Raw genomic sequence first — 144,179 nt, forward strand, 5'->3', positions numbered from 1 at the left:
GGGCCACGTATGGAGTTCCAACGAACTCGAACAAGAGGGATTCTCTTGCTTTTGAGGACCTTCACATCCCGGTCCGTGATTTCTACTGGTTCCTCGACGAACTGCAACCGCTCGTCGATAGTGAGTTCCTTAAAAGGAATGATGAGGGTTTCATCTGATAAGCACTTCTTTAGGTTCGACACATGAAAGACATTGTGAACTGCACCGAGTTCAGCTGGTAGGTTCAACTTGTAGGCTACCTTGCCAATCTTTTCTAAGATTTCGAATGGTCCAACATATCGCGGATTCAGTTTGCCCCGTTTGCCAAAACGTACCACACCCTTCCAGGGTGAAACTTTTAGTAAAACCCGGTCCCCGACCTGAAATTCCAAAGGCTTTCTACGCTTGTCCGCGTAGGCTTTCTGACGGTCGCGTGCTGCCGCCATGCGTTGTCGTATCTGTGCTATCTTTTCTGTGGCGTCCACTACAATCTCTGGACCCGTAATTTGACTATCCCCCACCTCTGCCCAACAGAGAGGTGACCGGCATTTACGTCCGTACAATGCCTCGAATGGAGCGGCTTGAATGCTGGTATGGTAACTGTTATTGTACGAAAACTCCACCAATGGGAGGTGCTTTTCCCAGCCGTTGCCGAAATCGATAACGCATGCCCTAAGCATGTCTTCAAGTGTTTGAATCGTTCGCTCAGACTGCCCATCCGTCTGAGGATGATATGCTGTGCTCATGTCTAATCGTGAGCCGAAAGATTTATGCATTGCTTGCCATAGCTCTGACGTGAATCGTGCATCGCGATCCGAAATAATAGAGGTGGGCACTCCGTGCCTCGAAACAACTTCTTTAAGATAGACGTCTGCGAGAGTGGAGAACTTGTCCGTTTCCTTAATCGGCAGGAAGTGTGCAGACTTGGTGAGTCGATCAACTATGACCCATATTGTATCGTTCCCACGCTGAGATCTAGGTAAGCCTGTAACAAAATCCATGGAAATTTCTTCCCATTTCCATTGAGGTATCTTAGGCTGCTGAAGTAGACCAGCTGGCTTCTGATATTCAACCTTGACTCTCGCACAGGTCAAACATTTTCCAACGTACGTAGCGATGTGGGCCTTCATGCTAGGCCACCAATAAGTAGTGCTGATGTCGTGGTACATTTTATCTGACCCTGGATGTACCGAGTAGCGAGACTTGTGAGCTTCATCCATTACAAGTTCGTGTAAACCGCCATAGAGAGGGACCCAAATCCGGCCCGTTACATAGTAGGCTCCGTCTTCCTTTTGTTCCATTTGTTGTCATGAGCCGCGTAAGGCTTCAGCCTTGACGTTTTCGGGCTTCAATGCTTCTACCTGAGCATTTCGTATCTGTGCTGGAAGGTTAGACTGAATCGTAAGCTGTAGCGCTCGCACGCGCTTCGGTAAGGTGTCCTTTCGACTTAGAGCGTCAGCCACAACATTGGCTTTGCCTGGATGGTACTTGATGGCGCATTCGTAGTCGTTAAGTAACTCGACCCATCGTCGTTGACGCATGTTCAAATCCTTCTGCTTAAGGATATGCTCGAGACTCCTGTGATCGGTGTAAATCGTGCACCTGGTACCGTACAGGTAGTGTCGCCATATCTTAAGTGCGAAAACAACAGCTCCCAGCTCTAGATCGTGCGTCGTGTAGTTTCGTTCGTGAACCTTGAGTTGCCGAGAAGCGTAGGCTATCACTTTATCACGTTGCATCAACACACATCCAAGACCCTGGATGGATGCATCACAATATACTACGAAGTCTTCTGTGCCTTCTGGCAATGAGAGAATAGGTGCGCTGCAAAGCCTATCCTTTAGATACTGAAAAGCAGTTTCCTGCGTTTTGCCCCAACGGTAGGTGACACCCTTCTGTGTCAGTAGCGTAAGTGGTTGCGCGATCTTTGAAAAGTCTTTAATAAACCGTCTGTAGTAACCCGCCAAACCCAAGAATTGGCGTATTTCTGTCGGTGTACGCGGGGCAGGCCAGTTTCTGATCGAATCTACCTTGGATGGATCGACATGGATCCCATCCTTGTTTACCACGTGGCCTAAGAAATGGACTTCACGAAGCCAGAAGTCGCATTTAGAAAGCTTGGCGTACAGCTGTTCCTTTCGAAGGAGTTCCAAAATAAGGCGTAGGTGTTGCTCGTGTTCTTCCTGACTCTTGGAGTAAATCAGAATGTCGTCGATGAAAACAATGACGAACTTGTCGAGATAGGGTTTGCACACCCTGTTCATAAGATCCATGAATACGGCAGGTGTGACAACTCGAACTTTAGACTCACTTTAATGTAACGTTACGTGTCTAAGCGATACCCTGAACTAATGAATATTATGTGAACTTTGTGAAAAATGTGTTGTGTTTATATTGCATGTATGTATGTTAAGTGAATGATTACGTGAATGATATATCTATTTGTTGCGTGTGTTGTGTAAACGCATGTGTATGTATACAATCTAGCCCAATCGCACAATACACACTCACACAAGATCACACAAGCTATTTGGGCCGCACATCATGTGCTCGGATCAATGGCAGCCCAAGTAAATGGCCGACCCATTGTTTTATGCGTACAAGCACACACATGAGGGGGATTGCACCTCATTTGTTACAAACATATCACACACACACAAGTTCTCAAAACCCTAGCTCTCTCTTTCTTGCTCGAACCCGACGGCACAAGGCACAAGAGGATCATCGTCCCTCTCTTTGAGTTCCAATCGGTTAGTGTTTGATTGTGTTTTAGTGATTGAAGGATGTTATTATTATTACATGCTTTGATTAGAACGAGTAGGATTGATTGTTATGTCAAACAATATGAACCGTATATAGACGATCTTGTGGATCGGTTTTGCATGTGAATAACTTAGAAATTGATTTGATGATGCTTGCTAAACTGCTGTGATGTTATTTAGTTCGAATTATAATCATGATGTTCATAAGAATCGGCTGTTATGCTTATGTCAAATGAATCGGATATGATGTTAATTGTTGTTGATGTGTATAAACCGGCTCTATGTTGTAAATCGGATAGGTTGAATGTTCTAAGTTATTGTTCGTGTTATGATTTTGATTAGGGTTCTTGAAATTGGTGGTAACAATCCTTGTTTGATCGGATAATTAGTAAGATAGAAACTGTTAATTGATTGTTGGTAAACTTGGAAATATTGTAACTGATTGGCTAGATTCAATATTGATTGTAACCGATTGCATAGTTTCCGGAAATTGTTAATTGATCGCACAAGGAAGCCCATTCGCACAAGGGCTCCCTCAATCGCACAACTGATCTGAATCACACAAGGTGGTCCACTCGCACATCTGGGTCAGGCGCACAAGCTGAACCAGTCGCACAAGGCTGTATGTTGGGCCGGACAGCCCAAGTCGTCAATCGTACATGCTGCATGGGCCGGACTACCTTGGACCGCACAACCCAGCTGAATCGTACAAGATCAGCTGGATCGCACAACGTTATTATGTGTTACATTGGGCCGTAGGTTGTATTGGGCTGGGTAATATTGTTGGACTGTTTTTATCAGGTCGCACAACATGAATCGGATCGCACAAGATGCTTGTTACTTGTTCTATTTTGGGCCGATTGTTATTGGATCACAAAGAACATTGTTTGGGCCGACCTTTATAATTGATTTGTTAATTAGTTGGGCCGGGTAAGGTTTGGGCCTAGACTCACATCGCACAAGATGGTTGGGCTCGCACAAGTTCTTTGGCCCAACCATCCGAATCGCACAAGTGGTGTACTTAATGTGTTTACGTGCCTACGTGATTGCCATGATGTATACGTGTACTATTTGAACCGAACCTGACTTGTGTGGTAACCCTGTTAGGACGTGGTTGACCACCCTTAGTTCAAGAGTCTTTTATTTGTGTATCTGCCGAGCAAACCAAGGTGAGTTCACACAGCCAAGGCATGGGATTCCCGGGTTGGGAATTGGGTTGGATATGTTGGTATTGTAAGAGTTACTCGTACTTACGCATTCTCTAGACTATAGACCATCGTCCTCAGGATAGTCAGGACACGTTACGTAAAGCCTACGTAACCCAGTAATTGCCATATGTCTCCCGGGTCGGGAGGACACGTTACGTAAAGCCTACGTAACCCAATACCTTCTACTGTCTTCCGGGTCGGAAGGACACGCTGCGTAAAGCCTACGTAGCCCCCACACGTACCACTGTCCTCGGGGAAGGGCACGTCACGTAAAGCCTACGTGACCCAGTACGTATTCCTGTTCTTGGTAAAGAAGAACACAATGGTCGGAAGTTAGTCTAGTAAGTACCACTGATGAGAAGCCCTCATCAGTAAGGATAAATCGTGGGAAGCCCCCACCAGTAATATAAACACAAGGTTTGGGAAGCCCCCACCTTTAGTACACACACTAGTATGGGAAGCCCCCACTAGTTATACTTATGCACTATGTTATGAACTTACTTTCTGTGAACTCGCTCAACTAGTTTGTTGATTATTTGCTGCATGCCTTGCAGGACCTTAGGTATACTTGGAGCTTGCACCAGAGGAGAGGCGGGTCGTTGTGGACAAGAACATGTGAATGCTTATTAAACACTTTTACATTCACACATTGATACTTATGTTTTGGGTTTTACATTTAATGCTTCCGCTACATATACAATGCTTGGTTTTCAACATCAATTATGTCTAGGGTTACTATTAAATGCTATGTTTGATATAATTGGTGGCTTGATCCTGGTCAGTCACGCCTCCAAGCGGTGGTACTCCGCGTGTGGGATTTTGGGGGTGTGACAGATTGGTATCAGAGCCGTTGGTTATAGAGAACTTGGTTTTAATATGGGAAAACGTTTTTATTAAAACCGGACTATAACCAGAACAGTGCTCTCAACGATCCACAACGACGCTTCGCTCCACGTGCAAGACTCGACATCCTAGGTAATAAGGTTTATGTTATTGCCTGTTTGCTAGAACTGCTTAGGACTTTGCTCGCATTACGTTTAGATACACATGATACTATAGCATGAGAAACCCTACGTGCTTACACTTTTCTGTCATCGCCCTATTCGCGAACCATTCTTACTTACGCTACTTGTTGCAATGAAGATCATGTCTGGACGAATCAACATGACACAAGCCCAGCTAGAGGCTCTTGTTCAAGCTCAAGTTGCTACGGCAGTTGCAGCAGCTCAAGCAGGTAGTATATCCTGCAGTATAGGCACACACTAGGATCTTTAGATCCTACATTAACTCTCGTATTTAACTTCGCCCTATTCGTACACAATAGGTCAACACGCGCAGCAGCCTGTCTGCACATTCAAGAACTTCATGGACTGTCGTCCAAATTCTTTCAGTGGCACCGAGGGGGCAGTGGGACTCCTCCATTGGTTTGAAAAGCTAGAATCTGTATTCGAAATGTGCGAGTGCCCTGAGGCTCGCAAGGTCAAGTTTGCCACTGGCACTTTGGAAGGAATCGCGCTAACCTGGTGGAACGCGCAGGTGCAAATTCTTGGGTTGGCAGCTGCTAACGCCACCCCATGGAACGAGTTCAAGGAACTCATCAAGCGTGAGTATTGTACACGTGAAGATATTCACAAGCTGGAAGACGAGCTGTATAATATGAAAATGGTTGGATCAGAGATTGAAGCGTATACTAAACGGTCGAATGAGCTGGCCGTTCTGTGTCCTACTATGGTGGACCCTCCATACAAACGCATAGAGATGTATCTCAAGGGATTGGCACCAGAAATCCAGAGCCATGTCACATCAGCTAATCTCGACAACATCCAGGAAATCCAGCGTCTCGCTCACCGTATCACCGATCAGGCAGTGGAACAGAATAAACTGCCTAAGCGTGTCAACGCTACTGCTACAGTCACTCCTTCAACTACTCCTGCCACTACTAGCGAAAGCAAAAGAAAATGGGATGGAGATTCCAGCAGGGGTTCAGCGACTGTTCAGCCACAAGCTCAGCAGCAGAAGATTGACCACTACCAGAGCCCCAGTCAGCAATCCTCTGGTGGTCACAGACAGAGGAGATATCAGGGAAGTCAACCTAAGTGCTACAATTGCCACAGACATCACAATGGCCCGTGTAACAAGGGTCGTGGTCAAAGGTGTCTTAAGATGGGTCATGAGGCCAAAGACTGTAGGAGTCCACGGCCTGCGAACCAGAATCAGCAGCAGCAGCCACAGCGTGGAAACCGGGGATGTTTCCAGTGTGGGGCTGAAGGTCACTTCAAACGCGATTGCCCTCAGTTGAACCAGAATCGCAACAACAATAACCAGGGCAACGGGAATAACAACAACGGGGGAAACAACAATGGCAACGAGGCTAGGGGACGCGCTTTTGTGCTAGGTCGAGGCGACGCAGTAAACGATCCCAACGTAGTTATGGGTAAGTTTCTCCTCGACAACATTTACGTTACTGTTTTGTTTGATTCGGGTGCGGATACAAGCTATATGTCTGTGAAAATGTGTCAACTGCTAAAACGTGCACCAACACTTTTACCCACCAAACATGTAGTAGAGTTAGCTAACGGTAAAAGTCTAGAAGCCACGCACGTAGTTCAGGGTTGTAATCTTATCCTAGCTGGCCAAGCTTTCTCTATCGATCTCATTCCCATAGTTTTGGGTAGTTTCGACGTCGTGATTGGGATGGATTGGTTGTCCCAACATCAAGCAGAGATCTTATGCAGCGAGAAGATTATTCGCATTCCACGTTCTGGTCAAGAACCTCTCGAAGTACAAGGCGACAAGAGTGGTGCAGTGGTTGGCATCATCTCCTTCTTGAAGGCTCAGAAATGCTTACGTAAGGGTCACACAGCCATTTTGGCTCTTGTTTCAGATGTATCGGCGAAAGAAAAGAAATTGGAGGATATTCCAATTGTACGTGATTACCCTCAGGTGTTTCCTGAAGACTTACCTGGCTTACCGCCTCATCGTCAGGTCGAATTTCAGATCGAGCTCGCTCCAGGAGCAGCACCCAAAGCTCGCGCACCATATCGTCTAGCTCCATCAGAATTGGAAGAACTGTCAAAACAGCTACAAGAGCTCTTGGAAAAGGGTTTCATTCGTCCAAGCTCTTCGCCTTGGGGAGCTCTAGTACTTTTCGTGAAAAAGGACGGTACGTTCAGGATGTGCATCGACTACCGTGAACTCAACAAGGTGACGGTGAAGAACCGTTATCCTCTTCCACGCATAGACGACTTATTCGACCAGTTGCAAGGGTCGTGTTACTATTCGAAGATAGATTTGAGGTCGGGGTACCATCAGCTGAGAGTCCGGGATGAGGACGTCTCCAAGACAGCCTTCAGAACTCGTTACGGTCACTACGAGTTTCTCGTCATGCCATTCGGGTTAACGAATGCGCCTGCTGTATTTATGGATCTTATGAACAGGGTGTGCAAACCCTATCTCGACAAGTTCGTCATTATTTTCATCGACGACATTCTAATCTACTCCAAGAGTCAGGAGGAACACGAGCAGCATCTACGTCTTATTTTGGAACTCCTTCGAAAGGAACAGTTGTACGCCAAGCTTTCTAAATGCGACTTCTGGCTTCGTGAAGTCCACTTCTTAGGCCATGTGGTGAACAGGGATGGGATCCATGTCGATCCATCCAAGGTAGATTCGATCAGGAACTGGCCTGCACCACGAACGCCAACGGAAATACGCCAATTCTTGGGTTTGGCAGGCTACTACAGACGGTTTATCAAGGATTTCTCGAAGATTGCTCAGCCGCTTACGCTACTGACCCAGAAGGGTGTCACCTATCGCTGGGGAGAACCCAAGGAGACTGCTTTTCAGCACTTAAAGGATAGACTTTGCAGCGCACCTATCCTCTCTCTGCCAGAGGGCACAGATGACTTCGTAGTATATTGTGATGCATCCATTCGGGGACTTGGATGTGTGTTGATGCAGCGGGATAAAGTTATTGCCTACGCCTCTCGCCAACTTAAGGTTCATGAACGGAACTACACGACGCACGACTTAGAGCTGGGAGCTGTTGTTTTCGCGCTTAAGATATGGCGACACTACCTGTACGGTACCAGGTGCACGATTTACACCGATCACAGGAGTCTCGAGCATATCCTTAAGCAGAAGGATTTGAATATGCGTCAACGACGATGGGTCGAGTTACTAAACGATTATGAATGCGCTATCAAGTACCATCCAGGCAAAGCCAATGTTGTGGCTGACGCTCTCAGTCGGAAAGACACTTTACCTCGGCGCGTGCGAGCGCTACAGCTTACGATTCAGTCTAGCCTTCCTGCACAGATACGAGCTGCTCAGACAGAAGCACTGAAGCCCGAAAACGTCAAGGCTGAAGCCTTACGCGGCTCACGGCAGCAAATGGAACAGAAGGCAGACGGCGCCTACTATGTAACGGGGCGTATTTGGGTCCCACTTTATGGCGGTCTACGCGAACTTGTGATGGACGAAGCACACAAGTCTCGCTATTCGGTACATCCAGGGTCGGATAAAATGTACCACGACATCAGCACTACTTATTGGTGGCCTAGCATGAAGGCCCACATCGCTACGTACGTTGGAAAATGTTTGACCTGTGCGAGGGTCAAGGTTGAATATCAGAAACCAGCTGGCCTACTTCAGCAGCCTAAGATACCACAGTGGAAATGGGAAGAAATTTCCATGGATTTTGTTACGGGCTTACCTAGATCCCAGCGGGGGAATGATACTATATGGGTGATCGTGGATCGACTCACCAAGTCTGCACACTTCCTACCTATAAAGGAAACGGATAAGTTCTCCACTCTAGCAGACGTCTACCTTAAAGAAATTGTTTCGAGGCACGGGGTGCCCACATCCATCATTTCGGATCGCGATGCACGATTCACGTCAGAACTTTGGCAAGCAATGCATAAATCTTTCGGCTCACGATTAGACATGAGCACAGCATACCACCCTCAGACGGATGGGCAGTCTGAGCGAACGATCCAAACGCTTGAAGACATGCTTCGGGCATGCGTTATTGATTTCGGCAACGGCTGGGAAAAGCATCTCCCTTTGGTGGAGTTCTCGTATAATAACAGTTATCACACCAGCATCCAAGCCGCTCCATTCGAGGCATTGTACGGGCGTAAATGCCGGTCACCCCTCTGCTGGGCAGAGGTGGGGGATAGTCAAATTACGGGTCCAGAGATCGTAGTGGACGCCACAGAAAAGATCGCACAGATACGACAACGCATGGCGGCAGCACGCGACCGTCAGAAAGCCTACGCGGACAAGCGTAGAAAGCCTTTGGAATTTCAGGTCGGGGACCGGGTTTTATTAAAAGTCTCACCCTGGAAGGGTGTGGTTCGTTTTGGCAAACGGGGCAAACTAAATCCGCGGTACGTCGGACCATTCGAAATCATAGAAAAGATTGGCAAAGTAGCATACAAGTTGAACCTACCAGCTGAACTCGGGGCAGTTCACATTGTCTTTCATGTATCGAACCTAAAGAAGTGCCTATCAGATGAAAATCTCATCATTCCTTTTAAGGAACTCACTATCGACGAGCGGTTGCAGTTCGTCGAGGAGCCAGTTGAAATCACGGACCGGGATGTGAAGGTCCTCAAACACAAGAGAATCCCTCTTGTTCGAGTTCGTTGGAACTCCAAACGTGGCCCAGAGTACACCTGGGAACGCGAAGACAGGATGACAGAAAAGTACCCCCAATTGTTCGCAAACAGTACAACCACTGCTGAGGCTGAAGCTACTACTTCGGAATTTCGGGACGAAATTCCAAATCAACGGGGGGAGGATGTGACACCCCAGGAAAATCAGTGAACAATACAGTTTACCTAGCTTCCTCAGTGAGTGCATACCAAATTTCGGGACGAAATTTCCAATTAGTTGGGGATAATGTGACAACTCGAACTTTAGACTCACTTTAATGTAACGTTACGTGTCTAAGCGATACCCTGAACTAATGAATATTATGTGAACTTTGTGAAAAATGTGTTGTGTTTATATTGCATGTATGTATGTTAAGTGAATGATTACGTGAATGATATATCTATTTGTTGCGTGTGTTGTGTAAACGCATGTGTATGTATACAATCTAGCCCAATCGCACAATACACACTCACACAAGATCACACAAGCTATTTGGGCCGCACATCATGTGCTCGGATCAATGGCAGCCCAAGTAAATGGCCGGCCCATTGTTTTATGCGTACAAGCACACACATGAGGGGGATTGCACCTCATTTGTTACAAACATATCACACACACACAAGTTCTCAAAACCCTAGCTCTCTCTTTCTTGCTCGAACCCGACGGCACAAGGCACAAGAGGATCATCGTCCCTCTCTTTGAGTTCCAATCGGTTAGTGTTTGATTGTGTTTTAGTGATTGAAGGATGTTATTATTATTACATGCTTTGATTAGAACGAGTAGGATTGATTGTTATGTCAAACAATATGAACCGTATATAGACGATCTTGTGGATCGGTTTTGCATGTGAATAACTTAGAAATTGATTTGATGATGCTTGCTAAACTGCTGTGATGTTATTTAGTTCGAATTATAATCATGATGTTCATAAGAATCAGCTGTTATGCTTATGTCAAATGAATCGGATATGATGTTAATTGTTGTTGATGTGTATAAACCGGCTCTATGTTGTAAATCGGATAGGTTGAATGTTCTAAGTTATTGTTCGTGTTATGATTTTGATTAGGGTTCTTGAAATTGGTGGTAACAATCCTTGTTTGATCGGATAATTAGTAAGATAGAAACTGTTAATTGATTGTTGGTAAACTTGGAAATATTGTAACTGATTGGCTAGATTCAATATTGATTGTAACCGATTGCATAGTTTCCGGAAATTGTTAATTGATCGCACAAGGAAGCCCATTCGCACAAGGGCTCCCTCAATCGCACAACTGATCTGAATCACACAAGGTGGTCCACTCGCACATCTGGGTCAGGCGCACAAGCTGAACCAGTCGCACAAGGCTGTATGTTGGGCCGGACAGCCCAAGTCGTCAATCGTACATGCTGCATGGGCCGGACTACCTTGGACCGCACAACCCAGCTGAATCGTACAAGATCAGCTGGATCGCACAACGTTATTATGTGTTACATTGGGCCGTAGGTTGTATTGGGCTGGGTAATATTGTTGGACTGTTTTTATCAGGTCGCACAACATGAATCGGATCGCACAAGATGCTTGTTACTTGTTCTATTTTGGGCCGATTGTTATTGGATCACAACGAACATTGTTTGGGCCGACCTTTATAATTGATTTGTTAATTAGTTGGGCCGGGTAAGGTTTGGGCCTAGACTCACATCGCACAAGATGGTTGGGCTCGCACAAGTTCTTTGGCCCAACCATCCGAATCGCACAAGTGGTGTACTTAATGTGTTTACGTGCCTACGTGATTGCCATGATGTATACGTGTACTATTTGAACCGAACCTGACTTGTGTGGTAACCCTGTTAGGACGTGGTTGACCACCCTTAGTTCAAGAGTCTTTTATTTGTGTATCTGCCGAGCAAACCAAGGTGAGTTCACACAGCCAAGGCATGGGATTCCCGGGTTGGGAATTGGGTTGGATATGTTGGTATTGTAAGAGTTACTCGTACTTACGCATTCTCTAAGACTATAGACCATCGTCCTCAGGATAGTCAGGACACGTTACGTAAAGCCTACGTAACCCAGTAATTGCCATATGTCTCCCGGGTCGGGAGGACACGTTACGTAAAGCTTACGTAACCCAATACCTTCTACTGTCTTCCGGGTCGGTAGGACACGCTGCGTAAAGCCTACTTAGCCCCCACGCGTACCACTGTCCTCGGGGAAGGGCACGTCACGTAAAGCCTACGTGACCCAGTACGTATTCCTGTTCTCGGTAAAGAAGAACACAATGGTCGGAAGTTAGTCTAGTAAGTACCACTGATGAGAAGCCCTCATCAGTAAGGATAAATCGTGGGAAGCCCCCACCAGTAATATAAACACAAGGTTTGGGAAGCCCCCACCTTTAGTACACACACTAGTATGGGAAGCCCCCACTAGTTATACTTATGCACTATGTTATGAACTTACTTTCTGTGAACTCGCTCAACTAGTTTGTTGATTATTTGCTGCATGCCTTGCAGGACCTTAGGTATACTTGGAGCTTGCACCAGAGGAGAGGCGGGTCGTTGTGGACAAGAACATGTGAATGCTTATTAAACACTTTTACATTCACACATTGATACTTATGTTTTGGGTTTTACATTTAATGCTTCCGCTACATATACAATGCTTGGTTTGAACATCAATTATGTCTAGGGTTACTATTAAATGCTATGTTTGATATAATTGGTGGCTTGATCCTGGTCAGTCACGCCTCCAAGCGGTGGTACTCCGCGTGTGGGATTTTGGGGGTGTGACAGCAGGCGCGTTCGTTAACCCGAATGGCATGACAAGAAACTCGTAGTGACCGTAGCGAGTTCTGAATGCGGTTTTGGAAACGTCCTCATCCCGGACTCTCAGCTGATGATAACCAGACCTCAAGTCTATCTTCGAATAGTAGCACGACCCTTGCAACTGGTCGAATAAGTCGTCGATGCGCGGAAGAGGATAACGGTTCTTCACCGTCACCTTGTTGAGTTCACGGTAGTCGATGCACATCCTGAACGTACCGTCTTTCTTCTTCACAAATAACACTGGAACTCCCCAAGGCGATGAGCTTGGACGAATAAAACCCTTTTCTAAGAGCTCTTGCAGCTGTTTCGACAGTTCTTCCAACTCTGATGGGGCTAAACGATACGGTGCGCGGGCTATTGGTGCTGCTCCAGGAGCTAACTCAATCTGAAACTCGACTTGGCAATGAGGCGGTAAACCAGGCAAGTCTTCAGGAAACACCTGAGGAAAGTCGCGTACAACTGGTATATTCTCCAATTTCTTTTCCTTTACTGATGCGTTTGAAACAAGAGCCAAAATGGCTGTGTGACCTTTACGTAAGCACTTCTGAGCCTTCAAGAATGAGATGATGCCAACCACAGCACCACTCTTGTCGCCTAGGACTTCGAGAGGTTCTTGACCAGAACGTGGAATACGAATGATCTTCTCACTGCATAAGATTTCTGTCTGGTGTTGGGATAACCAATCCATCCCAATCACGACGTCGAAACTTCCCAAAACTATGGGAATGAGATCAATAGAGAAGGCTTGACCAGCTAGGATAAGATTACAACCCTGAACTACGTGCGTGGCTTCTAGACTTTTACCGTTAGCTAACTCTACTACATGTTTGGTGGGTAAAAGTGTTGGTGCACGTTTTAGCAGTTGACACATTTTCACAGACATATAGCTTGTATCCGCACCCGAATCAAACAAAACAGTAACGTAAATATTGTCGAGGAGAAACTTACCCATAACAACGTTGGGATCGTTCACTGCGTCACCTCGACCTAGCACAAAAGCACGACCCCGAGCGTCGTTGCCGTTGTTATTTCCTCCGTTGTTGTTGTTGCCGTTGCCCTGGTTGTTGTTGTTGTTGTTCTGGTTCCTGTTGAGCTGTGGGCAGTGTCTCTTGATGTGGCCTTCAGCACCACAATTGTAGCATCCCTTGTTGCCCTGTTGTTGGTTAGGCTGAGCGTGAGGCTGCTGCTGATTTTGGTTCGCAGGACGAAGGCTTCTACAGTCTTTGGCCTCGTGACCCATCTTGAGGCATCTTTGACAACGACCCTTGGTACACTGACCGTTGTGGTGCCTGTTGCAGTTGTTGCACTTTGGAAGATTTCCGCGATATCCACCCTGCCTGTGGCTACCTGACGACTGCTGGTTAGGGCTTTGATAGTTGTCAGTCTTTCGCTGCTGATTCTGGGACTGAACCGAAACTGATGCTTTGCTTGAATCCCCCTCCCATTTCCTCTTGTTGTCACTGAGGGTAACGGGAGTAGCTGAAGGAGTGACTGTAGCAGTAGCGCTGACACGCTTAGGCAGTTTATTCTGATCCACTGCCTGATCGGTGATGCGATGAGCGAGACACTGGATTTCCTGGATGTTGTCGAGATTAGCCGAGGTAACGTGGCTCTGGATTTCTGGTGCCAACCCCTTGAGATACATCTCGATACACTTGTATGGAGGGTCTACCATAGTTGGACACAGCACGGCCAGCTCGTTTGACCGCTTAGTATACGCTTCAATCTCCGACCCAACCATTTTCAGATTATACAGCTCGTCTTCTAGTTTGTGAATATCTTCACGCGTACAATACTCTCTCTTGATAAGTTCCTTAAAATCGTTCCAGGGTGTGGCGTTAGCAGCTGCCAACCCCAGAATTTGCACCTGCGCGTTCCACCAAGTTAGCGCGATTCCTTCTAAAGTGCCGGTGGCGTATTTCACCCTGCGTGCCTCAGGGCATTCACACATTTCGAATACTGATTCTAGCTTCTCGAACCAGTGGAGGAGTCCAACCGCTCCTTCTGTGCCGCTGAACGTGCCGGGACGGCAGTCCATAAAGTTCTTGAATGTGCAGACAGGCTGCTGCACGTGTTGACCTGCTTGAGCTGCTGCAACTGCCGCAGCAACTTGGGCTTGAACAAGAGCCTCTAACTGGGCTTGTGTCATGTTAATTCTTCCAGCCATTGATCTTCATGTCAAAGGCGAAATAGGTGAGAAAAGTTCGCGAATAGTGCGATGACAGAAAAGTGTAAGCACGTAAGGGTTCTTAAGCAATAGCAAATAGTGAGCTTTGTAGTCTAAGCATACCGCGAGCAAAGTTCTAAGTAATTCTAGCAAGTAGGCAATAAACATAAACCTTATTACCTAAAATGTCGAGTCTTGCACGTGGAGCGAAGCGTCGTTGTGGATCGTTGAGAGCACTGTTCGGGTTATAGTCTGGTTTTAATAAAAACTTTTTCCCGTATTAAAACCAAGTTCTCTATAACCAATGGCTCTGATACCAATCTGTCACACCCCCAAAATCCACACGCGGAGTACCACTGCTTGGGAGCGTGACATGACCAGGATCAAGCCATCAATCATATCAAACATAGCATTTAATAATAATAAAAGTCATTAAAGTAGTTTATCATGACATGATCGATGTTTCAAAACCAAGCATTGTTTAAGTAGCGGAAGCATTGTTGTAAACCCAAGTTAAAAATACTGAAACGTCATAAGTGTCCAACAAAGTAATACGATCCTTGTCCACAACGACCGGCTCCTCTTTGTGCAAGCTCCATGTACCTAACGATCTGCAAGGCATGTAACAGAATGATCAACAAACTAGTTGAGCGAGTTCACAGTAAGTAAGTGCGTAACAGTAAATAACGGGTGGCTCTACTGGGCCGATAGTAAGTTGTATAGGTGGGGGCTTCCCATGTTATGTGACCACTAGACTATTCGTATCAACTACCCGTATCATCCCTGTTCTTCTTCCGAGAACAGTAGCGCGTATGGGGTGTACGTAGGTTTTACGCACGTATCCTTCACAACCGAGGATAGGAGACGCGGGGGTGTACATGGGTTTCACGTACGTATCCTTTGTACCGAGGATAGAAGTAAGTAATGCGTACACGTAGGTTTTACGTGCGTGCCTGACATCCGAGGCAGTGATTGGCATATGACCACGTAGGTGTTATTCTAACCTACGGAACCGTCCTGACATCCGAGGATCATGGGAGGTGATAGTCTAGGAAAAGCATATGTACGTTCTTAGTCAATTGTAACCTTTATCCCATTCCCACGACCCGGGAATCCCATGCCTTAGTAAGAGTGTGAACTCACCTGGGTTTGCTCGGCAGACAGTAAAATGCTCAAGTATACAAGTAAGGGATCAACCACGTCCTATCATGGTTACTTATGCAAGTTAGGTTCGTACTCAACTATTGCACGTATAAGCTACACGTATGTATTCACATATAATCATGGCAATGTACACGTATTCCAATAGCAGCCCAAAACAAACAGTAAACAAATATCCAAGTGCCCGGCCCAAACCAATTGGGCCTGTATAGTAAAAGTCCAATAGCATGGCCCGTCTCGAGTCGCAACGAGGAGATCCCGAGTCGCAACGGGACTCGTAACGGTGATGTTCTCGAGTCACAATCGGAGCTGGTCTCGAGTTGTTAAGGTCCGGTTACGAGTCGCAACGGGACTCGCAACCATGGTCTCGGTTCATCATGGTCCGGTTACGAGTCGCAACGGGACTCGCAACCATGGTCTTGGCTTGTGCTGTTGTGGTCTCGAGTCGTGATTGTGAGGTTTCGAGTCGCAACTGTGTTACCGAGTCGCAACCGGGTGTGTGTAACTGGTTTCCATAATTCATGCAACAATCATTCCGTGATTCTAGCAAACAACTTAGGCAGTTTCGGGAATCAGATCAAACACAGAAAATTAATCAGTTTCATACCACATTCCTATCATTATTATCAAGAACATATAACAATGATTTAGCCTATGAACATCCTACAACCATGAACCGTATATTAGACTATCATGCAACCTAGCCGGTTAGCATATACTCGGACCGATTAGCAAATAAGAACTAAACATCATCATACAATCCGGTTATAATCCAGCATATCAACACATATTACCGAAAGCAATACATAGATCCTATTTGGTTTACTAGCATAATCAACATACTAACCGGTTACAAGAATATTATCATCAACAACTATCCGAATGCTCATGAATCAAAACATACTAACCGAATTAGAGAGGGGAGAGGGTGATCCGAGTTGTGGATGTTCCTGCCGTCGGGTTCTAAGCAAGCCGAGAGGGAGAGAGAGAGCAAGTAGGGTTTCTTGTTGTGATAATGTTTTGTAACAAAATGAGAGGAACAAGTCCCTAAGGGTGTTTGTTTGCGTAAAAGGGGAGTGGGCCGAGCCCAACTCGGTTATCTAATGGGGTCCGATTTCAAAGTGTGGCCCAAATGGGCTTGTGTGACCGGTTAGCCTTGTGCGATCGGGTTTTAGTGTGTGGTTTGGGCTCGTGCAACACATAACATACATACACACATAATGCACAAAAACATAACATACCAAGTATTCATTCAATTAATAACGTTCTCGTAAACACGTATCGTTACTCAAAGTAAGTCTAAAGTTCGAGTTGTCACAGTTTTCAGAACTAAAATCGACCTAGAAAACTAATTTTTAGGGGGTTCGCTCGAATATTCCCGCACAAAGGTGACATCAGCAATCCGGTTCGCTCCAAAACATATATCTGGTTCGCTCTTGTGGACATTTACTTTGGGTTAGGTTCGCTCGAAAGTACAGGATTGAGTCACTCATTGTGCAAGTTTTAAGTGTGGTTCGCTCATTTGACATTTGTCTGGTTCGCTCCAAAAGTCAAATTTGTGGTTCGCTCATACAACACTTGTGGTTCGCTTTTTGGAACATTTGTTGGTTTGCTTTTGTGACAGTTCGCTCTTTTGAACAGTTGGTATAAGTTTTGGAATTTTTGTGATCTTTGGACATTTAAAACGATGGATAACGAATTCTATAACGCATTTGCTAGCCCGATTTCAGTGACACAAAGTGCTTTGATTGAAAAAGAAACTGGAACGTCTCAGAAGCCACCTAAACTTATGGATATTGATGATTATAATGTGTGGTCAGAACGTTTTGGAAACTGGGTCGAGGCTTATCATCTAGATGCGTGGGAACACACTGAAGAGCCATATGTCAAACCCACAAAGAATGATGTTGTGAATGGTACTCCATTAACACTTAGAGAGATGAGTACTGCAGATAAAAAGAAATATCGTGATGAGAAATTGATGGTGAGTCTTCTTCAGCAAGCTATAAAAGAAGATATTCTGATACTGCTTCAACATGATGGAACTGCGTATTCTATTTGGACAGAGCTGGAAGCAAAGTTTACCGGAAGTGATGATATGCTCAGAAATAAAATGTCTCTCATGAAAAAGGAATTTGATTTGTTTCGAGGATTGAAAAATGAAAATACCAAGCAAATTATTGATAGATATTGTAACTTGGTTAGAAATAGGACGAAACTTGGTGTTAAGAAAGATACTGATGAATTAATTGAAAAACTTGCAGATGCATTACCATATGAAACTTGGGGAACATTTCTGATGATGCTGCGGGCAAACAAAGCAGATTATAAGAAAATGACACTGGGAGATTTCATAAAGCATCTTGAAGCTCAGGAGATGGAGCAGAGGAAGATCGCTAGGATGAAGAATTATGATGGAGAACAGGATATAAGTTTGTACTACAAAAGTGGTGTTACTGATTCTACAAAGTATTCTCCAAAGATCGAAACTGCTTACAGTGTTAAAGATTCTCCTGAGAAGAAGGCATCTCAAGGATCTAACAGCACAAGATTTTCATCATATGATCCTAACATTTCTCTAACAAAGAATGGTAGAAAACTTCAGTGTAACATTGTGTTAAGCCTTGAAAATGATCAAGACTACACTGAAGACATTGCAAAAAATCAAATGTCTTTGTTAGGGATGATTTTAGAGTCTTATAGTTGTTTTGTTGCAGGAAAGATCGGAAATCCAATGCTCATGAAAGAGGATTACGATCAAATTGATGCTGAGGAAATGGAATTGATGGATATAAAATGGTGTATGGCGAGTGTGATGAGACGTGCTGAAAAGTTTAAACAAATTACCGGCCGTGATGATTTTCGTGATGCAAACGTTTCAGCTTTAGGTTTTGATAAATCTAAAGTTACGTGTTTTCGTTGTAGGGAGGAGGGGCATTTCAAGAGGGAGTGCAAAAACCGTGAAGCTACCGGTGCCCAGAATCCTTTCGGAAACAATGACTATCACAAGAAGGCCATTTATCATCAAATCACACCACCAGCACAGCAGCAGGCACAAACAGCTCATGGGAGGGATGTGATGGATAATTCGAAAAGAGCATGTGTTGTTAGTCAGGGAAAATATGATAATTTTACCTGGGATAAGTATCTTCCAAAAGACAGCAAATTGTGGTTGGCTGAACAAGATGATGAGAAGTTGGCAGAAGGTTTTACTTGGGATGATTTTTGTCCAGATCAAGATCTTATGGCCAAAGAGATGTCCAAAAACATTTCTCATGCTTTCTTTGCTAATGCTTATGATTTGAAATGTGCAGAAAGGTGCAGAAAAGTCATGGAAGCTGCTGAAGAAAAACGAAGAAGAAATAGAGAAGAGGCAGAAGAGGAAGAGAGATTGAAGGAAGAAGCGAAAGCTGAGAAAAGAAGAAGAGCTGAGTTTTTACAACCGAGCAGAAGTGTCAAAGAAGTTCCAGAATATGAAGTGAAGATTGATGCAGAACGAGTTGAAGTGTCTGAAAAGTGCTTAAACTGTGATTCGCTAATCAAACAAAATAACGAGTTATTGCACAATATTCACAAATTGAAAGAATCGTATGACACAATGAACAGAGAAATCAACAAATATACTGATTCGAATGGTGAACAAGAAATGGCGATGAATACTTTGAAAGTAGCTTATCTTAGACAGCTGGATGATGCTAACTTTCATATCAAGAGATGTGCTGATTTAGAGTTGGAGTTGGCAACACAGAAGATAGAGACTGAAAAAGTTAAAAAGTTGTTAAACAGTTACTCATGTTCATCTTTTGTTGTTGACAGGATTTATCCCGTGGTGGAGAATTTGAAGACGTTTGAAGAAATGAAAATGTCCGAAGAAGAGAAAACTGTGACTGAAGATGAAGAAAAGTTGAAAACTTCTGGTAAGAAATCAAGTGTGGTCTATAACAGATGTCCGCCCCTGGTCGAAAATGGATATTCACCTCGAAATCCAAATTTTGAAAGAGTCAATAAGGCAATCAATTTACAATGGGAGTCTGGGCCGTCGGATAACTTGCCAGAAAGTATTGATATCACGTTTACGTCATCAGACACTGATCATGAGTCAAAGTTGATAAAAAGTGTGGTCGATCAGGTGTTAGATAAAGATGACAGTGAGGAGTCAAATCCGGAGTCTAAAACCGAGTCAAAGTCGACAAATAAAAAGGACAAACGGGTTTATGATAAAGAGTTTTTACTTTCGAAATCTAATTTGAATGATGAATCAGTCAAAGTGGCATATACTTTGAAAGGTTCTGACAAATTATATTCTTACGAGAGTTTTCCAATAAGAAGTGTCAGACTTGAAATGATTCAAAAGGTTTTCAAAATAACAGAAATTAATATTTTTGAAATAAAAGATTTTAATCTTAATGGAAAACCTAAACAATACACTTCAAGAGATCAACAAAGGATCAATAAGAAAATGGGTTACAATTGTGGTTATAGTTTTCGACAGAAACCAAACCATAATCGTAATTTCAAAAAGAAAGGTCTTGGTTTTGTTCCACTGAAAAACTATAAAAATGAGAAAATGTATAAACCAAAAACTATGTTTGTTTCAGGGAAAACGTCAGAGGCTGAAAAAGAACAATCATTCAGAAAGCAGACAAATCAGGAATTCCTTGCCAAGAAGCAAGAAGAACTAAAGAAGAATGAAGTTCCGAAGAAGATAGAAAAGAGAACTTGTTTTCAATGTAAGATTGCTGGTCATGTGGCAAAGGATTGTCTGAAGACTTTCAAGCCAAAACAGGAAGTCTCTGGGAAAATGAAAGAAAAAGTTGTTGAAAAGACTGAACTGTCAACCCGGAAGTTTACTGGCTTTGAAAATTCAACTTTTGAAAAAGGAGAATATTCAAAGAGTGCTTCAAAAAGGAAAGATAATATGCCAAATCAGAAATGGGTTGTGAAAGGTTCAGGTAATAGTTCTGGTGATGAATCTGATTTCATAAAATCAGAGGAGCCACGTGTTGAGAAAAAGGTTGAAAAGAAAGTTCTGATAGTGGACGATGTGAATTTTCCGCCACTGAATGCTAAAAATTACAAATCTAAAATCGGAAAAGTTGAAATATCAAATCAATTTTATTCTGACAAGAAGAAATTTGATGTTGAAAAAACTTTCAACGGAAATGTAAAACGTATCTTTGGAAAAATGATCAATGGTAAGGCCAAAAGCATCGAAGAGTTTTATGCTTCCAAAGGACGTGTTTACAAGCCTGTTGAAAGAAAAGATGAAGAAGATGTTATTACACCCAAGGAAGGTCAGGCTTGGGTGGATATATTTTTCAAAGAATAAAAATCTGACTTGCCGGAGATCCCAAGTTGGTATCGTGGATCATGAATCGGCATCTTTCTAAAGCCGTGTTTAAGATTTTTTGCAGGACTTGCCGGAACTCCCAGGTTTGTAAGCGAGGAGTAGGAATCGGCATCTTGAGAATTCAATCAAAAGATGGTAATTGGTTGAAAAACAGGTTTGATAAGCTTAATTGCTAAACCTACAAGTGGTTGTATGTTTGTGATTGTTGTAAATCTACAAGTGGTTAAATCAAGGTCGTTGAATTGAACTTGAATTAACTATCATTCATAAGATTGGTAAAACAATATGATGATTTGAACCCCAATGTTACAAAAGGTAAAAACAACTAAACTTATTTTCCAGAAAAACCATTCTGACTAAAACAAACTTAAGTGTTTTGAAATCATTATGGGAAAATAGTTTTGTTGTGAGGGGGAGTTCTGATTGTTTAAGCCAAACGGATGGAGAATTGAGGTGTTTCGATATCAGTTGTCATGTTCTGTATAGTTTGTTTTTCATTTTTCATTAGATGTATTTGAATTTTAGGGGGAGTAAGAATTTTTAGAAAATCCAAAAACATCAGAAAATTTGAAAAAGTCAAAAACATGATAAAACTGAAAAATGAGTTTTTGTTGCATAAAAGAGGAAATGATAGTACATCAGTGAACTATCACAGCATGCTAAAGAATTGGAAAGTCAAAATGTGATAAACAATCTTACTGCGGATGTGTCAGTAGATTTTCGCACATTTAGTAAATTGAAACGAGATATAAACGTAAATCAAACTTACTTAATTCGTGGGTAACTATTCTTGAATAAATGGGTAACCCCCGAAATCTTGTTTGAAAGGTCCCATATTCTGAGATACTAGGTCTTTATGCTCAGTGATATCTGGGGTATTATTCCAGGACTTTTGCTGTATGGAAATGCTGACCTAGTCCCCGAATAATACTTTCTGCTAAAAGCTTTGAAACATAAGCTCGCCCTCAGCAATCTGATTAAACAATAAAATTGATAATCTTTGCTGTTGTAATAAAAGATCCTCTACAGGGGACCCACCTAAAGTCGAAGCCGTCATCTCTCTGCGTATACGGAAGTATCGACCTGAGCTCTCACGGCCCTCGCACATTACCTCTTTACAGATATCAGCTGTGGTATACTCACCTGTAAGACTGAATATTTGGGATCTGGATACGGGAGTATATTCAAGTGGAGTGATACACAGTTAACTTTTAGTTTCTAAAACATTAATATCGTATCTCGAATCAGTTGAAATTTGTATGAAAATTTAAGTGGACAAACATACTGACAATCTAGGTAAATTGTTTGGAACTTAATATGTAATCAAGCTTAACGGTGTTTGTGATCTGTTTCATAACTGATATGATCCTCTTGCACAAGCTCACAAAAATAGTGTCTGTAAATATTTTATTTCTGCATTTTCATTTTCTTTCAGAAAAATCCAAAAAGATTTTTGGTGTGTTTTAGCAAAATTTTGAAAAATCAAAAAAGATTTTCGACAACTGGTGTTGAGATGCTGATTTTCGAAATTCAAAGTGCTAAACTTGAAGAACTAGTTTGGGAGAGTGTATATGAAGCTGATAAATTTGTTTGAAAAAGCTAGAAATCGATTCTGAATGCAAAATCATTATTATAGCTTATCAACATAGTTTCTGAATTGTTGAAAAGTTTTAATCTTTGAAGAAACTTATAGTTGGGTAGAGATTGTGCAGGACTTGAGCCAGATATTGATCCTGAGAGAGAATGGAGCCAGGTATCGATCTGGAACCTGATAGGAGCTTGTTAATGATCTTGATTTGAAGAATGAAGATATGAATTCCAGACTACGAACCTAGCTGTTTGAGAGGGGGAGTCTGAAGACACCGTGTCAACAGCTGAGAGAGAGGAGTTTGGTGATGATGAAGAAAGAAAACGAGGATTCTTGGAATGACAGATATTTCAGAGGAAGATTGACGACTGATGAAGATTGTAGTTTGACTTGTGCAAAGACTCTATGAAGACACCGTCAACATCCGAGGGGGAGTCTGTTGGTGCACCTACGTCTGTCGACTACGTCTTACATCGAGTCTTAGAGATGAAGAGATCGGATATGACACGGAAATCTAGAATTAGATGTTTATCATAGGTCCGCTTTTATGTACATTCCTAGGGCCGCTTTTGCGTCAGTATAGATCAGATTCGCTCAAGTGGTCTGGTCAGGTTCGCTTATGTGAACTTGACAGGTTCGCTTATTGTGTTGATGTGCAGGTTCGCTTATACGTGCATGTACGTATAAGCGGACCATGTCTGTCTATATATAGGGACCTTGGAGCGAACCGATAACACATAGTTTACGATGTATTTTGTTCCGGCATGCTGCTGAAGTGCTGTCTGACCTTGTATTCGTGCATTTGATCAATAATACAGCAAGTTTAAAGTGAATATAGCTAGAATAGCATCAAATCATTAGTTTCAGCCTCTTGATTTGGATAGTAACTTCTCTGATCGACTCAAACAGGGCCGAAAACGATCCTATAATTCAAAGCTTTCTAAGTGGAAGTATATGCTTCCTACCTGAGAGCGAATCGGGTCAAATCTTGCGGGGACCTTCTGTAAGTATTCTTTCGCGTTTTTCATTCGTTTTAGCGTTAAAGTCAAGCTGCGTTTGACTTTCTGCGTAGACCAGTTTATGGTCAACGTGAAGTTCGTTTGAACTTCATAACGTGAGCGTAATCACGATGGTTATAGTCCCTAGTGACTATACCTACTGATTTACACGTTATCTAGGCTCAGTGACGAGTCGTAGTTTCGGCCAAAATGCGTTTTCTTGCGTATTTTGTAACCAAACTACTCTAGGGTATTAAAACCGTTTGTTTTAATACTAAGCCTGTTTTCTAACTTTACTAAACATGTTCTAGCATGTTTAGCTCGTCGCTTTTAGAATTTGTGCTTGTTTAGGGTCGTAAAGGTAAGCGATCTAATCAATCGCTTATACTTTTGAACCCGACCCATTTGGTCGATCATTAGGATCTGACCAAACACTTTAGGTGACCATAGTTGTTTAAGGAATAACCTTCCGAGGTTATACCTTATGGTCACATCGTTTAAGTAGTTGTATGATAAGTAATTCTTATGCCTTAGGAAAATTACCAAAATGCCCTTTTCACGCTTAAATTCATTTTAAGCCTATGTAACATAACTTTTGACATCTAAACTGATTTAGCATCAATATTAAACATGTTAAGGCATATCTTGCTTGTCATAGGGCTAGTTAGGCACCCCGAACGCGTTCTACGCTAACGACGCGTTAAAGTAGCATAAGCTACCTAAGCGGGTCGTAACGGGTCAAAAGCACACAGGATAGGTTTCGTTTACGAACCCTCGTACTACCCGATCCTCAGATAGGTCCGTTTATTAATGTAGATACCTATATAAGTGCCGTTTGATTCCGTGATCTTCTAGCTTTGGTTGGTGGTTATCCTAGGACTTCTAAGCAATCTCAAGTGAGTACATAGACCCCTCTTTTACTATTTTTCAAACATTTTTGGGTGAAACACATGTGCCTACTTGTTACTTTCATGCTTTCCATGTTTTCACAACTTATGCTTGCTATGTTCATTAGTACACTTATAGTACATGATTTGATTATGTTTTGCTACGTGTGTTTACTTGCCATGCTAGCACATTGCTTTACATTACATTTCTTTTGCTATGTATGTTCATTTAACATGCTAGCACATTGATTTACATGACTTTTCTGCTTTGTATGTTTACTTAGCATACTTAGTACATTGTTTTCACATAACTTGTTTACATTTGGTATAACATTTGGTTTGTTTAAACGGTTCTTTATTACATTCATTAACATTAGCTACGCAGCTCGGTAGTAAGTAATGGTACCATAGGACTTGACAAATCCCGTTCCTGACATCCTAGGTTTGTTTGGGTGTAAGGAATGACTGAATCCGAAAACATTTTACTTTGATAACCTTTACTCTAAGGTTATCCTGCTGTCTCAAGGCTTGGATGTATGCGTTAACTCACCGCATAAGTGTTTGTATCAATAAAACATGCTTTTACTTGGCAAAACACAACTTTTTGATTTACTCAAAATACTTTGTTTTGTTCAATTTTACTTATGGTTTAAGTAGTCTCATTTTTACTTACCATACATAACTTTTGTTTACACATACATAACTACATGACTACATTTTGGACTTTTAAACATTGGCAAGGGTTTATACAAAAGCATTTGATGGTTGGTTTAAACATGAACTTTATACTTTGGTGGTTTGTTTAAGTGACTTAAGTAACGATATGTGTGTAGTATGATACAAGCATGGTGGATACGCCGCTGGTACTTCCTATATATAAGTGCTTGTATTGTATTACATATCATAACGTTATTTAAATCACTCAATTTGGACTTATACATTTTTGCGCAAATAACGTATTTTTCCCAAGACTCTATTTTACAAAACAGTTATTTATACAACTTATTTTACTTGGTTATTCATTTAACCTTACATTACACTTTTACATATCATGTACCTTATTATCGCTTTTCAAACATTTTATAAAAGCAAACACTTAAACTGGATTCATGACAAGTTTTCATTAAAACATTCTCTAAAACCTAAGTCGTGAATCCTATTTTCGCAAAACCTATGTTACTCACAGGCATTTTTGTCACACCCCGGCCGCGGTAAAACAACGAAAGCCGCGGCGGAAACGCCGGGGAGGTGAGTAGTGACAGAATTATTGTTTCAACAACCATGGCAAATAAAGTTTTGTATTATTAAAATTAAAGTTACATTGTCTTTGAGTTCAACTAAAACTACATAATAACTGTCTTTTAAGTCACTAAGGCCCGAGTCCGCCTAAGTGAAGCACAAACACCCTTATGCATTAGCACCTGAAACACATGTAAAAATAGGTACGTCAGCATAAAAATGCCTGTGAGATACATAGGTTTTGTTTATGCAGATTCATGACTTGTATTTGAAAGAAGTGTTTAATAAAGTGTAGTCATGAATCTTATAAAATGTTTTTCCTTTGTAAAACCATGTGAAAAATCAATGAAAATCAAATGATGATGAAATGATAATGCATGGTTAAATGAATAACCAAGTAAAAATGAATTTGGATAAAATATGTAATTTGTAAAACAATGTCATGTTTATGTATGAAATGTTCATGTCTTGCCCAAGTGGTTTATATAACGCAATGATGTATAATACGATAAAAGCACTTATATATAGGAAGTACCAGCGGCGTATCCACCATGCTTTTATCATATAACACATAGCCTCGTTACATAAGTCACTTATCAATAACCAACCAAAATGTCTTGTTCCATGTCAAAATGTGTATGTGTAAACCGTGTACAATGTCATGTGTATCATGTATAACCAATGAAATGCATAGCAAGTAGGAAATCATCTACTTAACTATGTAATGATGTCTAATGTGAAAACAAATGTCATGTATGGTGAATAACTAGAAGTTACTCAACCCCATAGAAAATGTACAAAACATGTTTTTGAATAAACCTAAGTTTAAATCAAATGTTATGCTTTGCAGAAAAACAATGCTTTATGATTACAAACATTTATGCAGTAATGTTAATCGCATACATTCAAGCCTTGAAACTGTGGCGACAAACCCTTAAACGAATTAAAGGTTCATCTAAAGTTATGTAGTCGGATTCTGTCATCCCCAACTTCCAAACAAACCCAGGAAGTCGGAAACGAGAGTTGTCAATTCCTATGGTACCATTACATAAGTCCGAGCGGCGTGATCAATGTTAATGAATGTATTATTGTCCCGATTGAACATACCAAATGTCATAACCAATGTAGCATGTGAAAACCATGTACTAGGAATGCTAAGTAAACATGCCTAGTAGAAATGTTCATGTAAAAACAATGTGCTAGCATGCTCAGTAAACATACATAGCAGAAACGTCATGTAAAACAATGTGTTACATATGCTAAGTAAACATATGCAACAAATGTGTAACAAATCAATGCGCTAGCATGCTTGACATACATAGCAAAACGCAATGGAAAACATGTACTATATATGTACTAGGTGAAACTAGCATGTTTATGTCATAAAAGCATGAAATGCACAAAAGTAACATGTATGTACATGTGTATCACCCCAAAGTATTTGAAAACGGTAAAAGAGGGGAACTATGTACTTACTTGGGATTGCTAATTAGTCTTGAGAATAAGACCAATTTAAGCTCCAAGGGTCACGGAATCAACCGGCACCTAGTATAGTAACTATGTTAATAATCGGCTCCTAAATCGGGAGATAGGATAGAATGAGGTTCTATAAATTAAATGAGTAATTGAACTCATATGGTATGATTTAATAGGCCCTACATTCTGATTAGAAAGCCTACCTAAGTGCTTTTGACCCGTTTCAACACATTATGGTAACATAAGTCACTATAAGGCGTCATTAGCGTAAAACTATGTTCGGATGGTAATCTATGTGCTATGTCAAGTCTTACATGCCCAATTATCCCTAAACATGTTACTAAATCAGATTATAAGTCAAAAATATGTTCACATAATCAAAATACGGATTTTAGCTTCAAAAGGGCATTTTGGTCATTTCCTATGGGCATACAAGCTAACAAGCATATGACTAATCGATTCTATGTGATCATAAGGTATAACATCAGAGGTTATTCCCTATGCAACTATGATCACTAACTAAGCTTGGTCGGATCCTAAAGATCGACCAAACGGGTCGGGTTCGGAAGTATAAGCGGTTGTTTAGACCGCTCACCTTACGACCCTAAACAAGCACAAACTAATAGTGTCGAGTTAGACATGTCAAAACATGTCTAACCTACTGATTTGGTATCAAAACAAAGTGTTTTGATATCCTAAAGTAGTTCCGAGGCAAAATGCGTGCTAAAACGCATTTTGACCGAAACTTTGACTCGAAACTACAACTAGCTAACGTGGTAATCAACGGTTATAATCACGAAGGATTATAACTATCGTGATTACAATCACGTTTCAAAGTTCAATTGAACTTTGACTTGACCAATTGATGGTCAAAACCGAAAGTCAAACTGTTGGCCAAACGTTTGACTTTCTGCACTACATAAGGAAAAAGCCATAAAAAGAAATGAAAGAATGCTCACTAAGGGTCCTTGCTATCTTTTCTACAAGAAGACAAAGTCCCAAATGCTTGAGAGAGAGCCCCAAAGCAGATGTGAAGAGAGAAAAGAAGGAATGAGCAAAGAATGAAGTGAATGGATGGGCTATTTATAGTTGTGGTGAGGCTCTAGGATCAATCCAAGTGGTTTGATTAGTCATTAAGCAAAGAAATCTGGCCATCCACTTGTTACAAGCTAATTAGAGCCTTGGTGAACACACAAACTTGCCCACCACACAAAGAATTAACCATAACAGCCCCTAAATATCAAACAGATTGCTAAAACTCATTTCTGGTCGCTGGGCATGCTTTACGGTCCGCAAGGGGACCCTTACGGTCCGTAAGGACCTTGCTGCAGATCAGCAAGTTTCCCAAAATGACAGATTTGGCCCCTGCACTTGTTTGAGTCCATTTTAGGCACTTTTGACACCCGTTAAGCCATTTTCAAGGCTCTACAAGGTCAATAAAGTTTAGGAGACTCAAAATATGCTTGGAGAATTCTCGAACGTCGGTTCGTTTAGTCGTAAGGTTGCGTTGTTCGGCTAATTACGACGGAAATCGTAACGAGCGCGACAACGATCCAAATTGCGAAACGAATGAAATTTTTTTGCATGCCGATCACTAAAATAAAAATATTTTAGTGTGTACAAAAATTTTGGATGTCCAGAAGTGGTCAGAACGTAAGATATGCGCGAAAATGCAAACTTATGCCGTTTTTGACACTTTTAGTCCCTGTAAGATCATATAAGCATGTTTTCGCACACCGAACCTATCAAAGCTTATTTCTAAGCCATGTTTAGGTTATATATGGTATGTTTAACTTATGATCAAGTTCCGGACTGTACGTTGCCTTACGAAATGGCAAATTTTTGCAAGTTGACGCAATTAGTCCCTGAGAGCGAATAAACTTGTTTTTGCCATACCAAAGCCTTTAAAACTTATTTCTAAGTTATGCAAAGGTTATTTAAGGTATGTTAAGTTTATGATGATGTTCCGGAGTGTTTTTCGCGTTTTACTGATCGTGTTAACACATCAGTTCGCGTATAACTTTCTAGAAAGCGATATAGAGTTCAAAATCGATCAAAAATCAACATGGGCACAAAACCAAACATAAATGACAAACATTGGGATCAAAACACATTGTTTTATTAATATTGTATTGTTCAGAGTTTGTAAAATGATATCACAAGCACAGATGTCACAATTTTTATGCTGACGTACCTATTTTCACATGTGTTTCAGGAGCTAATGCATAGGATGTTCGTGACACGCTAGGGTGGACTCGGGCCTTAGTGACATAAAATGGAGCTAGAATTAGTTTAATTACGTGTTGTACTTTTGTTTTCTTTTATTTTAAGACAATGTAACTTGTTGGTTCATGTTTTGGAACAATGTATTCCACTCCTGGGTGATGAAAAAAATAATATTTTAATTACCATGGTTGTGGAACAATAATTCTGTTACAACACACCCCCCACGTTTCCGCCACGATTTGATGTTTTACGTGGTTGGGGTGTGACAATTTGGGTTCCTCTGTTTGGTGGATTGAGAAAAGTTATCTTTGATGAAGCTCATAAATCACGGTACTCTATCCATCCGGGAGCGGATAAGATGTACCAAGATCTTAAGGATTATTATTGGTGGCCTATGATGAAAGGCGATGTGGCGGTTTATGTTAGCAAGTGTTTAACGTGCGCCAAGGTAAAAGCTGAATACTAGAAGCCTTCAGTGTTAGGTCCGGTTTCTCTCCGATTCGATTGCGTAACGACACGTTCGACGTGCGGAATCCGTGAACGTGTATGACCGAACACACGAGATCGTACTAATGTCGTGATTCCATTGATGATGTAACGATTACAAGCTCCGTGAATCACGTTTTGCCACTTTCTCTCTCTAGTTTCTCTCTCTAAGCACCTAGCTTCTCAAAGCTCTAATGTGGCAAAAGTCTACAACTCTAAACCTAAGGCTCCTATTTATAGGCACAAGGTTATAAGAGATTCCCCTTATTTACAAGTTTGCCACCTTGCCTATTTCTCTATTAATTACAATATAAAGCCTATTTTACTACAGTTTCAGCTACGGTTCTGATTGACGCAGGCGATAGACATCACTGCACTAACATTCAGGACTTTGCAACAACCTGAGATTCCCAAGTGGAAATGGGAACAAATTTCAATGGATTTCATAACGAAGTTACCAAGAACGCCAAAAGGTCATGACACTATTTGGGTAATAGTGGATCGGTTAACGAAATCTGCGCACTTCTTACCCATCAGAGAGAAAGATAACACAAGCAAGTTGGCCGAAATATACATGAGAGAAATTGTTGCACGTCATGGAGTGCCTCTCTCGATCATCTCTGATAGAGACGGAAGGTTTGTGTCAAGGATTTGGCAGTCCTTCCAAGAAGCATTCGGATCTCAGTTGAATCTGAGTACAACTTTTCACCCACAGACCGATGGACAGAGCGAACGGACGATACAGACATTGGAAGATATGCTGAGAGCATGTGTTATGGATTTGGGTGGTAGCTGGGATAAACATTTACCGTTGGTCGAATTTTCGTACAACAACAGTTACCACACCAGTATTGGAGCCGCGCCATTTGAAGCTCTATACGGGCGCAAGTGTCGATCACCGCTTTGTTGGTCTGATGCAGGTGATAGATAATTGGTTGGTCCTGATGTGGTCCAGGAAACCACAGATAAGATTGCATAGATCCGAGATCGTATCAAGGCGGCTCGTGTCACACCCCCCAAAAAATCCACACGCGGAGTATCACCGCTTGGGAGCGTGACTGACCAGGATCAAGCCATCAATCATATTGAACATAGCATAATATAAATAAGATAGTTCGTAAAACCCAATTCAATACAATTGATGTTCTAAACCAAACATAGTATCAATAGCGGAAGCGTAATAATGAAAATCCAAAGTATGTAAATGTAAACCCAAAGTAATGTTAAGTTTGATTGTTTAAACGTTTTAACATGGCATCCACGATCCATGTTCCACAACGACCTACTCCTTCCTAGTGCAAGCTCCATAAGTACCTAAGGTCCTGCAAGGCATGCAGCAGAGAGTCAACAACTAGTTGAGCGAGTTCACAGTTAATAGTTCAGTAATTGTATAGTGTGAGTGGTAGTATGTACGTTCGTTATGTCATGTATCGTATTAGTTTCCATCGCGGCCTCCCAGGCAGGTATGCGAAGATATTAGGGAATGTTTTTCCCAAGTATTCTAGACTAGGTTTATTTGTATCGCGGCCTCCCAGGCAGGCGTGCGAAGATTAGTAAATTTAGTTCGCAGCCTTCCTAAGGCAGGTGTGCGAAGTCGGTCATAATATCGCGGCCAACCCTTGGCAGGTGTGCGAAGATCAGTTCAATAAGTGTTACTAGTCTAGCCGTATCTTATCGTTAGGTTCTATCATCTGAGTATATACAATAAGCCATCCAATCCCATTCCCACCTGGGAACCCCATGCCTTGGCTGTGTGAACTCACCTTGGGTTTGCTCGGTATGCTAAGTATGTGCTCGAAGTAAATCAATCACGTCCTAGGGTATGCGCGTATACACAATCAGTTTGTATTCACGAAGTTGTTCACGTATAAGTATAATCACAGAAGTACTAAACATGTATTCAATATCATACAAGTCAAGCACATCACTTAACAACAGTTAATCAATCCAGTTAACATTTAACAGAGTTAAATCAGGTTACTGTGCAAATTACCCAAGTTGGCGAAACACAGGTTGGCGAAACATATTCTGTTTCGTCAACTTCCTTTTGGCGAAACACTATCTTGTTTCGTCGTTCATATCTTTGGCGAAACACTTTCTGTTTCGTCAAGGTCCCCTTTGACGAAACACACTCTTGTTTCGTCAAGAGTTCTATTTCGTCAAGTTCAGATTCGTGAAGGCATCAGTTACGTCAATCAATTACATCAGTTACACAATATCACAGAAACCCTAATTGCCGTCATCGTCCAGAAGCAATCATACGGGAATCATAAACACATAATTCATACCGAAATCATTCAGGAATCATGGCATTCATTGATTATTAATCATAACTAAAATCATGGATTAACTTTAGATCATTCTAGCATATGATTTAACCCTATTAACATACTATCATGCATCCGGATAACAGGAATAACATTCTAACATGACTGTTCCCGAGCATCATACCATCTAGTTCATCATCAACAATATAAAAGAAGTTGTAACCGATTAATCATACATTACTAATCCAGAATCATCATAAACATATATTCATATTTGATCCAGAAATCAAGCATACACAGAACATATAACAATAATCAAAGTATCAATGAAACCGATTAAACGAACACGAACTAACCGAGATATCCGGGATGTTAGTTTGATAGCTAGAGGGTTTGGAAGAACACAGAGTTGCCGTCACACACACACAGGAGTTCTAGGGTTTTCTGTTTTGCTAAAGTGTGACAAATGGAGTGATTACGTATGACTTATACGCGTTTAAGCATTCTGGGCCCTTAATGGGCTTGACGAATCTGACGGGCCGGCGGAACAGTTTATTTCGTTGAGATCGGTTTGGCGAAACAGGCTTTGTTTCGTCGAGCATGTTCATGGCGAATCACAACTCTGTTTCGTCGAGTTGTTATTGGCGAAACACATCTTGTGTTTCGTCGAGCCTATACATGGCTTAAATATTCTAAGTTTCATAACAAGTTCCACATTATAATACCAAACACATAAGCATGCAATACAATACGTTTATCATAACACAATATGTATATTACAAGTCAAACAAGTCAAACACTACACAGTCAAAGTCAACGTGCATTTAATGCGAAAGTGAAAGTCGGAAACACGAGTTGTCACATTATCCCCAACTTAAAATAAATTTCGTCCCGAAATTTAGCATGCGGTTACTGAGGAAGCTAGGTAAGTCGTATCGTTCACTGGTTTTCCTGGGGTGTCACATCATCCCCCCGTTGATTTGGAATTTCGTCCCGAAATTCTGCTGTAGTAGCTTCAGCCTCAGTAGTGGTTGCGTTGGTTCCGAATAACTGGGGATACTTGAGTTTCATTTGATCTTCACGCTCCCAGGTGAACTCTGGGCCGCGACGGGAGTTCCAACGAACGCGAACAAGAGGGATTCTCGTGTTCTTGAGGACCTTAACATCCTGGTCCGTGATTTCAACAGGTTCCTCGACGAACTGCAACCGCTCGTCGATTGTGAGCTCCATCAAGGGAACTATGAGGGTCTCATCTGACAGGCACTTCTTCAGATTCGACACGTGAAAGACGTTGTGAACTGCACCGAGTTCAGCTGGTAAGTTTAGCTTGTATGCCACTTTGCCAATCTTCTCAATGATCTCGAACGGTCCGACGTACCGCGGATTTAGTTTGCCTCGCTTGCCAAAGCGAACCACACCCTTCCAGGGTGAAACTTTAAGTAAAACCCGGTCCCCGACCTGAAATTCCAATGGCTTCCTGCGCTTATCCGCGTAGGCTTTCTGACGGTCGCGCGCTGCCGCCGTGCGTTGTCATATTTGTGCAATCTTTTCTGTGGCGTCCACCACAATTTCTGGACCCGTGATCTGACTATCCCCCACCTCTGCCCAACAGAGAGGTGACCGGCATTTACGCCCGTACAATGCCTCGAATGGAGCTCCTTGTATGCTGGTGTGATAACTGTTATTGTATGAGAATTCCACCAAAGGGAGATGCTTTTCCCAGCCGTTGCCGAAATCAATAACACATGCCCGAAGCATGTCTTCGAGAGTCTGGATCGTTCGCTCTGACTGCCCATCCGTCTGAGGATGATAAGCTGTGCTCATATCTAACTGAGAGCCAAAAGCCTTATGCATCGCTTGCCATAGCTCTGACGTGAATCGTGCATCGCGATCCGAAATGATGGAAGTGGGCACCCCGTGCCTCGAAACAACTTCTTTAAGATAAACGTCTGCGAGGGTGGAGAACTTATCCGTTTCCTTTATAGCCAGGAAGTGTGCAGACTTTGTGAGTCGATCCACGATCACCCATATGGTATCATTCCCACGTTGGGATCTGGGTAAGCCTGTAACAAAATCCATGGAAATTTCTTCCCATTTCCATTGCGGTATCTTGGGTTGCTGAAGTAGGCCCGCTGGTTTCTGATACTCCACTTTGACTCTTGCACATGTCTTGCCACCGTAAGTCGCGATGTGGGCTTTCATGCTAGGCCACCAATATGTTGTTTTGAGATCGTGGTACATTTTATCCGACCCTGGATGTACCGAGTAGCGAGAATTGTGTGCTTCATCCATTACAAGCTCTCGTAAACCGCCATAAAGTGGGACCCAAATACGCCTCGTTACATAGTAGGCGCCGTCTGTCTTCTGTTCCATTTGTTGCCTTGAGCCACGTAAGGCTTCAGCCTTGACGTTTTCGGGTTTTAAAGCTTCTATCTGAGCAGTTCGTATCTGTGCAGGAAGACTGGACTGAATAGTGAGTTGCAAAGCTCGTACACGCCTAGGTGTAGTATCTTTCCGACTAAGGGCATCCGCCACAACATTGGCCTTGCCTGGATGGTACTTGATGGCGCATTCGTAATCGTTCAGAAGTTCGACCCATCTTCGTTGATGCATGTTCAAATCCTTTTGCTTAAGGATATGCTCGAGACTCCTGTGATCGGTATAAATTGTGCACTTGGTACCGTACAGGTAGTGTCGCCATATCTTAAGCGCGAAAACAACAGCTCCCAGCTCTAGATCGTGCATCGTGTAGTTCCGTTCATGAACCTTGAGTTGCCGCGAAGCGTAGGCAATAACTTTATCCCGTTGCATCAATACACACCCAAGCCCCTGTATCGATGCGTCACAGTAGACCACAAAATCTTCCGTGCCCTCTGGCAATGAAAGAATAGGTGTGCTGCAAAGCCTATCCTTTAAGTACTGGAAAGCGGTTTCCTGAGAATCTCCCCAACGGTAAGTGACACCTTTCTGTGTCAGTAGTGTAAGCGGCTGTGCGATCTTCGAGAAGTCTTTGATGAATCGTCTGTAATAACCCGCCAAACCCAAGAATTGGCGTATTTCCGTTGGTGTACGTGGTGCAGGCCAGTTCCTGATCGAATCTACCTTGGATGGATCGACATGAATCCCATCCCTGTTCACCACATGGCCTAAGAAGTGGACTTCACGAAGCCAGAAGTCGCATTTTGAAAACTTGGCGTACAGTTGTTCCTTTCGAAGAAGTTCCAAGATAAGACGTAAGTGCTGCTCGTGTTCCTCCTGACTCTTGGAGTAAATCAGAATGTCGTCGATGAACACAATCACAAACTTGTCTAAGTACGGCTTGCACACCCTATTCATCAGATCCATAAATACGACAGGCGCATTCGTTAACCCAAATGGCATGACAAGAAACTCGTAGTGACCGTAGCGAGTTCTGAATGCGGTTTAGGAGACGTCCTCATCCCGGACTCTCAGCTGATGATACCCTGACCTCAAGTCTATCTTGGAGTAGTAACTCGACCCCTGCAAGTGGTCGAATAGGTCGCCTATACGCGGAAGAGGATAACGGTTCTTCACCGTCACCTTGTTCAGTTCCCGGTAGTCTATGCACATCCTGAAAGTGTCGTCCTTCTTTTTCACGAAAAGTACTGGAGCTCCCCAAGGCGATGAGCTTGGACGAATAAAGCCCTTTTCCAAGAGCTCTTGTAGCTGCTTCGACAGTTCTTCCAGTTCGGTTGGAGCTAAACGATACGGTGCGCGGGCTATTGGTGCTGCTCCAGGAGCTAACTCAATCTGGAATTTGACTTGGCGGTGAGGCGGTAAACCAGGTAAATCTTCAGGAAACACCTGAGGAAAGTCACGTACAACTGGAATATCCTCCAGCTTCTTTTCCTTTGCTGATGCATCAGTGACAAGTGCCAATATGGCAGTGTGACCCTTGCGCAAACATTTCTGAGCCTTCAAGAAAGAGATGATGCCAAGCACAGCACCACTCTTGTCGCCTTGAACTTCGAGAGGTTCTTGACTAGAACGAGGAATACGAATGATCTTTTCCTTGCATAAAATCTCTGCGTGATGTTGGGATAACCAATCCATACCGATGACGACGTCGAAACTACCCAAAACTATGGGTATAAGATCAATCGAGAAGGTCTGACCAGCTAAAACGATGCTACAACCCTTGATTACATGTGCGGCTTCTACACTTTTACCATTTGCTAACTCTACGACATGTTTGGTGTTTAGGGGTGTTGGTGTACATTTTAACAATTTACTCATTTTCAAGGACATATAACTTGTATCAGCACCCGAATCAAATAAGACAGTAACATAATTATCGTCGAGAAGAAACTTACCCATAACCACATTGGGATCATTCATTGCGTCGCCCCGACCTAGCACAAAAGCACGACCCCGAGCTTCGTTGCCATTGTTGTTATTGTTTCCCCCGTTGTTGTTGTTCCCGTTGCCCTGGTTATTGTTGTTGTTGCGATTCTGGTTCTGGTTCAATTGAGGGCAATCACGTTTGAAGTGGCCTTCAGCCCCACACTGGAAACATCCCCGGTTTCCACGCTGTGGCTGCTGCTGCTGGTTCTCTGGAGCTGGCGGTGGGAGTTGCTGGTTCTGATTTGCTGGCCGTGAGCTTCTACAATCCTTAGCCTCATGACCAATCTTGAGGCATCTTTGACAACGTTCCCTGTGACATCTTCCACTATGGTGTTTGTTGCACCTACTACACCATGGGTGAATTCCCCGATATCCACCCTGTCCCTGACTACCTGATGATTGCTGATTCGGACTCTGGTAGTCTTTTGTCTTGCGCTGCTGTGCTTGAGACTGAACAGAAACTGATCCCTTGCTGGAATCCCACTCCCATTTTATCTTGTTGTCACTGGGAGTAGCAGAAATAGTGATAGCAGTAGTGGTAGCACTGATGCGTTTTGGCAGTTTGTTCTGTTCTACTGCCTGATCGGTGAGTCGATGAGCAAGACGCTGAATGTCTTGGATGTTGTTGAGGTTAGTCGACGTAACGTGGCTCTGAATCTCTGGCGCAAGCCCCTTGAGATACAACTCAATGCGCTTAACTGGAGGGTCCACCATCGTTGGACACAAGATGGCCAGTTCGTTTGACCGTTTCGTATAAGCTTCGATTTCTGACCCCGTCATTTTCAGATGATACAGCTCCACCTCCAACTTGTGGATGTCATCTCGCGTGCAATATTCTCGTTTGATTAGTTCTTTGAAATCTTCCCAGGGTGTGGCGTTAGCAGCTGCCAACCCTAGGATCTGAACTTGCGCGTTCCACCAGGTTAGCGCAATCCCTTCCAACGTGCCAGTGGCGTACTTGACCCTGCGAGCCTCAGGGCATTCACACATCTCAAATACCGACTCGAGCTTCTCAAACCAATGGAGTAGTCCCACTGCTCCTTCCGTGCCACTGAATGTGTTTGGACGACAGTCCATGAAGTTCTTGAATGTGCAGATAGGTTGTGGAGCGTTTTGACCTATTGTGCATAGAATAGGACAATGTTAAATACAAAGGTTGATTTAGGAATGTAGGATTCAAAGATCCTAGTGTGTATCCCATCCGCAGGGTATACTACCTGCTGGTGCAGCTGCAAGTGCCGCAGCTACTCGTTCATTGATAAGTGCCGTCAACTGGGCTTGAGTCATGTTCACACGTCCAGACATGATCTTCATAGTAAAAGTAGAGTAAGTGAGAAAGGCTCGCGAGTAGTGCGATGACAGAAGAGTGTAAGCACATAGGTATTCTCATGTAATGACGTATAGTAGGCAATGTAATCTAAGCATACTACGAGCAAAGTTCTATATAGTTCTAGCAAGCAGGTAATAAACGTAAACCTTATTACCTAGGGTGCTGAGTCTTGCACGTGGAGCGAAGCGTCGTTGTGGATCGTTGAGGGCACTGTTCTGGTTATAGTCTAGTTTTAATAAAAACGTTTTTCCCATATTAAAACCAAGTTCTCTATAACCAATCGCTCTGATACCAATCTGTCACACCCCCAAAAAAATCCACACGCGGAGTATCACCGCTTGGGAGCGTGACTGACCAGGATCAAGCCATCAATCATATTGAACATAGCATAATATAAATAAGATAGTTCGTAAAACCCAATTCAATACAAATGATGTTCTAAACCAAACATAGTATCAATAGCGGAAGCGTAATAATGAAAATCCAAAGTATGTAAATGTAAACCCAAAGTAATGTTAAGTTTGATTGTTTAAGCATTTTAACATGGCATCCACGATCCATGTTCCACAACGACCTACTCCTTCCTAGTGCAAGCTCCATAAGTACCTAAGGTCCTGCAAGGCATGCAGCAGAGAGTCAACAACTAGTTGAGCGAGTTCACAGTTAATAGTTCAGTAATTGTATAGTGTGAGTGGTAGTATGTACGTTCGTTATGTCATGTATCGTATTAGTTTCCATCGCGGCCTCCCAGGCAGGTATGCGAAGATATTAGGGAATGTTTTTCCCAAGTATTCTAGACTAGGTTTATTTGTATCGCGGCCTCCCAGGCAGGTGTGCGAAGATTAGTAAATTTAGTTCGCGGCCTTCCTAAGGCAGGTGTGCGAAGTCAGTCATAATATCGCGGCCAACCCTTGGCAGGTGTGCGAAGATCAGTTCAATAAGTGTTACTAGTCTAGCCGTATCTTATCATTAGGTTCTATCATCTGAGTATATACAATAAGCCATCCAATCCCATTCCCACCCGGGAACCCCATGCCTTGGCTATGTGAACTCACCTTGGGTTTGCTCGGTATGCTAAGTATGTGCTCGAAGTAAATCAATCACGTCCTAGGGTATGCGCGTATACACAATCAGTTTGTATTCACGAAGTTGTTCACGTATAAGTATAATCACATAAGTACTAAACATGTATTCAATATCATACAAGTCAAGCACATCACTTAACAACAGTTAATCAATCCAGTTAACATTTAACAGAGTTAAATCAGGTTACTGTGCAAATTACCCAAGTTGGCGAAACACAGGTTGGCGAAACATATTCTGTTTCGTCAACTTCCTTTTGGCGAAACACTATCTTGTTTCGTCGTTCATATCTTTGGCGAAACACTTTCTGTTTCGTCAAGGTCCCCTTTGACGAAACACACTCTTGTTTCGCCAAGAGTTCTATTTCGTCAAGTTCAGATTCGTGAAGGCATCAGTTACGTCAATCAATTACATCAGTTACACAATATCACAGAAACCCTAATTGCCGTCATCGTCCAGAAGCAATCATACGGGAATCATAAACACAGAATTCATACCGAAATCATTCAGGAATCATGACATTCATTGATTATTAATCATAACTAAAATCATGGATTAACTTTAGATCATTCTAGCATATGATTTAACCCTATTAACATACTATCATGCATCCGGATAACACGAATAACATTCTAACATGACTGTTCCCGAGCATCATACCATCTAGTTCATCATCAACAATATAAAAGAAGTTGTAACCGATTAATCATACATTACTAATCCAGAATCATCATAAACATATATTCATATTTGATCCAGAAATCAAGCATACACACAACATATAACAATAATCAAAGTATCAATGAAACCGATTAAACGAACACGAACTAATCGAGATATCCGGGATGCTAGTTTGATAGCTAGAGGGTTTGGAAGAACACAGAGTTGCCGTCACACACACACAGGAGTTCTAGGGTTTTCTGTTTTGCTAAAGTGTGACAAATGGAGTGGTTACGTATGACTTATACGCGTGTAAGCGTTCTGGGCCCTTAATGGGCTTGACGAATCTGACAGGCCTGCGGAACAGTCTATTTCGTCGAGATCAGGTTGGCGAAACAGGCTTTGTTTCGTCGAGCATGTTCATGGCGAATCACAACTCTGTTTCGTTGAGTTGTTATCTTGTGTTTCGTCGAGCCTATACATGGCTTAAATATTCTAAGTTTCATAACAAGTTCCACATTATAATACCAAACACATAAGCATGCAATACAATACGTTTATCATAACACAATATGTATATTACAAGTCAAACAAGTCAAACACTACACAGTCAAAGTCAACGTGCATTTAATGCGAAAGTGAAAGTCGGAAACTCGAGTTGTCACATCGCGATTGACAAAAATGCTATACGGACCGAAGAAGGAAACCTCTGGAGTTTGAGGTAGGAGACATGGTATTATTGAGGGTATCACCCTGGAAGGGTGTGGCACGCTTCAGGAAGCGTGGAAAGTTGAATCCGCGATATATTGGTCCATTCAAGATTCTGGAAAGAATTTGTTTAGTAGCATACAAGCGGGACTTACCTGCCGAACTGAATGGTGTTCACGATACATTTCATGTATCAAATATGAAGAAAAGTCCAACGCAAGAAACTGTTGTCATTCCCACAGCGAGATTCATATTGACGACACGCTCCATTTTGTCGAAGAACCGGTTGAATCAAAGCGGACTTTAACGGATCAATAACCAACCGGACAACCGGACTTTACCCGGAACATAAAAATATTGTCAATAACATTGTTTACACTTTTCTGAGCTAGTTAGGGACCCGAACACCCTAACACCCTTTGTATTACACTACACACATAATACTCTAGTTAACACCATTGGAACTTAACAAGTCACTAACCATCCAATTGAAATCTAACCATATACCCCCCCCCCTCATCCAATCGGTTCCCCAAGGGGGACATACCCCTCACATTTTTGATTATTTTATTTGATGTTGTCTAATATCTTGGAGGCACTTTATATGTTGGATAAAACTCTAATATGGATTATAAATATAACCATAAGGTTTTATACCAAACACTTAAAGCACAGATTTCAATGCAAAATACTTAGAAAATATTTAACATATATCATGCATTGGATCGGATGGTCACCCGATTGGATTGCCACCCGATCGAGTTGCCACTCGTTCCAAGATCAGTGAAGAATAGTTTGAACATAATATGAACATCAAAAATTTTCTAACCTAATCATCAAATTGAACACAGATCCATGTAGAGAATTCAGAGGCGATCAAAACCCTATGTTCAGTTCTCTCTAACTCGGCTTAAACAGAGATTAATTTGACATTTAAAGGTCCGAAAACCGACTCGTCTAATCTTCAATTCTATGGATTTTAACATGTTATGGCACAAATTGAGATGGTAAACTTGTAGATCTAACACTCGTGATCAGAACCCTATGCTTGATTTCTATCAAAACATTCTAGAAATGACTAGATCTAACTCTAAAGCTCCGAACAGTCGCTAGGTTCAAAAACATATCAGAGACATCAAATTAACAATCAAAGATCAGGAATCTTACCTTGCCCATTGTGAAGGTTAAGTAGGCCAACAATCCAATGTAAAGTGGAAGGAAAAAGTGAAGAATCAAGATCAGAAGTGTGAGAGTGTTTGAGAGTATCGAATGGTCGCCCGGTAGAGTAAAAGTCTGACTAAAACCTTTGACCTTGTATTTATAGGCTGACCAAGCATCGGATGGCCATCCGATCCAAACACTCCTCTTTGACTTTTCAAGTTTTGACCTTTTGACTTTTCAAGTTTTTAACAAGTTTGATCAGTTTTAGAAATCCACATAAGTATCTAGGTCCAAATTAATGAATCTAGGCACTTAACTTGTCTACCAAGTCCAAGTTAATGACCTTGGTTGACCCGAAACGATACAAACTGACATTTTGTTCAAACATTCAAACACTTTTTCATGAAAAATACAAGTGTCAACTTAATGAACTTGTTTTGACTTTGAATTTTACCAAGTTTTTCATGATAAACTCCCAACCCTGTTGTCCAGTCTCAGAAACTTCCTGCATCTGCTTCAAGACTACGAGTCTGAAGATCAGCTTTCTATTTCGGTTTGTTGATAAAACTAAAGCAGAAATGTAAAATCTTTTTAGGATTTTAAGAAAGTTTAAAGACTAGAAAGCTATGAAATCTTTTTGGGTTTAAGATGCTAAAATGTAATGAAATGAAATGCAATGAAAGTAAACTATTTACGAACAAATTTTTGGTGAGCGTGTTAGGGGATCATATCAGCTACCGACAAGCTACAAGTACCGTTAAGCTTGATTTCATACTTAGTGTTAAATTTTCATACAAATTTCAATCTGCTCAGGATACGAATTAGTGTTTTAATAGCTTAACTTATACGCGTGTCCCACCTCAGAATATATTCTCGTATCCAGACTTCTATATTCAGTCTTACAAGTGAACGTAGAATAATGATATCTGTAAACGGGTAATGCGAGGCCATGAGAGCTCAGGTTAGAACTTCCGTTCAGACAAAGAGATGATGGCTCGACTTTTGGTGTGTCCCGTTTGGGGATTTTTTCTTCAACATCACATGATTAGCATTTTGCAATGTTTCATCATTTTTTATGCTGAGGGTGAGCTTTAAGATTAAAGCAGTGCAGAGTATTATACGAGGACTAGGCTATTGCTTCTGCAAAATCAGAAGTCCTGGTATAATACCCCAGATATCATCACGCACATAGAACTAGTATGTCAGAAATAGAGAATCTTTCAAACAAGATTTCAGGGGTTACCATTATATCCGAGAGATGTTCCCCACGTATTAAGCAAGAAATGATTTTATGTTTATATCCCGATCAAATCTACTAAATGTATAAAAACCTACCGGCATATCATCAGTGAGACTGCTTAACATCTTTTAATCGTTACATTTCTTTAGCGTACTGTAACTGTCTAGCTAATGTACTATCATTTCCCCTTTATACACAAACTCTTTTTCGGTTTTCTATTGTTTTTGCGTTTTACATTTTTTATTGTTTTTGGATTTTCTGAAAATATTATCTATCTCCCCCTAAATACCAAAACAACTAAAAAATACGTCAAACCAGTGCAGATTGCTTCTCAACATCATCTACAGTGGTACCTTCATCAACTCCAAGAATCCCCTCCGCAACCGATAATAGCTTCATACCATTTAGTTTTAAAAGATATTGAAAACGTGTTCTATCAAAAGCTTTGGTATGTAAATCAGCTTTTTGTTCGTCGGTGTGGATTTTGTCAATTCGTATCAACTTCTTCTTGAAGCAATCTCGGATGAAGTGATGACGAATTTCAATATGTTTGGTTTTAGCGTGATGAACAAGATTTTTTGTTATGTTAATGGCTGCCTCATTATCAACAAAAATAGGTGAAGTAAGAAATTGCAAACCGTAGTCGCGCATCTGTTGCTGAATCCACAAGATCTGAGAGCATCAGCTGCTGGCAGATACATACTCCGCTTCACATGTAGACAAAGCAACAGAGGTTTGCTTCTTACATTGCCACATGACCAATTGGGGTCCGAAAAATTGGCAACCAACAGTTGTTGATTTAGCATTGACTTTGCAGCAACCGAAGTCAGAATCAGAGTACCCCTCAAGTGTAAAGTCACCATCTTTTGGATACCACAACCCCAAGCTTGGAGTTCCTTTCAGGTAACGTAATATCCTCTTGACGATCGACATATGTGATGATCTAGGGCTTGATTGAAATTGGGCCGCGTGGCAGGTTGGATACATTATATCAGGCCTTGATGCTGTCAAATAAATCAGCGATCCGGTCATGGAGCGATATAATGTTTCATCGACCTTCTCCCCGGTGAGATCAGGGTTTATCCCATGATTCGTCGCTAACGAGGTGGACATTGGAGAAGTCTCGGACATCCCAAATTTCTCTAAGATGTCGGGAACATACTTTGTCTGATGTATGAAGGTTCCTTCGGGCATTTGGTCAACCTGGAGCCCTAAGAAGAACTTCATCTCACCCATTGAAGACATTTAAAACTTCTGCTTCATCACTTTTTCAAAATCAGAGTTCTTCATTTGTCGACCCAAAAATAATGTCATCCACGTAAATCTGGATTATCAGAAGATGACCATCGACTTCTTTCGTGAAAAGAGTGGCGTCTACCTTGCCTCGGATAAAGCCATTGGCTAGCAAATGTTGAGAGAGCGTCTCGTACTAGGCTCTCGGGGCCTGATGCAAGCCGTACAGTGCCTTGTCCAAGAGGTAAACCTTATCTTTGTGGATTGGGTCGGTGAAGCCTGGTGGCTGTCCGACATATGCCTCCTCTTTCACTTTGCCATAGAGAAATGCCGACTTAACATCTAGCTCATATACTTTAAATCCTTTCCATGAAGCAAACTCTAGGAAGATTCTGATAGCTTCAAGACGAGCAACAGGAGCATAAACCTCGATAAAGTCTATCCCTTCTTGTTGACTGAAACCCTGGACCACAAGTCGAGCTTTGTTCCGAACAATAACCCCTCGGTCGTCTCTTTTACACTTAAACACCCACTTCATGTTTATCTTCCTATGACCATCAGGCAGGTCCACCAGCTTCCACACACCCAGTTTCTCAAACTAACTCAGCTCCTCCTGCATTGCGTTGACCCAGGAATCTTCAGTTAGTGCTTCCTTGTAGGTTCGCGGCTCAATCAGCGAAATGAAACAACTAAGTGAAAATTCTGTTTGTAAAGGAGCAACTTTAGTATAAAAACAAGTAAGGCCATGGTCAATCTGGCTTCTGGTGCGAACGCCTGACTGTAGCTCTCCTATTATCAACTCTTCTAGATGGTATGAAAGAGTCCTCGGCATAACCTCATCTGGAATATCCACCTCGCCTTCCAAATTCGTAACATTCTGATCCGCAACTTATTCATTGACAGGAATTGACTGATCTGAAGATTGGATTTCCTCTCCCTCAGACTCTGAATCACCATGGTCAAAGGTAGGAATATCATCAGATTCTGAATTATCATTGACTGCCGTCTGATTTTCAGGAGCAGGCTCTCGTTCCGAAGTTGTCGGAGTTTGCTGAGCTTCATCATTCTCTTCAGTGTGACTTGGACCAGCTTCATCATCATTGGAAGTTTATCGTTGATGTTTAGAAGATCCTGCTGGAAATCTTTCCTGTGATGCTTCATATTCTCTTAAAATATCCAAATCATCAAAGAACTCTGGCTCTTCTTCCATGCCGTACCGTACAATTGCAATACGTGTTGTGAATAGGTAACAGGACTATATTTGACTGCTTATGATGTTTATATGTGAAATTAAATGTATTGGTAAAATTAAATTTTGATAAAAAATTATGTTGGCAACGGTAAGATAAACGCTTATCGCGTAACGGTTAAAATGCGAGACGAACATCGGTGACCACCCGGACAGTGTTAAAATCCTAAAAATAGCCTGTTATGATTAAAATGATAGTTTTAATCCTATTCGTGAGGACAAATAAATTTAAACACTAAGAAACTCTATTTTTCGAGTTTAAGCGCGTACCGCGCGATGTAGCGCGTATACCGACAAGATACTGTCAACAGGGCCTATCAAGACAACTGAAAATCATTTCAGGAATAACTTGATAAGTTTATTCTTATAGAATGACAAAAATAAATAAAAACGCTTAAATTCCTATTTTTGCGATTAAAAGCGCGTACCGCGCAGCACAGCGCGCATACTGCCAAATACCGACAACGTAGCCAGTCCAGGCAAACAAAATATTGTTCAGTAATATTTTGGCAGGTTTATTTTTATAGAGCGCTAAAAATAATTTAGAACGCACTAAAACGGGTTAAAAACACTAGATAAAATACCCGGTATCCAGTAAAATACTTGTTTAAACTATTAAACTCCATATGTATATGTATATATATAAGAAAATGTGTGTGGTTAGGAGAGAGAGAGGGAGTTGGCAGCCAAGGGAGGGGCCACCTCTTCTTGGAATTGTGAAAGTGTGCCAAGTGGCCCTTGTGTCATACAACCTAATCATCATAACTCTTTAAACACTTCACTTTAAGAATTGAGAAGATTAAAAATCACTCTCTCTCTTCCCTCTTGATACCTCACGGCCGAAACCATCACACGCACACACACACATTCAAAAATTTCAAACCTTTCTATGATGATTCAAGGGCTTTTCAAGATGATTTCAAGCTAAAAAGGGTGTTTGGAAGTGATTCCAAGCAAGAACAACCTCCATCTCATCATCTATTCTCAAAAACCCATCTAAAATCTTGAAGGTATAAAATTTGTTTCATAAATCTTGTTTTGATTCTTGATGATCTTAAATGATGATGGAAGTTTCTCTTGTTCTTGAATCTAAACATAAACTTGAAACTAAAACAAATGGGTTTTTGAAACAAAAATAAAATGGATTAGTATATATGTGTGGGTGTAGCCGTATATATTTACATATACGTATATGAGATTGAGTCTTGACTTTGGATGGATTCTTGTTTGACATAATTTTGTAAAGTGAGGTGCATGTGTGATCAAAGGAATGTTCTAAAAGTTTTTATGATTATAAATGGATTTGTGAAAAGTAAAATTTTGGAACTATATGTATGTATATGTGGTCGAAAGTTTAAGAGTGTGTGTATCTTGTTGTGTTTTAATTTTGTTAAATGATTCTTACTTGATTTGATTTTGAAAAGATGATTACATGCATGTGTTGTAAATGAGTCATAAAAAAAGTTCATAAAAAGGTTCCATGATTGAAGTAGTTGTGTTAAAAAGTGAAGTTTTGGAAGTTTATGCATGTGTGTATATGTGTGTATGTCGTGTATGTATATATGTATAGGTAAGTGTATACACTAAATTTTGTCATATGTAAATAAAAGAGGGAATGTTGCATTTATGTGAAATGATCTAATGATGATGGAATGAACATGTTGTGATTTATAAGAACATGAAGTAAATGTATCCTAGATGCATTTAAGGTTATGTAAGATGATGATGTTATGATATGGGTATAATAGATGCATCTACTTAGACATGCATGATGATATATGTTTATAAAAAGATGAATTGAGTATGGTTTAGTAAAAATTAATTATGACCAGATTATAAACCTTAAAATAAAGTTATTTTGAAGTGATTGGTGATATATAACTTTGTCATAATGTTTGCTAGCTTAGCATGTGGTACTTTGTGCGTTAAAAGTTGTAAAATACGTGAAACCGCATGATTTATGTGACTTACACAAAAACTGCACTAATCTGATTATAATCACTATTTTAATCAGTAAATGACATGTCTTGTGTTAAAATATCAAGTCGATTCGAGTTACGATGATTATAGTAACGTTTAACGCAAAACTATGCGTTAAAACAGTTAAAAATCGGCTTTTCGGTTGATTTTTATAAAACTGATTTAGATCAGTAAATAAACTGATGTTTTTAGTTTAGAAACAAGTATTTTAACTAATTTTAAGCTTACTTGGTGTTTGGTTGGTCATATGTGACTTCCGACGCTCGAAAACGTTACCGAATCGCTAAAATACGCATTTTTCAATGAACACTAGTATGGGTGAATTTTGAGTGAATCTTATATGATAAAATGTATTAATTGATTTGAAAATGTAAATGTGATAATATGTTAAGTGATAATTTGATAATGGAAAATTTAGACTATGCATGTATGCATGTACGTTTTGTGCGGTAGAAACGGTAAAATTGTGTTAAATGTGTAACATGTTTGTCAAGCACGAAATTTGGTATATGTGAGATGTTTTATCTATATTTGCTTTAAAAATGACAAAATAGTTAAGTTAGTAATGTTTCGCGTGTTTCGGTGTTAAATTATGAGAATATTTATGTATATATACTACGACGTACAAATCGTAGATATATTGCGTAGAAACGGGAGAGTTAACAGATTTACACAATAATGGTCACTAATAAAATCATTCAAATCGCAAAATCATATAAATATATATATATATATATATATATATATATATATATATATATATATATATATATTAACGTGCCAACATAATCAAAAATGACAACTTTTCGAGAAAATCTCAAAGTTATGTGATAATTCTAAGAAACGGAGAAACTAAGGATTTTTGTGTTAAATATGTATATTGATTTAAGATTGTTCCTATATCAGGACGTATATAAAAATCAATTTTTGGGATTGCGGTATTAAAATACGCACCCAAAGGTGAGTGTCACTGAACCCCTCTTTTTACTGCTTTGTACATATTTTGGGGTGGAACACGTTGTTAAAAGGGTTTAATAATGTTTTCGAAATAAAACATACCTTTTACTATAAAATATATCTTTTTGCTGAAAATATATGAAATTTGATAACTTATACATTTTGAAGTAAAACGATTTTGAAGAATGAATATTATAAGTGCGGTATTTCTTAAGTGAAACGAGACCGTATGAATTCGGGATGAATTCCGGACCGAGTCTCAACATTTGAGTGACAGGGGAATTCGTAAATCGTAGTATATTAAATTGTCATATTATTAGGATATATATATTGTACATGAGGCAGACATCATATTGTTCTTCGAGAAAGAACCCTGCGCCCATGATGTCGTTTAATCAATTAAGTATGGTATGCGAGGAATTGTTGGTAGATCTATCGGGTTGACAACCCCGTCATGACCGGTCACCCCGTGTCAATGTCAAACGACGAATTATTATTCTGTTTATTTTCTAGCTTTGATTATCCCTGCATGGTTAATATATAGTTCGTATCGTCTAGCTAACATACGAGTCTGAAAATTGACGCAATAATTTAATATATAAAACCTGGGCAGTATTACCGTTGTCGGAGTAATGAACCGACGAAAGGCCCATGGATTTTTTATAAGAAAGTAAAATGGACTTTCTAAGAGTTAAATGAATGTTTTACATAAACACCTAAACAGAAAGTTTTCCATGGAATAAATTCTGTTAGTAAACGAATAAGTGAACTCACCTTCCTTTGTGTTGACACTTGATTTTAACGTGTTCTACAGGTACATGAATTTGGCTTCGGGAAATCATGGCGTATCTTGTGTTTGAATGATGCATGTTGTTTGTTTGAAAATGTTGGAAAACTTTTAAACTTTCTGGGACTTTTGTAATAAGATCCGCAAGGGTCAAAGACATCTTAACTATGTAATTGTGTCATGTCTTAAAATGTAATGTTTAATAATTTATGTTTAAAATAAACCAATATGTCCAACAATAAATTGCATCGCTCGACAAGATATAAATGGGCACCAACTTCCGTCTCCATTACGTTTAAATATTCTGCTGCGACGTTTTTGGGGTGTGACAGAAGTTGGTATCAGAGCCATTGGTTGTTAGCGAACTAGATGTTTTCGTGGAAAACACTAGACTTCAACCGAAGAACTTTTAGATTTAAAGTCCAAAATTCTCGAAGCCAAGAATTTTAAATAGACATAGAAAAATTTTATCGTATATGAAAACCCTTATGTGATTATGTGCATATGTCATTCTCTGTTTATTTTGAGCTTAGGTGTTACTATTCATGTTGATCACACACTTACTTGTACGGTTATATATGTGTCACAGATATCGCACGAGCACGAGGTCATCGAGATCAATGACTCAAGTAGCGAGCCAGATTTCGAGACTTCACCCAGATCCATTTTACCAGAGACACCTATCACGACCCCACAGATGGTTGGTATGGCTGAGTTTGCTTCATCATTCCGTGTCAACCCTGCTTTCGCTAGCCAGGTAGACCCCCCATATGCTTTCAAAAGCAACGAGTGGATTGATGACAACGATGACGCTCCTCTCTCGATCCATGAGACAGGACAATCATCTGGCACAGTACCAGTTATCGAAGACGTGATCAGAGATGTCCCTGTATTTGGAGGACCTTTTAGTATTGCACCAGCAGTGGATGCCACTATTGTTACAGCTCGACCATTAGAGCCGTCTGTTGCTCCACCTGCTACTGTGATCGAGCCCGTTGCTGAGGTCCCTCCACCTGTTTTGTCAGAGTCACCTTTACCTGTCATTGAGTCACGCACATCTTCTACACCTCTATTAGTGTATTATCGCCGCGGGAAGAGAGTTAGGCCTGCTGGAGAGGTTGCTTCCACGTCACAGGTTGAGACTGCATCTGCTTCTAAGAAGCAGAAAGGAGTTTGGGTGGATCGATGTTGCCATTGTGACCGACAGTTCGCTGCCATGCGTGAAGAACTGGAAACGACTAAGGGTAAACTGAAGGACCTCGAGGGGCAAATGGATTGGTACAATGAGCTGAAGGAACTGGATGACAACGCGATGGATCAGATGCATTGGAGGATAGTAGATTTGGAGGAATTGGTTAGGAAGATGCTAGATTTCATAGGGATGAATTGTTAGATGTTGTTTATGTTTGTTTGTGGTTGTTTGTTTTTGGTTGTAGTGTCTGGATACTCTTTTGGTGCTTTTCTTTTGGGGGCCTGCGTGCCATTTATATTTTGTGATATTAGGTAGAAATTTTGTGAAAAACTTGTTATGGGTGTCGATGTAGACATACCAATGATAGATATCATGTACCGAAAAACAAGTTGTTAATTTCTATGGTAATATCAGATGATTAACTTTTGGTTTAAAAATTGTTCTCATTAATGTGTGGATATTATACATGCACAATGTTTGGTCCACTAATATTTAATGATTGAATTATTTTTATTTTAGTTATCGTCTCATGTGATTATTATTGTTGTAAATAATAGAAACGACGAAAATGCCGCCAAAAAGCAAAATCGGATACTGGACTACCTGCCACCCCAGAGGAGTTGGCACGACTTATAACTCAACACGTTAATACTGCCTTGGAACAGCGTGATGCTAACCAAAATGACGGTCAGAAACGTGAATGTGTTACTCCTGGGCAGGATCTTGGTGGGACACAGATTGGAAACCCTTCAGGTAAAATAATGATCGGAAAGTTTTGGTTGTTCATTTGTTATGATCTCATTGGAACATATTCCTGATTTCTATTAACCATATGAATAGTGCACCGGAGCGTACACAAAACAATCCAGGGTTGTAGCCCAAGATCATTTACTGGTGTCCTATGCAATGACGTGACCTCGATATGCGTGATATCAGGCTGTCAGAATGAGTCAGTTATCCGAGTGTTTCAGCGATCTGAACTTGGAATTGGAAATCCGAAGAAGCGCAAACTCGAGAGCTCCAAGAAGACTCCCGAAGTTGGAAGTAGGAAGAAACACAAATTGGAGAAAGCAAGTACAGCTAACCCTCAAGAGTCAGGGAAGGGTAAGGACAACAATGGACAAGAAAAGTGCGCCAGATGTAGCCGAACCGGACATGTGACTTCCCAGTGTTACGCTAAGAATGCCCTGGATGGAGCTATGCTCGAAGGATGTTTTACGTGCGGTGAACAAGGACACTACAAAAGGGAATTCCCGAAATCGAGAGGACAGAACGTTAAGGGTAACTCTGTTGGGACAAGTGTGGGAAAGGCAAGTGAGAGTCCTGCTACTGTTACCGGTATGTTTCAAATCAAAAGCCAATCTATGTTCATACTTATAATACTAAAGCTGACTTGAGTTTCGTTCGAGAAACTATGAACCATTGTTATGTTCACCTATAAGTAAGCCAAGTGTAAAGTGTCCGATAGAACAAATAGTTGGTAAATTGATAGAAACTAGCGAGATCATTCGTAGTTATAGTATATAGTTAGGCGATTGTGATTTTAGAGATTGGATTCTTATCAGTGGAGTTGAGAAGCTTCGACGAAAATGCAAGAATGAATTCACTATCAGAGGAAGAAGTGAGGACTATCGCTCGGAGAAGCTAGTTGGAATATTTCGTCCTGATGAAAATGGAAAGGCGGAAGCTGCTTGCGGGAATTGCTTAAGAAAAGTTTTGAGTGTTAATAGTCGAGAGTGGTCAGTGTTGTGAGGATGCTGAGTTGTTGTGAAAGGGGCTATCCAGCGGTTGTAGTGAATGCGATGGATACAGAAACCGAATGAAGGAACGTCTAAGAGATTTCTATCAAACACAACTATCCGAAAGACTTCCTAAAAAGACTTACCTGGATCTTCTTTACAAGATGGATCAAACTTCGTATTGATCTGACTTACGGTGCTACGCCCGATTGCACAATCTTCTTACAGATTAAGCACCGCCGGAAATGTTAGAAATGACGAGATAGTTTTAAGAGCTTTTGGACAAGGATTTCATTCGATTGAGCTTTTCGCCTTAAGATGCATCTGTCTTGGTGGAATGAAGAAGGATGATGAGTAGTGTATGTGGTATAATATTCGAATGCATTTGAAGAGGATGGAGAGTGTTGAGATGAGAGTTTAGGAATCGAGAACGTGTGTAATATAGATCTACAAGGATTCTTCGTAAGAATCCAAGTTTCTCGCAGAAACCATGAGACTATATTCATTATATTCGTTTGGTTTATTCCTATTAGTGCGAAAACAAAACCTGTAGAGTAAAAATTTCGGGGACGAAATTTCCTAAACAGGGGGGAGACTATGACACCCGGCTCTCCAGGCCGTACCGTACAATTGCAATACATGTTGTGAATAGGTAACAGGACTATATTTGACTGGTTATGATGTTTATATGTGAAATTTAATGTATTGGTAAAATTAAATTTTGATAAAAAAATTATGTTGGCAACGGTAAGATAAACGCTTATCGCGTAACGGTTAAAATGCGAAACGAACGTCGGTGACCACCCGGACAGTGTTAAAATCCTAAAAATAGCCTGTTATGATTAAAATGATAGTTTTAATCCTATTCGTGAGGAAAAATAAATTTAAACACTAAGAAACTCTATTTTTCGAGTTTAAGCGCGTACCACGCGATGCAGCGGGCTGTCAAGACAACTGAAAATCATTTTAGCAATAATTTGATAAGTTTATTCTTATAGAATGACAAAAATAAACAAAAACGCTTAAATTCCTATTTTTGCGATTTAAAGCGCGTACCGCGCAGCACATCGCGCATACTACCAAATACCGACAATGTAGCCAGTCCAGGCAAACAATTATTGTTCAATAATATTTTGGCAGGTTTATTTTTATAGAGCGCTAAAAATAATTTAAAACGCACTAAAACGGGTTTAAAACGCTAGATAAAATACCCGTTATCCAGTAAAATACCTGTTTAAACTATTAAACTCCATATGTATATGTATATATATAAGAAAATGTGTGTGGTTAGGAGAGAGAGAGGGAGTTGGCGGCCAAGGGAGGTGCCACCTCTTCTTGGAATTGTGAAACTGTGCCAAGTGGCCCTTGTGTCATACAACCTAATCATCATAACTCTTTAAACACTTCACTTCAAGAATTGAGAAGATCAAAAATCACTCTCTCTCTTCCCTCTTGATACCTCACGGCAGAAACCATCACACACACGCACACACATTCAAAAATTTCAAACCTTTCTATGATGATTCAAGGGCTTTTCAAGATGATTTCAAGCTAAAAAGGGTGTTTGGAAGTGATTCCAAGCAAGAACAACCTCCATCTCATCATCTATTCTCAAAAACCCATCTAAAATCTTGAAGGTATAAAATTTATTTCATAAATCTTGTTTTGATTCTTGATGATCTTAAATGATGATGGAAGTTTCTCTTGTTCTTGAATCTAAACATAAACCTGAAACTAAAACAAATGGGTTTTTGAAACAAAAATAAAATGGATGAGTATATATGTGTGGGTGTAGCCGTATATATGTATGTATACGTATATGAGATTGAGTCTTGACTTTTGATGGATTCTTGTTTGACATAATTTTTGTAAAGTGAGGTGCATGTGTGATCAAAGGAATGTTATAAAAGGTTTTATGATTATAAATGGATTTGTGAAAAGTAAAATTTTGGAACTATATGTATGTATATGTGGCCGAAAGTTTAAGAGTGTGTGTGTATCTTGTTGTGTTTTAATTTTATTAAATGATTCTTACTTGATTTGATTTTGAAAAGATGATTACATGCGTGTGTTGTAAATGAGTCATAAAAAAAGTTCTTAAAAAGGTTCCATGATTGAAGTAGATGTGTTAAAAAGTGAAGTTTTGGAAGTTTATGCATGTGTGTATATGTGTGTATGTCGTGTATGTATATATGTATAGGTAAGTGTATACACTAAATTTTGTCATATGTAAATAAAAGAGGGAATGTTGCATTTATGTGAAATGATCTAATGACGATGAAATGAACATGTTGTGATTTATAAGAACATGAAGTAAATGTATCCTTAGATGCATTTAAGGTTATGTAAGATGATGATGTTATGATATGGGTATAATAGATGCATCTACTTAGACATGCATGATGATATATGTCTATAAAAAGATGAATTGAGTATGGTTTAGTAAAAATTAATTATGACAAGATTATAAACCTTAAAATAAAGTTATTTTGAAGTGATTGGTGATATATAACTTTGTCATAATGTTTGCTAGCTTAGCATGTGGTACTTGGTGCGTTAAAAGTTGTAAAATACGTGAAACCGCATGATTTATGTGACTTACACAAAAACTGCACTAATCTGATTATAATCACTATTTTAATTAGTAAATGACATGTCTTGTTTTAAAATGTCAAGTCGTTTTGAGTTAGGATGATTATAGTAACATTTAATGCAAAACTATGCGTTAAAACGGTCAAAAATCGGCTTTTCAGGTGATTTTTATAAAACTGATTTAGATCAGTAAATAAACTGATGTTTTTAGTTTAAAAACAACTATTTTAACTAATTTTAAATTTACTTGGTGTTTGGTTGGTCATATGTGACTTCCGACGCCCGAAAACGTTACCGAATCGCTAAAATACGCATTTTTCGATGAACACTAGTATGGGTGAATTTTGAGTGAATCTTATATGATAAAATGTATTAAGTGATTTGAACATGTAAATGTGATAATATGTTAAGTAATAATTTAATAATGGAAAATTTAGACTATGCATGTATGCATGTACGTTTTCTACGGTAGAAACGGTAAAATTGTGTTAAATGTGTAGCATGTTTGTCAAGCACGAAATTTGGTACATGTAAGATGTTTTATGTATATTTGCTTTAAAAATGACAAAATAGTTAAGTTAGTAATGTTTCGCGTGTTTCGGTGTTAAATTATGAGAATATTTATGTATATATACTACGACGTGCAAATCGTAGATATGTTGCATAGAAACCGGAGAGTTAACGGATTTACACAATAATGGTCACCAATAAAATCATTCAAATCACAAAATCATATAAATATGTATATATATATATATGTATATATGGACTCATATATATTAACGTGCCAACATAATAAAAAATGACAACTTTTCGAGAAAATCTCAAAGTTATGTGATAATTCTAAGGAACGGAGAAACTTAGGATTTTTGTGTTAAATATGTATATTGATTTAAGATTGTTCCTATATTAGGACGTATATAAAAATCAATTTATGGGATTGTGGTATTAAAATACGCACCCAAAGGTGAGTGTCACTAAACCCCTCTTTTTACTGCTTTGTACATATTTTGGGGGTGGAACACGTTGTTAAAAGGGTTTAATAATATTTTCGAAATAAAACATACCTTTTACTATAAAATATATATTTTCGCTGAAAATATATGAAATTTGATAAGTTATACATTTTAAAGTAAAACGATTTTGAAGAATGAATATTATAAGTGCGGTATTTCTTAAGTGAAACGAGACCGTACGAATTGGGGATGAATTCCGGACTGAGTCTCAACATTTGAGTGACAGGGGAATTCGAAAATCGTAGTATATTAAATTGTCATATTAGTAGGATATATATATATTGTACATGAGGCGGACATCATATTGTTCTTCGAGAAAGAACCCTGCGCCCATGATGTCGTTTAATCAATTAAGTATGGTATGCGAGGAATTGTTGGTAGATCTATCGGGTTGACAACCCCGTCGTGACCGGTCACCCCGTGTCAATGTCAAACGAAGAATTATTATTCTGTTTATTGTCTAGCTTTGATTATCCCTGCATGGTTAATATATAGTTCGTATCATCTAGCTAACATACGAGTCTGAAAATTGACGCAACGAAAGGCCCATGGATTAATGAACCAACGAAAGGCCCATGGTTAATATATAGTTCGTATCACCTGAGCAGTATTACTGTTGTCGGAGTAATGAACCAACGAAAGGCCCATGGATTTTTAATAAGAAAGTAAAATGGACTTTCTAAGAGTTAAATGAATGTTTTAAATAAACACCTAAACAGAAAGTTTTCCTTGGAATAAAATCTGTTAGTAAACGAATAAGTGAGCTCACCTTCCTTTGTGTTGACACTTGATTTTAACGTGTTCTACAGGTACATGAATTCGGCTTCGGGAAATCATGGCGTATCTTGTGTTTGAATGATGCATGTTGTTTGTTTGAAAATGTTGGACAACTTTTAAACTTTCTGGGACTTTTGTAATAAGATCCGCAAGGGTCAAAGACATCTTAACTATGTAATTGTGTCGTGTCTTAAAACGTAATGTTTAATAATTTATGTTTAAAATAAACCAATATGTCCAACAATAAATTGCATCGCTCGACAAGATATAAATGGGCATCAACTTCCGTCTCTACTACGTTTAAATATTCCGATGCGACGTTTTTGGGGTGTGACATTTTGTATCAGGATCTGTTCGTCTGGAACGTGGTCGTATCGAATCAGAATCGATGTGCGGAATCCATTGATTATGTCACAAGATCAACAACAACGCATTTAACGTTTAAATCCGTCTGATTTTTATTAGATCAATGATGAAAGTACAGGAGCACCGGTAGAGGATCAGACTGATAGAGGTTCCTTACAAGTTCAGCAAAATGTTTTAAATGACAAGTCCTAGCTTGCTATTTATAGACAAACTCAGGGAGGGTTGGCCATCCGATCGGATGACATCTGACATCCGTCGGACTTCACTTTTACAGTTAAGCGCCATTCCCTGGTTTGTCGTTATACACACATACATACAAATACATACAAAAGACATATATAGTATAAAATAAGACTCAATGCTGACGGAAGCTACAGACATATGAACTAACACCTATGAGGAATGTCGATCCTATATCCATCATCACCAAAAGGGAAAAGAATGGGATTTTGAAGAGCAAGATATGATGGGTGTAACTCACTAATACGTTTAAGCACACCAGATTCAGTTTCAACTAAAATGTCTCGACGATCAATAGATGCATCTAAATCATCAACAATCAGTGCCGCAACCTTAGTAGTGGATGGTAGATTATAAGTCCTACCATCTTTGTCTCTGTTGTAAATAAGGCGGAGCTTTATGTTTGCTTGAGGATTCTCATGAAAGTGGTTTCTTACCATTCTGTACGATTTAACCAACTCGTTATGAGAATCTAAAAAATCTCTGAGGTATTCAATTATTTCAACGTCCAACTCCTTTTCATGTAAGATAGTTGATTCCTATTATGAGAACAAAAAAAATAAATTTAAATAACAAACAATAATTATATTTGAATAACACTTATAAGTTGTTAAAAAATATAAATAAACCAACGAATACGCTTACCCCAATACACTCTGTCTGTTAGAGATCTCGTTCTCAGTATCATATATGTATAGCTGAGAAAACTTAGCTTTCTTGCATTAGGTGGTCTAAGGCTACCTAAACTATGACAATTTTGACCACTAATACGGTATATGAATGGGGCATTACCCTTGTTGATCTTCGAATCAACCTTTCCACCCATAGATGTAAATGAGAACATAGAATTATAACGTCGGATATTCTTCAAGAAAAACTTGCTTTTCGTATCGGACATGTGAAACAACTGTTGATACTAAGAATTAGCGTCTTTTAAGACTGGTAGCTCAACTTTCCCATATCCACAACACAAACCATTACATAGTTTATCCATTGTTATACGACCTTTGCCACCTTCTGAAGTCCACAACTTTGCATGACAAATCTCACATATTAGATCCTGGTCACCATGATCTAAATAGTCTACATAAAAATAAGTTTCAATTATCTTGAATGAATTTTATTTATTTTAAAAAAAATGTTGTCTGTTAAATAATATAAATTGCACACCTGATGAAATTCCTCTATAAGGATCCAACACAAAAAGTGTAGGATCGAATTTCGACCTAAACGAGTCGTTCGGAAGAGCTCAACTCCGTTTCAGAGGCGGAAACAAGGAAACGGATGCGTACACAGCTAGATTCACACTTTAAACCTCTTGTAGATTGATTTTACACTGTTTACATTCACAAGGAAAACCGGCAATACCTCGGTACCAGATCTGAAAACTGTTACAAATGAAATGTATGACAAGCCTATATATACTAGACTAGGACCGCTCTAAAGACATCTACCATAAAAGCGAATCAACCAAAACCTTAAAAGCGATCCATCAACTTGACCTTAAAAGCGATCCGTCAAGATGACGTATAAGCGGTTCAACAAGTTGTCCATATAAGCGAACTGCTTCAATGTTGTTATTTTGTCTTCACATAAACTCTTGTCTTATTGGACCTTTTGAAACAAACACTTCATTGAACCTTTATATCATTACTTCTCATTGGACCTCCTAGTGGTCCAATCACAAAATAATCTCACAATTATCTTTCAAGACCTTGTTGTTTACTGATATTTCAATATGTAGTAGGCATGTGATGATGTAATGTATGATGTCATCAATATGATGTCATCATCATATGTGATGACATCATGCTTGAACGAATCGCAACGTATCTCGGACTCGACATTAGACGAAGACGACAGATGACTGCACCAACAAAAAGTTCTTCGTTGGGTTGTTCGACGGAATCCAAATCTACCATAACTACTGGAGTTGTGTCACGTGCCTTGTGCTTCAATTTGCGCTTACCAGCTGATAACTTATTAAGTGATGATATGTTAGATGTTGTAGACGGATTTGTAGATGTCACATTACTTGAATTAAATGAATATACCCCAGGTGTAGATAACGCCCCATCATTATTATCTATATTATCATTTGCTAAAAATAAACTCAAAGGAAAATTGGAATTATAACATAATTAATGATGAATAAAATATTTATAAGAAATTAAATAATCTACTATATAGAATATAATACAATATATTAAGATGTTTCACGTCCCCGAAGTAATATTAACTAATGAAGTTGTAGCATTTATACTTCTGTGAAACGGGATGGGAATATTTAACTGATTTGTAACATTCGAGACTTGAGATAAGTTTTCTTTGTCACGTAAGGTGACACCAACCTTCCTATATGAAGATTTTCTCTTTGCCTTTTTACTATCAGTTATTGCTTTTCGAACTCTACGCCTTTCCCCGGTATCAATTACTTAATAATCAACCAAAAACAATAAATACATATATTATTAATCTAAACAAAACAGTAAATAAAGATATGAATTAATTTTGTGATCTAATAAAAAGTAATATTTACAGTTAGAAATATTTGAAAGAGGAGTTTTGTCCAAAAAACCTACATGTTTACATGTATTATTAAAGGTACAAGTAAGCTATTGTCGGTTTAAAGATAAATTGTTATAAACTTAAAACTTACTGTTAACATCTACTGCTACTGATCTACCGGGTGTTGATGTTGATGAACGTAAATTATAGGTTCTCTTTGACATATTCTACACAAATTAAGATCCACAAAAACGAAATACTTAACATATAAACATGGATCAAAAGATGTGCAAACTTGAGTTTCAAAACAACATCAATTAGTAGAATAATAAAACAAAATAACATTGAATAAATTATTGAGATGTTTTGAAGTGCCAATACAATACAACTAACGTTGAAGAAAGTATTGAGATGTTTTCAACTGCCAAATATTGAAATTGGAACTGACGAAATGAGTTGGGTGAATAGATATATGTTTTCAATTGAAATGCATGGCATATATATAATAGATTAAAACATATTTTATTTTTTAAACTTTATATTAATATGGAATGTATGTTATTACATTAATTAGCCAGAATCACAATTACAATCATATTTACTTTTCAAAATTGGAAAGATAATAATTACTAACCATAATTCGTAATATACATAATAATTACCAAACGGTATGAATTAACCATAATCTATTATAGTAGTGGAAAAATGATGCGTCCATGAATAAAAAAGAAACCGATAAAGTTTAAGTAAAGTGAAACCCTTGATAAGCTTATCAATTGGGCTCGGGATAGAGAACTTGAGATTAAAAGACATGAGGAACGTGGGGAAAAGAGGTCGATAGAAAGAGGGACAAATGCAAGTCCTTCTAAAAAGGCGAGGTTCCAAGATCAGGGAAGGAAGGATAAGTCGAAGGGTGGCATTACTCCTTGCAAGACAAGTGGGAAACTTCATACTGGGAATGCCTTTTGTTGGTAGATAATGTCTATCGCCTACGTCATCAGTCTAGGTCGTGTCATGTAATAGTTTAAGTGTTAGAAAGTTAAGTTTATATGTAAATGGACCAATTCGCACGAAGTGACAAGTATGAATGTCAGGTTGCACGAACTGGACTTTGCCAGTTCGTGCGAAGTGGATTGTTTAGTCCGTGCGAACTGGAACACCTATAAATAGGTGTGTTGGGTTTTTCATTTGTAACTTTTGGAGATCTGGTGTACCGAACTGCTGTCCATTTCTCTCTGTACAAGAACGTCTATTATCAATGGAAAACCGGTTTAAAGTGTATTTCTACTCTTCTACTCCTATTCTAGCACTGATTCAAGGTTACTAGTCTGTTTCCGCCTTTGTAGTCACCCATATTTGACTCAGATTGACTTGTTTTGATCGAATATCGATCCTACAAGTGGTATCAGAGCTCAGGATGAGTCAAATCAGTTGATATCAGTGTTTTGAATGGTTTAGAACTCTATACTTTACTCTTTCTTGGATTTTTGGACGAATTCACAGACAAAATGGACTGAATTCTGGGTATAACATGTAAAACATCATTTTAAACAATCCTACAAAGTTACAGACCATAATTCGAACTAAAACTGATCCAAAAGTGTCAAAAACATCAGATCGTGTGAAAATGTGTCAGTTCGTGTGAAAATTGTGTCCAGTCTGCACGGATTGAACCAGTTTGTGTGAATTTTTACCAAATCATTTGAAATTCCTATCCAGCTCGCACGAGTTGGATCAGGTCGCTTGAAATTTTCAAAAAAGTTCATCAGTTTGCATGAAGTGATTGTCCAGATCATGTGAACTCACCACTCCGCACGAACTGAAATTTTTTTTATTAAAACCTGTCACTTCGCACGATGTGAAAGTCCAGGTCGTTTGAACCTTCAGTTCATTTGAAAGTCCAGAAAGTGTGAAAGTTCAGTTCGCTTGAAAGTCTGATTTTTCAAAACTTAAAAATTTTTCAAAACATTTTTCAAAGTATAAAAATGGATAACCAAGAGTTTTACAATGCGTTCTTCAGAGGAGGTATGCCTGTTCAATCTCCAGCGAGTATAGCCCAGAATATGAATTTGGAGAACGAACTCGGAACCATGCAAAAACCACCGAAACTGCTCAACATTGAAGATTATTCAGGGTGGCATGATAGATTTTGCACGTGGGTTCAGGCGAATCATCTCGAATGTTGGTTGAACTTTGAAACAAAATACGTAGTTCCTGTCAATGATGCTGGTATTCCGAAAACACTTAACTCGTTAACTCCAGCTGAAGCAAAAAGTTTTAAAGCCGAGAAGAAAATGGTCAGTATATTGCAACAGGCAATTAAAAAAGACATTTTGGTATTGCTACAACATCAGAATGATGCACAATCTATTTGGAACTCTCTTAAATGAAATTTCTTGGAAGTGCTGCAATGATCAAAAATAAAAAGCCATTACTGAAAAAGGAATTCGACATTTTTACTGCTATCAGTGGAGAGTCAACGAAAGAATTGATTGAGAGGTACTGTCACTTGGTAGTGGAGATGAAGCGTTTGAGTATAGATAAAATAGACGAAGAGTTGGTTGATAAGTTGGCTAACGCATTACCACAAGAAGTGTGGGGTACGTTCTTAATGGTCTTGAAAAACAACTTGGAATACATTGGTTTCAATTTGAGTACGTTTATCGAGAGAATTGAAGCTCAAGAGCTTGAAATGCGAAAGATGAGTAAAATAAAATCTGCAAACGTACAACAAGATGTTCAGCTTTACTACAAAGGAAGCTCATCTGCCACATCTACTCCAAGTCCAAAGATTCAAACGGCATTCAGTGCAGATTCTTCATCAGGAGTATCTCAAAGCACGTCTAACAACAACATTTCACCATTTCCAAACTACGAACCGAATCCTAAGGTTCAGAGTTCTCCAGAACAAGTTTCTTCTCAAAGTTCTTCAGGCTCGAATAATCAGAGTTATAGTCATGGGATACTGTGCAATATCGCTGTTAACATCAAAAGCGGTCAAGATTTTACTAAGACAGCCGCAAAGCAGCATATAGCACTTCTTGCTTCCGTACTTGAGTCTTACGAGAGTCTAGTAGCCGGACGAATTGGTAACCCAGACATGACTAAAGAAGACTACGATCAAATTGATCCAGAAGAACTAGAACTCATCGACATCAAATGGGGTATGGCGAGCATTTTGAGAAGAGCTCAAAGGTTCATGGAAATTACCGGATGAAGTAGTCTAGCAGGTCCTGATCCTAAACTTGGATTCGATAAATCAAAGGTGACTTGCATCAAGTGTAAAGAAAAGGGACACTTCAAGCGTGAATGTCCGAATAGAGAAGTCAATAATCACCAGAATCCATTCGCCAACGACTATTACCGACATGCCATCTATCATAAAACCAGTCAACAACCATTCAATCCAAGACCTCAAATCGAGAATAGTCCATCAAAAGAAAAAGCTCTTCTGGTGAATCAAGATGATGAAAAACTTCCAGAAGGTTTCAGTTGGGATAAGTACATTCCAGGAGGGGGTCTTGCAATGATGGCTGAAATTGTTGAAGTGCCGGAACTAGAAATTAGTGAAGTCAGTGAAGTGATGACTGAAGAAAGTTATGCAGAACTAGAAGAGGCAGCAGCAAGGGTCTACTATTATCAGTCAGAACAGGAGGTTATTGCTAATACATTTAAATCTATAATGCCTTCTAATGTGTTTGATTCTTTTGCAGGATTCTTCAGTGAACCGACTACAGGTTTCTGCCCACTGTACGAAGCCGAACAAACACCTTTTCAAGAGATGATTGATGTTTCAAAGGAAATGAATGAAGAGACTTTGAAAGAAATAGCAGACAAAGCTCTCATGGTCAAGCTGCAAGAGGTAGAACAAACTAAAATATCTTCTGATAACAATGAGATCAAAGAAGCAACTCTGGAGTCAGTGTCAGTTGAAAAGGAGTCAATTTTGTCAGAAAATGTGAAGTCTGAGTCCGATGGCAAATCAGAAAATGTGAAGTCTGAATCCGTAGAGAAATCTGAGTCTGAGTCCGGAGTGTTTGGTAAATCGGAAAGTAAAAATGACAAACAAGAAAATGCTTTTGAAAAAGTTGATCCAATTCCTGAAACGCCATGCAAAAACAGTTTAAAACCATGCATGGATTGTCTTGAAAAAGACAAACAGTTTCAAGAGTTGAAAAAGTTTCACGACAAATTAAAATTTGATTTTAATGATGTTAAAGAAGCTTTTGACAATCTGTCATGATCAATTAAAGCGATTCAAACTGAGAGTTTGGAAAATGATAAAATTGCTAATATGTTAAAAGCTACGGTCATGGATAAGCAAATGTCGATTAACATCCATCTGGACACAATCGCATCTCTAAAGAAGGAACTTGAACTGATGCGCATTGAGACAGAAAGAGTCGACAAAAAGTTGATCAGTTATCTTTCATCTTCATATGTGATTGATCAGATAGTTCCTCAACAAGCTTTCAACAATGTTCCACCCCCCAATGTGGAATCATTACACTTAGAAATATCCAGACGGGGTGGAAGAGGCATTGAATCTCAAATTGAGAACAGAGGAGAATGAGTTACCGGAAAATATAGATGTTACATTCTCTCCGTCTGACATCGACACGAGTGGTAACTCTGATTTCGAAACGGTCAAAACTCATTTTGAGAACTCCAGTTCAGATTCTGAAGATGATGGAAACTTTCTTGATAAGTTTATACCAAAATCAGATAAAGTTTTGGATGACGATTCGATCATTATGGTTTACACGATGAAACGGAACCGACAAATTATATACTGATTTTGAGTACCCGATTCAGAATTCGAAACTGGAAAATGTTGAAAAAGTTTTCAAACTTGTGGAAATTGACATCTCAGAAGTCAACAACAATTCGTTCCTTTCAAAACCAAAAAAGTTTTTTATTAAACAACAACCATCAAACAACCCGGGAAAGCAGAATGAATTGGTGGGTAACAATGGTAACAAGAGACATGGTAATAATTTCAAAAAAGAAAGGTGTTGGTTTTGAAAAGAATATGGATAAAAGGGAAGTTAAGCCAAAAGAAAAATTGAGCGAAGTGTTTGTCGCTGGAAAGAATACAGAGGCCGAAAAGGATTATATCTTTAGTTTGAAAGCAATTCACGATTTTATTGCAGCCAAAAAGATAAAAGAAGAGACCAACAGATCCACTTTTGTTGAATATGACAAAAGAATCTGCTATCGGTGCAATGAAATTGGTCACATGGCGAAACAGTGTGTCAAAAAGATAATAAAACCAGTTTTCCAGAAACCAAAACCAAAAATTTCAAAAGATGTTAAAGGAAAATCACCGATGGTATTCCCCATGCGTATTTTGAAACGCGGTGAATCATTGAAGTCCGAGAACAAACCAAAATCAACTTTTGAAATTGGTGAATCTTCGAAAACAAAAAAGACTTCAAAGGTTTATCCTAAAACAAAGACTTTCCAAAGTCAATCATCGGTGGAGAAACCTAAAAGTTCTTTTGAAGAAAAGAAAATGGAAAAGGTTTTAAAATCTGAACCAAAAATATGTGAAACCAACAATGAGAAAATTGAGTTTGAGTTAGAAAAGGTGATTGAAGAATTTCCACATATCAAAGAGGGAACTCTAAAATCAAAGTCAAAACCTGATGTTCCAAATGTGGTTTTTAACATTCCAAAACGTGACAAAGTAGCTCATGATATTGTCTTTGGTAGTATACCAAATGTTGAGAAATCTTGGGCATCGTTGTTTAAGTAAATGTCTTGTGATATGTGCATGGGCTTCCAAGGTCTATCATTTCTAAGTGGATAATGGATAGCGGCGCCTCAAGGCACATGACAGGGATGTTAGCATTGCTCTACAACGTCAAATCAATCAATGGAGGTTATGTCGGGTTTGCTGGAACTCAAGGTCGTAGAATTGTTGGAGAAGGAATACTTACAAACGTGGTCGTATCATTTGAAAAAGTGAATTACATCGCTGAGTTAGAAAACAATCTGTTGAGCATTTCACAGATTTGTGACAAGTCTTTTACAGTTCATTTCACAAAGGATGAATGTCTGATTCTTAAACCAGGGTTTAAGATACCTGAAGAAATGGTATTGATGCGTGCTCCTCGAGAAAATGATCTCTATATACTAGACATGAGCACTGCAACAACGCCAGATAAAAAAGCACAATGCTTCGTAAGTAAGACGAAGGCAACGGAAAAAGAATCCATCATGTGGCATCGTAAAATGGGGCATATTCATGTGAGGAAAATGAACTTCTTAGTTCATAATGATCTTGTTGAAGGTGTAAATTTGAAAAGCTTCCATCTTAACAATGACTGTGTCGAATGCAAGAAAGGGAAGCAGACAAAGAAATCGCACCCGAAAAAGCTTCTGAACTCCATCAGATTACCGCTCGAAAGACTCCATATGGATCTTTTAGGTCCGGTAAATGTGAAAAGCATAAGTGGAGATCTGTATTGTTTAGTTGTCACTAACGACTTTACAAGATTCTCTTGGGTGTTGTTTCTCGAGAAGAAAGATGAAACGTTTGATTCTTTGATGAAGTTATTCAGAAAAATGGAGAATCTTTACAAACTGCCAATCAGACGCATTCGAAGCGACAATGGCACCGAATTCAAAAACAACCGCATGCTCGAATTCTGCAACGATAAAGGAATTCTTCATGAATTCAGCGCACCGTATACTCCACAACAAAACGGTGTCGCAGAACGAAAGAATTGTACGTTGATCGAAACAGCTCGTACCATGCTAGCAGATTCGAAGCTACCGGTATATTTTTGGAGTGAAGCGGTCGCTACGGCATGTTACATGCTCAATCGTGTTCTTACAGTGAAGATACACGAGAAAACTTGTTTTGAACTGCTACATCTTTACAAAACAAATCTGAAATTTTTAGAACCATTTGGATCACCATGTACTTTCATTGATCCAGACGGTAAATTTGGTGCAAAAGCTAATGAAGGTTTTTTTGTAGGTTATGCTAGTCCGTTAAAGACAGTATTTGTTCCGTGTTTGGGAAATATAATACAAGTTCAACACGTTGATTGTCAAAGGTTCACTGCTCCGGAACAACTTCTCGGAAACAGGTTGCTATTTGATTACGATAATCTCTGGTAGTCATTCCATTTGCCGACAGAGCCTAGTTAGAGGAACTAGCATTCTTATACCAACAACAGCAGTTTCTTTCACAAGAACAAGTGTCGAGACCGTTGGTAGTTTCTTCGCCCACCGAGGGTTCAAATGATCATGAGGCTGGTCCGAGTGGAACTGCACACGAGCCCCCAGAAGAAACAGCTCCAATATTTGACCAATCTGACGACTCAAAATCGGAAACCGATCCGACTTATGACGAGGAACCAAATATTGAGAATTCAAATTCTGTTGATCACACGGATGATCAGAACATAACAAATTTGCAATCGGAAGTGAGCATACTAGATACAGTCATGCCAAGAACATTATCTTACCATCCGTCAGAACAAATCATTGGTGTCCTTCACAGTGGCATGAAAACCCGCGAACAAATCAACAAAGGGCTTACATGTTTTTATGCATTTGTCGCTCCTTTACAAGTTGATTTCTCATTAAAATGTTTTATCTCGCAGGTAGAGCCAAAAACATACAAAGAAGCATTGACCGAAGAGAGTTGGGTAAATGCAATGCAAGAAGAGCCACAACAATTTGAAAAGCTTGGAGTGTGGAGGTTGGTTGATCTCCCCGGTGATCAGAAATTGATCAAGACCAAGTGGGTCTTCAAATGTAAACGAGATGATAGAGGGGTTATTGTAAGGAACAAAGAACGTTTGGTAGTCCAAGGATTTAGTTAGCAAGAAAGGATTGACTTTACTGAAGTGTATGCTCCCGTTGCTCGACCCGAGGCAATTAGAATCTTCTTGGCATTCGCGTCTTGGAAGGGATTCAAGGTCTACCAACTGGATGTCAAATCTGCATTTCTCTATGGAAAGATCAAAGAAGAAGTGTACGTAGGAAAACCACCGGGGTTTACTGATCATGTACACAAAACAAGGTGTATCTACTCGACAAGGCGTTATACGGACTACACCAGGCCCCGAGAGCCTGGTACGAGACGCTTTCCCAGCATCTGCTGTCACACCCTGGCTTTTGCGGAAGCGTGGGTTTATTTGGTGTGACTTCTTAATACCATAGCAATTATCATAACAATGCTATATGAAAATAAAACATATGATGTTAATCCATTCATCAAGTTTTAAAAGTTATCACAACAACATTGTTTAAAAAGTCGACACTTAAAACAAGTTAACATGTGTTCACATGACACAACCAAAAGACATGAATAAAAACACAGTTTAAGACTTGTAACCCGTCCAGGCAAGGATCACATTTCCTAAACTCGGATGACATCATTATTCCTTACGCAGCTTGACGTGAATGCATACCTTGCCAGATCCACTAATTTCCTGAAATACATGTAGTTTGAAAAATCAATAAAAAGTTGAGCGAGTCATGTAAAAGTGAGTATGTATAAACCTTTAAAGTATGTATAAAAGTCCCTAGTATGTAGCAATAAGGAAAAAGAGATCACCAATGGGTTGCAAAGCCACTGGCATGTGTGAGAAAGTGCAGGGAAACTCAAACCTAGCAAATTTGTTACCGGGCTTCGACGGTAAGACACAGTCACCTCTATGGGCCGCCCCGGCCTCACGGGTGTGGGCTCCCTACACCCAAATAGATCTATCACTCTTGTGTCCCTCGGTCCTAACTACGAGGATCAATGGCCTCAAGTGTTGTACCCACCCCTCACATGATCTAGTAGTATAAACCCTCCCTACGCTAACCATACCATGTAAATAAATTTTTGTGATAATTGTCGCATGTATTTCACCCCCGAAGTATAAAACTGAAAGTAGTAAAGAGAAAAGGGGGACATGAACTCACAGAAGTGCGTATCCTGAAACGTCAATCTCCAACTCAATCTATTGCGTGACGACCTACATGTACTAATGCCTATTAGACGGATGGTCGTGCCTTGGCTTAGGGTTTAACGTTCTTGGAAAAATAGTTAGGCACCTATTTCGTATTCACACTTCTTAATTATTTTATAAGTGTATTTGTTGGTGCATCTAGTGTTTGTTAACTTCGTCTTAATCGAGTCTTATGTCTAGATAGGATAAACAAGCACACAACAGAGTTAAAATTAGGGTTTTAAAGGTTAAAGGTGGTAATTCTGCTTGAAAGTGACATTGTTCATTTCAAGCGAAATCAGATGCTTGTTATTCCGCTTGAACTTAACATAGAGGTTTCGCTTGAGTGTGTTTGAAGCGAAATCAGGGTCCGCTTGAGATGTTTCAAGCGGAATCACCATTACTATAAATAGGAGATAGGTTGTGTCATTTGGAGCGGAATCTGATCATTAGTTCTATGTCGAGGTGCTGTCCGTTTGTCATTTGAACGTGTAAAAACTTAGGATATCAGTAATAGATAAAGAATTGAAAAGGAACAAGCTGTTTGACATTGTTTGCATTAATTCCGCCTTTGTAAATGATGATGAACTACTCAACTTGACTGTTTAGGGTCATCGGAACGATCCAACAAGTGGTATCAGAGCTCAGGACGAGGAGTTCATACCAATTTAGCTTGATTATACCGGATTCTCTCACTTCTACTCATTCTTTTCTGATCTTTGGCCTGATTTTGACATATATCAAGCGAAACATAGTGTTAACTAATCCCTGAAAGAATTGGACCTTAATTGGAACAAAATTGGACAAAATTGTTTAATTCCGCTTGAAAAACATTGCGAACATGATGACGTCATAAGATATTCCGCTTGAAAATCAGTGTAATTCCAAGCGGAATTACATATATTGGCTTATTTCGCTTGAAACTTGTGTCTGATTTCGCTTGAAAGTTCTGTGTAATTTCGCTTGAATTCATATTCCGCTTGAAATTTCAAGCGAAATAAGAGATTTCGTTTGAAAAGACTTATTCCGCTTGAGCAGTATTTCGCTTGAAAAAGTGATTTCGCTTGAAATTGCTGTTTTTCAAAATTTCAAAAATTTTCTAAGTGTTTGTTGATCGTTTCAGGTACTTGGAAATGGATGATCTGTTCATGAATCCGTTCTGTGATGTGTTTGCTTATACCAGTGGTTCGGGAGATGGCACAACGAACAACACGAATGAGACTACACAGACATCGAGTGCAAAGAAGATTCTTTCCGATGCAATGAGTGTAGAAAGTGCTTACGGTACATACAACAAGCCTCCTAAACTATTGGCGATCGAAGATTACAACCGGTGGGCTACCAGATTTGAGGAGTGGCTTAAAGCATTCGCATACTTAAGCTAGAAAAGTTTAAAGAATGGTTACAGTTCGGGAGATCGTGTTGGTGAATGTTTGACAGATATTGATGATGTTGAAAGATACGTTGCTGAACAAAAATGCATAGCATTGATTCATCAGTCAGTCAGAGATGATATAATTTCATTGATCGAGTATACAAATTCGAAAGATCTTTGGGAAAAGTTGAAAGTTAAATGTGTAGGTAGTGCTGAGATTGTGAAAAACAAAAAGAAATTGTTACCTAAAGAGTTTGATTTATTTAGTTGTATGAAGAATGAATTTGTTTGTAAAATGATCGAGAGATTTGGGCATCTGAAGATGGAGCTGGCTAGACATGGAATCACTTATACTCAAGAGGAGTTGGTCGACAAATTGTTTGATTCGTTGTCGAATGATCAAGATTGGCAATACTTTGCCTTGATGTTGAAGAACACTATCAAGCCGCTAGAAGAGTTGACTGTGGATTTGCTGATCGAAAGACTAGAAAGCTACGAGTTGGAGATAAAGAAATCTAAGGTCAACAATTCAACTTATTAGCAGAATGTGGAGCTGTATTACAGAGGAAATCTTCCAAAGACCGGATCTCCAAGAACAGCATTTTCTGCAGAGAATTCAAATTCTGTGAATCATGAAACTCCTCATAGTCGCTTTCACAGTGGATCTTCTTCAACAACTTCAAACCAATCTGCATAAAAGAATTTATTCCAATGTAACATTGCTGTGGATCTGAAGAACGCTCAAAATTTCAATGAAGAGTCAGCAAAACAACAGATGGTATTCTTAGCATCTGTGCTTGAATCATATGAGAGCCTCGTGGCAGGCAAGATTGGAAACACCAACCTGACTGTTGGTGCACTACATCTGTTGATTACGTCTAGGTGTCTTGGATCAGATCTTACATCGTATTGTATAGCATAGGGCATGAAATACGAGAAAACAGGAGTCTGTATGTGTTTCATGAACTAGGTCCGCTCATATGGACATAGGGTGTTAGGATCGCTTATTTGGCAGGCTGGTCCGCTTATGTGGACATGTCTGGTCCGCTTTTATGGTCATGTGACACATAAGCGGACCTAGCTGCCTATATATAGATGTAGCCATGAGCGGTTCAGTAGAGTAATTGTCGAATTCCACGCCGAAGCTCTGCCGGTGTGAAGATTGAGCTGTAAAACGTTTCAAATCAATAACACAAGCAGTTAGGAGGAAGAACAAGCTATATCTACTTGCATTTTTTATTATTCCGCATCTAAAACGCAAGAGACAACCTCTGAATGACTCGTTCGGGGTCAGCAAACGATCCTACAATTGGTATCAGAGCCTAGGAGGAGGTTTTCTGCAGATTATAGCCGGATTTCATTATTTCTTCTCACTTCTACACCTTCTTTTCTCATTTTCAGAAGATTTCACGGTCGAATTTCGTCCAAAAACTCACAGATTGTGGATAATCATACTTAGACAAACACTTGAAAGATTCATTTAGAAATTCAGCTTAAAAACAGGTCAAAACATGTTCGTTTTATGGATCGCTCGAACTGACGTCATCATGAACCGCTCATAGATCACTGTTTGGATCGCTCGAGTGTACATTTTTTGCTTCTGGTTCGCTCAAAAGTACATATCAGAATCGCTTATTTGATCATCTCGGTCCGCTTATTTGTCATAACAGGTCCGCTCCAAAGACATTGTTGGTCCGCTCCAAAGAACACTTTCTGGATCGCTCGTGTGAACATCCGGTTCGCTTATCTGTGCAAAGTTGATTCGCTTTTCTGTCACTTACCTTGAAAATCGTGCCGAGTCAATAGGGATTCCGAGTTTTACAACGCGTTTGCATCACCGACTACTCCAGCCGCAATTGCTCAAGCAATGAACTTAGAAAATGAGAAGGGAACGACTCAAAAGCCCCCTAGATTGATGAGCATTGAGGAGTATTATGAGTAGAAGGATCGGTTTGAAAACTGGGTTCAGGCAAACCATCCAGATCATGGGAATGCATATTGAAGAAGTACACATTGCCTCGAACAGATTTGCAAGTTATTAAAGAGATATCTGAGTTTACCGATCAAGAACGATCAATGTATAAAGCCGAGAAAATGATGATCAGTTTGTTGCAGCAGGCGATTAAAGAAGATATATTCATCCTGTTACAGCACGACAAAACTGCTAAGTCGATATGGGATGCTCTTAAGGTTAAATTCGAGGGAAGCGAAAACATGATCAAAAGCAGGAAGGCATTGTTAAAGAAAGAGTTCGATTTGTTTAGCAGTTTGCCGGGATAGGATACTAAAAAGCTAATCGAGAGATACTGTCACTTAGTGCGATCATTGTCAATGTTGGGAGTTGAAAAAGGTCGTGAGGAATGGGTGGATAAATTGGCTGACGCATTACCTCAGAAAGAGTGGGGAACATATTTGATGATTTTAAAGAATACTGGTGTGTATGACGGGCTGACTATTTCACAGTTCATTGAGAAAATAGAAAGTCAGGATCTTGAGCAGCAGAAGATCGCAAGGATGAATAGTCCGAGTGGTCAACAGGATGTGAAGATGTACTACCGGGGTAGTGTTCCAGTTACTGAATCTGAAAGAAGTCCGAAGATTCAAACTGCATTTAGTGCTGGTGATTCATCTGAAAAAGCTGATCAGGGTTCGAACAAGAGTAGCAGCGGGTTTTCATCGTTTCCGAGTGTGAATCCGAAAGAGACTAACACAAGTTTTTAGTCTCAGAGTACTAAAACTGGAAATGGATACATAATTCAATGTAACATAGCTCTTAATCTTCAAGAAGGTCAAAGCTTCTCTAAAGACACTGCGAAAGACTACATGGCACTTCTTGGTTCAGTCCTGTTATCATATGAAGGTCTTGTTGCTGGTCGGATCGGAAATCCTATGCTTACTAAAGAGGATTACGATCAGATAGACGCCAAAGAGATGGAACTCATGGATATTAAATGGTGTCTTGCTAGTGTTCTTCGACGAGCTGAGAAATTCAAAACCATTACCGGGAGAAATGACTTTCTTGATGCAGATGTCTCTACTTAAGTTTTTATAATCTAAAGTTACTTGTTTTCGATGCAGGGAGAAAGGCCATTTCAAACGGGAGTGCAAAGGAAGAGAAGCTAGCGGAGCACAGAATCCATTCGGGAAAGATGACTACTACCGCAAAGCTATCTATCAGCAAGTTGGTCAATCCCAAGAACCACAGACAGCTCACGGGAGAAAGATTGAAGATCCTAAGAGAGTATGTTTGGTAGATTTCAACTGGAGTAATTAAATATCATCTGAAGTCACAGCAGCACGCATTAGTGATCAAGATGATGAGAAACTACCAGAAGGTTTCAGTTGGGATATGTTTGTGGATAAGAAGGGAGAATTCAAAGCTTTCATTGCTAAGATCGTCCGCGAGCCAGATTTGTTTGCTACTTGGATGAAATCTATTGGAGAGACTGTGAAAAGTGAAGATGAAAAGTCTGTATCATCTGATGAAAGTTTAGACAGTATTGACAAACTTTCAGAACATTCTAGGGAAGTGTCAGAAAGTTCAGATGAAGGTTTACAGGGTTCAGATGAAGAATTACAAAGTTCTGATAAAAGTGTACAGAATGAAAATGTTCATGAAAAGGAAGTTGTTTTTGATAAAACACCGTCTGATTCGGATGTATCAGATAGTGATTCTGATAAGTCTGTAAAGTTTGATCAATCACCTGATCACAGCAGCAGTGATGATGAGGAAGAAAAACACATAAATATTGCAAAAACTCATCTTTCTCCTGAAAGTTTTCATTTCTATTTTGCAGAAAGAATGGAGAAACTGAAGGAGAAACGAGCTGTTAAAGAACAACAAGCTGAATCTGAAGGTGATATTCAAAACGCTGAGAATTTTGCTGAGAAGATTACTGAAGTTGTGAAAGAAGAAGAAAAGGTGATTGAAGTAGAAAAAGTGGTAGAAGTTGTTAAAACAATTGAAGTTGAGAAGATTGTTGAAGTCGTTAAGCCGTGTGAGAAGTGCTTGGAAGTTTGCAAAGATTGTGCTGTTAAAGACAACATCATAGCTGAATTTGAGAAGAAAAAGGAGCAGTTACTGTTCAACCTCAACTATGTGAAAGAATCTTACGATGTTTTGAATAAAACAGTAACTGGTCTTCAAAAGACTAACTCAGAGAGAGAACAAGCACTAACGATGTTAAACACAGTTTTAATGACAAAACAAAAAGCAATAAACTTCTACATCGAAGAAAGTGCTAAATGGAAGCAAGAGTTGGAGACGGAAAAGATAGAGAATGAGAGAATTAGACGCTTATTGCAAAGTTATTCTAGTTCTGATTATGTCATTGATCGTATTTACCCAACTGTTGCAGGTATGGAAGCTTTCAAAGATGAAAAGCTAAAAGACAAGAAAGACTGTGGTAAGAAATCGACTGTTAGTTACAACAAATGTCCGCCTCTGATTTGGGATGGTTATTCACCTAGAAGACCAAATGAGGAGCAATTGGAAAAAGCAGTCAATATAAAGCTTAAAACCGATACAACTAACGTTTTACCAGATAATATTGATGTCACGTATACCTTGTCCGATACTGATCATGAGTCTGAATTAATCAAAAAGGTGGTCGATCAGGTGTTGGATACTGATGAGGAGTCTGAGTCGAAATCTGGGTCTGGAAAGTCAAAGTCGTCAGTCAACAGTCAAAATTCGTCGGATAAACGGTCTTATAGTAAAGAATTTTTATTGTCAAAGGCAGATTTGAATGATGAAACATTCGAAGTTGTGTATACTTTGAATGGTTCGGACAAATTATACTACAATAAAGAGTTCCCAATAATGAGTATTAAAACGGAACTAATAAACAAAACTTTCAAACTTATAGAAGTTAATATTCCAGAATTAAAAGTTTTGAAAAGTTTTGAAAAATCTAAAAAATATACATCTAGAGTTCGGCAACGTTTAAATAAGAAAAAGGGCAACAATTCTGGGTCTGGTTGTCAAAAGAAACCTAACCAGAATCGTAGCTACAAAAAGAAAGGCCTTGGTTTTGTTCCACAAGAAAATGATAAAAATATGAAAAATTCTAAAACAAAATCTGAATTTGTGTCAGGTGGAAGTGCTGAGGAGGAACAGCAGAAACCGTTCTGGAGACAGTCTAATAAAGAGTTTCTTGCTGAGAGAAAGAAGAATGGAGCTGATATATGTTATCTAAGAGAGACTAGAACCTGTTATAGATGCAATGAAGCTGGTCACATTGCATGGAATTGCTCAAAAAGTGTCCAATCAAAACAGGGAGTTTCTCAGAAGTTGAAAGAGAAAGTTGTTGATGTTGACACACCAACCAATAGACCTAAAATTTTTGAGAATTCAAAATTCGAGGTTGGTGAGTGTTCAAAGAAGAATAAATATAAGAAGAAAGGAAAAGACAACCAGGTGTGGGTTGCGAAGAAAGGTGAAATGAATGTCGGCGATGAATCTGGTTCCACAAAGCCAGAAGAGCCAACGGTTGAGAAGAAGATTCCAGTGAATGATGAGGAGTTTCCATCATTGAAGTTTGAGGAAGTGAAAAAGAAAGTTGGAAAAACTGAGATTTCGAATTAGTTCTACAAAGAAAAGAATGATTTTGATGTCGAGAAAACATTCAACGGGAATGTTAAAAAGATTTTTGGGAAAATGTTGAGTGGGAGAGCTAAAGGGGTTAAAGATTTTTACGCAACTAAAAAGGCAACATACAACCCGACTGCTCAAGAGTTGAAAGCCATCAAGTCTGAGAAGACTTGGATGGAAGTTTGTTTTCCATGATAGTCGAAGGACTACGCCGGAGATCCCAAGTTTTTATTGTGGATCAGGAATCGGCATCTTCCTAGTGTTTGAAGAGATTGTTTGAAAGATTTTGAATAATGTTGTTAATGTTTGCAGGTGAAAGGACTACGCCGGAGCTTCCAAATTGGTAAGTGTGAAGCAGGAATCGGCATCCTGATTGGTAAAATGGTGATGTAGATGTAACATTCCTATAAGTGGTAACCTTGATCTTACAAGTGGTATTTGTGGTTATATTTTGAGATGTTTGTATTTTTACAAGTGATACAGTAGGTTCTGAAATGCAAATGGTAAATCAGGGACATTAAATTGTACTTGATTTACTATTCATGGCAAAAGATAGACAAGATGATGAACCACATCCCCGTTTTTTAATAGATAGACCTACAAGTGGTTGTTATCAACACAAATTCATTTTCCGGAAAAGTCATTTTGATTAAAACAAACTTAAGTGTTTTGAAATCTAAATGAAAAAAGTGGTTTGTGATAGGGGGAGTTCTGATTGTTTGTGCCGAGTGAATGGCGATTTGAGGTGATTCGATATCAGTTGTCAAGTTTCTGTATAGTTTGTTTTACTTTTCATATTTCTATTGGGTTAGAGTCTAGTTGTTTTCAAATTTCATTTGAAATGTGTTTGCATTTTAGGGGGAGTAGGGAAATTTCGGGAAATTCGGAAAATCCAAAAACATTAGAAAATTTGAAAAAGCAAAAAATATGATAAAATTCAAAAAAGAGGTTTGTTGCGAAAAAGAGGAAATGATAGTACATCAGTGGACTATCACGGCACGCTAAAGAAATGTAACGTTAAAATGTGATAAACAATCTTACTGCGGATGTGTCAGTAGATTTTCGCACATTTAGTAATTTGAAACGAGATATAAACCTAAATTCAAACTTGCTTGATTCGTGGGTAACTATTCTTGAATATATGGGTAACCCCCGAAATCTTGTTTGAAAGGTCCCATATTCTGAGATACTAGGTCTTTATACTCAGTGATATCTAGGGTATTATCCCGAGACTTCTGCTGAATGGAAGTTCTGACCTAGTCCCCGGATAATACTTTCTACAAAAGCTTTGAAATATAAGCGCCGCCCTCAGCAATCTGATTAAACAATAAAATTGATAGTCATTGCTGTTGTAAAAAAGATCCTCTAAAGGGGACCACCAAAAGTCGAGCCGTCATCTCTCTGCTGAACGGAAGTTCTGACCTGAGCTCTCACGGTTTCGCATCTAATTCCTTTACAGATATCAGCTGTGGTATACTCACCTGTAAGACTGAATATTTGGGATCTGGATACGGGAGTATATTCAAGTGGAGTGATACACAATTAAGTTTAAGTCTCTAAAACATTAATATCGTATCTCGAATCGATTGAAATCTGTGTGAGAATTTAAGTGGACAAACATACTGACAATCTAGGTAAATTGTTTAAAGCTTAAAATGAAATCAAGCTTAACGGTGTTGGTGATTTGTTTCAGAATCTGATATGATCCTCTTGCACAAACTCACAAAAATATTGTTTGTAAATATTACATTTCTGTATGTTTTGTTTACTAGTAGTGTCAGGTAATATCTCTCAGAAAATCCAAAAAGATTTTGTGTGTGTTTTTAGCATAAATTTTGAAAAGTCAAAAAGATTTTCGACAGCTGATGTTGAAGAACTAATTTTCAAAATTCCGAGTGCTAAACATGATGAGCAGCATTTGAGGGGAGTGTTTGTGTAAATCTAACTGTTTTTGTTAATCTAATCTTCTTCAAGTGGTTCATCATAGATATTTGAAAGAAGTCATGTGTTGGTGCAAAATTGGTTGAAATGTTTGTGAAAGAAAATTTATTTCGGGGTTGAGATTGTGCAGGTAGCCAGGTTTCGATGCCTGAAGATCTCTGATGAAAGAGAGTCAAGTTTCGATCCTGAAAATCAATCCTGAAAGAATGAGTAGAGTCAGATTCTGATCCTGAAGATCACGTCTATCGTTGATGCTGATCAACTTAAGGAATCAAGAGATCTGATCAAGAGAATTAGAGTGTGAAAACCAGACAACGATCCTGAAGATGTTACTGAAGAACAAAAGAATGCCAGTAAATCGAGAGGGGGAGTCTGAAGATTGAAGAAAAAGGAGAAAGCCCAGAGACTGATCTAGACTGAAGATGTGAAAACACAGTTTTGCTGTCAGGGTGTATTGGCGACTCCATCAACATCTGAGGGGGAGTCTGTTGGTGCACTACATCTGTTGATTACGTCTAGGTGTCTAGGATCAGATCTTACATCGTATTGTATAGCATAGGGCACGAAATACGAGAAAACAGGAGTCTGTATTTGTTTCATGAACTAAGTCCGCTCATATGGACATAGGGTGTTAGGATCGCTTATTTGGCAGGCTGGTCTGCTTATGTGGACATGTCTGGTCCGCTTTTATGGTCATGTGACACATAAGCGGACCTAGCTGCCTATATATAGATGTAGCCATGAGCGGTTCAGTAGAGTAATTGTCGAATTCCACGCCGAAGCTCTGCCGGTGTGAAGATTGAGCTGTAAAACGTTTCAAATCAATAACACAAGCAGTTAGGAGGAAGAACAAGCTATATCTACTTGCATTTTTTATTATTCCGCATCTAAAACGCAAGAGACAACCTCTGAATGACTCGTTCGGGGTCAGCAAACGATCCTACACTGACAAAGGAAGATTATGACAGATCGATCCGGAAGAGATGGAATTGATCGACATCAGGTGGTGTATGGCCAGTGCAGTCCGGAGAGCTCAACGTTTCATGGAGATTATAGGAAGAAAGTCTATTGGTGGACCATCTACCAAGTTAGGCTTTGACAAATCGAAAGTCACATGTTTTAAGTGTAAACAGAAAGGTCATTTTAAAAGAGAATGCCGAAATGCTTATGCTGATGATTCTGAAAATCCTTTTCGAGAGGATTATTACAAGAAGGCAATTTATCATCAGAACAAATCAGAACCTCCCAGGATGAAGCAGCTTGAGGATACCCCCAAAGGAAAATCCAGAGCTCTTGCCATCATTCATGACGATGAAGGATTTGACTGGAGTGAACTGCTACCTGAGGAAGATGCAGTAGGTTATGCATTTGCAGCAAAAACAGAAATTAAACCGTTCAAAGACACCAGAACAGTAGCACAAAAATCAAATGATAGACAACAGAGAGCTCAATACAAAATGATGAGAATTTCTCGTGTATACAGTGAAGCTAAAAAGGCAAAAAGATGGGATGCGGCTAGAGAGTGTTACCTTGATCCTGATGGAAACAATGCTATTGATCCAAAGACTCTTAGTCTTGATGCTTTCGCTGAGGAATTTGCTGAACTAGAAGAGTCTCAACAGAGAGAATGGTGGGGAGGTGGTGAAGAAAAAGAGAAAGAGAAAGAGAAAGAGAAAGAGAAAGAAAAAGAGCAGGAACTGAAGCCAAAGAAGATAGATGAAGGGATCATTGATATGTCACAGCAGTTGACAACTGAAAACTTTGGAAAAATGGCTGACAAGGTGTTGGCTGCTAAGGCACTTGAGGTAGACTCTAAGTCTGTATCTGAGTCTAAAAGCCAGGACAGTTCAAATGCATCATCGAGTGAGTCAGGTAAGAAAGTCAAAGGTGACAGTGACTGCAAAAATTGCATGAGAAACTGCAAAGTTTGTAGTACATAAGCTTACCTTAATGATACAAAGGTTAATGATCTGACAAAAAGAGTCAGAAAAGTTGAAGAACAGATTCTTGATCGTGATAAAATGCTCAAGTTTTCAAATGATCAAGTTAAAAAGTTGACTAAGAAAATTGACAATGATAAAATTGAAGTAGAAAGAATTAGGAAAGAAAATGAGAAACTAATTCATGAAAACCGTCAAATTTCAGAAAATTTTGAGAAACTGAAACGAACAGTAAAAGATTATGATGAAAGAAACGGTAAAACCAATAAAGAAAATGAGCATTTAACCGTAGTTCTTAGACACAAAGAAGAACAAATCAACAAGAAACTGGATGAGATTGCTAAGTTGAAGCTTCAGTTTAAAGAAGCTAAGATTGAAAATGAGCGCATCAATCTGAAATTGACCAGTTACAACTCCGCAAGCTTTGTTTTGCAACACATTGTTCCCAAACCTATCGGGAAAAACAAAGCAGGCGAAGATGTATTCTCTAATGGAACAGGGGTGGGTTATCATCAAGTTCCACCACTAGTTCTAAACAATTTTTCAAATAAACAATCAGGGTTGGTTAATGATGATGATGAAAATGAGGTGAAACTTCTGGACACGATTGATGTCACATTCACTTCATCTTCCGATGATGATAGTGTCCAAACTGAAGTGGTGAAAAGTGTGGTTGAGAATGTTCTAAAATCTGAAAGTGACACTACTGAGGAGGATGAATGTTTCTTGGACAAATACATTCGGAAACCACAGTCCAAGAACAACTTAAATGAAGGACCTAATCTTGTCATGTACAAGATGTTGGGATCGGATAAGTTGTATTCGGATTCTGCGTTTCCTCTGGAGAATGTTAATGTGAACAAATTGACAAATGTTTTCAAATTGATTGAAGTTGAGTTGTCAGAAGTGAATAGTTTAAATCAAACAAAAAGGCAAATGAATTTTGAAAAAGATAAAGCTTACTACAAGAAACCTGTTGTTCCACCACGTTTTTATAACAACAATCGAAACAAATGGTCGGGTGGATATCAGGGTGTTAAGACTTATCAGAGAAGGAATGTTCAAGACAGAAGGTTTGTTGAGAAGAAAGTGTTTGTGACAAGTTCAAGTTCACTTTCTGATGAAGAATCAAAAAATTTTCAAAATCTAACAAAGAGTTCTTTGAGAAGAAGGCCTCACAGCCTCAGTCTGAAGGCACAAGTCGAGTAGTTAACACTCGAACTTGCTTCAAATGCAATCAAATTGGACATATTGCACGAAAATGTACCAATTTGAAGCCTAAGACGGAAGTTGTGATGAATCAAAGAAAGAAAGATGATGTGAAGGGCAAAAGACCATTGTTTGTTGAGAAAAAGGTTTTGAAAAATGAAAACATCAAAGTCAAAACTGAACGTGCTAAAAAAGTGGTAACTAAAAACGACAAGTTTTACAAGCGGGTTGCGCCACCTCAACAAACATGGAAGCCAAAAGTGGTTGAAAAGAAAGCAAGTGTTCCAAAACCAAAGGTTTCTGAGTCAGAAAAACAATCATCTTCTACCACACCGGTAAAGACGAATGTTCCTTTGGATTACTATGTGAAACTTGAGAAAGAAAAGCGAAATTCTGAAAAGAAAAATGTTCAAAAGAAAGACCTGATGTCTGTCGTTAGTGACATGCAAAAACCGAAATAAACTAGTAGCTAGAGTAAGTCGGATATCGAACCAGAGGAGGATTGTGGAAAGTGTTATGATGCTAAGTATTAATTAACTAATGCTAAAAAGTAAAATTCAATTGATGGTTTGATTGTTTATCTAGAAATTACGAACTAACAGTGAGATTTAAATCAATAGAAAGAACAATGGTTCCTCTAGATTTCAGGTTTTACAGCTAGATTCAATTATGTGTTTAATCGAAACACTCACATAGACATAAGTGTTTAACTTAATTCATCAATTGTGATAACCAACGACTAAGTACTCCGGTCAATACATAACGGGAGGTTATCGAATGATTATCAATTACAATTACAAACCCTAACCCCATGTCAAATATATCCCAATTACTAGAACTCTCGGGAACTGAATGCTTAGAAATTAAGGTTTAAATAAATGCAATTGTTTACAACCAATAAACCAAATCAAGGTGAAAAGCATCGAATACTTAGATCACCGAGTTATACGATTGTAACAAACACATAAAATTATCCAACTTACAAAATTCTCCATCCGGAGGAAACCATAAAACGACTAGCCGCTCATGTCGGTTGAATGATCTTCAAGGGCTTGATAAATCATTGGAACCATCCTCTAAGTGGCGGCTGCCCCCTGTGAGATGTGACAGACCCCCTTCACTGCCGTCGAAGATATCATATTGTTATCTCCAATTCACGTTTGTGGGCCCACTAAGATGATGATGTTTTTCTCAAGTCAAAGCCCTCCACTATCTTGTGCATATGTAGGCTGCTCATAACCCACGTGAGTGTGCCTCTTGTCTGCGTCCACTAGTATCGGCCCACCCCCTTCTTTTTCACGTGATGCCTCTTTTGTTATCGGCCCATAAGTCTGTGTGATGGATGATGAATCTTGCTGTTTTGTTCATGTCGGCCCACTTAATAAATAAATCAATTGTTACTTCCCTTGGTGTGCATGAAAAGACCATGTGCCGTCAACTTATGAAGTGATGATGTTGTTGACTTTTAATAACACTCCTAGAAATGCACGTGAATATGGAGGATGATGTGATGTTGCTCGCTGCCTTTTGTTTCTTCCACAAAGTGATTATATTATCTGAATTAAAACTCATATTGTCCCTTTGATTTCGTGAATATGGCTGTGATGATATGCTGACTCCTTCACACGTGTCCCTTGGCAGCCTTTTTTATTAGAATGATACAAATTTAGAGCTCAAAAATATGTTCTATGGCTTCTGGTCACGTGATGTTCCCCAATATATGCGGCCCCCAGTATTAATTCTCATCAATTGTCAACACTACCTCCACCGTAGGTTCGCACATCACCCGTAGCCTACGGTTCGATGTTCCTGTTTATTGCCCCTTTCTCAGCCGTAATTTACGTTTAAGAACCGTAGGCTACGATTCATACCTGCTGGAACTCATTTGACTGAATGTGAACTTCCATTTAATTACCAATCAACCCTTGGACTTCATTATTGTGCATCTCTTGTATATTCAAGCAACCTTTTCGATCCGAACAAGTCCCGAATAATGCCTTTCGCTATGTTTATCATCCACGGGTGTTCCGCATCATCTTTAAACTCTCCAACTTTACTGAGTTAAATGATTTACCTGTAAAACCACAAACACTCGTAGTTAACACATTCGGGGCATATAATCACATAAAACGCATTAAAACACATAATAAAATACACTTTAAGGCACGGGTTTCACACTCTCCATCACATCCCCACACTTAACATTGCTTGTCCTCAAGCAACCATTACAACAATACTCACCTTATTAACAAACAACCATTGAATCACTTACCGAATTAGCAATTTAAGATCCCAAGTCATACCCGTCCCATAGACTGACACAATCGAGATTGACAATCTGACAGATAAATGATACGCATTTAAAACAACTTAAGACTTGGCTAACTAAAACTAACATGCTTATATTACTACACACATGCCACACGCCCTCACAATAATCACTCCTCTCGGCTTAATCAAGACTAGCGTGTAATGTGCTAGTATATAATTCACTCAAAACCAAATATGCTACTTTGCAATCATAAGCTTGTATAGCAATCACACCTCCACTGTATTAAATAACATAACACATATCAAAAGGACTTTTCTGGGTTTTGGGTTAAGGGTAAAGGTAGGGATATATTTTTGGGTTTTTCTGTTTATATGGCGAAAACAATGAATAAACCAAACCATGACAACTTATTCACAATACTACTAACACTTTGGGTTATTTCCGACCCATTTATTTAACACGAACATAACAATTATTTTTTTTTACTTTTCTTTTTTTTTCTATTTTGTTTTCATAACATATACACACTTGTTATTCATGGTTGGTAATCAAACGGGTCAAACAAAGTGTAGCAAACGAAGGATAAAAGGCTCAACATGATTAACTACGGTGGGTGAAATAACATCAACAAATAACACAATGAAGGGATCCTAATGCCTTTATCATCTATGTGTATACGCTAAACCATAGTTTCGACACGTATCAAACCACACAAGTTCTAACACAAAGCAACATATGGCCTACTCTCAGCAAATGAACATGTATTGCAATTCAACTATAATTCTAGTAGGCTCAAATATCTCATAGAACAAAAGGAATATGGGTTGCCGACATATAGCATGTGTAATTCCTAAAGCATGTTACCCCTAGTTAGGCATCTCTTCTCAACTATTTTCTAAAACATGTCAGAAAAACTCTCATGAAACTTAAAGGGACAACCATGACTAGGGATCTAAGTTGGTTTAAAATCAGCAAGGAACCCAGTAGCGATTGAAAATGTTGGTTTTCATGAAGTTCAAGCATACTTGAGACAAAAATTTTCAAAAAATTTTCAATTTTTAGCAAATTCAACCCTTTCAAGCTTCTGAAATCATCAATCTTACCAACCCTTTCTCGAGTTACCGCATCCCCACACTTGGGATACATTGTCCCCAATGTATGGTGCAATTTATACTCTAAACTCGAGAGAAACCACCCGCAAACCATGACCGGCTAACAACCTAGACGACTCACAATTGACACCATTCCCAACACAAAGATTCACACCACCAATTGTACAAATAAAAATAAAAGAAAGGATAGAGAGACACATGAACCTGATAATTCAATCAGCAAGTGTCTGTAGCGGTGCGGCTGCTATGATCAGACAGGGCCGTAAACATCTCTTGGATTCTCCGATATCTCAATGGGGATGTTGCCAAACATCCCCACACTTGACTCATTGCATCCGCAAGAATTAAACGTAGTGACCTGCCAAAACAGAACCAACACCAAAACGAAACCAAACCAAAATACAATACAATACTCTACATCCTCGGGCTGCCTCCCGAGAGCGCTAAGTTTAAAGGTCTTCAGCCAGACCGTACTTGATATGTGCTATGGTGGTCTCAGTGCACATTTACCCCTTGTATTTCCCACGAATGCACGATACCTGACATCACTGATGCAGCGGGGTCTAATTTTTATCAAGATGTCCACTGAAGCACTACAATCCGGCCTCAATCCACACTTTCCTATCGAGTTCCCAACATACACTCGATAGTTAACTATCCACATGCATTTCTTTTTACTCAATATCAGCAGATAAATTGGATCATTGCACAACCACTTTATGATGATCTGTCCGATGTCCTTCACCGTCACCTTCCTCATCTCTATATGTGCATCCCCACACTTATTTTTTGGAATGTCTTCTTTCACCTCATCACCTTCAGCAATTTTCTCCACATCTGACTGTTCAACAATTGAGAGAATCATCGGTGTTGTATTAACCTCCACAACCTCATCCCTTACTTGAGAAGGAGACATCTGTAGAGACACCTATCTATCCCTGGCTTGGCGTTTTTCCATTGGAGTCATTCTTGGCCCATCATCCTTCACTTCAGCCATCAAAAGGTTATACTTCGTAATCCACATCTCCAACTGGTCCTCTATTGACAGGTCAGGATTCGCCAATTCCTTTTCAATGTATGCCAGCTCTCTTTTTCTCATATATTCCATAAGACTTCTAAATTGAGGTGATTGATAGTAACTATCTGACTGGGGTGCACATTCAGACTCACCCTGATCAACTGTATACTGGGTATGATAGGCATCCTGATAGTGTACCGGATGGTCTTCATAAGAAAATTGAGAGTATTCATTATAAAAATGGTCATACTCCTCTTGGTAACTCACGCTTTGTACCATCCCCAGACCATAGCTACTCTCATACCATGTCTGCTCATCATAACAATAATTTGTATCTGATTGGTAATCATATGCAACTCGCAGCGAATCAGAATAAGAATAGTATGGGTGGACATCATCATCAGAAAAAAAATCCAACTCATCGGCTCTCCTTTGTTCGTCCTCACACATTTTCCGGAACACAGGACAATCGTCACGCGTGTGACATGGACTACCACAACCTCGGCATGACCAGTAAGCACTTTCCATAATAAGATTTGCAATAAATCTACACAGACAAAACTAGTATACCCAAGGTAAAAGCAAACAGTGGAATATGTGACGAATAAAATACTATTTTTGGATTTTTGTTTTTGAATTTTTTTTATCTATTTTACTAAAAACGTAACACTAAACACTTTGCGCACGCCTCCCCGGCAACGGCGCCATTTTGATGTCTGTCGTTAGTGACATGCAAAAACCGAAATAAACTAGTAGCTAGAGTAAGTCGGATATCGAACCAGAGGAGGATTGTAGGACCGGTTTTGACGCCGTTCGATTGCGTAACGAACGTTCGATGTGCGGAATCCGTGAACGTGCGTGACCGAACACACAATAACGTACTAGAAACGTGAATCCATTGCAAGATATGACAAGTTCGGTACAAGAATCACGTTTACAACGACTTTCTCTCTCTAGACTTTCTCTCTCTAAACTTGAATCACCAAAAGTACAAATGTGAGAGCCAAAGTCTTGAAAGTCTTCCAAAAACTTTAAACTTTAATCCTAACTCTCCTATTTATAGGCCTTGGAATTAATGAGAATTCTCATTAATTACCAAAACGCCACCTTACTAATTCTAATTAGTAACACCATCAAGTCTTGATTCTTCGATTTCTTGCTACTGCTTGGATTGACGAAGGCGATAGACATTCGTGCACTAACAATCTCCCCCTTGGATATTGCCGTAGTCAATCCGTAGTGCAACTTGTAGCGACTTGTCTCTTTCTCTCTCTTGAGTTCCTCTTGCTTGAACAGAATCCCGGTGGATCTGTCTTCAGCTTCCGTTGCTCTCTTTCGTCAGACTCTTCAGGCTCCCCCTTTCGTCAAGCTTCCGTGCTTTTGGGATCGACGCCTGGCTTTTCGTGTCAACAGATCAAAAACCTGCATATCTCAACCTCTCTACTACAAACCAATAAAGTTATGATTCTGTGACAACCCTCACAAAACCAGGTATCCGTACGACTTAATTAGCTATTAACTGTTGCCTAATTACTGTGCTTAACTGAGATTTCTGATAAACTGCTACTTGATTGTTGATACATGTACATGTCTGCATCATACTTTGATTTTTCCTGTCACTACATTATTTATTTACTGAACTCTAGTGACAAACTTGATGCACAAGAAGCACAGTAGCACTAAACGGATACACAGTGAACATGCTGATATAACCAGCATCAGGCAAACACTGCCTCTAAAGGCTTGAATGAGCCAGAATTATTTTACTACGCCCATAGTGTGTGTAGAGATACAAGGGTTGTATGATTGCGTCTCTAGGAATAAGATACAGAGATTGGATGTGCCTAAAACGTACTTTAAGCACGGAACACAGCACTTTTATTTACACACTAGCTTCTAGCTAATTAATAAAGTGCCAAAATATGAGGAATTATTCCTGACACTTTGCAGAATAAATTGTGTCGCTAAAAATATTATTTATGACGCTTAAAGGATATCTTAAGCACTTTAACGGATTACTATCCGACCGAACAACCGGACAATACCCGGAACATAAAAATATTGCCAAAATTAATATTGGTATTTTTCTGAGCCAGTTAGGGTCCCCGATTACCCTAACACCCGCTTTCTAATGCATTAAACAACTAACGGGGTTAGACCTCTCACTTAACGCACTTAACCAAACTGAACCGTAACTGAACGATTGGAAACGAACCGGATACCATTACATTCTAATGAAATCGGCCAACTAGTGGGACCCGGGGAGAGTACACCTTTGAATATTTAATTAGATTTCGCGAAGACCGAGACGACATTCTCTATAAATACCCTCACATCTCACACACACAAACACACACACTTCACAAAACTCTCTCTCTCCCTCCCCCTTGCTCCCTCTCGGCCGAACCACACACCCACACCCAACCATTTTTCGGTTCTTGATTCACCCATTCCAAGTCCATACAAGTGTCGGGGATCACGTACAACGAAGCTCGGAACAAACGGAAGTTGAAGGACCTCGCCACGTTGCTTTTATCCACGCCGTATTCGACTAGTTTCTTCCCTAGCCTCGAGCTAGAGGTATATTGTTTAAAACTCGTTATTAGTCATGTTTAAAGTGGTTAAAAGGATTTTTATCGGTTAAATGTCGGTAACCCGCTTCATGAATCTTTAAAGTCTACTAAAAAGTGAAAATCGTTGGATAAAAGAACATAACGCGTGTAAATGTCGTAGTATTTGAATATGTTGGTTTTTATGGCCCGATCTATGATGTGGTGGCTCTCATCATCGTTTAACCCGACTTTGTTAGGATCACGTATCTTGACATACACTTGTTTCTTTGGTACAAGGGTTAAAAGGTGAAACTCCACCACACGGGAAACATGAACTTGTGTAAAAATGTTTTAACGTGAAAAATAGTATTTAAAACGAGCCGATCTACGTATGTACAAGTGGTATATTCGTAGGACCGGGTGTCGAGAAAATCATGTTTTATAAAAGTTGTATAACATGTTAACAAATGTGATTTTTATGAACTACAAGTGTAGAAACACTTATAAAATGAAAGATCCGACAAAATAACAATTTTTATAAAAATTGTCGGAAGTTGTAAAGAGTGATTTGTTCCAAAAACGGGGTTTTTGCAAGAATAAACTATTTTATACCTAGATCCACTAAATACAACGAGATCTACATAATAGTTTTAGAAAAACTACAAGTTCATGTAATATTGCGATTTTACATACTTATCGACTAGTTTGAAGTATTGGAAATTGATTTGGTTGATTTGAAGAATTGTTGAAATAAAAGAAGTGTTTTTGTAAAAGAAAATGATACGCTTGAAAGCATGGCCACCTCCAGTTACAGGGGAAACTCTGGCGAAATTTTCTAAAAATCTAACACTTAGAATTATTTACAAGTGTTAGACTACTTTGACATGTTTTCGAAAATATATTTCGCCACAACTTTATTTATAAAATAATCGGAGGTGGGATTTTCACAAAACTAAACGTGATAAATATATAATCGGTAAATATATTTTGTCACAACCCTTTTTATGATTATTTTGTGAAAATGTATAAATATTATTTTTAGAGTAAAAATAATATTTACTAACTTGTCAAACCCAAAATAATACCAACGCTTATACGACAAGCATAAAAGTTACAACGGTAATTTCTATTACCACCTAATCATTTAAAACGTAACTTACGCATTACGCGGAAATATTCACCGACACGTATGTTGTCAACGTATTATTTTGGAAAATATCATGTAAAGAGAAAATATATTATTTTTGAGAAAAATAATTATATTTTGGAATGAGAAATAAAAATATATTAAGTGGGACTTAATGAGATAGTATAAATACACATGTATTTAAATCCCCCATCCTTGGGAAGGAAAGTAAAATACCAAGTATGTACACGAAACGGTTGTCTAACCGTCTCCTAAAAATATAAGTTATAAAGCTAAGGCACGGCCATCCGTCTAATAGAATTAGCACCTGTAGGTCGTTGCACAGCTTCGGATATTCGGATTACTTGGTAGAGATACGCATTCACTGTGAGTTCATGTCCCCCTTTTCTCTAACTGTTTTCAGTTTACTTAACTGCGGGGGTGAAATACATGTTACTATGATTTACGAGTACTTTACAACGGTATGTTTAACGTAAGGAGGTGTTATACGATCATGTGAGTGGATAGGAACAACATGGGGCCATTAGTCCTCATGGAGGGACCGAGGGACAGGAGCGGTAGATCTATCTGGGTGTAGCGAGCCCAGCCCCCGGCCAAACTAGAAACGGACCGTGGGGTGACTTTGTCCACATACTTTGCCGTGGCATAAATCTGCTAGGTTTGAGTCTCCCTATTTGCACTACACATATGTCAGTGGCCTTGCAAACCATTGATGATCACAAGTCCTCTTACACTGCTACATACCACAATTATTTTTATACTCACAAAGGTTTTACATACTCACTTACGCATGAACTCGCTCAACATTATTGTTGATTTTTCAACTCACATGTATTTCAGGAAATTAGACGGATCTGGCACGGTATGGAACGTTTTCCGCTGCACTGGTCATGAAGTCATCAGGGTTTAGGGTTGTGTCTCTTACCTGGACAAGACACAATCCCTAAATCACGTCTATGTTTTGTTATAAGTTGTTATGTTTCTGAACAAGGTTATGGTTGCATGTTAAAAACAATGGTATTGTATGATGTTTTCAAAAACTTAATGGATGACTTGCATGGTTTTTAAATTCATATAGCTTTGTTATGATTAAGCTATGGTATTAAGAAGTCACACAAATTAACCACGCTTCCGCAAAGCCAGGGTGTGACAGCTTGGTATCAGAGCTCTGATCATAGCGAACTAGGATTCATTCTCGAGTCTAGACTATGATCACTAGGGCTCTCACGAAAACATTTTTCTGCATACCACTTATGTGACAACTCGAACTTTAGACTCGTTTTGTGTAACGCTACGTGCATATGTGAACTGGATTATATGTTTGGATTTAATAAACGTTTTGTTATTGTGTGCTTTGTATATATATAAATGTTAATAACTCGAACCGCACATCATACACATCACTCGCACAAGGCCGTTTGAGCCTCATTCTTGTACACGGATCATAGGGCGGCCCATGAGGGGTTTCGGCCCACTTCCCTTTCACGTGAACAAACATATTGCAAGGGGTTTGTTTCTCATTTTGTTACCAACACAAAAACACACACAACCCTAAACCCTCTCTCTCTCTCGGCTGCTTAGAACCCGACGGCACAAGGCACAAGAGGATCATCGCCTCTCTCTTGATTTCCAACCGGTTAGTGTATGTTGCTTGTTTACTAATTGATTGTATGTGATATGCACTCACATGATGTTACATGATGGTTGTTGATCGATCTAGGCTAGTCTTTATATGTGAATACACCTCATGATCTTAACACAAAAATCGGAAGTATAGATATATAGTAATCGGCTGTGATGTGTTAATGCGTTAAACGGACTCATGCTTATGAAATCGGTATTGTATGTTGATGATTAATCTGTTGTGATGATATGAAATTCTGATGATGTGATGCTAACCGGCTGCCATGTATTGATTCGGGTTGTTGGATTTAGTATGAATGTTAATGATGTTCTTGTTGAATTGTTAAGTCAAGATTAGGGTTCATAGGAAGTTCATAATAAAAACCCTTGTTTGATTCATAATTAGTTAACCGAATTGTAGGGAGTATGTTAATTGATTGGTGTATGTTTGGAAACTGGTAAACAAATTATAACCGAATTACTTGATTAGTGGGATGATTGAACTGATCGCACAAATGGACCACACGCACAAGCTGGCTCGATCGCACAACTGAGCTGGTCGCACATGCTGGTCCAAACACACAAGTGCAGCCCAGTCGCACAAGGGCAGCCTGGTCGCACAAGGCTGTATGTTGGGCCGGGCAGTCCAATTGTCCAATCGCACAAGAGCCCACAATCGTACAAGCCCAATTGGAGCGCACAAGTATATCATCAGTTGGGCTGTGTTTGATAATGAAACTGTTGGGCCGAACAAGCCCAAAGTCAGACCGCACAAGCCCCACACTGATCGCACAATTGATTGTTTAGTTGCTGGGCCGAGATGTTTATTATGTATTGCTTAACTGTTGGGCCACACACCTATGTTATGATATTTGTTTAACCGATTAGGCCTCAAGCCCAATCCCAAATCGCACAACACCAATGGACTCGCACAAGTCACTTATGCATATTGGGCCGGATAGTTTGGGCCTAGACTTACATCGCACAAGATGGTTGGGCTCGCACAAGCTCTTTGACCCAACCATCCGAATAGCACAAGTAGTGTACTTAATATATTTGCGTGCATACGTGTTTGCCATGTTGTGTACGTGCATCTTTGAACCAAACCTGACTTGTATTACAAACATGCTAGGACGTGATTGACCAATTACTAGCTTATCTATACTCTTTGTGTATCTGCCGAGCAAACCAAGGTGAGTTCACACAGCCAAGGCATGGGATTCCCGGGTTGGGAATTGGGTTGGATACGATATTGTAAAAGGAGTTACTCGTACTTACGCATATATCGGACTATAGACCATCGTCCTCAGGTTAGTCAGGACACGTTACGTAAAGCCTACGTAACCCAGTATATTTGCCATATGTCTCCCGGGTCAGGAAGGACACGTTACGTAAAGCCTACGTAACCCAATACCATTCACTGGCTTCCAGGTCGGAAGGCCACGCTGCGTAAAGCCTACGTAGCCCTCACGCGTACCACTGTCTTCGGGGAAAGGCACGTCACGTAAAGCCTACGTGACCCTGTACGTTTTCCTGTTCTCGGTAAAGAAGAACACATGGTCGGAAGTTAGTCTAGTAAGTACCGTTAATGAGAAGCCCTCATTAGCCAGGATAAACATGGGAAGCCCCCACTAGTTATACTTATGCACTACGTTATGAACTTACTTTCTGTGAACTCGCTCAACTAGTTTGTTGATTATTTGCTGCATGCCTTGCAGGACCTTAGGTATACTTGGAGCTTGCACCAGAGGAGAAGCGGGTCGTTGTGGACAAGAACTCGTGAATGCTTATTAAACACTTTTACATTCACACATTGATACTTATGTTTTGGGTTTTACATTTAATGCTTCCGCTACTTAAACAGTGTTTGGTTTTGAACACACCAATTATGTCTTTGATTACTATTAAATTCTATGTTTGATATAATTGGTGGCTTGATCCTGGTCAGTCACGCCTCCAAGCGGTAGTACTCCGCGTGTGGGATTTTGGGGGTGTGACAGATTGGTATCAGAGCCATTGGTTATAGAGAACTTGGTTTTAATATGAGAAAACGTTTTTATTAAAACCAGACTATAACCAGAACAGTGCTCTCAAACGATCCACAACGACGCTTCGCTCCACGTGCAAGACTCGACATACTAGGTAATAAGGTTTATGTTTATTGCCTGTTTGCTAGAACTGCTTAGAACTTTGCTCGCATTACGCTTAGATACACATGCTTTGATTTCATGAGAACACCTATATGCCTACGCTTTTCTGTCATCGCCCTATTCGCGAATCATTCTTACGTATGCCACTTGTTACTATGAAGATCATGTCTGGAAGAATCAACATGACACAAGCCCAGCTAGAGGCTCTCGTTCAAGCCCAAGTCACAGCAGCATTTGCGGCTGCTCAAGCAGGTAGGATAACCTGTAGTTATAACTTACGCTAGGATCTTTAGATCCTACACTCCTAAACTAGCTTTTGTATTTAAACTTTGCCCTACTCGTACACAATAGGTCAACACGCGCAGCAGCCTGTCTGCACGTTCAAGAACTTCATGGACTGTCGTCCAAACTCTTTCAGCGGCACAGAAGGAGCAGTTGGACTCCTCCACTGGTTCGAGAAGCTAGAATCAGTATTTGAAATGTGCGAGTGCCCTGAGGCTCGCAAGGTCAAGTTTGCTACTGGCACTCTGGAGGGAATAGCACTGACTTGGTGGAACGCCCAAGTCCAGATCTTAGGGTTGGCAGCTGCTAACGCCACCCCATGGAACGACTTTAAGGAACTCATCAAGCGTGAGTATTGCACGCGGGAAGACATACACAAGCTGGAAGACGAGCTTTATAACTTGAAAATGGTTGGATCGGAAATCGAAGCGTATACTAAACGGTCGAATGAGCTGGCCGTTCTGTGTCCAACTATGGTGGACCCTCCCTACAAGCGCATCGAGTTGTATCTCAAAGGTTTGGCGCCAGAAATTCAGAGCCACGTGACGTCGGCTAATCTCGAAAACATTCAGGAAATTCAGCGTCTCGCTCACCGTATCACTGATCAGGCAGTGGATCAGAATAGACTGCCAAAGCGTGTTAATGCTACTGCTAATGTCACCACCTCAGTTACTCCTGCTACATCTGGTGACAGTAAAAGAAAATGGGATGTAGATTCTAGCAAAGGTTCAGCATCTGTTCAGCCACAAGCTCAGCAGCAGAAGGTCGATCACTATCAGAGTCCCAGTCAGCAATCCTCTAGTGGTCACAGACAGAGGAGATATCAGGGTAGTCAACCCAGGTGCCACAACTGCAACAGGCATCACCACGGCCCATGCAACAAGGGTCGTTGTCAAAGGTGCCTTAAGATGGGGCACGAGGCTAAAGACTGCAGGAGCCCTCGTCCTGCGAATCAGAATCAGCAGCCTCAGCAACCAGCTCCACCGAACCAGAATCAGCAGCAGCAGCCACAGCGTGGAAACCGGGGATGTTTCCAGTGTGGGGCTGAAGGTCACTTCAAACGCGATTGCCCTCAGTTGAACCAGAATCGCAACAACAATAACAACCAGGGCAACGGCAACAATAACGGCAGGAACAACAACAACAACGGCAATGAAGCTCGTGGTCGCGCTTTTGTGCTAGGTCGAGGCGATGCAGTGAACGATCCCAACGTTGTTATGGGTAAGTTTCTCCTCGACAATATTTACGTTACTGTTTTGTTTGATTCGGGTGCGGATACAAGCTATATGTCTGTGAAAATGTGTCAACTGCTAAAACGTGCACCAACACTTTTACCCACCAAACATGTAGTCGAGTTAGCTAACGGTAAAAGTCTAGAAGCCACGCACGTAGTTCAGGGTTGTAATCTTATCTTAGCTGGTCAAGCTTTCTCTATCGACCTCATTCCCATAGTTTTGGGTAGCTTCGACGTTGTGATTGGGATGGATTGGTTATCCCAACACCAGGCAGAAATCTTATGCAGCGAAAAGGTTATTCGCATTCCTCGTTCGGGTCAGGAACCTCTAGAAGTTCAAGGCGACAAGAGTGGTGCAGTGGTTGGCATCATCTCTTTCTTGAAGGCTCAGAAATGCTTACGTAAGGGTCACACAGCCATTCTGGCTCTTGTTACAGACGCCTCAGCAAAGGAAAAGAAATTGGAAGATATTCCAATTGTACGTGATTACCCCCAGGTGTTTCCTGAAGACTTACCTGGCTTACCGCCTCATCGTCAGGTCGAATTTCAGATCGAACTCGCTCCAGGAGCAGCACCCATCGCTCGCGCACCATATCGTCTAGCTCCATCAGAATTGGAGGAATTGTCAAAGCAACTGCAGGAACTCTTGGAAAAGGGTTTCATACGACCAAGCTCTTCGCCTTGGGGAGCTCCAGTACTTTTCGTGAAGAAGAAAGACGGTACGTTCAGGATGTGCATAGACTACAGGGAACTGAACAAGGTGACGGTGAAGAACCGTTATCCTCTTCCACGCATAGACGACTTATTCGACCAGTTGCAAGGGTCGTGTTACTATTCGAAGATAGACTTAAGGTCGGGGTACCATCAGCTGAGAGTCCGGGATGAGGACGTCTCCAAGACAGCCTTCAGAACTCGTTACGGTCACTACGAGTTTCTCGTCATGCCATTCGGGTTAACGAACGCGCCTGCTGTATTTATGGATCTTATGAACAGGGTGTGCAAACCCTATCTCGACAAGTTCGTCATAGTATTCATCGACGACATCCTGATTTACTCCAAGAGTCAGGAGGAACACGAGCAACATCTTCGTCTCATTTTGGAACTCCTTCGGAAGGAACAGTTGTACGCCAAGCTTTCTAAATGCGACTTCTGGCTTCGTGAAGTCCACTTCTTAGGCCACGTAGTGAACAAGGATGGGATCCATGTCGATCCATCCAAGGTAGATTCGATCAGAAACTGGCCTGCACCGCGTACACCGACAGAAATACGCCAATTCTTGGGTCTGGCAGGTTATTACAGACGGTTTATTAAGGATTTCTCGAAGATTGCGCAGCCACTCACACTACTGACACAGAAGGGTGTCACCTACCGTTGGGGCAACACGCAGGAAACTGCTTTTCAGTATCTAAAGGATAGGCTTTGCAGTGCACCTATTCTTTCATTGCCAGAGGGCACAGATGACTTCGTAGTATATTGTGACGCATCCATACAGGGTCTGGGATGCGTATTGATGCAGCGGGATAAAGTGATTGCCTACGCCTCTCGTCAACTCAAGGTTCATGAACGGAACTACACGACGCACGATTTAGAGCTGGGAGCTGTTGTTTTCGCGCTTAAGATATGGCGACACTACCTGTACGGTACCAGGTGCACGATTTACACCGATCACAGGAGTCTCGAGCATATCCTTAAGCAGAAGGATTTGAACATGCGTCAACGACGATGGGTCGAGTTACTGAACGACTACGAATGCGCTATCAAGTACCATCCAGGCAAAGCCAATGTTGTGGCTGATGCCCTTAGTCGAAAGGACACTTTACCACGGCGCGTGCGAGCGCTACAGCTTACAATTCAGTCTAGCCTTCCCGCACAGATACGAGCTGCTCAGACAGAAGCACTGAAACCAGAAAACGTCAAGGCTGAAGCCTTACGCGGCTCACGACAACAGATGGAACAGAAGGCAGACGGCGCCTACTATGTAACGGGCCGTATTTGGGTCCCACTTTATGGCGGTCTACGCGAACTTGTGATGGACGAAGCACACAAGTCTCGCTATTCGGTACATCCAGGGTCGGATAAAATGTACCACGACATCAGCACTACCTATTGGTGGCCTAGTATGAAGGCCCACATTGCTACGTATGTTGGAAAATGCTTGACCTGTGCAAGAGTCAAGGTCGAATATCAGAAACCAGCTGGCCTACTTCAGCAGCCTAAGATACCACAATGGAAATGGGAAGAAATTTCCATGGATTTCGTTACAGGCTTACCTAGATCCCAGCGGGGGAACGATACAATATGGGTCATAGTTGATCGACTCACCAAGTCTGCACACTTCCTGCCGATCAAGGAAACGGACAAGTTCTCCACTCTTGCAGACGTATATCTTAAGGAAGTTGTCTCGAGGCACGGGGTGCCCACGTCTATCATTTCGGATCACGACGCACGATTCACGTCAGAACTTTGGCAAGCGATGCATAAATCTTTCGGCTCAAGGTTAGACATGAGCACAGCATACCACCCTCAGACGGATGGACAGTCTGAGCGAACGATTCAAACACTTGAAGACATGCTTCGGGCATGCGTCATCGATTTCGGCAACGGCTGGGAAAAGCATCTCCCTTTGGTGGAGTTTTCTTACAATAACAGTTATCACACCAGCATTCAAGCCGCTCCATTCGAGGCATTGTACGGGCGTAAATGCCGGTCACCCCTCTGTTGGGCAGAGGTGGGAGATAGTCAGATCACGGGTCCAGAGATTGTAGTGGACGCCACAGAAAAGATTGCACAGATACGACAACGCATGGCGGCAGCACGCGACCGTCAGAAAGCCTACGCGGACAAGCGTAGAAAGCCGTTAGAATTTGAGGTCGGGGACCGGGTTTTATTGAAAGTCTCACCCTGGAAGGGTGTGGTACGTTTTGGCAAACGGGGCAAACTGAATCCGCGATACGTCGGACCCTTCGAAATTATAGAAAAGGTTGGCAAAGTTGCCTACAAGTTGAACCTACCAGCTGAACTCGGGGCAGTTCACAATGTCTTTCACGTATCGAACTTAAAGAAGTGCCTATCTGATGAAAACCTCATCATTCCTTACAAGGAACTCACTATCGACGAGCGGTTGCAGTTCGTCGAGGAACCAGTAGAAATCACGGACCGGGATGTGAAGGTCCTCAAACACAAGAGAATCCCTCTTGTCCGAGTTCGCTGGAACTCCAAACGTGGCCCAGAGTACACCTGGGAACGCGAAGACAGGATGACAGAAAAGTACCCCCATTTATTCGGGAACCAGGCAACCACTACTGAGGCTGAAGCTACTACTTCGGAATTTCGGGACGAAATTCCAGATCAACGGGGGGAGGATGTGACACCCCAGGAAAACCAGTGAACAGTACAGTTTACCTAGCTTCCTCAGTGAGTGCATACCAAATTTCGGGACGAAATTTCCAATTAGTTGGGGATAATGTGACAACTCGAACTTTAGACTCGTTTTGTGTAACGCTACGTGCATATGTGAACTGGATTATATGTTTGGATTTAATAAACGTTTTGTTATTGTGTGCTTTGTATATATATAAATGTTAATAACTCGAACCGCACATCATACACATCACTCGCACAAGGCCGTTTGAGCCTCATTCTTGTACACGGATCATAGGGCGGCCCATGAGGGGTTTCGGCCCACTTCCCTTTCACGTGAACAAACATATTGCAAGGGGTTTGTTTCTCATTTTGTTACCAACACAAAAACACACACAACCCTAAACCCTCTCTCTCTCTCGGCTGCTTAGAACCCGACGGCACAAGGCACAAGAGGATCATCGCCTCTCTCTTGATTTCCAACCGGTTAGTGTATGTTGCTTGTTTACTAATTGATTGTATGTGATATGCACTCACATGATGTTACATGATGGTTGTTGATCGATCTAGGCTAGTCTTTATATGTGAATACACCTCATGATCTTAACACAAAAATCGGAAGTATAGATATATAGTAATCGGCTGTGATGTGTTAATGCGTTAAACGGACTCATGCTTATGAAATCGGTATTGTATGTTGATGATTAATCTGTTGTGATGATATGAAATTCTGATGATGTGATGCTAACCGGCTGCCATGTATTGATTCGGGTTGTTGGATTTAGTATGAATGTTAATGATGTTCTTGTTGAATTGTTAAGTCAAGATTAGGGTTCATAGGAAGTTCATAATAAAAACCCTTGTTTGATTCATAATTAGTTAACCGAATTGTAGGGAGTATGTTAATTGATTGGTGTATGTTTGGAAACTGGTAAACAAATTATAACCGAATTACTTGATTAGTGGGATGATTGAACTGATCGCACAAATGGACCACACGCACAAGCTGGCTCGATCGCACAACTGAGCTGGTCGCACATGCTGGTCCAAACACACAAGTGCAGCCCAGTCGCACAAGGGCAGCCTGGTCGCACAAGGCTGTATGTTGGGCCGGGCAGTCCAATTGTCCAATCGCACAAGAGCCCACAATCGTACAAGCCCAATTGGAGCGCACAAGTATATCATCAGTTGGGCTGTGTTTGATAATGAAACTGTTGGGCCGAACAAGCCCAAAGTCAGACCGCACAAGCCCCACACTGATCGCACAATTGATTGTTTAGTTGTTGGGCCGAGATGTTTATTATGTATTGCTTAACTGTTGGGCCACACACCTATGTTATGATATTTGTTTAACCGATTAGGCCTCAAGCCCAATCCCAAATCGCACAACACCAATGGACTCGCACAAGTCACTTATGCATATTGGGCCGGATAGTTTGGGCCTAGACTTACATCGCACAAGATGGTTGGGCTCGCACAAGCTCTTTGACCCAACCATCCGAATAGCACAAGTAGTGTACTTAATATATTTGCGTGCATACGTGTTTGCCATGTTGTGTACGTGCATCTTTGAACCAAACCTGACTTGTATTACAAACATGCTAGGACGTGATTGACCAATTACTAGCTTATCTATACTCTTTGTGTATCTGCCGAGCAAACCAAGGTGAGTTCACACAGCCAAGGCATGGGATTCCCGGGTTGGGAATTGGGTTGGATACGATATTGTAAAAGGAGTTACTCGTACTTACGCATATATCGGACTATAGACCATCGTCCTCAGGTTAGTCAGGACACGTTACGTAAAGCCTACGTAACCCAGTATATTTGCCATATGTCTCCCGGGTCGGGAAGGACACGTTACGTAAAGCCTACGTAACCCAATACCATTCACTGGCTTCCAGGTCGGAAGGCCACGCTGCGTAAAGCCTACGTAGCCCTCACGCGTACCACTGTCTTCGGGGAAAGGCACGTCACGTAAAGCCTACGTGACCCTGTACGTTTTCCTGTTCTCGGTAAAGAAGAACACATGGTCGGAAGTTAGTCTAGTAAGTACCGTTAATGAGAAGCCCTCATTAGCCAGGATAAACATGGGAAGCCCCCACTAGTTATATTTATGCACTACGTTATGAACTTACTTTCTGTGAACTCGCTCAACTAGTTTGTTGATTATTTGCTGCATGCCTTGCAGGACCTTAGGTATACTTGGAGCTTGCACCAGAGGAGAAGCGGGTCGTTGTGGACAAGAACTCGTGAATGCTTATTAAACACTTTTACATTCACACATTGATACTTATGTTTTGGGTTTTACATTTAATGCTTCCGCTACTTAAACAGTGTTTGGTTTTGAACACACCAATTATGTCTTTGATTACTATTAAATGCTATGTTTGATATAATTGGTGGCTTGATCCTGGTCAGTCACGCCTCCAAGCGGTAGTACTCCGCGTGTGGGATTTTGGGGGTGTGACAACTTAAGTCCAGATCCACAAACTTTTTACAAACAAATGTTGAGCACGTATTATTCATTATTTTAGGCTCAGTCTGGGAGGCTGAGGATCAGGCTAGTGGGACTAGGAGTGTTGGCTAGTGGGACTAGGAGTGTTGGCTAGTGGGACTAGGAGTGTTGGCTAGTGGGACTAGGAATGTTGGCTAGTGAGACTAGGAAGGACAGTCTGAGAGGCTGGGAGGCTAGTGGGACTAGGTGGATTATGTGATTATTATCTGGTAACTTATGTGACTATTTGATTCACTGATTTTGTGCTTATTCTGTGTTATGTTACAGACCCATGGATTCACCAGCTACAGGTGGATCAGGTACCACTGGACCCCTACCGTTAGTGTCAGACGATGTTATGTCTTCGGAGCATGAGGTGCACACCTCAGACTATACTAGCACCGACGACGACGACTTCCAGCCGTTCGCGTTACCTGACGGCGCCGATGAGCACGCTGATGACCCCTTACCCTTCGCCTTACCCGAGGATGCCTATGAGCCCATTGATGGCGACCCTGCTGAGTACCTCCCTATTGTTGCGATTCCGGCACCGATTCCTCTTGCTGCTTACCCTGCTTATGAGCTTATGCCAGACGCCGATGCCGACGGCGACATCGAGCTTTACGAGGACGAGCCATTTGAGGACGAGGATCCTGACGTAGCTCCTCTACCTGCTGGCGGTCTCTTGATGATAGCTGACGTTCCAGCTGGAGACTCGCCCATTCACTCACCAGTCCCGGACTCTTTAGAGTCTGTGGCATCTGTATCATCTCGTGGGGCGAGCGCGCAGCAGTTTATTCACGACTCAGACCCTGATCAGGCGTCTTCAGCTGCCCCTATTCCGAGCTACGCGTTTGAGCATGATGAGATCGAAGATTCTGACCCTGTTTTCCCTTCAGGATTTGATCCTGACCATGATATCGAGTATATTCCTATGGATGAGCATATAGAGGACCCTGATGATCCTATCGATCCCATTGATCCAGACTTTGACTTTGATATGGCGTTCGACGACCCTGAGCCTGCCGTAGCCCCAGAGCAGGCAGCTGCTTTTGATCCTTTACCTGAGCATGACCCTGATCATGCTGATTTTCCTCTTGAGCCTGTTGATGTTGATCCCCCTGTAGGTGTTCCTGTGATCGAGGGCGATCATGTTGCTGCTGATCCCATTGTTCCTTTACCCGTAGGTGACATACCTGCTGACCCTGTTATTGATCCTGTCGATCCTGTTATTGCACCTGTTGACCCCGTTATTGCTCCTATCGATCCTTTACCCATCGAGCCCGAGCACGCTCTTTTTGCTGAGCACATGGATCCTCCAGATGAGGAGGCACAGCACGGGTGGATACCGGCGGACGAGGATGTTCCACCGTTTCCCCCACATCACACTGGCACACATCATACTGAGTTCTCTTTTCAGATCCCACCGTTTATTCCTCCAGCGGGGCCTGGAGAGGGCTCTTCAGCCCACCCTTTCGGTCATGTACCGACGACCATGCCATTCATGCCTCAGATAGCATCTATCCCATCTTCTGTTGCACCTATCGATCTTACCGGCACGCCATTACTTTGGTCATCTTCCTCACCCACAGATCCATACCACCCATTTCATTTGGGCCATACTATTGAGGATCTTTTGATGTCGTTTGTACACCAGCACGAGTCTCATTCGCAGCGACTCCAGGAGCTCGAGAGAGCTCAGTTGTCTTTTGGTCCATATCTTGGTCAGACATCTTCGTCATTTCAGCCTTTTCGATCATTTCCTCCTGACATTGCTGCCCGACTTTCGACCTTGGAGCAGCAGGTTGCGTCCATGATCCGTACTCAGCAGGCGATGGAGGAGGACTGGTACCACTTACGTCGCTTACTTTTTGCTCACTTTCCCCCTCCCCCACCCCCATCCGCATAGGGCTCATTGGTACTGTAGTGGTAGGCGATGGTGAGACGACCGCGATTGTGACTGCACAGATTTTTGGAGACCATCTGACGATACAGATTTTTGCTGATATTTGTTGATGTACTGGTTGTATGTGACACTGATGTGATGTTGTTTTGACAGGGGTGATGTAGCCCCTATTTGATTTATGATTGTATGATACAGTGACGTGCTGACACACTTGCTACACTTTATGGTCTCGATATATATAACAATCGCCGTATTCTCACCATATCTGTTTCACTTGATTGCTTATTTATGTTTTGTGACATGGGATGTTGTGTAGATGATATTTGTGACATGGGATGTTGGGACATGGGATGTTGTGTGTGATATATTGATAACATGAGATGTTATATGCTATTACTATTACTATATACGTATGTTATTATGGCCTAATCGACGTACGCATCTTTAGAAGATGGCACCAAGACGTCAACCGCAGCCGATGCCCACTACTCCTGAAGAACTACAGCAAGTTATTGCTGCCGCCATTGCTCAGTATGCTGCCTCGCAAGAAGGACCAAGCGGAAGTAACACGAACATCAACGGCAACCAAAATCCTCCTCATGGTAAACCTAAGTCATTAAGACATACCATGGCATAAATGGATTCCTTTAGCAAATGCTAATGCCGTTCCTATGATATGATGTATGTGCAGGGTGCACCTACAAACAATTCTTGGACTGTAAGCCCATCAACTTCGACGGCACAGGAGGTGCTGTTGCTTTCGTTCGCTGGGCAGAGAAGACTGATTCCACCATCCGCATGAGCAAATGTGCGCTCGACCAGCAGGTCACTTACATCTCAGGGCTGTTTCTAGACGGAGCCCTATCTTGGTGGAACTTACAAGTGCAAACACTAGGCGAAGCTGCCGCCTACGCCCTGACTTGGGCCGAATTGAAAGAGCTTATGCGCAAGAAGTATTGTTCCCGTGCAGAAATTCAAAGGTTGGAGACTGAATTTTGGCACCTAAAGATGGATGGACCGAAGGTTGCAGAGTACGTCCAGAGATTTCATGACCTATCGCAAGTGGTTCCTTATATGGTCACGCCTGAATACAAGCGAATTGAGCGCTTCATTTGGGGGTTAGCTCCCCAAATCATTAGCATGGTGACCTCCGCCAGACCGGCAACTATTACGGAAGCCATTGATTTGAGCGTGGCTCTCACTGAGGAGGCAATTCGTTTAAACAAGTTTGATGAAGTCAAGGCGAAGAAGACAGAGACTCACGTTGAGTCCTCAGGAGATAACAAAAGGAAGTTTTCAAACTTCAAACAAGGCGTCAGTATGGCAGTAAAGAAAGGAAAATCAGCTGGTAGTACCAAGAAAGGGAAAGGGTACCAGGGCACCCAGCCCAAATGCAACAACTGCCAACGCCACCATGCGGGCAATTGTAACGTGAAAGTTTGTGAAACTTGTGGAAAACCGGGCCACTCAAAGGAATCATGTTGGGCTAGTACTGGCCGAGGAGGCCAGGGAGGAAATATGAATAGAAACGATAATCGTGGTGGTTTGGGAAATCGCCCACAAGGGAATAATCGAGGCTACAATGCAAATCAAGCCGGAACTGCCAATCAAAACAACCCGCCAGTTGGGGGCGGTGCAGGAAGTGGAAAAAGATTAGGATGTTTTCATTGCGGTGACGTTGGGCACTTCAAGAAGGATTGCCCAGGATTGAACCAAGCCCGTGGAAGGGTGTTCCAGATCGGTGCACAGGAAGCGCGCCAGGATCCCAACGTTGTTACTGGTACGTTCCCTGTAAATCAACGTTATGCATCTGTTCTGTTTGATACTGGTGCCGACTATAGCTTCATATCACTAGAATTTAAGAATATACTTGGGCTAGCCGCTAATAAGTTAGACATTCCCTACGTAATCGAATTGGCTAATGGAAAGTTAGTAGAAGCCAATGATGTGATCAGAGGCTGTGTGATTGAATTAGGAGAACGCGAGTTTACTCTAGATCTACTACCAGTCCAGTTGGGAAGCTTCGACGTGGTAGTAGGGATGGATTGGTTAACGAGAAACAAGGCTGAGATAGTGTGTCACGAAAAGGTTATTCGTATCCCGACCGGTGATGGTGAGACCATTGTTGTTCATGGAGAAAAGCGTGAGACGCCGTTAAGGATGATTAGTTGCCTGAAAGCAAGGAAGTGTTTGAGGAAAGGATGTGTTGCTTTTCTAGCACACATTGTGGATAAGAAGGCTGCTGAGCCGAAGATCGAAGACATCCCTGTCGTGAGGGAATACCCAGAAGTCTTTCCAGAAGACTTGCCTGGCTTGCCACCTCAAAGGCAAGTGGAGTTCCGCATCGACTTAGTACCAGGCGCCGCGCCTGTGGCTAAGGCACCATACAGACTTGCTCCGTCTGAGATGCAGGAATTGTCGACACAACTTCAAGAGTTGTTAGACAAGGGTTTTATCCGACCAAGCTTCTCGCCTTGGGGAGCTCCAGTTTTGTTTGTCAAGAAGAAGGACGGAAGTTTCCGCATGTGCATCGACTACAGAGAGTTGAACAAGCTAACAATCAAGAATAGGTATCCCCTGCCAAGAATTGATGATCTGTTCGACCAGCTTCAAGGTTCAAGCTTCTATTCAAAGATCGATCTTCGATCCGGATACCATCAACTTCGGATACAGGAGGAGAGTATCCCGACGACAGCTTTCAGAACTCGTTATGGACACTACGAGTTTCTCGTTATGCCGTTTGGTTTGACAAACGCGCCTGCAGTGTTCATGGATTTGATGAACCGAGTTTGTAAGCCGTACTTGGATAAGTTCGTGATCGTATTCATCGATGACATCCTGATTTACTCAAGGACGAAGGCTGAGCACGAGCAACATCTTAGAACTATTCTGGAACTGCTAAAGAAGGAACAGCTGTACGCCAAGTTCTCTAAGTGTGAGTTTTGGCTAAGAGAAGTGCAGTTTCTTGGGCACGTGGTGAATGGAGATGGAATCCACGTGGATCCAACCAAGATCGAGGCGATCAAAGATTGGGAAACGCCAAAGACGCCAACCGAGATTCGGCAATTCTTGGGTTTGGCTGGCTACTATCGAAGGTTCATCGAGGATTTCTCGAAAATCGCTCAACCTTTGACGCTCCTCACGCAGAAAGATAAGAAGTTTGATTGGGGAATCAAACAGGATGAAGCGTTTCAAGTGTTGAAGGACAAGCTTTGTAACGCGCCAATCTTAGCTCTACCGGAAGGAACCGACGATTTTGTGGTATATTGCGACGCATCGCGTCAAGGATTGGGTTGCGTGTTGATGCAACGTCAAAAGGTTATCGCCTACGCATCACGCCAACTGAAGGTGCATGAAAAGAACTATACCACTCATGATCTGGAGCTAGGCGCAGTGGTTTTTGCTTTGAAGATCTGGAGACACTACCTGTATGGTACGAAGTGCACAATCTTCACAGATCACAAAAGCCTACAGCATATATTCAACCAGAAGGAGTTGAATATGAGGCAAAGACGATGGGTTGAATTATTGAACGATTACGACTGCGAGATCAAGTATCACCCAGGGAAGGCGAATGTAGTCGCCGATGCCCTAAGTCGTAAGGAAAGGATCAAGCCCCTAAGGGTTAGGGCTATGGAAATGATTATCCAAACCGATCTCTCCTCGCGCGTTCGTGCAGCGCAGAAAGAAGCTCTCAAGGAGGAGAACCTTGAGAAGGAGTATCTCCGTGGGATGGAGAAGATATTGGTGCCAAACGAGGAAGGAACATTATGTTTTGAGAAAAGGATTTGGGTTCCTCTATTTGGTGAATTAAGGGAAGTTATTTTCGATGAAGCGCACAAGTCACGGTACTCTATCCACCCGGGATCGGATAAGATGTACCAAGATCTCAAAAATTACTATTGGTGGCCTAGGATGAAAGGCGACGTTGCTATTTACGTGAGCAAATGTTTAACGTGCGCTAAGGTCAAGGCGGAATACCAGAAGCCCTCGGGACTTCTGCAACAACCTGAGATTCCCAAGTGGAAATGGGAACAAATCTCAATGGATTTTGTTACAAAACTGCCAAGAACGCCAAGAGGCCATGATATGATTTGGGTGATTGTTGACCGCCTAACAAAGTCCGCACACTTTCTGCCAATCAAGGAGAAAGACAGTACTAGTAAACTTGCGGAAATTTACTTGAGAGAGATCGTAGCACGACATGGAGTACCCCTCTCAATCATCTCTGATAGAGACGGAAGGTTTGTGTCAAGGATATGGCAATCCTTCCAAGAAGCTTTTGGCTCACAATTGAATCTGAGCACAGCGTTCCATCCGCAAACTGACGGCCAGAGCGAGCGAACGATACAGACTTTGGAAGACATGCTGAGAGCATGTGCTATGGATTTGGGCGGTAGCTGGGATAAACACTTACCTTTGGTCGAATTTTCATACAACAACAGCTACCACACCAGTATTGGTGTCGCGCCTTTTGAAGCCCTTTACGGACGCAAGTGTCGATCACCACTATGTTGGGCTGACGCAGGTGATAGGCAGCTTGCCGGTCCCGAAATCGTCCAAGAGACGACAGACAAGATTGCGCAGATTCTTAAACGCATCGAAGCCGCTCGCCACAGACACAAGGCCTATGCGGATCCAAACCGAAAGCATGTGGATTTTCAAGTTGGAGAAATGGTGTTATTGAAGGTATCACCCTGGAAAGGGGTAGCACGCTTTGGGAAGCGTGGGAAGTTAAATCCACGCTACATTGGTCCTTTCAGAATTCTAGAAAGAATTGGAACCGTAGCATACAAGTTGGACCTACCTGCTGAATTAAATGGTGTTCACGATACATTTCATGTATCCAATTTAAAGAAGAGTCCAACTCAAGTTGAAGTTGCCATTCCTATCGACGAGATTCATGTTGACGACACGCTCCACTTCGTAGAAGCACCTGTCGAGGTCACAGACTGGAAAGTTAACAGGACCCGCCGGAGCAGTGTCAAACTCGTCAAGGTTCGCTGGAATGCCAGACATGGTCCTGAATACACCTGGGAGCGTGAGGACCGGATGAAAGAGAAATACCCCCACTTATTTCCTAAAAACTCTGCATCTACAAGTAGAACTTAAATTTCGGGACGAAATTTATTTAACGGGGGGAGAATGTGACAACCCTCACAAAACCAGGTATCCGTACGACTTAATTAGCTATTAACTGTTGCCTAATTACTGTGCTTAACTGAGATTTCTGATAAACTGCTACTTGATTGTTGATACATGTACATGTCTGCATCATACTTTGATTTTTCCTGTCACTGCATTATTTATTTACTGAACTCTAGTGACAAACTTGATGCACAAGAAGCACAGTAGCACTAAACGGATACACAGTGAACATGCTGATATAACCAGCATCAGGCAAACACTGCCTCTAAAGGCTTGAATGAGCCAGAATTATTTTACTACGCCCATAGTGTGTGTAGAGATACAAGGGTTGTATGATTGCGTCTCTAGGAATAAGATACAGAGATTGGATGTGCCTAAAACGTACTTTAAGCACGGAACACAGCACTTTTATTTACACACTAGCTTCTACCTAATTAATAAAGTGCCAAAATATGAGGAATTATTCCTGACACTTTGCAGAATAAATTGTGTCGCTAAAAATATTATTTATGACGCTTAAAGGATATCTTAAGCACTTTAACGGATTACTATCCGACCGAACAACCGGACAATACCCGGAACATAAAAATATTGCCAAAATTAATATTGGTATTTTTCTGAGCCAGTTAGGGTCCCCGATTACCCTAACACCCGCTTTCTAATGCATTAAACAACTAACGGGGTTAGACCTCTCACTTAACGCACTTAACCAAACTGAACCGTAACTGAACGATTGGAAACGAACCGGATACCATTACATTCTAATGAAATCGGCCAACTAGTGGGACCCGGGGAGAGTACACCTTTGAATATTTAATTAGATTTCGCGAAGACCGAGACGACATTCTCTATAAATACCCTCACATCTCACACACACAAACACACACACTTCACAAAACTCTCTCTCTCCCTCCCCCTTGCTCCCTCTCGGCCGAACCACACACCCACACCCAACCATTTTTCGGTTCTTGATTCACCCATTCCAAGTCCATACAAGTGTCGGGGATCACGTACAACGAAGCTCGGAACAACGGAAGTTGAAGGACCTCGCCACGTTGCTTTTATCCACGCCGTATTCGACTAGTTTCTTCCCTAGCCTCGAGCTAGAGGTATATTGTTTAAAACTCGTTATTAGTCATGTTTAAAGTGGTTAAAAGGATTTTTTGTCACACCCCCAAAATCCCACACGCGGAGTACTACCGCTTGGAGGCGTGACTGACCAGGATCAAGCCATCAATCATATCAAACATAGCATTTAATATAAAAGTAAATAACGTAAGTCATCATGACATGATTGATGTTTCAAAAACCAACATCGTTTAAGTAGCGGAAGCATAGTAATGTATCTCCAAAATAATTATAAGTTCACATAAAGTTCATGATTCACATCCCACAACGACCTGCTCCTCCCTGTGCAAGCTCCATAATGTACCTAAGGCCCTGCAAGGCATGCAGCAAATAATCAACAAACTAGTTGAGCGAGTTCACAGAAAGTAAGTTCATAATCATAGAGCGTGAGTTAACTAGTGGGGGCTTCCCATGTTTATCCTGGCTAATGAGGGCTTCTCATTAACGGTACTTACTAGACTAACTTCCGACCATGTGTTCTTCTTTACCGAGAACAGGAAAACGTACAGGGTCACGTAGGCTTTACGTGACGTGCCCTTCCCCGAGGACAGTGGTACGCGTGGGGGCTACGTAGGCTTTACGCAGCGTGGCCTTCCGACCTGGAAGCCAGTGAATGGTATTGGGTTACGTAGGCTTTACGTAACGTGTCCTCCCGACCCGGGAGACATATGGCAAGTATACTGGGTTACGTAGGCTTTACGTAACGTGTCCTGACTAACCTGAGGACGATGGTCTATAGTCTGGTATATGTGTAAGTACGGGTAATCATTCCACAATCAACAAATCCAACCCAATTCCCAACCCGGGAATCCCATGCCTTGGCTGTGTGAACTCACCTTGGTTTGCTCGGCAGATACACAATTAAAAGACTCTTGAACTAACAGTGGTCAACCACGTCCTAACAGGGTTACCATACAAGTCAGGTTCGGTTCAAGTATTGCATGTATAAGACATACAAGTAAACACATAGCACGTAATAGTCACGAGTATAATGGAATCATGCATGTACGGCCCAATTAGAAAGTCAAACAATACAGGTATCGGCCCAATAATAAAACACAATAGTGGACTTGTGCGATAGAAGCCTTGGGCTACCCGGCCCAATTAAATGACACGTAATTGCCGTTGTGCGATTCAGCATTCTTGTGCGATCAGCTACTTACCCAGCCCAACAGTTTATCCGGCCCAAACTATCAGGTAACACATGTGCGGCCCAAATAATGTAACAGTCAGCTTGTGCGGTTGACATGTGCTTGTGCGAGTGATCTGGTTTGTACGACTGGAATTGGGCTTGTGCGCCTGGACTTGGGCTGTCCGGCCCAACAGTCTTAATTATGTTTCAGCCGATAAGCCCAAATGAGCCTTGTGCGACCGATAATCTCTTGTGCGAATGGGCTCATCTTGTGTGATCAGGTCCACTTGTGCGAGTGGGCCTGTTGTGCGTGTGATCTTGTGCGGCCGGTTAACAACTTCCACGTATTTAGCAATCAGTTACACAATCAAATTAATTCCTTTGACTCCATTCAATGGTTTCCATTCTTGTGGGTATCAATCAACTACACTAACAGTTTCTATCATCAACATAATCGATCAAAACATAGAAATTTCATCACAACTCACATGATTAATTATATGAACATATGACCTAGAACATCGACCCATCCGATTTACTTAGCACAATATCCATCTAAGATCCGATTACATGAGCCTACACATATGACCGATTTTCAAGACACTACTTAGCACCATACGATTAACAGAAATACCAATCATCATCAACGATCATGCATTCTAGAAAAGTATAAACATTATTGAACTTGCAATTAAAGTGCACAAGGGATCCGATTATCAAAACATTATCATACAACATGGATAATCATAAGTCATCGATCACACATAACAACAATACAATAAGCATACCAATTACTAACCGGATTAGGGGAAAGAACGAAGATTGATCTTGTGCCGTCGGGTTCGAGCAAGAAAGAGAGAGCTAGGGTTTCTTGGTGTGTTCTTGTGTTGTGAATTGTAACAAATGAGAAAAAGGATCATGTCCCTAAATGTTTACACGGTTAGAGGGGGTGGGCCAGCCCTTACATGGGCTGCCATATTGATCCGTGTACAAGGTGTAAAGCCCAACGGCTTTGTGCGATCCAATGTAGGTGTGTGGGTGTTGTGCGTTTCTTGTGCGGTTCGGTACATACATACATACAATATAACACAACACATGATTCACAAAGCTCACATAGCACAAAATAACAAACATTTATTAATCCAAACATATAATCCAGTTCACATATGCACGTAGCGTTACACAAAGCGAGTCTAAAATTCGAGTTGTCACATTATCCCCAACTAATTGGAAATTTCGTCCCGAAATTTGGTATGCACTCACTGAGGAAGCTAGGTAAACTGTACTGTTCACTGGTTTTCCTGGGGTGTCACATCTTCCCCCCGTTGATCTGGAATTTCGTCCCGAAATTCCGAAGTAGTAGCTTCAGCCTCAGTAGTGGTTGCCTGGTTCCCGAATAAATGGGGGTACTTTTCTGTCATCCTGTCTTCGCGTTCCCAGGTGTACTCTGGGCCACGTTTGGAGTTCCAACGAACTCGGACAAGAGGGATTCTCTTGTGTTTGAGGACCTTCATATCCCGGTCCGTGATTTCTACTGGTTCCTCAACGAACTGCAACCGCTCGTCGATAGTGAGTTCCTTAAAAGGAATGATGAGGTTTTCATCAGATAGGCACTTCTTTAAGTTCGATACATGAAAGACATTGTGAACTGCCCCGAGTTCAGCTGGTAGTTTCAACTTGTAGGCTACTTTGCCAATCTTTTCTAAAATTTCGAATGGTCCGACGTATCGCGGATTCAGTTTGCCCCGTTTGCCAAAACGTACCACACCCTTCCAGGGTGAAACTTTCAATAAAACCCGGTCCCCGACCTCGAATTCCAATGGCTTTCTACGCTTATCCGCGTAGGCTTTCTGACGGTCGCGTGCTGCCGCCATGCGTTGTCGTATTTGTGCAATCTTTTCTGTGGCGTCCACAACAATCTCTGGACCCGTGATCTGACTATCTCCCACCTCTGCCCAACAGAGAGGTGACCGGCATTTACGCCCGTACAATGCCTCGAATGGAGCGGCTTGAATGCTGGTGTGATAACTGTTATTATACGAGAACTCCACCAAAGGGAGGTGCTTTTCCCAGCCGTTGCCGAAATCGATAACGCATGCCCGAAGCATGTCTTCGAGAGTTTGGATCGTACGTTCAGACTGTCCATCCGTCTGAGGGTGGTATGCTGTGCTCATGTCTAACCTTGAGCCGAAAGATTTATGCATTGCTTGCCAAAGTTCTGACGTGAATCGTGCATCGCGATCCGAAATGATAGACGTGGGCACCCCGTGCCTCGAGACAACTTCTTTAAGATATACGTCTGCGAGAGTGGAGAATTTATCCGTTTCCTTAATCGGTAGGAAGTGTGCAGACTTGGTGAGTCGATCCACGATCACCCATATCGTATCGTTCCCACGCTGGGATCTAGGTAGGCCTGTAACGAAATCCATGGAAATTTCTTCCCATTTCCACTGAGGTATTTTAGGCTGCTGAAGTAGGCCAGCTGGTTTCTGATATTCAACCTTGACTCTCGCACAAGTCAAGCACTTTCCAACGTACGTAGCGATGTGGGCCTTCATACTAGGCCACCAATAAGTAGTACTGATATCGTGGTACATTTTATCCGACCCTGGATGTACCGAATAGCGAGACTTGTGTGCTTCATCCATCACAAGTTCGCGTAGACCGCCATAAAGAGGGACCCAAATCCGGCCCGTTACATAGTAGGCGCCGTCTTCCTTCTGTTCCATTTGTTGTCGTGAGCCGCGTAAGGCTTCATCCTTGACGTTTTCGGGCTTCAATGCTTCTGTCTGAGCAGCTCGTATCTGAGCAGGAAGACTAGACTGAATCGTAAGTTGTAGCGCTCGTACGCGCCGTGGTAAAGTGTCCTTTCGACTGAGGGCATCAGCCACAACATTGGCTTTGCCTGGATGATACTTAATAGCACATTCGTAGTCGTTAAGTAGCTCGACCCATCGTCGTTGACGCATATTCAAATCCTTCTGCTTAAGAATATGCTCGAGACTCCTGTGATCGGTGTAAATCGTGCACCTGGTACCGTACAGGTAGTGTCGCCATATCTTAAGCGCGAAAACAACAGCTCCCAGCTCTAAATCGTGCGTCGTGTAGTTCCGTTCATGAACCTTGAGTTGACGAGAGGCGTAGGCAATCACTTTGTCCCGCTGCATCAATACGCATCCCAGACCCTGTATGGATGCGTCACAATATACTACGAAGTCATCTGTGCCCTCTGGCAATGAAAGAATAGGTGCACTGCAAAGCCTATCCTTTAGATACTGAAAAGCAGTTTCCTGTGTGTTGCCCCAACGGTAGGTGACACCCTTCTGTGTCAGTAGTGTGAGTGGCTGCGCAATCTTCGAGAAATCCTTAATAAACCGTCTGTAATAACCTGCCAGACCCAAGAATTGGCGTATTTCTGTCGGCGTACGCGGTGCAGGCCAGTTCCTGATCGAATCTACCTTGGATGGATCGACATGGATCCCATCCTTGTTCACTACGTGGCCTAAGAAGTGGACTTCACGAAGCCAGAAGTCGCATTTAGAAAGCTTGGCGTACAACTGTTCCTTCCGAAGGAGTTCCAAAATAAGACGAAGATGCTGCTCGTGTTCCTCCTGACTCTTGGAGTAAATCAGGATGTCGTCGATGAATACTATGACGAACTTGTCAAGATAGGGTTTGCACACCCTGTTCATAAGATCCATAAATACAGCAGGCGTGTTCGTTAACCCAAACGGCATGACAAGAAACTCGTAGTGACCGTAACGAGTTCTGAAGGCTGTCTTGGAGACGTCCTCATCCCGGACTCTCAGCTGATGATACCCAGACCTTAAGTCTATCTTCGAATAGTAGCACGACCCTTGCAACTGGTCGAATAAGTCGTCGATGCGCGGAAGAGGATAACGGTTCTTCACCGTCACCTTATTGAGTTCACGGTAGTCAATGCACATCCTGAACGTACCGTCTTTCTTTTTCACGAAAAGCACTGGAGCTCCCCAAGGCGAAGAGCTTGGTCGTATGAGACCCTTTTCCAAGAGTTCCTGCAGTTGCTTTGACAATTCCTCCAATTCCGATGGAGCTAGACGATATGGTGCGCGAGCTATGGGTGCTGCTCCTGGAGCGAGCTCGATCTGAAATTCGACCTGACGATGAGGCGGTAAGCCAGGTAAGTCTTCAGGAAACACCTGAGGGTAATCACGTACAATTGGAATATCCTCCAATTTCTTTTCCTTTGTTGAGGCGTCTGTAACAAGAGCCAGAATGGCTGTGTGACCCTTACGTAAGCATTTCTGAGCCTTCAAGAAAGAGATGATGCCAACCACTGCACCCCTCTTGTCGCCTTGAACTTCTAGAGGTTCCTGACCCAAACGAGGAATGCGAATAACCTTTTCGCTGCATAGGATTTCTGCCTGGTGTTGGGAAAGCCAATCCATCCCAATCACGACGTCGAAACTTCCCAAAACTATGGGAATGAGGTCGATAGAGAAAGCTTGACCAGCTAAGATAAGATTACAACCCTGAACTACGTGCGTGGCTTCTAAACTTTTACCGTTAGCTAACTCGACTACATGTTTGGTGGGTAAAAGTGTTGGTGCACGTTTTAGCAGTTGACACATTTTCACAGACATATAGCTTGTATCCGCACCCGAATCAAATAAAACAGTAACGTAAATATTGTCGAGGAGAAACTTACCCATAACAACGTTGGGATCGTTCACTGCGTCGCCTCGACCTAGTACAAAAGCACGACCACGAGCTTCATTGCCGTTGTTGTTGTTGTTCCCGCCGTTATTGTTGCCGTTGCCCTGGTTGTTATTGTTGTTGCGATTCTGGTTCAACTGGGGGCAATCGCGCTTAAAGTGACCTTCAGCCCCACACTGGAAACATCCCCGGTTTCCACGCTGTGGCTGCTGCTGCTGATTCTGGTTCTGTGGAGCTGGTTGCTGAGGCTGCTGATTCTGATTTGCAGGACGAGGGCTCCTACAGTCTTTAGCCTCGTGCCCCATTTTAAGACACCTTTGACAGCGACCCTTGTTACACGGACCGTGGTGATGCCTGTTGCAGTTGTGGCACCTAGGTTGACTACCCTGATATCTCCTCTGCCTGTGACCACTAGAGGATTGCTGACTGGGACTCTGATAGTGGTCAATCTTCTGCTGCTGGGATTGTGGCTGAACAGATGCTGAACCTTTACTGGAATCCCCATCCCATTTCCTTTTACTGTCACCAGATGTAGCAGGAGTAACTGAGGTGGTGACGTTAGCAGTAGCATTAACACGCTTTGGCAGTCTATTCTGATCCACTGCCTGATCGGTGATACGGTGAGCGAGACGCTGAATTTCCTGGATGTTTTCGAGGTTAGCCGACGTCACGTGGCTCTGAATTTCTGGCGCCAAACCCTTGAGATACAACTCGATGCGCTTGTATGGAGGGTCCACCATAGTAGGACACAGAACGGCCAGCTCGTTCGACCGTTTGGTATATGCTTCGATTTCTGACCCGACCATCTTCAGATTGTACAGTTCGTCTTCCAGCTTGTGAATATCCTCACGTGTGCAATACTCACGCTTGATGAGTTCCTTAAAGTCGTTCCATGGGGTGGCGTTAGCAGCTGCCAACCCTAAGATCTGGACTTGGGCGTTCCACCAAGTCAGTGCTATTCCTTCCAAAGTACCGGTAGCAAACTTGACCTTGCGAGCCTCAGGGCACTCGCACATTTCAAATACTGATTCTAGCTTCTCGAACCAGTGGAGGAGTCCAACCGCTCCTTCTGTGCCGCTGAAAGAGTTTGGACGACAGTCCATGAAATTCTTGAACGTGCAGACAGGCTGCTGCGCGTGTTGACCTATTGTGTACGAGTAGGGCAAAGTTTAAATACAAAAGCTAGTTTAGGAGTGTAGGATCTAAAGATCCTAGCGTAAGTTATAACTACAGGTTATCCTACCTGCTTGAGCAGCCGCAAATGCTGCTGTGACTTGGGCTTGAACGAGAGCCTCTAGCTGGGCTTGTGTCATGTTGATTCGTCCAGACATGATCTTCATAGTAACAAGTAGCATACGTAAGAATGGTTCGCGAGTAGGGCGATGACAGAAAAGCGTAGGCATATAGGTGTTCTCATGAAATCAAAGCATGTGTATCTAAGCGTAATGCGAGCAAAGTGCTAAGCAGTTCTAGCATACAGGCAATAAACATAAACCTTATTACCTAGGATGTCGAGTCTTGCACGTGGAGCGAAGCGTCGTTGTGGATCGTTGAGAGCACTGTTCTGGTTATAGTCCGGTTTTAATAAAAACGTTTTCCCATATTAAAACCAAGTTCTCTATAACCAATGGCTCTGATACCAATCTGTCACACCCCCAAAATCCCACACGCGGAGTACTACCGCTTGGAGGCGTGACTGACCAGGATCAAGCCATCAATCATATCAAACATAGCATTTAATATAAAAGTAAATAACGTAAGTCATCATGACATGATTGATGTTTCAAAAACCAACATCGTTTAAGTAGCGGAAGCATAGTAATGTATCTCCAAAATAATTATAAGTTCACATAAAGTTCATGATTCACATCCCACAACGACCTGCTCCTCCCTGTGCAAGCTCCATAATGTACCTAAGGCCCTGCAAGGCATGCAGCAAATAATCAACAAACTAGTTGAGCGAGTTCACAGAAAGTAAGTTCATAATCATAGAGCGTGAGTTAACTAGTGGGGGCTTCCCATGTTTATCCTGGCTAATGAGGGCTTCTCATTAACGGTACTTACTAGACTAACTTCCGACCATGTGTTCTTCTTTACCGAGAACAGGAAAACGTACAGGGTCACGTAGGCTTTACGTGACGTGCCCTTCCCCGAGGACAGTGGTACGCGTGGGGGCTACGTAGGCTTTACGCAGCGTGGCCTTCCGACCTAGAAGCCAGTGAATGGTATTGGGTTACGTAGGCTTTACGTAACGTGTCCTCCCGACCCGGGAGACATATGGCAAGTATACTGGGTTACGTAGGCTTTACGTAACGTGTCCTGACTAACCTGAGGACGATGGTCTATAGTCTGGTATATGTGTAAGTACGGGTAATCATTCCACAATCAACAAATCCAACCCAATTCCCAACCCGGGAATCCCATGCCTTGGCTGTGTGAACTCACCTTGGTTTGCTCGGCAGATACACAATTAAAAGACTCTTGAACTAACAGTGGTCAACCACGTCCTAACAGGGTTACCATACAAGTCAGGTTCGGTTCAAGTATTGCATGTATAAGACATACAAGTAAACACATAGCACGTAATAGTCACGAGTATAATGGAATCATGCATGTACGGCCCAATTAGAAAGTCAAACAATACAGGTATCGGCCCAATAATAAAACACAATAGTGGACTTGTGCGATAGAAGCCTTGGGCTACCCGGCCCAATTAAATGACACGTAATTGCCGTTGTGCGATTCAGCATTCTTGTGCGATCAGCTACTTACCCAGCCCAACAGTTTATCCGGCCCAAACTATCAGGTAACACATGTGCGGCCCAAATAATGTAACAGTCAGCTTGTGCGGTTGACATGTGCTTGTGCGAGTGATCTGGTTTGTACGACTGGAATTGGGCTTGTGCGCCTGGACTTGGGCTGTCCGGCCCAACAGTCTTAATTATGTTTCAGCCGATAAGCCCAAATGAGCCTTGTGCGACCGATAATCTCTTGTGCGAATGGGCTCATCTTGTGTGATCAGGTCCACTTGTGCGAGTGGGCCTGTTGTGCGTGTGATCTTGTGCGGCCGGTTAACAACTTCCACGTATTTAGCAATCAGTTACACAATCAAATTAATTCCTTTGACTCCATTCAATGGTTTCCATTCTTGTGGGTATCAATCAACTACACTAACAGTTTCTATCATCAACATAATCGATCAAAACATAGAAATTTCATCACAACTCACATGATTAATTATATGAACATATGACCTAGAACATCGACCCATCCGATTTACTTAGCACAATATCCATCTAAGATCCGATTACATGAGCCTACACATATGACCGATTTTCAAGACACTACTTAGCACCATACGATTAACAGAAATACCAATCATCATCAACGATCATGCATTCTAGAAAAGTATAAACATTATTGAACTTGCAATTAAAGTGCACAAGGGATCCGATTATCAAAACATTATCATACAACATGGATAATCATAAGTCATCGATCACACATAACAACAATACAATAAGCATACCAATTACTAACCGGATTAGGGGAAAGAACGAAGATTGATCTTGTGCCGTCGGGTTCGAGCAAGAAAGAGAGAGCTAGGGTTTCTTGGTGTGTTCTTGTGTTGTGAATTGTAACAAATGAGAAAAAGGATCATGTCCCTAAATGTTTACACGGTTAGAGGGGGTGGGCCGGCCCTTACATGGGCTGCCATATTGATCCGTGTACAAGGTGTAAAGCCCAACGGCTTTGTGCGATCCAATGTAGGTGTGTGGGTGTTGTGCGTTTCTTGTGCGGTTCGGTACATACATACATACAATATAACACAACACATGATTCACAAAGCTCACATAGCACAAAATAACAAACATTTATTAATCCAAACATATAATCCAGTTCACATATGCACGTAGCGTTACACAAAGCGAGTCTAAAATTCGAGTTGTCACATTTTTATCGGTTAAATGTCGGTAACCCGCTTCATGAATCTTTAAAGTCTACTAAAAAGTGAAAATCGTTGGATAAAAGAACATAACGCGTGTAAATGTCGTAGTATTTGAATATGTTGGTTTTTATGGCCCGATCTATGATGTGGTGGCTCTCATCATCGTTTAACCCGACTTTGTTAGGATCACGTATCTTGACATACACTTGTTTCTTTGGTACAAGGGTTAAAAGGTGAAACTCCACCACACGGGAAACATGAACTTGTGTAAAAATGTTTTAACGTGAAAAATAGTATTTAAAACGAGCCGATCTACGTATGTACAAGTGGTATATTCGTAGGACCGGGTGTCGAGAAAATCATGTTTTATAAAAGTTGTATAACATGTTAACAAATGTGATTTTTATGAACTACAAGTGTAGAAACACTTATAAAATGAAAGATCCGACAAAATAACAATTTTTATAAAAATTGTCGGAAGTTGTAAAGAGTGATTTGTTCCAAAAACGGGGTTTTTGCAAGAATAAACTATTTTATACCTAGATCCACTAAATACAACGAGATCTACATAATAGTTTTAGAAAAACTACAAGTTCATGTAATATTGCGATTTTACATACTTATCGACTAGTTTGAAGTATTGGAAATTGATTTGGTTGATTTGAAGAATTGTTGAAATAAAAGAAGTGTTTTTGTAAAAGAAAATGATACGCTTGAAAGCGTGGCCACCTCCAGTTACAGGGGAAACTCTGGCGAAATTTTCTAAAAATCTAACACTTAGAATTATTTACAAGTGTTAGACTACTTTGACATGTTTTCGAAAATATATTTCGCCACAACTTTATTTATAAAATAATCGGAGGTGGGATTTTCACAAAACTAAACGTGATAAATATATAATCGGTAAATATATTTTGTCACAACACTGTTTATGATTATTTTGTGAAAATGTATAAATATTATTTTTAGAGTAAAAATAATATTTACTAACTTGTCAAACCCAAAATAATACCAACGCTTATACGACAAGCATAAAAGTTACAACGGTAATTTCTATTACCACCTAATCATTTAAAACGTAACTTACGCATTACGCGGAAATATTCACCGACACGTATGTTGTCAACGTATTATTTTGGAAAATATCATGTAAAGAGAAAATATATTATTTTTGAGAAAAATAATTATATTTTGGAATGAGAAATAAAAATATATTAAGTGGGACTTAATGAGATAGTATAAATACACATGTATTTAAATCCCCCATCCTTGGGAAGGAAAGTAAAATACCAAGTATGTACACGAAACGGTTGTCTAACCGTCTCCTAAAAATATAAGTTATAAAGCTAAGGCACGGCCATCCGTCTAATAGAATTAGCACCTGTAGGTCGTTGCACAGCTTCGGATATTCGGATTACTTGGTAGAGATACGCATTCACTGTGAGTTCATGTCCCCCTTTTCTCTAACTGTTTTCAGTTTACTTAACTGCGGGGGTGAAATACATGTTACTATGATTTACGAGTACTTTACAACGGTATGTTTAACGTGAGGAGGTGTTATACGATCATGTGAGTGGATAGGAACAACATGGGGCCATTAGTCCTCATGGAGGGACCGAGGGACAGGAGCGGTAGATCTATCTGGGTGTAGCGAGCCCAGCCCCCGGCCAAACTAGAAACGGACCGTGGGGTGACTTTGTCCACATACTTTGCCGTGGCATAAATCTGCTAGGTTTGAGTCTCCCTATTTGCACTACACATATGTCAGTGGCCTTGCAAACCATTGATGATCACAAGTCCTCTTACACTGCTACATACCACAATTATTTTTATACTCACAAAGGTTTTACATACTCACTTACGCATGAACTCGCTCAACATTATTGTTGATTTTTCAACTCACATGTATTTCAGGAAATTAGACGGATCTGGCACGGTATGGAACGTTTTCCGCTGCACTGGTCATGAAGTCATCAGGGTTTAGGGTTGTGTCTCTTACCTGGACAAGACACAATCCCTAAATCACGTCTATGTTTTGTTATAAGTTGTTATGTTTCTGAACAAGGTTATGGTTGCATGTTAAAAACAATGGTATTGTATGATGTTTTCAAAAACTTAATGGATGACTTGCATGGTTTTTAAATTCATATAGCTTTGTTATGATTAAGCTATGGTATTAAGAAGTCACACAAATTAACCACGCTTCCGCAAAGCCAGGGTGTGACAGATTCAACTTAATGAATCAACTAAACATTTGAGGATTTTCACATTTAAATTTTATCAAAATTTGAAACATTCCAAATTCTGATTCAACTTAATGAATTATCTTTAACATTTCAAATCAATTAACCAACCTGTCTGTTCATCAAGTTTAGCCTTTGAGAATTTGGATGTCAGCTCTCCAAGATCAGTTGTCGAAAATCTTTTTGGATTTTTCAAAATATGAAACATGAATGCAAAGACATCAATTAAAATGCAGAAATGAAATATATACAAACATATTTTTGTGAGTTCGTGCAAGAGGATCATATCAGCTTTTGAGACACATCACTAGCACTGTTAAGCTTCTAATCGTTTTAAGTTCTAAACGATTCACGTTGATTGACGATATTGTTGTCCACTTAAGCTCAATCTAAAAACTTTCGAAATGCTTACAGATACGTTTAAGGTATATTAATTTTCGCACTAAGTTCTTATGGACCCCACGATCTCAGCATATCCCCTAATCATGCAATACACTAACTCAAGTAATGCCTTTAAACTTCCATCAACTGTGATATGTGCGAAAACAAAGCAGAATGTTTAAACATTAACAATCAGGTCGATACTTCCTTATACGCAGAGAAAGTCCAATGTTTAAACAAAATAAGAAAATAAAACAAGTTGAAGTTGTTTAGGCTTTAACCACCAGGTCGATACTTCCGTATACGCAGAGGAGGTCCAAAGCTTAAACGAAACACCAAAGAAAATAAAGCAGAACGTTTAGGCAACAACATCCAGGTCGATACTCACGTATACGCAGAGGATGTCCGATGCTTAAACAAAATAAAGAAATAAAACAAGTTTAAATCTTTGCAAAATGAAATGCACAATCACAGCGACTTTTCAGCAAAGTAGTGAAAGTTCACAAACTTAACCAGTTTTATGCTTTTTGGCAATCAGCGATTACTGAGTAGGTACACAGTCAAGAAGGACAAAACTAAGTACTATGCTTTCAACCATGTTTCCCACTAGAACTAGGCTTTTTCATTTAAGTTTGTATCGTTATCGCAAATCTACTAGTCTAGCTGAGGCTATCGTCACATCTTTAGTGAGACCGTTTAATACTTTTAGACTTTACATATCTTTAGCATGCTGTGATAGTCCACTGATTTACTATCATTTCCTCTTGTTTCAACAAAACTCATTTTGACTTTTTCAATGTTTTTGACTTTTTCAAATTTTCTAATTTTTTTTTAAATTTTTTTCCCCCTAAAATCAAAATATGTTTCAGTTTTGATTTTCTGAGAAAATTTGAAACAAACTGTACAAACTTGACAACATGATGAGAATCACTTCAATTCTCTATCCACCTGGCATAAACAATCAGAACTCCCCCTGACAACAAACTATTTTCCCATTATGATTTCAAAACACTTAAGTTTGTTTTAATCAAAATGGTTTTTCTGGAAAATTAGTTTTGTGTGTCATTCATAAACTCGGGGTTATTTCATCACATTGTTTTTCAAATTACCACTTGAAGGAAAGATGAATCAAGTACAACTTAATGTCGTTAATTTATCTTTTGAAAGTCGAAATATCACCGAAGTGAATTTCTCAAGAAAGATGCCGATTCCTACTCCCCAATTACCAACCTGGGAGTTCCGACAAGTCAGGATTTTAAGCAGCGAATGCAGGCACCCAAGCCTGACCAACCTTGGGTGTATTTGAGTTATTTTCACTTGGGGTTTGAACATTCCTTTTTGTTTCATAAAATTCTTTAACCCCTTTAACCTTTCCCTCAACCATCTTTCCAAAAATATTTAGAACATTGGGGTTAAAGGATTTTTCAACATCAAAATCTTTCTTTTCAGAAAAAGATTGATTTGAAATTTCAACTTCGTCAACTTTTTGTTTATAATTTTCAGCTCGCAATGGTGGAAATTTGATATCATCCATTGGCGGAACTGAATTTTCACTTTTGAGCTCAACTTGTGGCTCCTCTGATTTTGACGAATCAGAATCATCGCCTGAATGTGGCTTGTCTAACTTTAATGAGTCAGATTCATCGCCGACATGTGGCTCCTTTGTTTCCTAAGAAACAGATTCATTGCCACCAACTTTTACCTTCTTCTTTTCCTCTTTCGTCCTCAGATTTGTATCTGATGAATTCGTCTTGCTTGACTCAGTAATCGAGGGAGTTGATTCATCAGAACTCTTATTCAATCTGTCCGGTGAACCCGAGGTCAAAGGCCTCTCCAGATACTCTCTTGCTTTCTTCCTTTTCTTCCTCAGTCTGTCTTTCTGCCCTTGTGAAAGCTTCACTTTCTGTTTTTGAACTTTCTGTTCTTTGACTTTCTGTTCTGAAACTTTCAGTTCCTTGGGCTTTTCTTTGACTTCGACTGACTTTATCACCCTTTTCTGAGATATATCCCTCGATCTTTCATTTGATCTCATTGGGCAATCTCTGGCAATGTGACCTATGATGTTGCAGTTATAGCATCTTCTCGATTCAAAGCTCCAATTCTGGCAGTTAACAGCAATGTGTCCTTGATAACCACATCGGCAACACACTCTGTTATCGTACCAATCACCATTGTCACACCAAACGCTCAGATCAAAGCACTGTTTGGCTTGGTGATACTCTTTCCTCCTCTTGATTACTGGATTTGACTTTTGAGCACTGTGGTCCGACCTGCACCACTTATTACCAACAATTTTTGAGTTTTCGTTTTTCAATTTTTGTGATTTTTCATTGCGATTGGATGATTGATCTGATGAGCTTTTATTTTTGTTTTGAACATTTTTCGGCTTTTTAACAATTTGTTTTTGTTCTACAATCTTCTTCACAGGTTTTTGCTTTGAGCATTCACCTATTTCAGTAGATTGCAAAACAATATTTTTGATTTTTTTTAATTCTAAAAATATTTTTCTTTTCTCATTTTTCTCATTTTCATCATCAGATTTCTCATCACAATCTTCAACTACGACTTTGTCATAGTTTGTGACATCGTCACATATTGGAACTGAATTGATCGGTTTTGGGCATGAACTATTCACATACGCTGAAGAAGTCACAAAACCTTTCAATTTATTTTAAGCTCGTTGATTTTCTTTCGAGCTTGCTCTCCTTCTTTTTCAAGTTGGATAATCTTCTGAAGATGAGAATTTATCATTTTTTTTGCTTTTCGATGTTATTTTTGCTAAACACATCTCTCCCATCTTCATGAATTTTTATTTGACTTTGAAAATCTTTTTCAATTTTTACTTTTTCATTTTCTAAATTTTTTATTTGATTTTTCAAAACATTTTCTGAATTTTTAAGATTTTCGTTTTCTAATGACAAACTCTCTAAATCCTTCAAGATTTTGGCACTTTCAGATTTCAGATTTTCACAGTTTGAGCACTTCTCTGTCATCTTTTCAGCTTCAGCTTTCTTCTCCACCTTGATAGCTGAAATTTCTTTAACCTGCTCCTCATCCACTTGAACATTTTTCTCAGATTTGAATTCTACTTTATCAGTTACTGCTTTATTCTTTCGGAGTTCAAGTTCTCGTTCTTCAATCCTCTCGATAAACAAGCCCAAAGTCAAGTTTAAATGTATCTTCTTCAAATCTAACACATACGTTCTCCACATATCACCCGGTAAAGCATTTGCCAACTTGTCAACCCATTCCTCATTAGTCTTGGTTATCTTCAATCTCACTATCTCCCAATACAACTCGACATACCTTTTGATCAATTCTTCAGTTGATTCTCCCTTGATATCTGTAAAATTTTCAAACTTGTTCAGTGTAGTATAAATTTCAGAATTCATGTTTTGGTATCAAAAGATTCACAATGACGAATTTTCAATCAAAGATTAGGCGACAGTGGATCGAATGAGAATTTGCTCAGACAAATATCCAATACTTGACAAATCACCTCGGACCACCTTCAAACACACAAACAAATGATTAGTAAAAATATCAAACAACTGAATCGGACGGAAGGTTGATCGAACGGATAGTATGCTGGTCGATCGGACAAAAACGCTGTTCGATCGAGTGAGTCAGCAAAAAGTCAACTTGTTGTTCGATCGGCCGACAACACTTTTAATGATGGCTGACAATGACTATTCAAAAATGACAAACAATCAAGACACTTGAATATGTGAAAAGAGCCGTATATATTGGTGCAAGATGATTGAGCCGTTTAATATGCGAATCAAATGATTGGGCCAAACAATTAACCTATCAACAACAACCTACTTAACAACCAATAACATCAAATCCTTTAGTGGGCCTTTACACGTGATTAGGCCAAATTTTTATATGGGGCGGTGCAATCAAAGCCAAACACCAACAACAAACATACAACTAAATGATATTAAAAATGTGATTGGGCCGTATATGTTTAATGAGTCTTTTTAGTGGGGCGGTGCAAAACAATAACATGCATTGGGCCGATTTGTTACAATTGCGGCAATATTAATTGGCTCAATGTTCAATGGGTGGTCACTAAAGTCAATCAATTTATCCAGCTGACAAATGGGGCTGTAAACATGATTGGGCTGATTTCTTTTAATGGGGCGGTGCAACAAATCAACAACAACAACAACAAATTAACTATATAACGGCCGAATATTATAACCTTTAACCGTGATCGGGCCTTCACTATGATTGGGCCGCTTTATGTCACACTAACCATTTGATTAGGCCACTGATTTAAGTGTGCAGTAACAAACAACCTTTAATTGTTCAGAAAATCACGTGAAGAAGATCAATGTGAAGAAGATGACACAAAAGCGAATCTCTATCAAACCTTATAAGTGGACCACTGACGACATTATGAGTGGATCTGATTGGTGATCTATAAGCGAACCAACACACAAACTTATAAGCGGACCACTAACATGATTTGGAGCGGATCTGTTTGTCACTATGAGCGGACCTGTGTAATACCAAATGAGCGGACCTGTGTAATACCAAATGAGCGAACCTGTTTGATTTTTGACGCGAATTCGAACCGAAAAACCTTGATTTCTCCTAAACGGCTAGGAGATTTGAACCGAAACTTCGTAGGGTTGCAATTCAATGATTTTCGCACAATATGTCAAAAATTCAGACAAATCGGACCGTGAAAACACGTTCAATTTGACAATTTTCCTTAAAAAAACGTGAGAAATGGGTAGAAGATGAAGAAATCGATGAAATCGGATCTGAATCGGCTCTGAAATCGCTGAAATCTGGTACGAAAACGATGTGTTTGATCGTGCAATCGAGCTCCTAGCTCTGATACCACTTGTAGGACCGGTTTTGACGCCGTTCGATTGCGTAACGAACGTTCGACGTGGGAATCCGTGAACGTGCGTGACCGAACACACAATAACGTACTAGAAACGTGAATCCATTGCAAGATATGACAAGTTCGGTACAAGAATCACGTTTACAACGACTTTCTCTCTCTAGACTTTCTCTCTCTAAACTTGAATCACCAAAAGTACAAATGTGAGAGCCAAAGTCTTGAAATTCTTCCAAAAACTTTAAACTTTAATCCTAACTCTCCTATTTATAGGCCTTGGAATTAATGAGAATTCTCATTAATTACCAAAACGCCACCTTACTAATTCTAATTAGTAACACCATCAAGTCTTGATTCTTCGATTTCTTGCTACTGCTTGGATTGACGAAGGCGATAGACATTCGTGCACTAACAAGGATTGTGGAAAGTGTTATGATGCCAAGTATTAATTAACTAATGCTAAAAAGTAAAATTCAATTGATGGTTTGATTGTTTATCTAGAAATTACGAACTAACAGTGAGATTTAAATCAATAGAAAGAACAATGGTTCCTCTAGATTTCAGGTTTTACAGCTAGATTCAATTATGTGTTTAATCGAAACACTCACATAGACATAAGTGTTTAACTTAATTCATCAATTGTGATAACCAACGACTAAGTACTCCGGTCAATACATAACGGGAGGTTATCGAATGAATTATCAATTACAATTACAAACCCTAACCCCATGTCAAATATATCCCAATTACTAGAACTCTCGGGAACTGAATGCTTAGAAATTAAGGTTTAAATAAATGCAATTGTTTACAACCAATAAACCAAATCAAGGTGAAAAGCATCGAATACTTAGATCACCGAGTTATACGGTTGTAACAAACACATAAAATTATCCAACTTACAAAACTCTCCATCCGGAGGAAACCATAAAACGACTAGCCGCTCATATCGGTTGAATGATCTTCAAGGGCTTGATAAATCGTTGGAACCATCCTCTAAGTGGCGGCTGCCCCTGTGAGATGTGACAGACCCCCTTCACTGCCGTCGAAGATATCATATTGTTATCTCCAATTCACGTTTGTGGGCCCACTAATATGATGATGTATTTCTCAAGTCAAAGCCCTCCACTATCTTGTGCATTTGTAGGCTGCTCATAACCCACGTGAGTGTGCCTCTTGTCTGCGTCCACTAGTATCGGCCCACCCCCTTCTTTTTCACGTGATGCCTCTTTTGTTATCGGCCCATAAGTTTGTGTGATGGATGATGAATCTTGCTGTTTTGTTCATGTCGGCTCACTTAATAAATAAATCAATTGTTACTTCCCTTGGTGTGCGTGAAAAGACCATGTGCCGTCAACTTATGAAGTGATGATGTTGTTGACTTTTAATAACACTCCTAGAAATGCACGTGAATATGGAGGATGATGTGATGTTGCTCGCTGCCTTTTGTTTCTTCCACAAAGTGATTATATTATCTGAATTAAAACTCATATTGTCCCTTTGATTTCGTGAATATGGCTGTGATGATATGCTGACTCCTTCACACGTGTCCCTTGGCAGCCTTTTATATTAGAATGATACAAATTTAGAGCTCAAAGATATGTTCTATGGCTTCTGGTCACGTGATGTTCCCCAATATATGCGGCCCCCAGTATTAATTCTCATCAATTGTCAACACTACCTCCACCGTAGGTACGCAAATCACACGTAGCCTACGGTTCGATGTTCCTGTTTATTGCCCCTTTCTCAGCCGTAATTTACGTTTAAGAACCGTAGGCTACGATTCATACCTGCTGGAACTCATTTGACTGAATGTGAATTTCCATTTAATTACCAATCAACCCTTGGACTTCATTCTTGTGCATCTCTTGTATATTCAAGCAACCTCTTCGATCTGAACAAGTCCCGAATAATGCCTTTCGCTATGTTCATCATCCATGGGTGTTCCGCATCATCTTTAAACTCTCCAACTTTACTGAATTAAATGATTTACCTGTAAAACCACAAACACTCATAGTTAACACATTCGGGGCATATAATCACATAAAACGCATTAAAACACATAATAAAATACACTTTAAGGCACGGGTTTCACACTCTCCATCAAGACCAACCATCTGGTCAACCTCAAAAAGATGAGTTTTTCTTATATAAAAAGGTTGAGGTTGGGTCTGGACAAAGTTTAAAAATGAATGGCAAAAATTTTCCACCACTTTACACTACAAAATCTCACATCAAAATTGAGTTACCTGAGTCAAAAGAGGCTTGGGTAGCATCAAAATCTAACTAAGTGTTTGTGGTATGTGTAGGAGCTTCCAAGATCCGTTTCAAGATGGATTATGGATAGTGGAGCTTCTCGGCACATGACAGGGAAGACAGCGTTGCTGTACGATGTTAGAAATTTCAATGGAGGTTATGTAGGGTTCGCAGGAAATCAAGGTGGTAGGATTATTGGTGAAGGAACGTTATCCAATGGGATTGTTATGTTTGAAAGAGTTAATTACATTGCTGAGCTGGAGAGTAATCTGCTGAGTATCTCGCAGATTCGTGACAGGATGTATACCACTCACTTCACAGACAAAGAATGTTTGATCTTGAAGCCAGGATTTGTTATCCTTGAAGATTGGATTATCATGAGGGCACCAAGAGTCAATGATCCATACGTGTTGGATATGAGCGTAGCTACTACAACCACGGGTCAGGCTCATTGTTTTGTGTCCAGAGCAACGAAGAAAGAATCGCGATTGTGGCACCGGAAAATGGGCCATATACATCTGAGGAAAATGAATCACTTGGTGCATAATGATTTAGTTATAGATGTTCATGTGAAAGGTTTTCATCTTGAAGGGGAGTGCATTAGCTGTGTCAAAGGCAAGCTGAAGAAAAAGTCACACCCTAAAAAGCAAGTCAATTCAGTCTTAAGACCTCTGGAGAGACTTCACATGGATCTATTTGGTCCTGTGAATGTCAAATGTATTACAGGAGATCTCTACTATCTTGTGGTTACTGATGATTATTCCAGATTTTCGTGGGTATCATTCTTGAAGTCGAAAGATGAAACGTATGACAGTTTGATGGCGTTGTTCAAGAAAGCTGAAAATCTGTACCAAAGGCGTATTAAAAGAATCAGAAGTGATAATGGTACTGAATTCAAGAACAACAAGATGGAAAAATTTTGTGATGAAAGAGGTATATTGCATTAGTTTAGTGCTCCATACACTCTACAGCAGAATGGAGTCGTAGAACGCAAAAACAGGACACTATTCGAAATGGCAAGAACTATGCTTACTGATTCAAAGCTACCGATAAATTTTTGGGCAAAAGCTGTTTCCGCCGCATGCTATACGCTCAACAGAGTTCTCACAGTCAAGAAATTCAACAAAACGTGCTTTGAGTTGACCAATAACCGCAAACCAAATCTGAAGTATCTTGAACCGTTTGGGTCACCCTGTACTGTTCTAGAGCCTTTTGGAAAGTTCGGTCCGAAGAGTGTTGAGGGAATATTCATTGGTTATGCAAGTCCTCTACGACGTGTCTTCATTCCAAGTGAGAAGCGGATTATTGAAGCTTCCAACGTTGAGTGTCAAAGTCAAACAATGCCGCCGCAGAATCCTGGAGATTCATGGCGTTATCATTACGACACTTTGTGGGATTCGTTTGACGTGATGGAAGAACCAGAAGAAGAAGAAGATTTCTTTGACGAGTTGGATATTCTGAGAGAGTATGAGTCATCGTAGGAAAGGTTCCCAGCCGAGTATTCAAGGCGACCACGACAAACTTCAAATGACAATGAAGTAGGTCCAAGCAATGCTGGTGAACATGATGATATCCAATAAAATGAAGTTTCTCATGATAATCAGACGGTTGAGACTGATAATCCAGAATCTGAGAATATGCCGATATTTGATCGTGGTGATTCAGATTCTGAGGGGGAGCAAATTCAGATTTCAAGTCAAACAAACCCAGTCAGCAGGAGGGGATAGATTTTACTGAAGTGTATGCTCCTGTAGCTAGACTAGAAGCGATTAGGATCTTTCTGGCATTTGCATCTTGGAAAAACTTCAAAGTATATCACCTAGATGTGAAATCGGCATTTCTTTATGGGAAGGTTAAAGAGGAGGTATATGTCAGACAGCCGCCGGGCTTCTCCGATCCAATCCACAAAAACAAGGTCTACTTGCTAGTGTAGTATTCTATCTCTGGCTCACACTGGCCTCAAAAACATTGTCTGTCTATGTGCTGGTATTGTCAGCATGTCTTTATGGTTTATCCGCTCTGTGTGCTAACTGTGCTTTGTGCATCAAGTTTGTCACTAATGTTTGTGTGAAATAAATGGAGTGACAGTAATAAATGTGATGCATATGTATGTATGTATCAGAAAACAGAAAGCAGTTTAATCACAGTTGTAATCAAGCACAGTCATTAAGCATAAATTAATTATTAATTAATTGTATGGATACCTGGAATTGTGAGGGTTGTCACATCTGCTGACCAACGAGTTTACCAGAGGGACTGTCGATAGTACCCTGTTCACAAAAGAGGTTGCAGGACATCTACTCATCGTGCAGATTTACGTGGATGATATAATCTTCGGATCAACGAATGAAGATTTATGTAAAGAGTTTGAGAAGGTTATGAAAAAGAAGTTTGAAATGAGTTCAATGGGGGAGATGAAGTTCTTCCTAGGGCTTCAGGTTGAGCAACTGCCCGATGGAATCTTCATACACCAGACCAAATATGTGAATGATGTGTTGGACAAATTCAATATGTCCGAGTCATCTCCCACATCAACCCCCTTAGCTACAAATCATGGCATCTGTCCGGATGAAAGTGGTGACAAATTGGATGAAACGCAATATCGGTCTATCATTGGATCATTAATGTATCTAACAGCGTCACGACCGGACATCATGTATCCAACTTGCCTCTGCGCTCGGTATCAGTCAAGTCGAGACAATCACACATGACAATAGTGAAGAGAATATTACGGTATCTCAAAGGTTGCCTGTTAGTGCATACATCTGTCGACTTCATCTTGTATCGAGTCTTAGTTTAGATTGTATAGATCAGGGCACATATAATGAGAAAATAGGAATGTGTGTTTGTATTATATGTTGATTTCGCTCCAAAAGCACATGTAGGTGATTCCGCCCGGAATTACAACATGTTAATTCCGATCCAACTGCTTCTATGTCATTACGAGCGGAATCAGGCCACTATATATAGTGTGCCTGGAGCGAAATTAGTAATCAAATCCTTGTATTCCATACCGAAGTGCTGCCGGTGTGAAGACTGACTGTATTTGCTGTTATATCAATACAATCAGTAATTAAAGTGAAGAGTCAGCTGTTTCTAAGTCTATTTCTTGTTTTCCGCACCTGAAATAGATCAGAACCTCTCTGAACAACTCATTCGGATCATTCGACCGATCCTACAAGTGGTATCAGAGCACAGGAGGAGGAGTTCTGCAGAGATTAGCTGGATTTCATTGAGATTTCTTACTTCTACACCTTCTTTCTTCATCAGAACTAGATTTACTGGTCAAAATCTGTTTAAATTTTCACAGACTGTGTATAATTTGACATTAACAAACCCTTGAAAGTTTCATGTAAAAATTCGGACTAAAAATGGACAAAAATGGCCTCCGAGTTGATTCCGCTCGAACAGACTAAGTTTGATTTCGCTCGAGACAGTCTGATTTCGCTCTAAATACATTCTGATTTCGCTCAGGATTAGTGGTTGATTTCGCTCCAAACTATCAACTTTGGGATTCCACTCCAAAGTTCCTAGTGATTCCGCTCTTGTTCATCAAATCAGTGATTTCGCTCCAAAGAAAGTTGAGTGATTTCGCTCCAAGCTGACAGACATCCTGATTTCACTCCAGAGAATCTTCTGATTTCGCTTCAAACTATCAAACTTTTGATTCCGCTCCAGGGCCTCTTGTGATTTCGCTCCTAACATCAGTTAGTGATTTCGCTTAAGAGGTTGTGTTTGCTATTCTGCTCGAAGCTGCTATTTGGTTAAATCCGCTCGAAATTAACTGTTTTGAAAAACGTGATACGTCATCATGAGTGAAGAGTTCTACAACACGTTCGCTTCATCTCCGACTACTCCGGCTTCCATTGCTCAGAACATGAACTTGGAAAACGAGACCGGAACGCTACAAAAGCCCTCGACACTGATGAGTATCGAAGAATACTATGGGTGGAAAGACAGATTCGAAAACTGGGTTCAGGCAAACCATCTTAGATCATGGGAGTGTGTGACAACCCTCACCAAAACAGGTATCCGTACAAGTTAATTAATATTTAATTAATGCTTAACTACTGTGCTTGCTTGCCATTATGATTAAATTGCTTCTTGATTTCTGATACATACATATTCATTCATCATACATTATTACTGTCACTTCATTTATTACACACAAAACAATAGTGACAAACTTGATGCACAAAAGCACAGTTAGTACAGTGAGTGGATAACCCAATAAACGTGCTGACATTGCCAGCACTAGACAGACATTGTCTCTGAGGCCAGTATGAGCCGGGAATAGACTGGTACACTGATAGGGAGTGTAGGGAAGTGAGAATCATAAAACTGCGTCACTAGGTAAAAGTTATAGTGCCGGGAAGTGCCTAAAACATACTTTAACTGCAAAATCCTGCACTTTTAAATAAAATTCAGCATTTAAATATGCTAGTATAGTGCAAAAAGGGGTAAGATAATACTAGACACTTTCCAAAGAGTCGGGAATTTATTGTGTCACTAAAAATAATATTAAAGACACTTTAAGTGCTTATTTAGCACTTTAACGGATCAGTATCCAACCGAACAACCGGACTTTACCCGGAACATAAAAATAATGTCAATGATATTATTTACACTTTTCTGAGGTAGTTAGGGTCCCCGAACACCCTAACACCCGTTACAAAACACTACACACTAATAACTAATTTTAATCTCTAACTAAACTCACTAATCACTTAACTATATTGTTGGAAACAAACCATAATACCCCCCCCCCATGATCCGATCGGTTCCCCTAGGGAACACACACCACACAAATTATGATTATTTTATTTGAGTTGTCTAATATCTTGTTGACATATTGCTTATTGGGTAATACACATAAATGGTCTATAGATAAGACCATAAGATCATCCATCACATTCATTCATTCATTCCAACACTTAAACAAAATTTGGCACTCACCTCTCTCCCTCTCATTACTCTCGGCCGAGAACCATAGCCCACCCACCATCACCTTCAAATTTTGATCTTGCAATTTCACTTACACACAAGGGTGAAGGGTCACACACATCGGAATCTCAAGGACCTCTCTTGTTTTCTTCTAACCACCATATTTCTTCACTTGAACTCTCCAAGCCTTGTGCTACTGGTAAGCACTTAGATCCTTGCATTTTACTTGTTATTTAAGTGGTTAAAGATGTTTAGAGATCAACAACATAAGAAACTCTAAAAACATAAACAAGATCATGAACATAAGAACTTTACATGAAGGTCATGAGATAAAAGGTGAAAATACATGATAGATCTGAATTAAATGAACAAAAATCTGCTGTAAATAACCTATGTTATGAGAGAAATCGTACTAGAAAGGATGACGAGCGTATGTGTGCGTTTTAGTAACATTTAACCTGGAAACAGTATGCTGATTTGCACATTCAGCCGACTTTAACTGGCTGTAAACAGGTCATAACTTAACGAAAAATGTGTTTTCTGAAGTCTGGGTTTATGTACTATGAAATACGGTTCTAATGGCACCAGAATCATAATTTTTGGACTTCGTTTACTATTTTTAAAGCGTCGATTTGTAACAGCAGCTAAAGCTGCATTTTATAGCAGTAAATGAGAGTCATATTTTCAGTCATAACTTGAATTCTGTGTAGAGTTAGATCATAAAATTTATACGGTAGATGATCACTATTGTCGCAGTGATCCTCCAACTGGAATTTCGTAAATCGGACTCTCGATGAATTTTAAATAAAATATTCCGTGAACTGCAGTCAGAAATAGGTAGATCTGAATGCAGTCCGGAAAATGATTTTCTATAAAACATTGGTGATGATTTGGACCACGATATTTTTACACAATAATATATGGATCGTATAAGTCATTCTGTAAAAAATTGGGAATTTTCAGAATAAGATAACTATTTTAATAAATTACCCGAAAACAGCCCAGTTTTGTGTTTTAAAACTGAATCGATATAAGTAATATTTTGCAAGCCTAAATGTCAGGTTGGTTATTTGAAAGAGATCTAACATGTTATATGAAAAGAAAATGATATGCTAGTAAGCGTGGCCACCTCCAGTTACAGAGGAAACTCTGGCGAAATTTTTCTAGAAATATAACACTTAGAAATATTTTTGTGACATGTGTTATAAATATATTTTGAACTTGTTTTCAAAATATAAATTTCGCCATAATTTTTATTACAAAATAAACAAGTGTCGGAGGTGGATTTTTGTAAAGGAAACTTGTTAAATATATATTGAGAATATATATCTCTTAATAAAACGCTTGTGTGCTTACGTGATTATTATGTGAACTAAAGATATATTATTTTTAGGGTAAAAATAATATTACTTGATATATCATGAAAATACGACTCCAAAACGAAACCAGCGCCCTCACAAATAAATATTTAAGTTACATCGGTATTGTTTTTACAACGAAAACTCTAAAATGTAACGCGCGTATTTTCGGAGAATACTCCTGATGGTGTATTTTGACAAAGTATTATTTTGTGAAATTGTGTGAAGTAAAATATAATATTTTTTGGAAAAATATGTATATTTTGGAAACAGAACATTTTAGACAAGTGATTTGAAATGTATTTTCAAGTGGGACTTAAAAATATATTTTTCGGAATTATAACGTATACGTATATTTTGGTAAAATATTATTTTGGAAACTGTAGAAACAGAAATATGTTATTCTTGGGGATATATTAACATATTTTTATTTGGAACAATACATCGAAATACGACGCCACTACTTGGCAGGATATACAGGTACGTATATTATTTTGATAATACGAATATACAAGTATAAATTACCCCCATCCTTGGGAAGGAAATGCGCATATACAATACTTGAGAAGTATAACTCAAAAATAGTTGTCTAACTATTATTTCAAAACCTTAAAAACAGTTATAACTTGGAATAATATCAGAAACGTAACCCAAAAACACAAATACTAAGACAAGGCACTACCCGTTCGTCTAATAGACGTTAGACCATTGTAGGTAGTCGTGTTTGCCACGGAGGTTTGGTTACAAGTACGAAGACGCAATACTGTGAGTTCATGTTCCCCCCTTTTCTCTTAACTGTTTTCAGTTTTTATACTCCGGGGGTGAAATACATGTTACTATGATTACGAATACTTTTTACATGGTATGGTTAGCGTAAGGAGGGTTACTACTTAGATCATGTGAGTGGGTAGGCGGGAACTGGAGGCCATTAATCCTCATTGTAGGACCGAGGGTCATTAGCGGTAGATCTATCTGGGTGTAGCGAGCCCAACCCCTGAGTTCGCTGAATGAGCCAGGTGGTGACTTTGAGCCCGACGCAAAAATCTGCTAGGTTTGAGTCTTCCTACTGCACTTCACACATATCATTGGCTTTGCAACCCAATGGTGATCTCTTTTTCCTTAATTGCTACATACCAGGGATTTTCATACATACAGACATTTTTACAAAGGTTTATACCTACTCACTTACACCTGAACTCGCTCAACTTTATGTTGACTTTTCAAACTACATGTATTTCAGGAAACTAACGGATCTGGCACGGTATGCACGTATTTTCAACCTGCGTTTGAAATAAAGAAGACATCTAGGGTTTAGAAGGTGTAACCTCTTCCTGGACGGGTTACATATCCCTAAACCTAGTATTGTTTAAAGTCTTTTGCTAAGTCTTTATGAACTCAATTAAATCAAGTTAAGGTTTGTAACTTATTTTGTGATTGTTGAAAATGGGATTTTTCTAAACTTTATTAATGGATGAATATCTCATGTTTTTATCATATAGCATTGTTATGACTGTTGCTATGGTATTAAGTAGTCACACCAAATAAACCCACGCTTCCGCAAAGCCAGGGTGTGACAGCTTGGTATCAGAGCCTTGATCATAGCGAACTAGGATTCTTTCTCGAGTCTAGACTATGATCATCAGGGCTCTCACGAAAACATTTTCAAACACTTTTTACATTGCATACACTATACGTCCAAATCCTGGATACAAACCGTTTTTACAAACAAAAGTTGAGCACTTTTCCTTTTTAAAATTTATAGTTCAGTCAGGGAGACTGAGGGAGTTCAGTCGGGGAGACTAAGGAAGTTCAGTCGGGGAGACTGAGGAAATTAGTCGGGGAGACTAGGATATTCAGTCGGGGAGACTGCGGGAATTAGTCGGGGAGACTAGGAGATTCAGTCGGGGAGACTGAGGAAATTAGTCGGGGAGACTAGGAGATTCAGTCAGGGAGACTGAGGGGATTAGTCGGGGAGACTAGGAGATTCAGTCGGGGAGACTGAAGGAATTAGTCGGAGAGACTAGGAGATTCAGTCGGGGAGGCTGGGAGGATAGTCTAGTGGGACTAGGATGATTACTTGCTTACATTAATTAAGACTTACCTGCTTATTTGATTTAAGGTTGATGTACGTACATATGTGGTATTTGTTCGCATATACTAATTGTTAATAATTACTATGGATATACATGCTACGCACTGGCACACATGTCACGAGTTATCAGACATTGATAACCCTACGACCACCGCCACAGATAATGAGACTACAACGGCACCAGAGACAATTACGTCAGATACTGAGAGTGATCCTGATGTGCTAAGGACGAGGATGACTCCTAACAGTCCGTGCTACTAGACATTGGTGATACTTCATCTTAGCTGATGGTTTCTCTGACAAGAATCTTTCTGTCACTCTTGTTTCAATCCATGACCACTCCATCACTGGTAATCCCGATGATGGACACACCATGGCTCCAATCCTCGATGATGCGCCTCCTGCGGACATTTCTACTGAAGGTTGGCTACTCGACAAACAATATATGACTACGTTGGCATGCTTATCGATGGTCCTCCTGCCGACGCCCATAACGATAGAAAATCAGATGAGAACACTGTTACTAACTTCACTTCTTAAAACCCCTGTTAATAAGCCATCCTCTGATTCTAGCATGCACTCAGACTCTTTTGAGTCTGTGATACCTGCAACCTTACAAACAGCTGGAATACAGCATCCTACTACTGACACAAGACGACGATGACATGGCTGCTGCTCCATCACCTGCTCGAGACACCACACCGTTACACGACCCAGAGACTGTTCTTGAGCTAGCTTCTACACCTTTGGGTCAGCTTGATGTTGCGCCTGCTGAACCCACACCTTTACGTGATCACGATCCTATTTCTTTTTGATCTGCCAGACTTTGCACCCCTTATATCTGCCTGCATCGGGCAATCTCCTCATTTGTTGAGATGTTTGTTTTTACACCCGCAACCGCCGACATTGCTCCTTTCGCCTATGAAGACCGACGTCCATTGCGCCAAGGTGCCTACAGCTCTCTTACAGAATATACCCGCACCCCGGGAAAGTACTTCAGGTCAGCACCCGCATAACGATTCATCTGCTACAACATCATTTTCCCAACTGCACAGGTCGCGTCATTTGCTACATTCACCTCTACAAAGCCGGACGAGCCATTTTGATGGATCTTATAACACGCTATGCTGATTTTAGACCCTTGCCATCCCTCTCATTATGGAGGCTATACATAGGATGAGTGCTACTGTAACATCAACTACAGTTGAGGATACGGGTCGCGGAATGTTGGAGCTTGAGCTGACACCACGTTCTCCACGCTGTCTATAGTATGTATACTTTGATCCCCCACACTCACCAGGATTCCTTTTGACACTCTCACCTGCTGCTATGATGCCTCTCCCAGGTTTTCTTTTGATGCTCGTTCCTTTTACCATCGAGCGGCAAATCAGTTGACTACTTCGAGGTATATACAAGCTCGCGGAGGAATTCAAGCATGTTGACAGTTTACTTTTCTTTTCTCCTCCACCCCAGTCACCAGTATAGTTGGTTTCTAGATTATGCGGATTGCATTACGCTTGGGCAAGGACACTAATGATAAGCCGGGATTGTGGAGACTTTTGAGGACCACTTCTGACTACTTAATTTTGAGGCACTAATATACTTGATGGACAGGGGTAGGGTGACCCTGTATCCCTTCTGATGTGATGTATTTTGTAAGACACAATGATTGTGGCCGGAGGATAATGAAAGACCGATCATCTTTAAACACGCGACAATACTTATGACTAATGACTAATAAAAACTCCGTCGCTATGTCCCCACAAAGCACGTTGTTGATCTACATATCTGTGCTATAACTATAATGCTACATGCTAAACTCCTATTTACGAGTTGTGCAATACATGAGATAATATGTGATTGAATGTATAACGACTGCGTATATATGTATATGTAATACACTTCTGAGGTCTTATTCGTTAAAAAGAGACTTGTGTGCTCGCGTCCTTCACAAGACCTGACCTAACCGACTTTCTTCTAGGAAGATGTCGACTCAAGGGAACACCGATATCAACCACCCTCTACCTACAACAGAGGCGGAAATGCGAGAGCGCCTCTTACAGGCCATCGCACGGTACGAGGCCCATCGCTCCGATTGCAGCAGAGGTTCCTCAGGAAATAACCCCCCCAATGGTAATGTCTAGTCCTTTAAGACACATTACAAAATGTTTGGACATTTCCATGAGTGCCTTGCTAAGGCCTTACGCGAATAATGTTGCTTACATCGCAGGCGCACCTACAAGCAGTTCTTGGACCACAAACCTCGAGAGTTCGACGGCACTGGGGGTGCCTTAGCCTTCGTGTGCTGGGTTGAAAAGACGGATTATGTTTTACGATTGAGCAAATGTGACCCCGAACATCAAGTCACGTATATAGCTGGACTATTGGTGGATGAGGCTCTGTCATGGTGGAACCATCAAGTTCGGACAATGGGCGAAACCGCTGCATACGCTATAACATGGGACGAACTGAAAGATCTATTGCGTAAGAGATATTGCTTGAGGGCAGAAGTCCAGAAGTTGGAAACAGAACTGTGGAACTTGAAAATGGAATTACCAAAGATAGTGGAGTATGTGCAGAAATTTAACGACTTATCACAAGTTGCTACACTCCTGGTGGGACCAGAGTTTAAGAGAATTGAAAAGTTCATAAGGGGATTGGCACCTCAGATTCTAAGCCTGGTAACAACATCTAAACCTTCAACGATCACCGAGGCTATCAACATAAGCATGGCACTCACGGAAGAAGCAGTTAGACGAGGAGAATTTTCCACTGCGGAGGAGAATAAGAAGACTGCAATAGAGGCATCTGGGGATAACAAGAGAAAGCTCGCAAATTTCAAGATGGTTACTCGGGGGAGTAGCAAGAAGAAGGCCAAAAAGGGAAAAGACTACATGGGTATCCTACCTAAGTGCGACAATTGTTTACGTTATCATGTCGGGCGATGTAGATATGGGAAATGTGCTAACTCTGGAAAGAGGGGGCATCCTAAAGAAACTTGTTGGCAAGGTACTGAAAGTAGAAATGGAGGCCAAGACGGTAGTGAGAATCACGAAGGGGACAACGACAATGACAATTGTCAAGGCAGAATGAATGATAAACAGAAACGTGCCCGGGGTTGTTTTAACTATGGAAGCAAAAAGCATTTCAGAAAATATTTCCCTAAAAACAATCAGGCACAAGGATGAAAGCTCCCCACCGGAGCTAGGGAGACACGCCAGGGATTCAAGCATGGATATCGGTACGTCCCGAATTACTCAATGTTATGCATCGATATTGACAAATACTGTTGCAAATTTTACGATTCGCACCTCTAGAGTGAGAGTATACTTGGTTTAGTAGCAAGTAAGTTAGATAATCTGCACACGATAGTACTAGCTAATGGGAAGCTAGCGGAAGCCAACGAAGTAAGTGGAATCGGCAAGATAGAACCCGAAGAGCGTAAGTTTACGCTATATCTATTGCCAGTTGAGTTGGGAAGCTTCAACGTGGTAATGGAGGGATTAGTTGCCAAACGGTCGAGCGGAGATTAATGTTCGCATCCCAATGACGAATGAAGGAACACCTCTACAGATCATGAACTGCTTGAGGGCACGAAAGTTGTTGCGGAAAGGATGTGTTGTTTTCTTGGCTCATGTCGGGGACAAGGGAGCCGAAGAACTAAAACTTAAAGATACCCCCGTGATCGGAGAATATCCTGAAGTCTTCCTCGAAGACTAGCCAGAATTATCTCCTCAACGACAAGTCGACTTTTTGCATCGATTTGATTCCAGGCGTCGCGCCTGTAGTTAATGCACCCTGAGCGACTTACACCTTCGGAAATGCAAGGATTAACAGTGAAATTTTAGCAGTGGATAGAGAAGGAAGATAACAGACCAAGATGTCCCTTTTGGGTAACCCCGTTTCCGCTCGTAAAAAATGAGGATGATGATTTTCAAATAAACATCAACTACTAGGAGCTGAACGAGCTAACATACGAGAGTCAATGACTCTTACTAAGGGTTAATGAACCTCTTACATAACTGACTATGAGGACCCAACTATTACTACACGACCGGTCGACAATCGAGCGTCGTTAACGGTAAAGTTCAGGGAGAAAGTATACTAGGGTGAAATTGTGGGACAATGACTTGTTATTAGACATGGGCAAAATGGCGTTTCCTACACAATGTACAAACCAGATCTACACGGGATACGAAATCTGGAGAATCTAGAAAATTTATGTCTAGGACCTTTGGGAACCTAGGACCAAACTCGTAAGGGTTTTACTTAGAAACCATATCTGTCAACTCAATCAAACGTCATTAACTTGACAAACTTGTCACATCAGTTAACAAAACCGAAAGTACTTAAATTTGCTTCCGTTGAAGTCTTCACTCTTACTTCTAACGAGTAGATATTGCATCTCTACTCCCCGCAAAGTAGTTGCATCACGTTAATTTTCTTCGCTGAGAGCGGACACACACCTGTTTCGATACTTGGTCATTCCTTCATTTTAGCAAGTACTCATTGTTTCAGTACTCGGAAACTGTAACACCTCGAATTTTTGTGTCCAATGATGTGTTAACACGTGTCATTTGTTTACACGTGGCATCTATAATAAATAAAGGACTAATTTTGACAAACCTTGAAAGTATATAAATTCGAGGGTTATAAATGTCAACAAGGGTAAATATACTGTATAGTATCCCTAAATAATGCTTAAACCTTCAAACGAATAAATTATAGATCGTACAAAAACAAAACGCGGAAGAAAGTGAGAGATTACAAACTACAGGGGTTAACTGTATCAACATGTTTAATAATACCTCTGAGTGACCCTTTAACGTTCCAAAGACTTTGTAACGGTACTATACACTCACTAAAATAATATATATGAATTTCGCGAAGTTTCGATATGAAACGAGAAAGTTACGATCGAATTCGTAGAAGAAGGGTTAAAAGCGTCAACAGTGAAAGTTAAGGCTTTCCAATATAATTAATAAATAAACCGGGGACTTTATAACGCGGGAAAATAACACGAGGCCCCTATCGGTAAATAACCGAGGGCCAAACCGCAAAGTTACCCCTTTAAAAACCGAAAGGTCAGGTAAATCATTACGAAAGATTTCGTTATTAATGGCCAGATTCTGCAATCATTGCAAAAAGATTTAAAATTTCTGAAATCTTAACCCTACGCGGCCCGCATTGCATAATGGGTTAAGTTGAGGCGGGCCGCGAGCCTCCTCAACTACGCGTCTGATCTTCTAATCCCAGGCGGCCCGCATTGTAAACGCATGGAACCTCCATGCGGGCCGCATTGGACGCCCAGATGCAGAAACTTTGTGTTTTCTTGACTTTTGAGCATAGTGAACGATCAACCCCAATAAATGAGGTATGGGAGCCCCCTACTCGACCCATATCACTCAGGGGACATCTACTTACCATCATGGTCAGTATAGGTTGTTATTTAGTGAGCTAGAGGGCTTAGTTCCACTATAAATAGCATGCTTGGCTCATAACATACACACAACACAAAAACACACTATCTGATCATTCTGAGAAGCTCCAAGCATTCTTCTCTGCTCCATATTCAAGTACTAACTTCTGTAAGTTACCTTGATCATCCATAGTTCAGTTTATGCTTAGTTTTTAGCTAAAAACCAAACCGTCGTAACTACGGTTTGACTTTACAATAAATCAGTAATGGTTCAGTCTTATGACGAATCAAAAATGGTTATGAGTTGGTATTTATGTGGGTATTAAACCTCTAAAATGGTTCCCCCTGATCACCACTCTAACTATGTCAAATATCGAGTCAAACGTGCGGTTAAAAAGTCAACAGAAAGCTATTTTAGCGATTTATGCATAATCTGTAATGTATATGTTATGGAACCTGTTTTGACAATCATAAAACATGATAATAAGTATATAAACTTGTTTGCGCTCGTTTGAATCGATCATTTGCTATATTGAACCGGTTCAGAGCCGAAAGTCGCAAAAGTCTGACTTTTGCTTTGACTTCAGTTCTGACCCGTTTTAGTGAGGTATAAATATACCTTAGGACTCTCTTAGGACCAGGTCACATGTTGGTATACGCCTCTGTGGTCGGTTCATGAGTTATCCGAGTCTTTTACGTATTTCCGTCATTCGCCTAAAAGTTGACCGTAACGGCCTTTTAAAATTAAAACGAGTATTTCGGACACGTGAACGGACCAAAACCTTGCTTATTAAATTATAAGCATATCCTTAAAGTTTCACGTCAATCCGAGGTCTAGAATGAGAGTTATGCTAAAAGGCGCACTTTTAAGAAAGTTTTGTAATTAACGGCGCAATTAGCATAACGCCCATCTAACCCAAGTTTTCGTCACCAAAACATTTACCCACTGTGGTAAAATAATATTTTGGGAATTTTAAAGATTTTTAATAATTTTTACCTTGCTCATAACCTGCGGTTATGGCTACGGTTCGGTAAATACCGAATATGCCCTTTTTGGCCAAAACGGGAGTTCTACAAGGTCTTTTGACCCGATTCCAGTTGCTACTGATTTTAAATAATAAATAAAGTATTTTAAACTTTATAAACTGTTCGGGAAACTCAGATTTCCTGTAGAACCCGAAAAGCTCTTTTTTAAAGTCTTTAAAATGACCGAAAAGCCCCTACGGGGTATAATATAAACCTAAACTCGTTACGGGCATTACGGAAGGTATCCTACTGATACCAAAATACTTTTAAGGAAATAAGCGTTTCGCCTATTTGCGCACACGGTACGGCTCATGGAACTAGTTTTCGTGCAATAGCCGATATGGGTCAAATTATATTATTTGAACCCCAAAATCCAGAGTATGAACCATAAACCCATATAAAACGAGTCGCTGAACTTGTTGGGTCCAAATCATACTCCATTCTCGGTTTTCGCCTTTCCGTGCGAATTAACCATATCTATATATCGGAATCAACCGGTTTAAGCTACGGCTAATACAAGGACCGTTAGGATTCTAAGAGGTTAATTAAAACCTTCGTTCCAGATTAGGAGCCCCAGTAAAAGCTATCGGTGACTTGATCTAAATTAAGGATTTATACTTGCAAAGGTAAATACTTTTGACTTATTTCCCCTATATGGGCTTGGGTTACGGTATATTAATACCGCTTGATTGAGCATTATATAATTCCATCGCTTAGGTGGTTAATTGATTAAATATGATCGGCTCATTTAAACAGTTTTGTTGCTTATAAGCCTTTGGGGGTTTAATGACCGTTGTCCCGGATATCCTTGGCATCATTTTACGAAATGGCCACGACCATCGACATCCCGGTGTAGGCGTACACCCGGTATAAAGTGTCGACATTAAAACTAAAAGACGTAGCCGTTGGTTTTTATACTACGGTTTTACGCAAACGTGGTGTGTCTATAAATCTTTAACCCGGCACGACCCGGGCTACTGAACGCATAAAAGAACATGTAAAACGTTCACAAGATCATTATGAATTTTCCCAAGTTATAAAAGAGTTTGTGCCTTGTGCATTCAAATCAATTTTAATAAACATTTTCAAATGTGTCAGTTGAATGTATTTACCAGTGTAAACTGACGTATTTTCCCCAAAAAGATTAAGTGCAGGTACCTAAACGTAATTGGCTGGTATTAGCTCCCTAGCGTCGGGATAAGCCTCGCAAGCTTGATTGCAGTATCTAATGGAACAATACTTTACTTTTATTTACGATCCACTGTGGATATTCAACTTCTGTAATACATTGATATTATCACCAGAGGTTGAAATATATATATTTACCTTATGCTTCCGCTGTGCATTATATAATTGTGTGGTTTGACTATATTGTTGCCAACATCGTCACGGTAATCCCCCACCGGGCCCACCGGTAAGACACGTGGAAATCGGGGTGTGACAGAAACTTAAACTTTCATGACACACATGCATCATTTGCTACGCATGTGGTTTTGTTTCAAACAAACACTTCATTGAAATTTAAATATTACCTTGCTAAACCTAATTGCTGATTCGTGATTCGAACGACCTACATTATTGTAATTGTTGACTCTTTTGTTATCAAGTCAACACGCTTTCTTGAAACCGCTTTCTTTCAAGTTACATGTTTACTATCATGCCAAGATTCCCTTGTTGATATGTACGTTTATTGTTGGGTTACGTTGAAACTAAGTTCGATTGCTTGAATTTATCCAGTTCACATGTTTGATTTGAGGCGCCATATGATGTGTTGAGAGCATCATATTCTAATACTTTGGCACAGATTCTCTTGTTTCAAGTCGTAGTAGACTTGTTTGGTCTATGACTCCACTAAATCGTTGATTGATTTCGATACCTTATGGGATACTTCCACAAAATTGAAGCTTGCGCTTATTTGGTTACTCACTTCGTACACGGATTTAAT

This window comes from Helianthus annuus, chromosome 4, assembly GCF_002127325.2.
Source record: "Helianthus annuus cultivar XRQ/B chromosome 4, HanXRQr2.0-SUNRISE, whole genome shotgun sequence".
Lineage (NCBI taxonomy): Eukaryota > Viridiplantae > Streptophyta > Magnoliopsida > Asterales > Asteraceae > Helianthus > Helianthus annuus.